A 133,202-nucleotide genomic window follows, 5' to 3' on the forward strand; every position below is an offset into this window, starting at 1 on the left:
ATGATGCTAACAAAAATTAAATCGATCTAAATGAAATTCCCCGATCCTTAGTAAAATTTATACAAAACGTCAATATTTTCAACAAATTAATACTGTCTAACAGTAATCAATAAGAAAGTCATAAAAAAATGTGATCCTCCCAGAATCGATAGTTTCAATTTCGGACAAAATCAAAAATTTCCGAAAAAAGTTCAAATACCACAAAAAAAAAAGGATATATGCAGAAGTAGGCCTGGTCTGGACCCTCACTTTCATTTCTAGGCCATTTTTTTTTTATTTCTTGCAAAACTAGGCAAGTTAAACGGATTCCATCTACTTTAACCATCTCGGTCAATTTATCGCGTTGACTTGTTAATATCTCGCCAAAATATCATATAGGGAGATCTCATACATGTGGTAAGATTACTGAAATGTCCTTCACACGTGTGTGTCAGTCACACACGTTAAGATGTCCACGTGTTGCTAAAATGGGCTTTTTACAAATCTAAACGGAAAATTCTCCGAGTCGATTCAATCTTTATCATTAAAACCCAAATATGAGTATCAATTAGCACTCTATTCGGCGATATTCAACATGCATACAACCCTAAAATCGGCATCAACTCGATTTCAATCTCCTACTGTACTTTCAATTTAATCGATTATAATGTATGAACCAACATTGTGCTGTAACTGACTTGAATCTATGAGTGTTTATGCAGAGATTGAAACAAGAAAATGAAGATCTGAGATGTTTAATGATGAACAGAGTGAATCGATGTTGCTGACGGTCTATCAATGTTTTCATTAATGGGGTTATGTTGATGAATAAGAAGATGGGTTGCTCAAATTGAGTTTGAAACCATAAGATTTGTTGATTTCAAAAGGATGTTTGATTGATTGTTACTGCAGACAAAGATAGCGTTCGCTGCAGAAAGGGTGGTTCATGTCGAATACAAGCTGAGAAAGGGGTTTCAATTGTGGTTGTTATGAATTTATTACAGAATTAGAGTGAAATGGTTGTTGTGGAGGTTGAGATCGATGGGATATGTGCTGCGGAGGTTGAGATTCAAAAGAGGTTGTGTAATTTAAGAACCAAAATTGAGACAGAGATGAAGAAGTGGAAGTTGGGTTTCAATTGAATTGAGAGATCGAAAAGGTGTTGGTTGTTTGACCTTGAAGTTAAGAGAAGGATGTGCTTTAAGAGAGTTGTAATGATGTTGATGTGAAATAGGTGATGGTAGAATTGATTTGAGTCCGTTGTTGTTGTTCCGAGCAGTATCTGAGAGAGGGTTATGTTGCTCAGAAATGTGGAGAGCTGATGGTTTGAGAGAGAGAATGGTTGTTACAGAGGAGATGGAGGCACTTGTGGAACTGCAGAGTGGTTGAGGTACTGTGTTAATTGAATGAGTGCAGTTTATAGTGAATTGGTGGGTAAGTTTGATGGCTGAAGGGATGAGCAGGTGGAGTTGTTGATGCAGTGCTGCAGGAGTTGCTGCTGTGTGCATCACTGATTTCAGCTGAAATTGCAGGTATATTGCAGCTGCAAGAATTTATATTAAAAGGCTGGTTGATGTTGGAGTTGTGCTGCAGAGAAGTCACAACTGGTGGTAAATGGGTTTGTGTGTTGCATCAGAGAATGTCAAATCTAAGAAAATGGAACAAGCAAGAATTGGCTTTTGTTGTTACAGGAAAGTCTGTGGAGAATAGTTGTCTTGTTTTTTTGAATTAAGTAGGAAGTCAGGGATTATCGTGCTGGGATGGTCGAAAGAACTGAAGCAGTTGAAGTGCTCCAATGTACAAGTAGTAGCAGGTGGTGTTGCTAGGTGTAGCTGGGAGAACAAATGGTGCTATGAGTCTGAGATAGAATTGCAGGGAGCAGGTGTTAGCAGTGATGTTGCTAGGTGTAGCTGGGAGAACAAATGGTGAAGAGATTAATGTGTATTTTATAGGTTTGAATGATTGGAAATGGGAGGTATTGGTGGAATTGAATCATATTGCAGGGAAAGAGATAGAATATGGTCTTAGAAATCAAGAGGGAGTTTATCTCTGAAGCAGCAGCAAAATGCAAACGAGGTGCTTGTTAAAATGCATGAACCGCACAACTCTTGTTTCAGCCTAAACTGAATTAGCTTTGCCGTCAATTAGATACTTCTTTTGATGGATTATATGCACACATAGATGAGTTGAACTGAGAATGATGGGTTTTCTTTGCTTCTGAGAATGATGACAGGGAAATGGTCGTGATTACAGTACATACATGGGTTGAACTGAAACCGTGCCCCGATTTAAATCAGTGACACAAACTCAAATCATCGATTCAAAGGACTTCAAAGGAGGAACTGAGTTAAATCAATGATATAACATTAAATCAGTGATACAAAGGACTTTTAGGTCTTTTTAGTTACACCTAACGGTGCTAACTTTCCATCCATCACTTTTGGTCAAAATTTGCCTAGTCTAGCAATAAATAAAAAAATGGCCTAGATTTGAAAAGCACCAAAAAAACAGGCCTATTTTTATAAAAAGCCCAAAAAAAAATCAAACAAAATTGATAAGTTTACTTACTGAATTGCGAAGTCATGGAAAAAAAAAGGGGAAAATTCTTGATGAACAATGAATTGGTGGAGTAAACAACTTGTTTACCCAATTTCTTTTTATAAATCTTTAATTTCAACTTCAATTATTCCGTTGGAAGAAGACTCCATTAGTTAATCAGTTTCCCGCATTTAAGCTCTGTTGGCGATGGTGTTGCTGGTAGTAGTGGGTGTGGTGGCACCCGCGGGTGATGATGTTAGTGGTGGGGGTGATGGTATTGCTGGTGGAGATGGTAACGATGGGGTGGTGATGGTGGAAATGAAGAGGGAATATCGAAAAGAAAGGTATTTTCATCGAGTAATGAAAGAAATCACACGAGAATTATTTTTTTTCGGAATATTCCAAGATCTAACTGCTCAGATTTATGATTGTGTGATCTAACGGTTCACGTAGCTTAACTTTTAAGATTTTGTGGATTCATTGTGCTCATTAAAAGGGGGAGATATAAGGGTTATTACAGAAAATTGATAGATAATATATATAGTTTGCTATGGAGAAGCATTGAAGATCCCCGATGATTTTCTAAAAGTATGAAATTTGCATTGATATGAGGTCTTCATATCAATAAATATTGTATTTTGGTTGTCGGAAAGATATTTTGTTAACCTTGTTATGTTAACTAGATTTGTGCCCGAACTACGCATCAGACATTTTATATCCTTTAACTTGGTGTGCAGCGCTTCGCCCCGTCCCATGGCGATGCATTTTTTATTTGGTGTGCGCGGGGCTTCGTCCCGCCTCGCGAAAAGCATTTTTAATTTAGTGTGTGCGGGGCTTCTCCCCGCCCCGTGAGCATGTATCCTTGATTCAATGTGCGCGGGGCTTTGCCCAGTCCCGTGGCGATGCATTTTTGATTTGGTCTGTGCGGGGCGATTTCCTAATCTTCACATTGATTACCATAAAATTCCAGATGTTTAACGCATAAATTCCTTCTTTCTCAGTGAGTTCTGGTCCAGGATTTGGCGTACGTCTTTGAGTATATATTAAATTTCGAGACCAGAGCTTGATTAGAAATATCATACAATTACTATGTAATCGCTTCGGGACCTGTGGTTTACTGCAATATGCAAATGAATATTGATAGTTATATAGGTGTATACCGTCCCTATGTTACCTGAATGAAACTTGTGTGTTTAGCCTCTGAAACCACAGCATAATTGTCGTAATCAGCTGCAATCACGTCATAGGGTAGCTTGAGAATGAATGGCCAACGTTGGGAAACGGAGATACACTTTTCTCTAATCATCTCCCTCATTTCCAAATCCGTTTCGTTTTTCTCCATGCATTCCTCCGAGAGGCGTTCAACCTTCCATCCTATACCGGTAATGATCCGTTAAGGCCACCATGAACTCAAAACTACCAAGGTTACAACAAAGCTCAATTCAACAAATTTAATAAACTAGTTATCCTTAACTAAATGCTCTTAACAAATTTATTTTTCGCAATGGAATCTCGTAAGGTTTTGTTTCTAGGAATTTCGGTTTCCCTAACGACGAAAGATCCTTGCGTATTTAAACCCTTTTTAATTGGCGACTGATAGTTAATCTTCTTAATTATTATATGCACGCAAATTGATCGAACAACGACAATAACTTGAAAGCGGATGTTTACATGCAACCAAGAGCGTGTTTCACGTAATGCCTTCATCTCGAGTTACTATAGAAAAACCGAAAAGTAAATGGATAGGTAGAATATCTTACATGGACCGCTGCATCACAGACTTGCCCTTTCTCGTCATGTCAATAGTGCACAGTCTGCACTCATCAGGCTGCGATTACATGGCAAGTGATGTTCGTGAAACTTAAGTACAACATGGTGTGGATAAATGTGAGATACCACACACAGACATAAATACGCACAGACATTTGGCACAACATGTTGGATTCTTGGAAGTGATATTTTATAATGATGCGCAGAACATATATCGCAATTAAGTTTTGAATGTACACGGTTTTGGAATACTAAGTTTTGAGTATACACGGTTTTGGAATATTAACTTGAGATTAATTAGGTATCACTTCAGTTTTGGAATCCACGTTTTTAGGTAAGGCATGGTTTTCCGTTTTATTTCGTTTTCCTGACCTTAATTAAAAAAAATAAAAATTAACCAATCAGATATTGCCAAATATTCTTGCTTCCTATTTCCACTAATAGGAAGTGAGGATTTCCTCACCATTCAAGGTGGAAACTTTATTTGTCTAGGCCTTTATATAAGTCTTTAGATTACTTATATTTTAGTAATCTAAATTTTTAAACTAAGTTATATTATTCATCTTCAACATTTATTTGTTTTCATTAATAATTTTTTGAGATCCGCTTATCCGTTCAGCCACGTTCCTCACATCCGACGAGTAGTGAATCAGACTTGGAAGAAAATTCCAAATCCACCATTTATACGTATTAGATGCGGGTGATACCAAATCCGCATCCACCCATAAGTTGTTCACCCTTAAAAGTTGGAACCCTATTTTAGGGAATACTGAAAATTTCAAAGCATGCAAACCAGTTTTCCCATCTAAGATATCCTTAAAAAAAGGTGTCTATTAGTTAGTTTAAAATCTATAATTTATATGCCATCGAATGATTTAAATTAACAATCTACCCTTACCTTTAATATAAAAACTTAAAATCAGAAAACATAATAAGTATTCATTCTAAACCTCTCTTTTTCTTCCTTCAACCGAGATTAGTCGAAGCGTCCAAGAAATTTTTTACCATCGCGGCAATCAATAGTTGAGATGAAAAAGTTACATTGTATTTTTTGCCGTCTATGATGCACATGTTCCAGATGGTTTTCTGCCGTCTATGAAGCTTTATCAAGAGCTGCATTGCGGTCATGAGAATTGTTAAAGTGATATTATGACAGAGATATGTCAGGCGCACTATTTAATTTACACTGGATGGTCAGTTTACCAAAAATTAAATCGTCCTGAGATGCTAGATATGTAGCTGACTACACTCTAGGAGATCTTATCAAGTCCAAGTCACACAAAGGCGTTCGCGTTCTTCTTCTTATATGTCTATTAAAGATGTCATTAATTTGGGAGAAAAGATATAGTAGATAGCCAGTAAGATTATCGAGATTTAAAAGAAGATAATATATGAGGACAACATCAGAATTATTCGATTGGTACAACCCAGGAAAATTAGCACCTCATATTAGCAACGTTGCATAGTTTAGGCTCTTAGATTGCATTTATCGTTGAACATCTACGATGGTATCTTAAGAGCATCTCCAATGTTAGGGGTGAGGATCTTAAAAAAAACATGATACCTAGGATTTAGCACTTTCCGCACCAAAAATTTATCTCCAATGCAAAGGTTAAGATAAAGATAAAAGCATGACATGGCTGCCATTTCATAGGAAAGGGTAAAGAAAAAAGTCATATCTTTACCTTCTCCATGATCCAAGGTTTTTTGACAAATCATCAATTCTTTATTCCAAAATAAATTTTTCTCTAAGTTTTAGGTAACACCTAGGATTACCTTCACCCTAGAATTGGAGAAGCCCTAAGCAGTTTCATGCCGAAAGGGTGTTTGTGATAATTTGAAAGTAACTATAAAATTTATTTATGCAAATTATTGGCACGCAAAATTTCGGTCAAAGATGGATTAAAGTTAAACCTTTTAATTAGTAAAAGAAAACTTTCTAATATTATAGCTAGACAATTCCTAGTTGGTTTGGGCTTTAAGAGAGTGATACATATGAATCACGAAGGTGTTGGTGCGGTCGACTATTTTGAAAAAGTGAAAACTACAGGGAGACCTATTCTCCCTCATGTTTCTACTGTGAAACCCACGCTCCCAAAACTACAGGCGCGCATCCAAATTCTGAAAGAAAATTATTCTCAAACCCAAAATAAATAAAATTTTGTTTCTGTCTTTTTTTTTTCTTCTTCTTCTTTGTCTTTTTTTCTTCTTCTTCTTCTCCACTATACCTAGATCTCAGAAAAAGAGAGAGATTTGACTGATTTCGAGAACAAATTCATCCCTAAATTCGATTGATCTCAACAGCAGCACCAAATCGTCTTCTTCTTCGAATTAACGACGAACACTCTTACTACCGATTCTCTTCATTACAATTTAAATGCACTACTGTTATTAATGGTAGCAGCAAAAATCCCTAAATGGGTTTGTAGAACACGGTTTGATCATCATAGATTTATGATCAAAACTTGTTTTCAATGAAGATTTTGAAATGAATTTCAGATTTTTATGAAACTCTCAGTCGTGAATTGAGTTGGAGTAAGCAATACTGGATGAATTGTGAAGAAGGTTTAATTGCAGATGATGGTGTAAATACATGAAAGAAGATGATGGTGTAAATACATGATTTTGACAAAGAGCTCCCGAATAACTGAAAGATAATGGTTTGCGTGGGAGTTAATGAAATGATGATGTGGTTATGACTGCATAACATGTCATTCAGTCGAGAAACTGTCTGCATAACATGTTATGCATTCGTGAAAATGGATGCATAACCTGTTATGCATCTACAAATTTAATTGCAGATGATGGTGTAAATACATGAAAGAAGATGATGGTGTAAATACATGATTTTGACCAAGAGCCCCCGAATAACTGAAAGATAATGGTTTGCGTGGGAGTTAATGAAACATGAAAGAAGATGATGATGTGGTTATGACTGCATAACATGTCATTCAGTCGAGAAACTGTCTGCATAACATGTTATGCATTCGTGAAAATGGATGCATAACCTGTTATGCATCTACAAAATTTGTTGCATAACTTGTTATGCACTCCAGAAAACCTGCATAACCTGTTATGCGTCCGAAAATATGGCTACATAATGCATTATGCATCGAGAAAATAGATGCATAACCTGATATGCATCTGTAAATATGGATGCATACTGCATTATGCATCAATTTTTTATATGTACGGCTAAAATCAACCAAAACAATGGTTACATAACTTGTTATAGATGCATAACTTTGTTATGCAGATACATAACTTGTTATGCAGTCGAAAAAATGGTTGCATAATTCGTTATGCGTCTGCACAATGTGTTATGCATCGTTTTTGGTGACTGCATAATGGTTAAGTATCAAGTTTTCAAAAATTTTCCCTAAAATGAGGATCACCTCCGATTTTTTCGTTAAAAACAAAAATTTGATATTTTTGTTTGTACTCGTTGCAGAGCTCTTTTAAAAAGATTTCCAACGATATAAAATTTGTAAAATTCTAAGGCGCGGATTTTTAGATATGTTATGTCCAAGTTGTGCTGCCAATTATACCCATGAATAAGATAGTACGCATAACGAGTTATGCCTGAAAAGATAGTGTGCATAACCAGTTATGTATTAATTCATATAATAATTTCATATAATTATGGGTGTCACGGTATCTAAAATTAATTGTGGGCCTGAGAACGAGAATATTATTTTTTTGGGTCTCCCCCTAATTTCCCCAACCGTTATGGCTTGCTGACCAGAGATTATTTCTGTTATGGCGGCTGTTCTTAACATTTAGGAATTCTTAACAAATTAACTCCAACGGATATATCCAACAAGATTACAACATTTTTACAGTAAAGTGACCTTTCCCTATGCACCAAAAATGTTCTCTAAACAGAAAACGAAGAAGATCAAGTCGTAGAATTAGTCTTTACAATTTACGCTGACATGGAAACATATTGACAATTTCTCAAGAGATAATGTTGCATCACCAGCAAAAACGAAGAAGAGATCAAGTCTTGCCGGATAAAATATCACCAATGACAAAGCTATGTTGTCGATTTACATATAGAATTAGTAGTGGTTAAGACACATCAATCCCATTACCCGTTAGAATTAGTAGCGGTTGCGTAAATAAATTAGACTGTTGAATTTTATACCTAATATTTATATTACTTTAGTATGGTGGAAAAATGCTAACAGATTTTACTTCTGATTCTTGGGTATTAATATGCACTTGATGATTTTATTATCTTACTAAAGAAACAGGACCTGGTAGATTTTTTTTTTTTTACTGTTTTGAATACTTGTAACGATGCAAAATCAAGGGTTGCATATGACAAGTGAGATCATTTACCTCTTCAGAACCACCTTGATATTTATCATAAAACGTGAACAGATTAGTACTCATATATGGCTAATTGAATACGCTATTATAAAAATCCCACCGGAGAAGAAAGAGATAAACCTCTAGCATTATCATAAATTAAACTAAACAATTGGGCAATAATGCAAGCTAATTATGTATATCAGCAAGGATAACAAAGTCAAATGAACAAAACTTCACATCAAGATGTACATTTCGCAAACAGAAACTTTCAATAGTTTGTTTTTCTTCTTTCATATAGCCACAATTTGAAAATATTGATTATATAACAACATAATAATCCTATAAATAGGAATGAGAAGTGAAGGATAAGATCACAACAAAAACATCAATAGGAATACAAACGAAGATGTCAAGAATTGGAGCCTCAATGTCTTCTTCAATCACCATCTTTTTAGTGCTTTTCATATCTCTTACCTTTCCTTCAAAAACCGTAGCAAATGGCTATTTCTACGATTCACCACCACCACCAAAACCAGTGTACAAGCCTGCACCAGTGTATGACCCTCCTACACCAGTTTACAAACCGCCAGTTTACAAGCCCCCAGTGTATACTCCTGTTTACAAACCTCCGGTGTACAAGCCTCCTGTGTACAAGCCACCAGTTTACAAGCCTCCGGTGTATAAACCTCCTGTTTATACCCCTGTGTACAAGCCTCCAGTATACAGGCCACCTGTTTACAAGCCTCCAGTTTATACCCCAGTGTACAAGCCTCCGGTTTACAAGCCTCCTGTGTACAAGCCTCCCGTATACAAGCCTCCAGTTTATACCCCAGTGTACAAGCCTCCGGTTTACAAGCCTCCTGTGTACAAGCCTCCCGTATACAAGCCTCCTGTGTACAAGCCTCCAGTTTATACCCCAGTGTACAAGCCTCCGGTTTACAAGTCTCCTGTGTACAAGCCTCCCGTATACAAGCCTCCTGTGTACAAGCCTCCAGTATACAAGCCACCAGTTTACAAGCCTCCTGTGTACAAGCCTCCTGTGTACAAGCCACCGGTATACAAGCCCCCTGTATACACCCCAACTTACAAGCCTCCCGTATACAAACCACCAGTTTACAAGCCTCCTGTGTACAAGCCTCCCGTATACAAGCCTCCGGTTTACAAACCCCCTGTCTATAAGCCTCCAGTGTACACCCCAGTATATAAGCCTCCGGTTTACAAACCCCCTGTTTATAAGCCTCCAGTTTACAAGCCTCCCGTTTACAAGCCTCCGGTATACATCCCAGTATATAAGCCACCTGTCTACAAGCCTCCTGTGTATACTCCAGTTTACAAGCCTCCAGTATACACACCTCCCGTTTACAAGCCTCCAGTATACAAGCCTACACCAGTGTACAAGCCTCCCACACCTATCTACTAAGAACGAGCCAACACCACCACTTACCCTAGTTCATATCCTATCACCACCATCTTCTACAAAGTCTACAAATCACCACCTCCACCCACTCTAGATTTCAAGATTTCAATAAATTATGAAGCATCTCAATCAATATACGTCAAGTATAAGAAAGACGAACATATAGAGATGTTTCATTTTATTTTATAAGTAATGTAATGTATTTATGTGTATTTCGTGTGTAATTTCGAGCCATTGAGGCTCTAGGTTGCAATAATTTCATACATTTCTACTGCTGAAAGTTATGAGCTTTGTATTTACATTTTGTTTGAATTTAAATGAAAATGAATTCAGAAAAAGAAGAAAAGGATTATCATATTTCCTATTACATAATTAATAAGATGAATCATCGTCAACAAAATCATCATTTTTTTTTTGATCGGAAAAGAGATCATGTATTATGAGAATAGAATGTACAGAAGGCTACCATAGGTAGACTCACAGAAAAAAGGGAAAAAGAAATAAAACTTACAAGAACATATTACAGATTACATAAACAAAATATCCCAGTCATTGATCACTGTATTAGAGAAGTTTACGTGAACTCTTTTTCCAGCTGCATTCGTCAACAAAATCATCTAATTTTGATAAATTTCCAGAGAGGCATTTCCTCATAAGCATGCAAATATTCCTTCGGAAGTTCTTGGTTTACAATTGAACACATCTCCATTGATTCACATGGTGATGGAAGTTTCGCAAAAAAAAATCTTTCAATAGTTTCTTATCCTTTTCATTTAATTTTTTCACAACTTGGAGATTTAATATGTAAGAACATGACAAGATAGTAAGCCTATTTCTGGAGGACGGGTGACCGGCTCTAAATTATCTACCACAGACTACCAGAACCATTGAACCGGTGGCATCAGAAATACCCATTGAGTAACATGTATCCTTGACTTGATTTTTACGTGCATCCACTTATATTTGTTTCTCATTACCTGAATTAACTAAGAGTTCGTTTGATTATTGATAGACGCATTAATATGTCTATTTTGATCTCAATTCTATGTATTGTTAGTGCTTTATTTTATTTTTTTATGGCTTTTAATGTCATTCTAGGTGTTTTTGGAGAAATAAACTTTTGCGGTAAAATTGGTTCCAAAAGTGAGCACCTTCGAGAGAAAATACTAGTGGCACCCCAGAGAAACGTTAAAAGTACCAGGAAAATTTATAAAGGCTTCCTAGGAATTTTCCCATTTACACCCCTAAATTTACTAAGGGACCCCCGATTACTAAAGGTGAAAAGACGAGGGTACCCAAATACACCACAATCTTTTTTGTTTCAACCTATGAGTCTGATACCAAGTATGATCATCTATGGACAAAGTCGAGACAATACGACAACTTGATATTCACTTGATAATGATTACGACCAATAACCAATTTATTATAGGATCAATATGATTAGGATTAAGGCACTAGTGTATTTACTTTATATTATAATATAAAATAATTATAACACGGAAGGTACTTTACTCGTCTCTTATCTCGACGGATTGCTTTACTCGGTTTTTTCAATGTCAAGTCTTTGTCACCCTCGTTCCACTCCACTTCTTCTCGATCTGTTTCCCGTTCCGTAATAGTCCCGGCTTTCACAATTTGAGCTGGTTCCATGGATTCATCCTCTACACTCTGCTTGCCTTTACATTGCCTTATGATTTCTCGTTTTTCATCTGCTACGGACGCTTCTCCCTTCTCTCCTTTCTTCCGGGCTTCCGACCACTTGCTCCTCCTTACCGCCGTTAGAGGTTCCACTCGTCTTGCTTTTCCTGCCATCGTTCAATTCTTGCTAAATCTGGTTTTCCGTCTGCCGCGTCACCAACTTTCTCTTCCATATCTTAGATCTTTATACACGACTAAATCACTAACTCTACAGAACTATCTGTACAAAACAACTCGCCTAAATTTGAAACTATTACAACCTTAAAATGGTTTTATTTTTTCACAAACTCTTAGATGAGGATGAACCCAATTCTAATCTCTGTTTCTGGATGTCAAAATCTAATTACTGGAAATCCAGTAGTACACCCAAAGTGATAGTAACCAAGATCTAAGACATACAAAGTAATTGTTAGAATACGGCATCCAACTCAAAACCAATTGGCAATGAGTGGAGAGGCCCTAAGAGATTATAAACCGCAGGATCTTAGATTTCCCAACAATGTGGGACTAATATAATAATCTCAACACGCCCCCTCACGTGTAGCCTCGTTAGGTCTAACACGTGGACAATAAATCGGGTGACGCGGAGTAAAGGCACGGTCAATGACTCGTCGCAAATAGCCTGCTCTGATACCATGTTAGAACACGGGAATCCAACTCAAAACCAATTGGCAATGAGTGGAGAGGCCCTAAGAGATTATAAACCGTAGGATCATAGATTGCCCAAAAATGTGGGACTAATATAATAATCTCAACAGTAATATAAACACAGAAATCTTTATTGATGAATCATTCAAAGTAACAAAGATACAAGTTCTTGAACACAAGGAAACCCTAATTTTTCTCTCTAGGCTAAGCTCTCCCACTCTCTCCAAATCCGATCCCCAATACATTTCCCAAGGACCTCTATTTATAGGCCATCTAACCCTAATGGAGAACAACTCATCTTATCTCGTCACGTTCTCACAGGGGAACTTTACACGTCGCCCAGACCGTTTTCCATAAAGCTTTTCCTCTTCTTTCGCTAACTTCACATGGGCTTGTCGGGACACCTGTCTCTTTTCTTGCTCCATAATTTATCTACTTCGCAGCTTGTCTTCTCAGCCAAGTAATCTTACTTCGTCTTTTTCTACTTCACGGCGGGTATCTTGTAGGGTACTCCATTGATCCTTCATAGCCCATGTTCCCCTAGGAGCTTACTTCGTGATGAAACACTATCTCGCACATGGCTTTTACCTCGTCAATAATGATGACTCTGACTTGATTTGACAAGTCACTGACGAAGATCTTCCGGACACGGTACAGGATTTATAAGCCGGATTCTCGCGTCTTCGCTAAGTCCACGTGACGGTGCATATTTTGGTATCTACAATGACAATAGTTGACTTTGAAATATTCAAATTGTTTGTATAAAATTAAAGAATCTCACTCCAAGTACGTAATGTAAAGTGACCCTGTCGTATCATACAGAATATGTGTTTGAAATTAAGCTTGAAACGAAAAAGATCGAGTCATAGAATTAGTTATCAGACACATGCACGAAAATGATATTGATGTTGCATCATAAGCCAGAAAAGAGATCAAGTCTTTCTGCATATTATTTTTCACCACTGACAAAGCTAGATTGTCTATTTGTACATTTAGTTGTTACATCAATCTCATTAGTCATTACTCGTTAAAAATACACAAAAATAATAAGTGAATAGGGTTGCGTAATATATTATGGATGTAGAATCCGTAACATCTCGTATTTTCAGTATACCTTTTTCTGAGTTGGTAGAACTTCGCGGTACCACCTTCACACAGAACGGCACAAATGTGAAATGGCTATTATAAAAATTCCATTACAGAAGCAGTTCCGTGAAACCTCCAGCATTATCATATAAATAACTAACCAATTGTACAATAATGTTTTCCAGTGTGTACCAGCAAGGACAACCAAGTCAAACGATCAAAAACTTCACATTATGGTGGAAATTTCCTAAAGATATTACCCCCGACACAGTGGCGTTTCTCATTGGCTTTCAATTCAAGGGACACAATCTCTGGACTTGATCTGCAAAGCCACCTTGATATACCTCATAAAATTAACATGAACAGAATAGCACCCATATCTGGATAATAAAACAGGCTATTATTAAATCCCACTGCAAAACCTCCAGCATTATCAAAAAATTAAACTAACCAATTGGGCAATAATGCTAGACGATAATGTCTACCAGCAAGGATAGCCATGCCAAGTCAAATGATCAAAATTTCACATCAAGGTGGAAATTCCGCAAACAAACTGTTTCAATCATGTCCTCTTTTTTCTTTTCATTTTGCCACAACTGGGATATTTTTAATTCAAGAACATTACCAAATAAGAAGTATATAAATAGGAATGCGAAGTGTATGAGAAGATACACCACAGAAACAGCATTAGAAAATACAAAATATCAGGATGGCAGGAATTGGAGCCTCAATGACTTCTTCTATCACCATTTTTTTAGTGCTATTCATATCTCTTAGCTTTCCTTCTCAAACCACCGCAAATGGTTATTTCTATGATTCACCACCACCTCCAACTCCGGTGTATAAGCCTGCACCAGTATATAAACCTGCTCCAGTTTATATGCCTGAATCAGTTTATAAGGCTCCGGTCTACACGCCTAAACCAGTCTACACGCCCAAACCTTACTACAAGGCTCCGGTTTACACTTCTAAACCAGTCTACAAAGCTCCCGTCTACACGCCTAAACCTTACTACAAGGTTCCGGTCTACACTCCTAAACCTGTCTACAAAGCTCCCGTCTACACACCTAAACCAGTCTACAAGCCTCCCGTCTACATGCCTAAACCAGTCTACAAAGCTCCCTTCTACACGCCTAAACCTTACTACAAGGCTCCGGTCTACACTCCTAAACCAGTTTACAAATCTCCCGTATACACACCTAAGCCTTACTACAAGGCTCCGGTCTACACTCCTAAACCAGTTTACAAAGCTCCCATATACTCACCTAAACCTCATTACAAGGCTCCGGTCTACACGCCTAAACCTTACTACAAGGCTCCTGTCTACACTCCTAAACCAGTCTACAAGGCTCCTGTATACACTCCTAAACCTTATTATACGGCTCCGATCTACACACCTAAACCTTATTACAAGGCTCCCGTCTACACGCCTAAACCAATCTACAAAGCTCCTGTCTACACACCTAAACCTTACTACAAAGCTCCTGTCTACACGCCTAAACCAGTCTACAAAACTCCCGCCTACACACCTAAACCTTACTACAAGGCTCCCGTCTACACTCCTAAACCTTACTATAAGGCTCCCGTCTACACGCCTAAACCTTACTACAAGGCTCCCGTCTACACTCCTAAACCAGTCTACAAGGCTCCCGTATACACTCCTACACCAGTCTACAAAGCTCCTGTCTACACACCTAAACCACAAGGCTCCCGTCTACGCTCCTAAACCAGTGAACAAGACTCCTGTCTACACGCCTAAACCAGTCTACAAGGCTCCAATTTAAGAGCCTACCCCAGTTTACAAACCTACACCAGTTTACAAGGCTCTCACCCCCATCTACTAAGAACGGTCACCGCCCCAGCTTACTCCCAATAGTTTTCAAGTATGAATCACCTCCTCCGACTGCTCACATATTCACATCACTTCCTCGTGGTAAGGCTCCTCATTACCAGTTACCAGTTCGATGAATATCTTCAAGTCTCGCATGCTTTTGCAATTTATATTCTTCAATAAAAAATGAAGCGTGTCAATATACATTGTATAAGAAAGATGAACATGTAGAGATGTTTCATTGTATTTCGTTTGTAATTTTTGTTTGTATTTGGTGTTTAATTATGAGCAATTGAAGCTCTATGTTGCAATAATTTCATATATTTTCTATGGTTGGAAATTGTGAGCTTTGTATTTACATATTTCTAGATAAATCATCTTCGTCGAAAAACGTTTTGACTAAATTTGCTGGTAGCGATTTCCTCATAAGCATACAAATATTCCTTTGGAAGATCTTAATGTACAATAAAACACGTCAGACCTTCTTCACTAGTCTCATTCTGCCATTACAATTTAGTGGTTTTCCTCAATGCTATGGAAGATCTCCATTTCCTCAAACATCCGCAGTCAGGTTTTTCACCTTGCTGTACTTTGACATTTCACCAGCTAGCATAAATGTGTGTGCGGTTCCAGGTCCAATTTACAAGCCTAACAACATCCAAGGAGTGGCAATAAAATTATATGAATTGATTTTGTACTCAAGAGCAAGCTCAACGGTACCCATTTGTACTTCAGCAATGTTGGCTAATTCCAGAAGTGATTTTTTTCTTTAATTGTTCCATAAGTGGAATGTGCTTGACGTTTCATCAGTCATTTCTTTATCAAAAAAAAAAAAAAAAATCTCATCAGTCATTAGCCGTTAAAAATACACAGAATAAGTGAATAGGGTTACTAATATATTATGGATGTTGAATTCGCAGCATCTCGTATTTTCAGTATATCTTTTTCTGAGTTGGTAGAACTTCGCCGAACCACCTTCACACAGAACAGCACAAATGTGGAATGGCTATTATAAAAATCCCATTACAGAAGCAGAGATAAAACCTCCAACATTATCATATAAATAACTAACCAATTGTATAATAATGTTTTCGACTGTGTACCAGCAAGGACAACCAAGTCAAATTTCTTATCTTTGTCATATTTTCATCATAATAAGGCTGTTACGTGCAATTTTAACTATTTCACATGCAGTACGGCTACTGCGCTGTTGAGATGTACAGCAGAAGTTCCCAAATCAGCATTAGAACCAGGAGGCACATTGTTCTTATTTATTTTGTTATGAGATTTGATGACTGATATCTGTAAAGAGCAACTTCACTCACAAACTCTGTTATCTTATGCAGACGTTCTTGGATAGTGATACTGCATCAATAAAACGAAAAGGAAGTAACTAAATAGAAACTTTGATAATAAATCATATGACACAACCAATAGAAGTAAGATTACCAAATCTGTTAAACATTTGACAGTGTAACTCAAAAAACGAATTCTTGTCAGTAGGCAGTAATGTTGAGTGGAAACCAAAATCTAGCGTATCAGTTCAGATGGAAAAAGACAAATAAATCCCAATTTCAGTAGGCGCACAAATATGTAAAGAAAACAAAATGTATACTATAAGAAAACGATGTCAGTACTGCCAATACGAATCTTATCTGTGGTTCTCGATACAGACTCCAAGCACCAGGATGATCATAAGACACAAGTTGAAAGTGGACAGAAAGTAGGTTGGATGTAATTACTAGTTTACGACCTACAGAAAAGTATTATGACCATGTCGTGATGTCCCCTTGTGAACTCTAACGACCTTAACATAAGTCGCTAAGAAATTGCATTATTTTTGCGAATCATGTGCTGCAATAAATGATGAAGCATCTCAATAAACAAGAAAGGTGAACATGTAGAGATGTTTCGTTGTATTTTAATCGTATTAGTAATTTATGTTTAAGAAGCTCAGTGAGATGTTTCATATATTTTCTATTGTTGCAAACTATGAGCTCTGTATTTACATTTTGCAAATGCTTTCAAGGAAAAAAGTAAAGAAAATAATATTTGCTACAAATTAATTAAGAAGATAATAATATTTGCTACAATGTGATTTGTATCCGACATGCTTCTCCTTGCACCTGAAACTGATGTCCAAACAGCCTGAGAAAAAGCGCATTCCCATTGAATATGTTTAGTTGTTTCAGTCTCATGTTGACAAATGCTGCAAATTTCTTCATTGTAATGCATTACCCTCCCCATACGTTCACTCGATGGAATTATGTCTTGAATGCACTTCCACAGGAAGGTTTTAATCCTTGGTAAAGTATTTAATTTCCATAGTTGTTTCCGAAAAGCTTCCATCTCAGCATCATAGTTTGCAGTTGCATTTTTTTTTATCTCCACCAATTTTCTGTATACAGACTTGACTGTAAATTGCCGATTGCGAGTAAGTGACCATATTAGCTTGTATAGAGAGTGAATAATGATTTCCATACACAAAATTTTGAGGATATATGCAGGTGAGAAAATCTGATGTAAAATCCAGACTTTCCAAATATTTTTTTCTTTGTCAATGAGATTACTTACAGTATTGTAGGATACTGCTAGGTTGAAGTATCCTATTGTGATAGGTGGTACTTGTTCCCTTAGTATCCAATTATCCTTCAAAGTTAGGATCTTTTTTGCATCTCAGAAGATGTACTTATGCACAAATGCTACTTCACCCTGAATGCTCTACCATGTCTAGGTTGTGTTCTTCATCTTCTTTGAGTGTAAAATCGATGTATCTGGAAAAAATTTCTCTTTTAACGCCTTTGCCCAAAGTTGGTTAGAGGTGTGGTATAATCTCCATACAATATTTGCCAGTAGAGCTTTATTGAAGCACTCTAAGTAACGAAAGCCTAAGCCGCCATTTTCTTTGTTTGTATTAACTCTGTCCCATGATATAAAGTATACACCTTTTCTTTCTTGCTTTTTCCACCAGAATCTCCGTTGTACAGCGTCCATTTCTTTTAATGTTTTCTTTGGGATTCTGAAAACTCCCATTTGATGAGATGGATAGTTATAGGTGGGGGCTCGCCAATCATCATCGCTTATTTCCACATCTATTTCTTCTACCATTATCACTTGGGAGTCCCTTTCCTGTCTGCTTACTGAAGGTTGCATTAACCACTCAATCATGATATGCCCGATTTTTGGATCCTCAATCATTGAGGCTATAAAGGAAAGTGCATCCGCATGTCTGTTATTGTCTCGGCCTATGTTTATCCAAATAAGGCTTCGTATCTTCATTGAGTATTCTTTCACGAGTAGCTGACATCTTTGCATCACCATATCAACTGTGTTATATCTTCCTTCAATTTGGCGAACCACTAGCTGTGAATCACTGGTAATTCGTACTTCGTAGAATCCAATTTCTTTCACAATCCTCAAAGCTTGTATCACCGCTTCATACTAAGTCTCATTATTTGTTGCTTTGTATTCCAACCGAAAGAAGAAAACTATCATGATCCCTGTGGGCAAAGTGAATACTATTCCTATTCCTCCTCCGCAATTGTTTGATGATCCGTCGACGAATATATCCCATCTTCTGGGATGATTCTATTGTAATAAGTCCTTAGGGTCTGGCCGACTGTCGTCTACATCCATCATTTCCCCTATGCTTTCGTCTTCTCGATCCCGAGAGAAATTCAGCGAGAAACTCTGCGATTATGTGTGACTTCGTAGAAGTCTGTACTTCATACTTTAGCTTAAATTGATCAATCTGGGTATTCCATTTTTCTACTCTCCAAACTCTTTTTGAATTCTTCAAGACTGATTCTATAGGAACTCTTGTAAGGACTTTAATTCTGTGGGTTTGGAAATAAGTCCATAACTTTTGTGATGTGTAAAATATTGCTAGTATCAATTTTTCAATCTTTGGGTAATTTTTCTCCGCTGAGCTAAGGGTTTTTCGGACCTGAAAGATTGGTTTCTCTACCCCTCGTCGTTCCGAAGTAAGACGGCACTAATAGCGTTTGGTGTTGCCGCGAGACAAAGCAACAGCTCCTCTCCGGGTTCTGGTTTTTGTAAGATTTACAACTTAATAAGGTACTCCTTTATACCCTTCAAAGCTTCTTAACACTCTTGCGTCCACGCGAACTTTGCTCCTTTCTTCAAAATTTCAAAGAAATGCTTAAATTTGTCTGAGAACCGCGAGATAAATCTTCCTAAAGCCGTTATCTGCCCATTTAATTTATGTATGTCTTTTATGGTGGCACGTGAAGGCATTTCTAGTATAGCCTGGACTTTTGCTGGGTCAACTTCTATGCCTTTTCGTGAAAATATATGTCCCAGAAAATTCGCTGATTCAACCCTAAAGATGCACTTTATTAAGTTTATCTTCATTTTGTATTTCCTCATCTGTTCAAAGATCTCTCTCAGGTCTTCCACATGTTCCCCTGAATCCTTTGTCTTGATCAGCATATCATCCACATAAACTTCTAACTTCGTATGTACCCACTTAGCATTCCTGCATCCATCATCCTTTAAAGTTCCTTATCGATTTGCTCATGATATGTTGTGGCGATGTTCCTTATTCGTTGCCTGATTGGTTTGACTGTCGGATCTAGCTCCAATCTATGACATACTACCCGTGGATCAATTCCTGGCATTTTCACCATGCTCCACGCAAATATGTCACCATATTTTTTAGCAATTCAACTAGCCTCGCTTCTTCTTCTTTGTCCATTGTCGTCCCAATTTTTAGGATCTTGGGTTCATGTCAGTCCCCAAGTTTACGTTCTTTGTTGGTTCCGCCGCAGCAAAGTTCATGACCGGTTCTCCTAGTGGTGTCGCCTTCTTTATCGGTTTCACGAGCTCTCCTTCTTCTTCTGTTATCTCACTGGGAATTGCCCATCCTTATTTAGCTCTTGCCATGTATACCCTTAGCTCATCCTCTTTTTTAAACTCAAGCATTTTCTTCTTTAGTTCCTTCTTCCTTTGCAATCTTCCCTCATAATTCTCAATGTCCTTCTCATCGCATTCTTCCACGTCCTCGCTGCTTCCACGTATTTCACCAATCCCACTGGGCATGGGGAATCGTAACAATTGGTGGTAGGTTGACGTGACGCCCTTTATCCCATGGATCCATGGTCGGCCCACGAGGGCGTTATAGGGTGACTCCACATCCACCACGCAAACGGTAACCATTGTTTCTAATTCTCCTGCGAGGATCCTCACACGTATCTCTCCTTTTGGTTTCGTTACCACCCCATTGAATCCGTAAATTGCATATGCCGATGGTATCATGTCAGAATCCTCATACCCCAAGGCTTTGAACGTATGGTAGAAGAGGACATCTACCGAACTCCCCATGTCTACCAAGACCTTGTCCACAGCGCACATTCTTCGTTGGATTTCTTCTTCTAACAAATGTTTACAAATGGTCAAGGTGATGACCAATGATTTCATATGCTGAGCCCCTCCTTTTGGTGCATCCCGTGCTGAAAATGATATGTCTCTCTTTTTCCATTCCTCTATTGGCTCTTTCTTTTCTATTGGAAATACCTCGTTCCCTTCATAGTCCACCTTGTATATCCTTGAGAGCACGTTATCTTGGCAGCTGAGGAAATCTTCCTTCGAATGTACTAAAAAATTGCAGCCAAATGACTTCCCTCCTTGGTCTGCGTTAATTTGATGCTGTCCCGTCAGGTTTTCATAATAATGTTGAGGTGCTGGTGGTAATTCCCGACCTTCTACGTAATGTGCGAGTTTTCCCTGTTCCATGAGGTTAAGTATGATCTTCCTAACGCTCCTGCAATTGTTTGTATGATTTCCATGAAAACTATAATATCTGCAGAACTCATGACTCTTCCTAGGGGTTGGTTATCTTCCAATATTCGGTGGTGTTGGAATTTCCTCAGTCAGTATCACTTCCTCCCATATCCTCTCCACAGTTGTGTTAAGCTTTGAGAGTTATAACTATATCCAAGAGTTTACTCCTTGCTTCGTTGGATTTATGTTCCTCAGCTGGTGTTTTTTGGCTTTATCACTTTGCGGCTTTCGATCCTTCTGCAAGGATTTTTCCCTCTTTTGGTCAATCCGCTTCAGCTCTCCTTCTGACGTTGTTTTTACCATAGCGGTCAACATAAGCTTCTTCTCCATCCATTGAAAATTGTCTTGCCTTTGCGAATTTCCCATCTGAATCCTCAATCTTCGCAGCTCTCGTAAGATTTCGTGGTCCATAATCCTTCTTACCGATTCATCGATATCTCTTTCTCGCCCCTTGTTTTTGCTTTGCTCCTCACACCTCATTCCTTCTTCGTGTCTTAACTTATGATTTTCCGTTCTCGCCTCCACTAACAGCCTTCTTAGGTTTCTTTCTCGGTCGTATCCTTCTAGCAACCTTCTTTTCTGTATTCTTCGTTCGTAATCTTCGTAGGGACTCTCCTCCCAATACAGGGTCCTTTTCCGAGATGAAGCCGTTATCATTTCGGAACTAGAGTTTTCCTCTTGCGAGATTTCAACCTTTATTTTGTTGCCACGTTCGTATTCCTCTCGTTTCGCATGACTGTCTCGTTTTACTGTTCCTGCTTGCCATTCCGGCTGGTACTTTACTCGCCGCTTATCTCGACGGATTGCTTTACTCGGTTTTTTCAATGTCAAGTCTTTGTCACCCTCGTTCCCCTCCACTTCTTCTCGATTCGTTTCCCATTCCGTAATAGCCCCGGCTTTCATGATTTGAGTTGGTTCCGTCATGGATTCATCCTATATGATCTGCTTGCCTTTACATTTCCTTATGATTTCCCGTTTTTCATCTTCTATGGACGCTTCTACCTTCTCTCCTTCCTTTCGGGCATCCAACCGCTTGCTCCTCCTTACCATTGTTAGGGGTTCCACTCGTCTTGCTTTTCCTGCCATCGTTCAATTGTTGCTAAATCTGGTGTTCCGTCTGCCGCCTCAGTGACTTTCTCTTCCAGATCTTAGATCTTTAGACACTACTAAATCACTAACTCTATAGAACTATCTGCACAAAACAACTCGCCTAAATTTCAAACTATTACAATCTTAAAATGGTTTTATTTTTTCACAAAATCTTAGATGAGGATGAACCCCAATCTAATCCCTGTTTCTGGATGTCAAAATCTAACTACTGGAAATCCAGTAGTACACCCAAAGTGATAGTAACCAAGATCTAAGAGATACAAAGTAATATAAACACAAAAATCTTTATTGATGAATCATTCAAAATAACAAAGATACAAGTTCTTGAACACAAGGAAACCCTAATCTTTCTCTCTAGGCTAAGCTCTCCCACTCTCTCCAAATCTGATCTCCAATACATTTCCGAAGGACCTCTATTTATAGGCCATCTAACCCTAATGGAACACAACTCATTTTATCTCGTCACGTTCTCGCAGAGGCGCTTTACACTTCGCCCAGACCGTTTTCCATAAAGCTTTTTCCCTTCTTTCGCCAACTTCACATGGGCTTGTCGGGACACCTGTCTCTTTTCTTGCTCCATAATTTATCTACTTCGCGGCTTGTCTTCTCAGCCAAGTAATCTTACTTCGTCCTTTTCCACTTCACGGCGGGTATCTTGTAGGGTACTCCATTGATCCTTCATGGCCCATGTTCCCCTAGGATCTTACTTCGTGATGAAACACTATCTCGCACATCGCTTTTACCTCGTCAAATAGTCAATAATGGTGACTCTGACTTGATTTGACAAGTCACTGAGGAAGATCTTCCGAACACGATACATGATCTTTAGACCGGATTCTCGTGTCTTTCCTATATCCACCTGGCGGTCCATATTTTGGTATCTACAATGATGATAGTCGACTTTGAAATATTCAAACTGTTTGTATAAAATTAAAGAATCTCACTCCAAGTTCGTAATGTAAAGTGACCCTGTCGTATCATACAGAATATGTGTTTGAAATTAAGCTTGAAACGAAAAAGATCTGAGTCGTAGAATTAGTTCTCCGACACATGCACGAAAATGATATTCATGTTGCATCATAAGCCAGAAAAGAGATAAAGTCTTTCTGCATATTATTTTTCACCACTGACAAAGCTATATTGTCTATTTGTACATTTATGTTGTTACATCAATCTCATTAGTCATTACTCGTTAAAAATACACAAAAATAATAAGTGAATAGGGTTGCGTAATATATTATGGATGTAGAATCCGTAACATCTCGTATTTTCAGTATACCTTTTTCTGAGTTGGTAGAACTTCGCGGTACCACCTTCACACAGAACGGCACAAATGTGAAATGGCTATTATAAAAATTCCATTACAGAAGCAGTTCCGTAAAACCTCCAGCATTATCATATAAATAACTAACCAATTGTACAATAATGTTTTCCAGTGTGTACCAGCAAGGACAACCAAGTCAAACGATCAAAAACTTCACATTATGGTGGAAATTTCCTAAAGATATTACCCCCGACACAGTGGCGTTTCTCATTGGCTTTCAATTCAAGGGCCACAATCTCTGGACTTGATCTGCAAAACCACCTTGATATACCTCAGAAAATTAACATGAACAGAATAGCACCCATATCTGGATAATTAAACAGGCTATTATTAAAATCCCACCGCAAAACCTCCAGCATTATCAAAAAATTAAACTAACCAATTGGGCAATAATGCTAGACGATAATGTCTACCAGCAAGGATAGCCATGCCAAGTCAAATGATCAAAATTTCACATCAAATTGGAAATTCCGCAAACAAACTGTTTCAATTATGTCCTCTTTTTTCATTTCATTTTGCCACAACTGGGATATTTTTAATTCAAGAACATTATCAAATAAGAAGTATATAAATAGGAATGCGAAGTGTATGAGAAGATACACCACAGAAACAGCATTAGAAAATACAAAAGATCAGGATGGCAGGAATTGGAGCCTCAATGACTTCTTCTATCACCATTTTTTTAGTGCTATTCATATCTCTTAGCTTTCCTTCTCAAACCACCGCAAATGGTTATTTCTATGATTCACCACCACCTCCAACTCCGGTGTATAAGCCTGCACCAGTATATAAACCTGCTCCAGTTTATACGCCTGAACCAGTTTATAAGGCTCCGGTCTACACGCCTAAATCTTACTACAAGGCTCCGGTTTACACTCCAAAACCAATCTACAAAGCTCCCGTCTACACGCCTAAACCTTACTACAAGGTTCCGGTCTACACTCCTAAACCTGTCTACAAAGCTCCCGTCTACACACCTAAACCAGTCTACAAGCCTCCCGTCTACACGCCTAAACCAGTCTACAAAGCTCCCGTCTACACGCCTAAACCTTACTACAAGGCTCCGGTCTACACTCCTAAACCAGTTTACAAAGCTCCCGTATACACACCTAAACCTTACTACAAGGCTCCGGTTTACACTCCTAAACCAGTTTACAAAGCTCCCATATACTCACCTAAACCTTATTACAAGGCTCCGGTCTACACGCCTAAACCTTACTACAAGGCTCCCGTATACACTCCTAAACCAGTCTACAAGGCTCCCGTATACACTCCTAAACCAGTCTACAAAGCTCCGGTCTACACGGCTAAACCAATCTACAAAGCTCCTGTCTACACGCCTAAACCAATCTACAAAGCTCCTAAACCTTATTACAAGGCTCCTGTCTACACTCCTAAACCTTATTACAAGGCTCCCGTCTACACTCCTAAACCAGTCTACAAGGCTCCCGTCTACACGCCTAAACCAATCTACAAAGCTCCCGTCTACACGCCTAAACCAATCTACAAAGCTCCTGTGTACACGCCTAAACCAGTCTACAAGGCTCCCGCCTACACTCCTAAACCTTACTACAAGGCTCCCGTCTACACTCCTAAACCTTACTACAAGGCTCCCGTATACACTCCTAAACCAGTCTACAAAGCTCCTATCTACACACCTAAACCTTATTACAAGGCTCCCGTCTACGCTCCTAAACCAGTGTACAAGGCTCCCGTCTACACGCCTAAACCAGTCTACAAGGCTCCAGTTTACGAGCCTACCCCAGTTTACAAACCTACACCAGTTTACAAGCCTCCCACCCCCATCTACTAAGAACGGTCACCACCCCAGCTTACTCCCAATAGTTTTCAAGTATGAATCACCTCCTCCGACTGCTCACATATTCACATCACTTCCTCGTGGTAAGGCTCCTCATTACCAGTTACCAGTTCGATGAATATCTTCAAGTCCCGCAAGCTTTTGCAATTCATATTCTTCAATAAAAAATGAAGCGTCTCAATATACATTGTATAAGAAAGATGAACATGTAGAGATGTTTCATTGTATTTCGTTTGTAATTTTTGTTTGTATTTGGTGTTTAATTATGAGCAATTGAAGCTCTATGTTGCAATAATTTCATATATTTTCTATGGTTGGAAATTGTGAGCTTTGTATTTACATATTTCTAGATAAATCATCTTCGTCGAAAAACGTTTTGACTAAATTTGCTGGTAGCGATTTCCTCATAAGCATACAAATATTCCTTTGGAAGATCTTAATGTACAATAAAACACGTCAGACCTTCTTCACAAGTCTCATTCTGCCATTACAATTTAGTGGTTTTAAGTAATGGTTTTCCTCAATGCTATGGAAGATCTCCATTTCCTCAAACATCCGCAGTCACGTTTTTTACCTTGCTGTACTTTGACATTTCACCATCTAGCATAAATGTGTGTGCGGTTCCAGGTCTAATTTACAAGCCTAACAACATCCAAGGAGTGGCAATAAAATTATATGAATCGATTTTGTACTCAAGAGCAAGCTCAACGGTACCCATTTGTACTTCAGCAATGTTGGCTAATTCCAGAAGTGATTTTTTTCTTTAATTGTTCCATAAGTGGAATGTGCTTGACGTTTCAATAAAAAACTTTGCAAAACCAAAGGCGCTTACCTCAATATATTATGGAAACTTATAAATGGCTCCTAGTTAACGAATTGACAAGGATTCTTCAGCTCTCTAAATTACAAATTCCCCTCCCTATGATAGTTAATAGTCGACTTGAAAATATTCAAACTGTTAAAATTAAAGAATCTCATGCCCAAGTACGTAATGTAAGGTGACCTGTCTTATCATACAGAATATGCGGACAAATATAAGAAAATGATATTGATGTTGCATATTATTTTTAATCACTGACAAAGCTATATTGTCTATTTGTACATTTAGTTGTTACATCAATCTCATCAGTCATTTCTTTATCAAAAAAAAAATAAAATCTCATCAGTCATTAGCCGTTAAAAATACACAGAATAAGTGAATAGGGTTACTTAATATATCATGGATGTTGAATTCGCAGCATCTCGTATTTTCAGTATATCTTTTTCTGAGTTGGTAGAACTTCGCCGAACCACCTTCACACAGAACAGCACAAATGTGAAATGGCTATTATAAAAATCCCATTACAGAAGCAGAGATAAAACCTCCAACATTATCATATAAATAACTAACCAATTGTATAATAATGTTTTCGACTGTGTACCAGCAAGGACAACCAAGTCAAATTTTTTATCTTTTTCATATTTTCATCATAATAAGGCTGTTACGTGCAATTTTAACTATTTCACATGCAGTACGGCTACTGCGCTGTTGAGATGTACAGCAGAAGTTCCCAAACAGCATTAGAACCAGGAGGCACATTGTTCTTATTTATTTTGTTATGAGATTTGATGACTGATATCTGTAAAGAGCAACTTCACTCACAAACTCTGTTATCTTATGCAGACGTTCTTGGATAGTGATACTGCATCAATAAAACGAAAAGGAAGTAACTAAATAGAAACTTTGATGACAAATCATATGAAACAAACAATAGAAGTAAGATTACCAAATCTGTTAAACATTTGACAGTGTAACTCAAAAAACGAATTCTTGTCAGTAGGCAGTAATGTTGAGTGGAAACCAAAATCTAGCGTATCAGTTCAGATGGAAAAAGACAAATAAATCCCAATTTCAGTAGGTGCACAAATATGTAAAGAAAACAAAATGTATACTATAAGAAAACGATGTCAGTACTGCCAATAAGAATCTTATCTGTGGTTCTCGATACAGACTCCAAGCACCAGGATGATCATAAGACACAAGTTGAAAGTGGACAGAAAGTAGGTTGGATGTAATTACTAGTTTACGACCTACAGAAAAGTATTATGACCATGTCGTGATGTCCCCTTGTGAACTCTAACGACCTTAACATAAGTCGCTAAGAAATTGCATTATTTTTGCGAATCATGTGCTGCAATAAATGATGAAGCATCTCAATAAACAAGAAAGGTGAACATGTAGAGATGTTTCGTTGTATTTTAATCGTATTAGTAATTTATGTTTAAGAAGCTCAGTGAGATGTTTCATATATTTTCTATTGTTGGAAATTATGTGCTCTGTATTTACATTTTGCAAATGCTTTCAAGGAAAAAAGTAAAGATAATAATATTTGCTACAAATTAATTAAGTAGATGAATCATCTTCAACAACATCAATCTGAGTGAATTTTTAGAGATCTTTGGCACTTCGATGATTGGGACAATGAGATGATCGAGTATAAACAATTACCTAGGTAAAGACGCATGTTGTCTCTGAAGTGGAGGAGTGCTTCTCTCACCGCTTTTAACACAATGCTCCTCCAAATGAGCAAACTGTCCTTTGAAACGATCAACTCCACTATGTTGGAATAAAATGAGCAAATGGTCAGTTATGATAACTACTCCTCTTGAGATAAAATATTTATTCTAAATTATTAAATTTGATAACAAACCGACTAATAGTTTTAATAACTGAAGCAAAACTAATAGATTTGATCAGAAATTGCTTAGTTTGGCAAATTAATTAAGTAGATGAATCATCTTCAACAACATCATTCTGAGTGAATTTTTAGAGATCTTTGGCACTTCGATGATTGGGACAATGAGATGATTGGGACATAGCCTTTCAAACCCAATGACATTGAGGAAGATATCTTAGGAATAATTTGTTTTTATCGGGACAATGCGCCCAAAGGCCGCCGAAATTTTTTGGTTGGTAAGAAAATATATTAAGACGTTTAAGATTCTTTATTCTAATGTATAAGTAGATATTCAAAAATCGGATTAAGACGTTTTGAGAAATGTTGTAAACTCATCAGATTTTTGATCGAGTCAATTAGTGAAGTCTAATTTTCATGGTATATTGTTGAGTAGTGGCGGTTAAATTGGTAACAAGTGGGCTGGTAGTATGCTTTCTCAAAAAATCAAATGGGCTAGTCTGTATAACCATTGGGTTAAGAACAAAATCAGCATCATTTCCTATACATACATTTTTAGGCTAATTTAAGAATGGGCTATAACGCGGGTTAGCCCCTACATAGGGACGCCCGTCCCTGGTGGATATCGAGTTGATTGGCTTTATTTATTTATTTTATTTTATTTTTGTAACATGGAGAAAATCTTTGGGTTGGTAGTGGAGAAAACCCGAAATAGCCCTTCGGGATCGCTTTATTGATTTTTTATATGGGATGTCACTGAATGTTCTATTCGTGCTTGTCTTCCTATTGTACATTTAGTATATTTTTAAGGTCATTCCATTTTCCATTCAAGATGTTCCAATATTACTGATTCTGATCATTGTGTTATGTATAATTTGAAGTATGCACTGCACATTCATGATAGAGACTTCCTTGTTATATTTGTTTTTGGGGTTTGCGATGTATTTCGGTTTTGTTAATATTCACTTAGAACACAAAATTGGTCAAAAAGACTAAAATCAACAATTCCTGGGTGAAAAAGACATTTAGATTTCGATACTGTTTAAATGGACAAAAATGTAAAAATAGCCAGGATGTAAACAGTTTCATCCTACTAATTTTTAAATACTTTTTCTTATTTTTAATTCGGAAAATGGGTCATTTGTCCAAATATTTTTAAATCACGGTTCAAATGGACGAGTAAAAAATAGTTCGGGTGGAATGGCAAAAAAAAAAACGGAAAATGGGCCATTTGTCCAGAAAAATTTAAATCATGGCTCAAATGGACGAGTAAAAATTAGTATGGGTGAGATGGACAAAAAAAAATAGCAAAGATGAAACTGGATTCATCGCGGCTTAAGTTTAAAAAATAGCAAGGATGAAACTGGTTGCATCTTGATATAAATTAAAAATAAGAAAAAAATATTTGAAAATGGGTAGGATGAAACTTGTTACATCCTGGCTATTTTTATATTTTGTCCATTTGAACAGTATCTTTTAATTTTTGTCCATTTAAACAATATCAAGATGCATCCAGTTCAATTCGTGCTATTTTTTAAGTTTAAGTCAGGATGAATCCAGTTTCATCCTTGCTATTTTTGTGGTGTCCATTTGAACCATGTATTAAAAATATTTGGACAAATGACCCATTTTCCGCACCTAGAAAGGGAGAAGGTTGTTGAAATGGAGAAGAAGAAGACTCACTCTCGTGGTGATCATGTAGGGATTTGCGGAAACGATATGGGGAATGGCAAAGATTGAGGAACAAATATTGATTTGAAACTTAGGGGTTTTTTTTGGGATTAGTTGTTGGGTGATTTTATTGGTGGGTGCAAGCATAAAATCTATAGGTGGTATTAAGGATTTATGGAAAAAAAATTGAGTGGTGATCAATATAAGTGTTAAAAATTATAAGTCGTAAATAAAGTCCAGTTTTGTGCACATTCCTTTAAAAATATGCAGTAAAAAATTTATGTCATCGGTTATTCAAAATGTACCGTTTTCTTATTTCATTAAATAAATTTTTGAATTATTTTTAATTTAGGTTAAATTTAAAAAAGAAACCATATTAATTCTTCTTAATATAACAGAGAATGTTTTGGATGATGTGGAGGATTCAAAACATCCCTCACATTTTGTCCAATTGAAGTAAACCACGTGGACAATACTGATCCGATTGGCCACTTTTTCGAAGAAGAACAATTTCTCATTAAACCCATTAGTTACTTTTGTGAAAACTCTTAATCTTAACGTTTTGCGTTTCTTGCTCATTGGGTTTGAAACGACACTCCTCTTGGTCAATTAGTGTTAAAAGATTGCCCTTCACAGTTATCTTCCTCTATAGTTCGCTCTCCTAGCAGATTATCATTGAACATAATAGCAAAACAAACACGCCATTTGAAAAATCAATTCAAATACGATCGGGAACCCAAAATTTAATTCAAAAACAATAGATGAGACACTGATCTTAATCACGACATTTGATCAATCGAAGGAGAATCAAGCCAAACGAGATTAAAGACCACATAATTTAACTTAATTATGCTAGAAGATCATCTTTGCAAAACTTAATTTCAGGTATACCAGTGAACCTTATAGTTACAACAAATGGCATGGTGTCACATTAATTTAACACATAATCTGATGTTTCATATCCCAAATCCAAGTGACTGTTTCCGAATTATGTATTCTTCATGTGAAGTTAATTTGCGCATTTCTAATCAAATTCTTTATATATATAGAAGAAGTAAACAAGGTTTGGAACTTTGGTGCTTGAACACATACGTGTCGTTAAAGTAGTGCAATTGTACGAGGAGAGATAATAAATCTTAAACAACTAATGAACCTGAGTTCTCAGTCTGTTGTTCCACTGGTAAAGTGCGGTTGCCGTTACATCGATATCATGCAACGTTGTTATAGAATCTGCTGGACTACCAAGGAGGAAACAGACACTTCGGGATAAAATTAGGGCATATAGTTCTATGTTTGCTTACACCAAATCTTCAATGGGAGCCAAAGTACTTTCAATGAGTTGTTTTGTCAGTAATGATCAAATGAAGTGGTGGAAATTCAGTAGAAGAAAAATATGAAACATTGAGATGAACTTCCATGCACTAGTGATGGACATATATTTGTGTCGGTAGGATTCTTCCGGACCTATATATAACATGATATTCAATCAAGGAGCGGAGGTCGGTTCCACCGAGCATTAATGTAGTTTTCTTTTATTTTCGTAGCCTTTTTTCTTCTTTTATAATGGCTAAATAATCTCTCTACTAGGGTTCACGATGAAATCCAATGATGTATATGAGAAAATGTTCTGTACATATTTTCGTTAGTGTAGTATTTTTATTGAAATAATATACCCAAAGTAAGAAGAAGAAAATGGAAAATAAGATTCTTACCTTTGAAATAATATGCCCAAACATGGATGGATTAAGACTCTCGAAATAATGGAGAATTACCATATACTCGTAACTTATTCATGAAATTGCAACAAACTTGTTGATCCTTATTACTGGAAGCCAAACTCCCGTCTCCCTGATGATTTTTAGTAAATCTGTCGCAAATAAATATAATTTTCCAAGAAAAACTAAGAGTCGTAAATCTTCAAAAATATTATCAAGAGTCCATCTAGTGCAAGCCTATCAGACTTCAATCGGATGATCCTTGAGAATCGCTCTAACAAAAAGTTCAAGGAAGATAACTCATAGACGAAAATGACCAACAGTAGTGTCTTTTCCCATTCTATTTAAGAAAACTTATCAACATGTGTCTTTTCTTAATCAACCGTAACGTAAAAAATAATCAGACTCTCATCAAAAACACATTGATACTTCTTATAAAAGATCATATATGTTCGGAAGAGTGACCAATGGTTTTGTATTTGATTTTTTTTTTTCTTTTTGACGTAGAAGTGTCTTACATTTTTTTGTTAAAAATATGGTTTAACATTATGTGTCTAACTCTATAACTAGAAATTTTGGTGGATGGTGATTATTCTATTCCTTTTTGTGTCCTATATCTCCTTTTCCCATTACTTTTTTTTGATGCAAAGAAATAATTTTATTTAAAAACTGGAACCTCTTATAGGCATTGTATCAGCATGTAATAATTCAACAATGAAGTTTGGTGGATATTGTATCCAATTCCTACTAACTTGAAAAGTACGAGAATGTTTCTCCAGCTTATCTGCTGGTTTATTTAACTTTCTACTAATAAAAATGCAAGTCATGATTGATGCTTGCTTAAAAAACCCATGATCTCTAAGATAAGAGCCTGAGATTCCCATCTGACTTTTTGATACTCTCCATTTGCTGGAATTACCACATTCTACGCATCAATCTCGAACATTACATGCTGCAAGTTGAGTTCCTCTGCCCATTTTATGGCATGCAACAAACCTTCTATCTCTGTATGTTATGCGTCTGATTGTCCACACTCATAGATGCAACTCCCTCGTGAAAGTTCACCAGTATAAATATCTTTATAAAAGAAGCATCACAGCAAATAGAGTAAAATGGTGTACTAGGCGCTGACCACATGACATGTAAAGTGTTAGCTAGGATATTGATGTTGTCCAGGAATTTGTGTTTGTGCATTCCTTTTTCTGTCATGTTGTTGAGGTGTTGTACAATGTGTATAACTTCCACCGGGTTGGGTTTTTTTCCACCAAAAACATCTCTACATCATTGCTTCCAAATTTCCCAACAAGCATTAGCCATTTTTATCCATTCACTGTCTAATTTGGTGAAATCATTAGTGAACCAGCTTCTTATCCATTGAGATACAATGTGATTTGTATCTAACATGCTTCTCCTTGCACCTGAAACTGATGTCCAAACATCCTGAGAAAAAGCGCATTCCCATTGAATATGTTTAGTTGTTTCAGTCTCATGTTGACAAATACTGCAAATTTCTCTATTGTAATGCATTACCCTCCCCATACGTTCACTCGATGGAATTATGTCTTGATGCACTTCCACAGGAAGGTTTTAATCCTTGGTAAAGTATTTAATATCCATAGTTGTTTCCGAAAAGCTTCCATCTCAGCATCATAGTTTGCAGTTGCATTTTTTTTTTATCTCCACCAATTTTCTGTATGCAGACTTGACTGTAAATTTCCGATTGCGAGTAAGTGACCATATTAGCTTGTATAGAGAGTGAATAGGGATTTCCATACACAAAATTTTGAGGATATATGCAGGTGAGAAAAGCTGATGTAAAATCCAGACTTTCCAAATATTTTTTTCTTTGTCAATGAGATTACTTAAAATATTGTAAGATACTGCTAAGTTGAAGTATCCTATTGTGATAGGTGGTACTTGTTCCCCTAGTATCCAATTATCCTCAAAGTTAGGATTTTTTTTCCATCTCAGAAGCTGTACTTATGCACAAATGCTATTTCACCCTGAATGCTCTTCCATGTCTAGGTTGTGTTCTTCATCTTCTTTGAGTGTAAAATCGATGTATCTGAAAAAAAATTTTATTTTAACGCATTTGCCCAAAGTTGGTTAGAGGTGTGGTATAATCTCCATACAGAATTTTTCAATAGAGCTTTATTGAAGCACTCTAAGTAACGAAAGCCTAAGCCGCCATTTTCTTTGTTGGTATTAACTCTGTCCCATGATATAAAGTATACACCTTTTCTTTCTTACTTCTTCCACCAGAATCTCCGTTGTACAGCGTCCATTTCTTTTAATGTTTTCTTTGGGATTCTGAAAACTCCCTTTTGATGAGATGGATAGTTATAGGTGGGGGCTCTCCAATCATCGTCGCTTATTTCCACAACTATTTCTTCTACCATTATCACTTGGGACTCCCTTTCCTCTCTGCTTACTGAAGGTTGCATTAACCGCTCAATCATGATATGCCCGATTTTTGGATCCTCAATCATTGAGGCTATAAAGGCAAGTGCATCCGCATGTATGTTATTGTCTCGGCCTATGTTTCTCCAAATAAGGATTCGTATCTTCATTGAGTATTCTTTCACGAGTTGCTGACATCTTTGCATCACCGGATCAACTGTGTTATATCTTCCTTCAATTTGGCGAACCACTAGCTGCGAATCACTGGTAATTCGTACTTCGTATAATCCCATTTCTTTCACAATCCTCAAAGCTTGTATCACCGCTTCATACTCAGTCTCATTATTTGTTGCTTTGTATTCCAACCGAAAGCAGAAAACTATCATGATCCCTGTGGGCGAAGTGAATACTATTCCTATTCCTCCTCCACAACTGTTTGATGATCCGTCTACGAATATATCCCATCTTCTGGGATGATTCTATTGTAATAAGTCCTTAGGGTCTGGCCGACTGTCGTCTACATCCATCATTTCCCTTATGCTTTCGTCTTCTCGATCCCGAGAGAAATTCAGCGAGAAACTCGGCGATTATGTGTGACTTCGTAGAAGTCTGTACTTCATACTTTAGCTTAAATTGATCAATCTAGGTATTCCATCTTTCTACTCTCCAAACTCTTTTTGAATTCTTCAAGACTGATTCTATAGGAATTCTTGTAAGGAGTTTAATTCTGTGGGTTTGGAAATAAGTCCATAACTTTTGTGATGTGTAAAAAATTACTAGTATCAAGTTTTCAATCTTTGGGTAATTTTTCTACGCGGAGCTAAGGGTTTTTTGAACCTGAAAGATTGGTTTCTCTACCCCTCGTCGTTCCGAAGTAAGACGGCACTAATAGCGTTTTGTGTTGCCGCGAGACAAAGCAACAGCTCCTCTCCGAGTTCTGGTTTTTGTAAGATTGACAATTTAATAAGGTACTCCTTTATACCCTTCAAATCTTCTTAACACTCTTGCGTCCACGCGAACTTTTCTCCTTTCTTCAAAATGTCAAAGAAGTGCTTAAATTTGTTTGAGGACCGCGAGATAAATCTTCCCAAAGACGTTATCCGCCCATTTAATTTCTGTATGTCTTTTATGGTGGCAGGTGAAGGCATTTCTAGTATAGCCTGGACTTTTGCTGGGTCAACTTCTATGCCTTTTCGTGAAACTATATGTCCCAGAAACTTCGCTGATTCAACCCTAAAGATGCACTTATTAAGTTTATCTTCATTTTGTATTTCCTCATCTGTTCAAAGATCTCTCTCAGGTCTTCCACATGCTCCCCTGAATCCTTTGTCTTGACCAGCATATCATACACATAAACTTCTAACTTCGTATGTACCCACTTGGCGAAAATTTTCTCCACCATCCGTTTATATGTCTCCCCCGCAATTTTCAATCCATATGGCATCCTGGTGTAACAGTACAACCCCCTAGGAGCGAAGAAAGCCGTGTGTTCCTGGTCTTCCTCAGCCAATGGTATTTGATTGTATCCACAATACCCATCCATGGATGACAACCTTTTGTATCCTGATGCTGATTCCACCATCTGTGGGATATTTGTTAGGGGAAAGCTATTTTTGGGGCACGCGGTATTCAGGTCGCTAAAATCAATATATATTCTTATTCCATTGTTCTTTCTGGGCACGATTACCATGGTCGCAATCCAATCTGGATACTTTGCCGGCCTTATGATTCCTGCATCCATCATATTTTAAATTTCCTTATAGATTTGCTCATGATATGTTGTGGCGATCTTCCTTATTCGTTGCCTGATTTGTTTGACTGTCGGATCTAGCTCCAATCTATGACAAACTACCCGTAGATCAATTCCTGGCATTTTCACCATGCTCCACGCAAATGTGTTGATAGACGCATTTATGTGTCTATTTTCATCTCTTTTGTGTATTTTGTTAGTACCCATTTTTGCTTATTGTGGTGTTTTTATGTTTGTTTAGGTGTTTTTGGAGAAATACCCCTTGTGTAGAAAGAGTTGCTCAATAAGTAATGTTTTACACCCCGGAGAAATGCACTGAAAGGCACCCCAGAAAAATTACTATTTCCACCCAAATTACTATTCGCACCCCAGCACTCTGGATAAGGGGCACCTTCTTCTCAAATTCAAATAAACTTTTTGGCGGGAAAATTGGTTCATCAACTGGCAGATTTTAAATCGACAAAATGAAGGTGTTGTGTTGCGATTCAATGGCTCAAACTTGGTAGGAAGATGTGATATAGCTTAAGGAACACATTGTGGGCATCGGATTTGATCGGAATTGGCTGGAAATCCTGGTTTGAGTCACGAGCTCAAACCAGAGCAACGTGTCCTGTAACACGAGTTTGATTGTGTGTTTGCCATGCATGGAGTGTTTTGGAGGAGTTCGATGACTTTGGAGGCGTGGGGAAGGTTAACTAGAGCGTGCAGGATCAAAGTTTACGTGTGTAGAAGCCAAAAATGGAAATTATTGTTAAATATGGGCAGCGAGCAATTACGGGATTAATGGGAGATTATACGGTGTTATGGTCGGATATTTTTGTTTAAAACACTATAAATACAAGTCTAAAGAGTTTAGAAGAGTTGGAGAGTTTTGGGGGAGAGTTTGGAGTCGAGAGAATCAAAGAACAAAAACATACAGAGAGAAAGTTTCTGCTAGTGCGAGAGAGGAAGAACGGGAAGAACAGTCTTGCAGCAGCAGTCGTTCTTTGCAAGCGTCTGCGACACTCAGCTGTGGGTCGATTCCACCAGGGAACAGCTTTTCATTTTTGTCGCTCTTGTAACAGCAATGTGTAACGTTTATATGCGTTGCAAACCTGATTATATTTACATTTTCTCTTGATTGTAAACAACTTTTGAGAATCAATGAATCATTTTGAGAGGTTTTTCATCATGAGTAGCTAAGTCCAATCCCAGGGGTGACGGAGGAAGCCGTTCTTTCAAAAGTTATGTGGTAAACTTTATTTAAATTTATTTATGCAACTCTTTTATGATTAATTGCACCGAATAAATATGGAGTAAATGATTTTTATTAATCAATTGTGTTTTCTCTTGATGGAGTATGCTTAGTAAATTGCTTTTGATACTTTATGCTCGCGATTAACAATGGATGTTTTCAAAATCTAATTTAGGCAATGATTAGAATCAGAATTTCCTTTGATTGGAGTTATATTGTCTAGAATTGCATGATAAGAATTGTTATTGAATCACATAAATTTTGGTGGATGGTGGAATCCTGATCCCCAGTAAAAATTCTCTCCCATATTTTGTTAATATTGTGCATATAATTTTATTTATTTAAATCTAAAAAAAAGTTACCTTCACAAGTTCGAAAAGAACCCAGTTTTCACCACTATCTACAACAACATTTGAAAATACATTAAATTTTTGGCGCCGCCGACGCGGACCTGTGCTTAGGTAGAATTTTTTTAGGTTTATTATTATTTTTTTTCCTTTTTACGTTTCTTTTTATCTTTGATTTGCAGGTTCGAAGTGGAGTACTAAGGACCATGGAAGGAAAAGCTTAAAGCGAAAGGAGCGAAAGAGGAATTTTCTTTTTTTTTGTTTTATATATAGAAAAGAGAGGAAAAAATAAGAGAGATTTTTATATATATTTTTTTTTAGGTTATTTTTCTTTTTCTTTTGCACTTTACTTTATTTGGACTTTGGACTTTAAACAATTGGACTTTAATTTTTTTTAACCCTACGGAAGGGTATTATTATTAAAAAAAAAAAAATTATTATATAAACTGTGTGCAGGGAAGGACGACGATTACTATATCGTCTCGGCCCCTCGGGTTCGCACAAGGCATAGGAGTCGTGGCCCGAGTCGACGACAACGGTTCATCCCCCCTCTGGTACGGGAGGTAAGTCCAATCGAAACACCCGCGAATCTCCTGCAAGCGGGTTACTGTATGCCTTAAGGTGATAATTGTTTGAGGACGAACCGGACTGTCTTTATTTTCCTAGTAAAGGGCAAGGCCTGGCCTAAACAAGATAAGGGTTCGGATTTCATCACCGTTCCCTTCTTGCCCGCCTTAGGAAAACAAAACCTAACGCGAACCCAAGCTTAAAATTTGGAATAGAACGAGACCGATAGGGTAACGAGCTTAATAGGAAACTCGTTCGAAAAATATTGGTTGCTCTTTAAGCACACTCCAAAGTTCATGATGGTTTCTGTGAGTTGAATGCGTGACTGCGCCGCCTTGTGATAGCGGTGAGGCCTTGGGTATCAAAGCTCCACTGAGCTTCCCTCGCCTCAATTCAACTTACTTTGACTCGGATTGATTCCAGAGGGGTTTGCTCAAATTGCAACGAATTCCCTTTCGAAAGATAGAAGCTGGTCTAGAAACAATCTAAGTGGATCCATCATGCTTTTTGTTTGTTAGAAATCTTTAGGTTTGCTTTGGTGGAGTCGAGTCGGCCTTGTTTGTGATTGTATAGAATCCCTCTGTAGTTTATATTTCTTCGGTGATGAATCCTTTTGAGGAGACGCCACCTGCGATGACGTTGCGAGAATATATGTCTAGAAATTCTCGTTATCAAGAGATGTCTTCGGAAATGACTCTTGGTGAATATATGCGTGGGCAGCGATATATGGATACTCCAACTTTTATTGAGGAATCACCTCTAACGATCTATGAGAAATATTATAAACATAGACCATGTAGTTTGGAACAAAGATTGAGAATTCTGGAATTTCAAAAATTGTATCATGATGATGAGGATAGTGATGATGAAGAATCTGAAATATGTGGGAATAGTGATCAGGAATTTGTTACCCTAGTTGAGCCTTATAATGATTATATTATTTCTGGTTCAGATCCTAATAATTTTAAAAATTATTCACCTATTCAAAAGGACGAGGATTTGACTAGAGATACCCCCGTTTCAGACGATGTAGTATATCCTATTTACGAAACCGATGATGGTTTAGAGGAACCAGTTTATCTTGAGATCGAGTCAAACGATTTAGAAACAATAGTCTTAGATGAAATCGTAGAGATTAGCGAGGATGAACCTGACTTAGAAAAATCAATTGCTGACCTAGAAATTAGGCCAGTGATGACCAGTCTATCTAGAGACGCCGAAAACTCAAAGTTTGGGGGTGAGTATCATTCTCCATGTGCTTTAACTCTTAGTAAGGTCCCTCACTTGGGACTTGACATCAATGCCTCAACCATCTTACAAGATTATCTTCATAATCGTTTTCCAGAACCTAATGATATCCAACAAGAGTCTCAAATGTTGGAAACCCATCCTCTGGTTGATGTGGTTAACCCAGGCAATAATACCAAGATTGATTTTGTTTTCCCACCAAATAGTTTTTTTCCAATTGTGGGAACGTATAGATTTCAAATGTGTCACTTATTAAGTTGTGAGACTAAACCTAAATGCCTTAGAAAATTAGAATCGACACATTTGCTTAAGAATGACCACAATTCTCACTGTGGTCAACTTTGTAAGTCATATCTGACTGACTTAGAGGATCCGCAATTATTTAGGTTATTACTTCGTGATTCTAAGTTCGTATTTGAGTTTTTACAAACTCTAAGACCTAGTGATTCGGATCCCATCTATGAAGAAACGCAGCCAATGAAAATATTCTATTTAGACCCTTTCATAGAACCTGAACCTGAACCACAATTAGATATAAATATCTTAATCAGGAAACTAGATAAGGGCATGTTATTCTTGATCACTTTCTTGGGTTATTGTAGTTTCCTTTGGTCAGCTCTTTTTCGTTTTGAAGACCCACAGTTATTTCGACTGTTACTTTATGGTTCGAGTTGACTAATCCTTTCCTAAGTTTGGCTTAAGACTTTAAACTTAGCACTTCTTGGGAGGTAACCCAATCTCATGCAACCCGGTAATATCCTTCCTTCACTCTTTTGCTTCAAATAGTAACTGTCTCTCCTTGTTCATGCTTTTAATTTCATCTTTAGAACATTGAGGACAATGTTAGATTTAATTTTGGGGGTATGGGAGAAACTTTTTAGTTGCAATAAATAAACTCCAGAGCCTAAAAATTTATGCGTATTTAGGATAACACTAACCAATCTAAGTGGATGGAAACATTTTGTTTTAGGAGTTGAGGAACCAATCTGACTAGATGGAAACATCTATAGAGTCTATTCATAAAAGCACAAAGCTCAGGTGTTAGAAATAACATGATAGTTTCGCCATATCTTGTCGAGTCCTTTTCACTTTCTATTTTTAGTTTTCTTTTGTTTCAAGTGATTTGGTGGGGCACACGATTCAAGTTGTTACCTTTGCTAGGGTGAAATAGAGTGACTGAGTTACCTTTTCCAAAAAAAAAAAAAAAAAAAAAGACCGGACCAGTTAGACCAATCGGAATAAGTATTAACACTTGGATAGCAATATGCGTGTGTTCTCCCTGTTTCCGTCGCCTAAGCAAGCGTGGAATGCAGGACCCGTGGGAACTATCGTGTAATCTGCTGACAAGAAGCATGCGCTTGGATCAAAAATCTATTCATGCCGTTAAGTTAAAAAAAAAAAAAAAAGTGAATGGTTATGTGTAGTCAACTGCTGGTTCCCTTGTATTTGCCAGTTTGTTGATCTAGATTTAATTATTGACCACTGGTTCCCTTGTATATGCCAGTGTGTTAATATTAGTCAGACCGGTATCTCAGTCATTTAGGTTAGGTTCACCTTGGCAGAGGCCTTCAGACAGATATGGGAAACACCGTTCACTTTTCAACCATCTACATTTTTCTTTTTCCATCTTCTTAATCTTTTCATGTGATTAGTCTGACTCCGAGTATGATGTCCATCGTGAAACTATCTTAGTAGAGCTCTGTCACTTATATGAATTTTAGTATGCTTGAGTGCAAACTCGTATACAACAATTGGAATTTCGCGTCAGGGTACTTCCTCCTGTAATTAATAAGTATGCCAACCAAGGAGGTTCTTTAGTGCTTTCCAAGATTTTTCGTAGATAGTAGGGTCTGGAGTATTGGTTTTTGTGGGTACACCTCTGATAAACCCACCCGAGATTAACTCGGTCACTTTTCAAGAATAAATTTTGCTCGAGGACTAGCAAATAATAAGTTTGGGGGTATTTGATAGACGCATTTATGTGTCTATTTTCATCTCTTTTGTGTATTTTGTTAGTACCCATTTTTGCTTATTGTGGTGTTTTTATGTTTGTTTAGGTGTTTTTGGAGAAATACCCCTTGTGTAGAAAGAGTTGCTCAATAAGTAATGTTTTACACCCCGGAGAAATGCACTGAAAGGCACCCCAGAAATGCACCGGAAACGTCCCAAGAAATGTACCGGAGGATCCCAGAAAAATTACTATTTCCACCCAAATTACTATTCGCACCCCAGCACTCTGGATAAGGGGCACCTTCTTCTCAAATTCAAATAAACTTTTTGGCGGGAAAATTGGTTCATCAACTGGCAGATTTTAAATCGACAAAATGAAGGTGTTGTGTTGCGATTCAATGGCTCAAACTTGGTAGGAAGATGTGATATAGCTTAAGGAACACATTGTGGGCATCGGATTTGATCGGAATTGGCTGGAAATCCTGGTTTGAGTCACGAGCTCAAAACAGAGCAACGTGTCCTGTAACACGAGTTTGATTGTGTGTTTGCCATGCATGGAGTGTTTTGGAGGAGTTCGATGACTTTGGAGGCGTGGGGAAGGTTAACTAGAGCGTGCAGGATCAAAGTTTACGTGTGTAGAAGCCAAAAATGGAAATTATTGTTAAATATGGGCAGCGAGCAATGACGGGATTAATGGGAGATTATACGGTGTTATGGTCGGATATTTTTGTTCTAAAACACTATAAATACAAGTAAAGAGTTGAGAAGAGTTGGAGAGTTGGGGGATAGTTTGGAGTCGAAAATCAAAGAAAAAAACAACAGAGAGAAAGTTTTCTGCTGGTGCGAAAGAAGAACGAAGAACAGCGCAGCAGTCGTTTTACAAGCGTCTGCGACTCAGTGTGGGTCGATTCAACCAGGAACACTTCCCTTTGTCGCTCTTGTAACAGCTGTTTGTAACGTTTATGCGTTGCAAACCATTTTTTACATTTTCTCTTGATTGTAAACAACTTTTGAGTATCAATGAATCATTTTGAGAGGTTTTTCATCATGAGTAGCTAAATCCAATCCCAGGGGTGACGGAGGAAGCCGTTCTTCCAAAAGTTATGTGGTAAAATTTATTTAAATTTATTTATGCAACTCTTTTATGATTAATTGCACCGAATAAATATGGAGTAAATGATTTTTATTAATCAATTGTGTTTTCTCTTGATGGAGTATGCTTAGTAAATTGCTTTTGATACTTCATGCTCGCGATTAACAATGGATGTTTTCAAAATCTAATTTAGGCAATGATTAGAATCACAATTCCTTTGATTGGAGTTATATTGTCTAGAATTGCATGATAAGAATTGTTATTGAATCACATAAATTTTGGTGGATGGTGGAATCCTGACCCCAGTAAAAATCTCTCCCATATTTTGTTAATATTGTGCATATAATTTTATTTATTTAAATCTAGAAAAAAGTTACCTTCACAAGTTCGAAAAGAACCCAGTTTTCACCACTATCTACAACAACATTTGAAAATACATTATGTGTCACCATATTTTTTTAGCAATTCAACTTGCCTCGCTTCTTCTTCTTTGTCCATTGTCGTCCCAATTTTTAGGATCTTGGGTTCATGTCAGTCCCCAAGTTTACGTCCTTTGTTGGTTCCACCGCAGCAAAGTTCATGACCGGTTCTCCTAGTGGTGTCGTCTCCTTTATCGGTTTCACGAGCTCTCCTTCTTCTTCTGGTATCTCACTGGGGATTTCCCATCCTTATTTAGCTCTTTCCATGTATACCCTTATCTCATCCTCTTTTTTAAACTCAAGCATTTTATTATTTCGTTCCTTCTTCCTTTTCAATCTTCCCTCATAATTCTCAATGTCCTTCTCATCGCATTTTTCCGCGTCCTTGCTGCTTCTGGTCCCCCTTGTATATCCTTGAGAGCACGTTATCTTGGCAGCTGAGGAAATCTTCCTTCGAATGTACTAAAAAATTGCAGCCAAATGACTTCCCTCCTTGGTCTGCGTTAATTTGATGCTGTCCCGTCAGGTTTTCATAATAATGTTAAGGTGCTGGTGGTAATTCCCGACCTTCTACGTAATGTGCGATTTTTTCCGTTATCTCTTTTTCCTCTTCCTAACGTTCCTGCAATTGTTCGTATGATGTCCATGAAAACTATAATATCTGCAGAACTCATGACTCTTCCTAGGGGTTGGTTATCTTCCAATATTCGGTGGTGGTGGAATTTCCTCAGTCAGTATCACTTTCTCCCATATCCTCTCCACAGTTGTGTTAAGCTTTGAGAGTTCTAACTATATCCAAGAGTTTACTCCTTGCTTCTTTGGCTTTATGTTCCTCAGATGGTGTTTTTTGGCTTTATCACTTCTCGGCTTTCGATCCTTCTGCTAGGATTTTTCCCTCTTTTGGTCAATCAGCTTCAGCTCTCCTTCTGACGTTGTTTTTACCATAGCGGTCAACATAAGCTTCTTCTCCATCCACTGAAAATTGTCTTGCCTTTGCGAATTTCCCATCTGAATCCTCAATCTTCGTAGCTCTCGTAATATTTCGTGGTCCATAATCCTTCTTACCGATTCATCGATATCTCTTTCTCGCCCCTTGTTTTTGCTTTGCTCCTCACGCCTCCTTCCTTTTTCGTGTCTTAGCTTAGGTTTCTTTCTCGGTCGTATCCTTCTAGCATCCTTCTTTTATGTATTCTTCGTTCGTAATCTTCGTAGGGACTCTCCTCCCAATACAGGGTCCTTTTCCGAGATGAAGCCGTTATCATTTCGGAACTAGCGTTTCCTTCTTGCGAGATTTCAACCTATATTTTGTTGCCATGTTCGTATTCCTCTCGTTTCGCATGACTGTCTCGTTTTACCGTTCCTGCTTGCCATTCCGGCTGGTACTTTACTCGCCCCTTATCTCGACGGATTGCTTTACTCGGTTTTTTCAATGTCAAGTCTTTGTCACCCTCGTTCCCCTCCACTTCGTCTCGATTCGTTTCCCATTCCGTAATAGCCCCGGCTTTCACGATTTGAGCTGGTTCCGTCATGGATTCATCCTATATTCTCTGCTTGCCTTTACATTTCCTTATGATTTCTCGTTTTTCATCTTCTATGGACGCTTCTACCTTCTCTCCTTCCTTCCGGGGTTCCAACCGCTTGCTCCTCCTTACCGTTGTTAGGGGTTCCACTCGTCTTGCTTTTCTTGCCATCGTTCAATTCATGCTAAATCTGGTGTTCCGTCTGCCGCCTCACTGACTTTCTCTTCCAGATATTAGATCTTTAGACACTACTAAATCACTAACTCTATAGAACTATCTGCACAAAACAACTCGCCTAAATTTCAAACTATTACAATCTTAAAATGGTTTTATTTTTTCACAAAATCTTAGATGAGGATGAACCCCAATCTAATCCCTGTTTCTGGATGTCAAAATCTAACTACTGGAAATCCAGTAGTACACCCAAAGTGATAGTAACCAAGATCTGAGACATATTAAGTAATATAAACACAAAAATCTTTATTGATGAATCATTCAAAATAACAAAGATACAAGTTCTTGAACACAAGGAAACCCTAATCTTTCTCTCTAGGCTAAGCTCTCCCACTCTCTCCAAATCTGATCTCCAATACATTTCCGAAGGACCTTTATTTATAGGCCATCTAACCCTAATGGAACACAACTCATTTTATCTCGTCACGTTCTCGCAGAGGCGCTTTACACTTCGCCCAGACCGTTTTCCATAAAGCTTTTTCCCTTCTTTCGCCAACTTCACATGGGCTTGTCGGGACACCTGTCTCTTTTCTTGCTCCATAATTTATCTACTTCGCGGCTTGTCTTCTCAGCCAAGTAATCTTACTTCGTCCTTTTCCCCTTCACGGCGGGTATCTTGTAGAGTACTCCATTGATCCTTCATGGCCCATGTTCCCCTAGGATCTTACTTCGTGATGAAACACTATCTCGCACATCGCTTTTACCTCGTCAAATAGTCAATAATGGTGACTCTGACTTGATTTGACAAGTCACTGAGGAAGATCTTCCGAACACGATACATGATCTTTAGACCGGATTCTCGTGTCTTTCCTATATCCACCTGGCGGTCCATATTTTGGTATCTACAATGATGATAGTCGACTTTGAAATATTCAAACTGTTTGTATAAAATTAAAGAATCTCACTCCAAGTTCGTAATGTAAAGTGACCCTGTCGTATCATACAGAATATGTGTTTGAAATTAAGCTTGAAACGAAAAAGATCTGAGTCGTAGAATTAGTTCTCCGACACATGCACGAAAATGATATTCATGTTGCATCATAAGCCAGAAAAGAGATAAAGTCTTTCTGCATATTATTTTTCACCACTGACAAAGCTATATTGTCTATTTGTACATTTATGTTGTTACATCAATCTCATTAGTCATTACTCGTTAAAAATACACAAAAATAATAAGTGAATAGGGTTGCGTAATATATTATGGATGTAGAATCCGTAACATCTCGTATTTTCAGTATACCTTTTTCTGAGTTGGTAGAACTTCGCGGTACCACCTTCACACAGAACGGCACAAATGTGAAATGGCTATTATAAAAATTCCATTACAGAAGCAGTTCCGTAAAACCTCCAGCATTATCATATAAATAACTAACCAATTGTACAATAATGTTTTTCAGTGTGTACCAGCAAGGACAACCAAGTCAAACGATCAAAAACTTCACATTATGGTGGAAATTTCCTAAAGATATTACCCCCGACACAGTGGCGTTTCTCATTGGCTTTCAATTCAAGGGCCACAATCTCTGGACTTGATCTGCAAAACCACCTTGATATACCTCATAAAATTAACATGAACAGAATAGCACCCATATCTGGATAATAAAACAGGCTATTATTAAAATCCCACCGCAAAACCTCCAGCATTATCAAAAAATTAAACTAACCAATTAGGCAATAATGCTAGACGATAATGTCTACCAGCAAGGATAGCCATGCCAAGTCAAATGATCAAAATTTCACATCAAGGTGGAAATTCCGCAAACAAACTGTTTCAATTATGTCCTCTTTTTTCATTTCATTTTGCCACAACTGGGATATTTTTAATTCAAGAACATTATCAAATAAGAAGTATATAAATAGGAATGCGAAGTGTATGAGAAGATACACCACAGAAACAGCATTAGAAAATACAAAAGATCAGGATGGCAGGAATTGGAGCCTCAATGACTTCTTCTATCACCATTTTTTTAGTGCTATTCATATCTCTTAGCTTTCCTTCTCAAACCACCGCAAATGGTTATTTCTATGATTCACCGCCACCTCCAACTCCGGTGTATACGCCTGCACCAGTATATAAACCTGCTCCAGTTTATACGCCTGAACCAGTTTATAAGGCTCCTGTCTACACGCCTAAACCAGTCTACACGCCTAAACCTTACTACAAGGTTCCGGTCTACACTCCAAAACCAGTCTACAAAGCTCCCGTCTACACGCCTAAACCTTACTACAAGGTTCCGGTCTACACTCCTAAACCTGTCTACAAAGCTCCCGTCTACACACCTAAACCAGTCTACAAGCCTCCCGTCTACACGCCTAAACCAGTCTACAAAGCTCCCGTCTACACGCCTAAACCTTACTACAAGGCTCCGGTCTACACTCCTAAACCAGTTTACAAAGCTCCCGTATACACACCTAAACCTTACTACAAGGCTCCGGTCTACACTCCTAAACCAGTTTACAAATCTCCCATATACTCACCTAAATCTTATTACAAGGCTCCGGTCTACACGCCTAAACCTTACTATAAGGCTCCCGTATACACTCCTAAACCAGTCTACAAGGCTCCCGTATACACGCCTAAACCAATCTACAAAGCTCCTGTCTACACGCCTAAACCAATCTACAAAGCTCCTAAACCTTATTACAAGGCTCCTGTCTACACTCCTAAACCTTATTACAAGGCTCCCGTCTACACTCCTAAACCAGTCTACAAGGCTCCCGTCTACACGCCTAAACCAATCTACAAAGCTCCTGTCTACACGCCTAAACCAATCTCCAAAGCTCCTGTCTACACGCCTAAACCAGTCTACAAAGCTCCCGTCTACACACCTAAACCTTACTACAAGGCTCCCGTCTACACTCCTAAACCTTACTACAAGGCTCCCGTCTACACTCCTAAACCAGTCTACAAGGCTCCTATCTACACACCTAAACCTTATTACAAGGCTCCCGTATACGCTCCTAAACCAGTGTACAAGGCTCCCGTCTACACGCCTAAACCAGTCTACAAGGCTCCAGTTTACGAGCCTACACCAGTTTACAAGCCTCCCACCCCCATCTACTAAGAACGGTCACCGCCCCAGCTTACTCCCAATAGTTTTCAAGTATGAATCACCTCCTCCGACTGCTCACATATTCACATCACTTCCTCGTGGTAAGGCTCCTCATTACCAGTTACCAGTTCCATGAATATCTTCAAGTCCCGCATGCTTTTGCAATTCATATTCTTCAATAAAAATGAAGCGTCTCAATATACATTGTATAAGAAAGATGAACATGTAGAGATGTTTCATTGTATTTCGTTTGTAATTTTTGTTTGTATTTGGTGTTTAATTATGAGCAATTGAAGCTCTATGTTGCAATAATTTCATATATTTTCTATGGTTGGAAATTGTGAGCTTTGTATTTACATATTTCTAGATAAATCATCTTCGTCGAAAAACGTTTTGACTAAATTTGCTGGTAGCGATTTCCTCATAAGCATACAAATATTCCTTTGGAAGATCTTAATGTACAATAAAACACGTCAGACCTTCTTCACAAGTCTCATTGTGCCATTACAATTTAGTGGTTTTAAGTATTGGTTTTCCTCAATGCTATGGAAGATCTCCATTTCCTCAAACATCCGCAGTCAGGTTTTTCACCTTGCTGTACTTTGACATTTCACCAGCTAGCATAAATGTGTGTGCGGTTCCAGGTCCAATTTACAAGCCTAACAACATCCATGGAGTGGCAATAAAATTATATGAATTGATTTTGTACTCAAGAGCAAGCTCAACGGTACCCATTTGTACTTCAGCAATGTTGGCTAATTCCAGAAGTGATTTTTTTCTTTAATTGTTCCATAAGTGGAATGTGCTTGACGTTTCATCAGTCATTTCTTTATCAAAAAAAAAAAAAAAAATCTCATCAGTTATTAGCCGTTAAAAATACACAGAATAAGTGAATAGGGTTACTTAATATATTATGGATGTTGAATTCGCAGCATCTCGTATTTTCAGTATATCTTTTTCTGAGTTGGTAGAACTTCGCCGAACCACCTTCACACAGAACAGCACAAATGTGGAATGGCTATTATAAAAATCCCATTACAGAAGCAGAGATAAAACCTCCAACATTATCATATAAATAACTAACCAATTGTATAATAATGTTTTCGACTGTGTACCAGCAAGGACAACCAAGTCAAATTTTTTATCTTTTTCATATTTTCATCATAATAAGGCTGTTACGTGCAATTTTAACTATTTCACATGCAGTACGGCTACTGCGCTGTTGAGATGTACAGCAGAAGTTCCCAAACAGCATTAGAACCAGGAGGCACATTGTTCTTATTTATTTTGTTATGAGATTTGATGACTGATATCTGTAAAGAGCAACTTCACTCACAAACTCTGTTATCTTATGCAGACGTTCTTGGATAGTGATACTGCATCAATAAAACGAAAAGGAAGTAACTAAATAGAAACTTTGATGACAAATCATATGAAACAAACATTAGAAGTAAGATTACCAAATCTGTTAAACATTTGACAGTGTAACTCAAAAAACGAATTCTTGTCAGTAGGCAGTAATGTTGAGTGGAAACCAAAATATAGCGTATCAGTTCAGATGGAAAAAGACAAATAAATCCCAATTTCAGTAGGTGCACAAATATGTAAAGAAAACAAAATGTATACTATAAGAAAACGATGTCAGTACTGCCAATAAGAATCTTATCTGTGGTTCTCGATACAGACTCCAAGCACCAGGATGATCATAAGACACAAGTTGAAAGTGGACAGAAAGTAGGTTGGATGTAATTACTAGTTTACGACCTACAGAAAAGTATTATGACCATGTCGTGATGTCCCCTTGTGAACTCTAACGACCTTAACATAAGTCGCTAAGAAATTGCATTATTTTTGCGAATCATGTGCTGCAATAAATGATGAAGCATCTCAATAAACAAGAAAGGTGAACATGTAGAGATGTTTCGTTGTATTTTAATCGTATTAGTAATTTATGTTTAAGAAGCTCAGTGAGATGTTTCATATATTTTCTATTGTTGGAAACTATGAGCTCTGTATTTACATTTTGCAAATGCTTTCAAGGAAAAAAGTAAAGATAATAATATTTTCTACAAATTAATTAAGTAGATGAATCATCTTCAACAACATCATTCTGAGTGAATTTTTAGAGATCTTTGGCACTTCGATGATTGGGACAATGAGATGATTGGGACATAGCCTTTCAAACCCAATGACATTGAGGAAGATATCTTAGGAATAATTTGTTTTTATCGGGACAATGCGCCCAAAGGCCGCCGAAATTTTTTGGTTGGTAAGAAAATATATTAAGACGTTTAAGATTCTTTATTCTAATGTATAAGTAGATATTCAAAAATCGGATTAAGACGTTTTGAGAAATGTTGTAAACTCATCAGATTTTTGATCGAGTCAATTAGTGAAGTCTAATTTTCATGGTATATTGTTGAGTAGTGGCGGTTAAATTGGTAACAAGTGGGCTGGTAGTATGCTTTCTCAAAAAATCAAATGGGCTAGTCTGTATAACCATTGGGTTAAGAACAAAATCAGCATCATTTCCTATACATACATTTTTAGGCTAATTTAAGAATGGGCTATAACGCGGGTTAGCCCCTACATAGGGACGCCCGTCCCTGGTGGATATCGAGTTGATTGGCTTTATTTATTTATTTTATTTTATTTTTGTAACATGGAGAAAATCTTTGGGTTGGTAGTGGAGAAAACCCGAAATAGCCCTTCGGGATCGCTTTATTGATTTTTTATATGGGATGTCACTGAATGTTCTATTCGTGCTTGTCTTCCTATTGTACATTTAGTATATTTTTAAGGTCATTCCATTTTCCATTCAAGATGTTCCAATATTACTGATTCTGATCATTGTGTTATGTATAATTTGAAGTATGCACTGCACATTCATGATAGAGACTTCCTTGTTATATTTGTTTTTGGGGTTTGCGATGTATTTCGGTTTTGTTAATATTCACTTAGAACACAAAATTGGTCAAAAAGACTAAAATCAACAATTCCTGGGTGAAAAAGACATTTAGATTTCGATACTGTTTAAATGGACAAAAATGTAAAAATAGCCAGGATGTAAACAGTTTCATCCTACTAATTTTTAAATACTTTTTCTTATTTTTAATTCGGAAAATGGGTCATTTGTCCAAATATTTTTAAATCACGGTTCAAATGGACGAGTAAAAAATAGTTCGGGTGGAATGGCAAAAAAAAAAACGGAAAATGGGCCATTTGTCCAGAAAAATTTAAATCATGGCTCAAATGGACGAGTAAAAATTAGTATGGGTGAGATGGACAAAAAAAAATAGCAAAGATGAAACTGGATTCATCGCGGCTTAAGTTTAAAAAATAGCAAGGATGAAACTGGTTGCATCTTGATATAAATTAAAAATAAGAAAAAAATATTTGAAAATGGGTAGGATGAAACTTGTTACATCCTGGCTATTTTTATATTTTGTCCATTTGAACAGTATCTTTTTAATTTTTGTCCATTTAAACAATATCAAGATGCATCCAGTTCAATTCGTGCTATTTTTTAAGTTTAAGTCAGGATGAATCCAGTTTCATCCTTGCTATTTTTGTGGTGTCCATTTGAACCATGTATTAAAAATATTTGGACAAATGACCCATTTTCCGCACCTAGAAAGGGAGAAGGTTGTTGAAATGGAGAAGAAGAAGACTCACTCTCGTGGTGATCATGTAGGGATTTGCGGAAACGATATGGGGAATGGCAAAGATTGAGGAACAAATATTGATTTGAAACTTAGGGGTTTTTTTTGGGATTAGTTGTTGGGTGATTTTATTGGTGGGTGCAAGCATAAAATCTATAGGTGGTATTAAGGATTTATGGAAAAAAAATTGAGTGGTGATCAATATAAGTGTTAAAAATTATAAGTCGTAAATAAAGTCCAGTTTTGTGCACATTCCTTTAAAAATATGCAGTAAAAAATTTATGTCATCGGTTATTCAAAATGTACCGTTTTCTTATTTCATTAAATAAATTTTTGAATTATTTTTAATTTAGGTTAAATTTAAAAAAGAAACCATATTAATTCTTCTTAATATAACAGAGAATGTTTTGGATGATGTGGAGGATTCAAAACATCCCTCACATTTTGTCCAATTGAAGTAAACCACGTGGACAATACTGATCCGATTGGCCACTTTTTCGAAGAAGAACAATTTCTCATTAAACCCATTAGTTACTTTTGTGAAAACTCTTAATCTTAACGTTTTGCGTTTCTTGCTCATTGGGTTTGAAACGACACTCCTCTTGGTCAATTAGTGTTAAAAGATTGCCCTTCACAGTTATCTTCCTCTATAGTTCGCTCTCCTAGCAGATTATCATTGAACATAATAGCAAAACAAACACGCCATTTGAAAAATCAATTCAAATACGATCGGGAACCCAAAATTTAATTCAAAAACAATAGATGAGACACTGATCTTAATCACGACATTTGATCAATCGAAGGAGAATCAAGCCAAACGAGATTAAAGACCACATAATTTAACTTAATTATGCTAGAAGATCATCTTTGCAAAACTTAATTTCAGGTATACCAGTGAACCTTATAGTTACAACAAATGGCATGGTGTCACATTAATTTAACACATAATCTGATGTTTCATATCCCAAATCCAAGTGACTGTTTCCGAATTATGTATTCTTCATGTGAAGTTAATTTGCGCATTTCTAATCAAATTCTTTATATATATAGAAGAAGTAAACAAGGTTTGGAACTTTGGTGCTTGAACACATACGTGTCGTTAAAGTAGTGCAATTGTACGAGGAGAGATAATAAATCTTAAACAACTAATGAACCTGAGTTCTCAGTCTGTTGTTCCACTGGTAAAGTGCGGTTGCCGTTACATCGATATCATGCAACGTTGTTATAGAATCTGCTGGACTACCAAGGAGGAAACAGACACTTCGGGATAAAATTAGGGCATATAGTTCTATGTTTGCTTACACCAAATCTTCAATGGGAGCCAAAGTACTTTCAATGAGTTGTTTTGTCAGTAATGATCAAATGAAGTGGTGGAAATTCAGTAGAAGAAAAATATGAAACATTGAGATGAACTTCCATGCACTAGTGATGGACATATATTTGTGTCGGTAGGATTCTTCCGGACCTATATATAACATGATATTCAATCAAGGAGCGGAGGTCGGTTCCACCGAGCATTAATGTAGTTTTCTTTTATTTTCGTAGCCTTTTTTCTTCTTTTATAATGGCTAAATAATCTCTCTACTAGGGTTCACGATGAAATCCAATGATGTATATGAGAAAATGTTCTGTACATATTTTCGTTAGTGTAGTATTTTTATTGAAATAATATACCCAAAGTAAGAAGAAGAAAATGGAAAATAAGATTCTTACCTTTGAAATAATATGCCCAAACATGGATGGATTAAGACTCTCGAAAGAATGGAGAATTACCATATACTCGTAACTTATTCATGAAATTGCAACAAACTTGTTGATCCTTATTACTGGAAGCCAACTCCCGTCTTCCTGATGATTTTTAGAGAATCTGTCGCAAATAAATATAATTTTCCAAGAAAAATTAAGAGTCGTAAATCTTTAAAAATATTATGAAGAGTCCATCTAGTGCAAGCCTATTAGACCTCAATCGGATGATTCTTGAGAATCGCTCTAACAAAAAGTTCAAGGAAGATAACTCATAGACGAAAATGACCAACAGTGGTGTCTTTTCCCATTCTATTTAAGAAAACTTACCAACATGTGTCTTTTCTTAATCAACCGTAACGTAAAAAATAATAAGACTCTCATCAAAAACACATTGATACTTCTTATAAAAGATCATATATGTTCGGAAGAGTGACCAATGGTTTTGTATTTGATTTTTTTTTTTCTTTTTGACGTACAAGTGTCTTACTTTTTTTCTGTTAAAAATATGGTTTAACCTTATGGGTCTAACTCTATCACTAGAAATTTTGGTGGATGGTGGTTATTCTATTCCTTTTTGTGTCCTATATCTCCTTTCCCATTACTTTTTTTTGATGCAAAGAAATAATTTTATTTAAAAACTGGAACCTCTTATAGGCATTGTATCAGCATGTAATAATTCAACAATGAATTTTGGTGGATATTGTATCCAATTCCTACTAACTTGAAAAATACGAGAATGTTTCTCCAGCTTATCTGCTGGTTTATTTAACTTTCTACTAATAAAAATGCAAGTCATGGTTGGTGCTTGCTTAAAAAAACCCATGATCTCTAAGATAAGAGCCTGAGATTCCCTTCTGACTTTTTGATACTCTCCATTTGCTGGAACTACCACATTCTGCGCATCAAGCTCGAACTTTACATGTTGCAAGTTGAGTTCCTCTTCCCATTTTATGGCATGCAACAAACCTTCTATCTCTGCATGTTATGCGTATGATTGTCCACACTCATATATGGAACTCCCTCGTGAAAGTTCACAAGTAGAAATATCTTTATAAAAGATGCATCACAACAAATAGAGTAAAATGGTGCACTAGGCGCTGACCACATGACAGGCAAAGTGTTAGCTAGGCTATTGATGTTGTCCAGGAATTTGTGTTTGAGCATTCCTTTTCCTGTCATGTTGTTGAGGTGTTGTACAGTGTGTATAACTTCCACCGGGTTGGGTTTTTTTCCACCAAAAACATCTCTACATCATTGCTTCCAAATTTCCCAACAAGCATTAGACATTTTAATTATCCATTCACTGTCTAATTTGGTGAAATCATTAGTGAACCAGCTTCTTATCCATTGAGATACAGTTTGATTTGTATCTGACATGCTTCTCCTTGCACCTGAAACTGATGTCCAAACAGCCTGAGAAAAATCGCATTCCCATTGAATATGTTTAGTTGTTTCAGTCTCATGTTGACAAATGCTGCAAATTTCTCCATTGTAATGCATTACCCTCCCCATACGTTCACTCGATGGAATTATGTCTTGAATGCACTTCCACAAGAAGTTTTTAATCCTTGGTAAAGTATTTAATTTCCATAGTTGTTTCCGAAAAGCTTCCATCTCAGCATCATAGTTTGCAGTTGTATTTTTTTTTATCTCCACCAATTTTCTGTATGCAGACTTGACTGTAAATTGCCGATTGCGAGTAAGTGACCATATTAGCTTGTAGAGTGAATAAGGATTTCCATACACAAAATTTTGAGGATATATGCAGGTGAGAAAAGATGATGTAAAATCCAGACTTTCCAAATATTTTTTTCTTTCTGAATGAGATTACTTACAGTATTGTAGGATACTGCTAGGTTGAAGTATCCTATTGTGATAGGTGGTACTTGTTCCCTTAGGATCCAATTATCCTTCAAAGTTAGGATCTTTTTTCCATCTCAGAAGATGTACTTATGCACAAATGCTACTTCACCCTGAATGCTCTGCCATGTCTAGGTTGTGTTCTTCATCTTCTTTGAGTGTAAAATCGATGTAACTGGAAAAAATTTCTCTTTTAACGCCTTTGCCCAAAGTTGGTGAGAGGTGTGGTATAATCTCCATACAGAATTTGCCAGTATAGATTTATTGAAGCACTCTAAGTAACGAAAGCCTAAGCAGCCATTTTCTTTGTTGGTATTAACTCTGTCCCATGATATAAAGTATACACCTTTTCTTTCTTTTTTCTTCCACCAGAATCTCCGTTGTACAGCGTCCATTTCTTTTAATGTTTTCTTTGGGATTCTGAAAACTCCCATTTGATGAGATGGATAGTTATAGGTGGGGGCTCGCCAATCATCATCGCTTATTTCCACATCTATTTCTTCTACCATTATCACTTGGGACTCCCTTTCCACTCTGCTTACTGAAGGTTGCATTAACCGCTCAATCATGATATGCCCGATTTTTGGATCCTCAATCATTGAGGCTATAAAGTCAAGTGCATCCGCATGTCTGTTATTGTTTCGGCCTATGTTTCTCCAAATAAGGCTTCGTATCTTCATTGAGTATTCTTTCACGAGTTGCTGACATCTTTGCATCGCCGGATCAACTGTGTTATATCTTCCTTCAATTTGGCGAACCACTAGCTGCGAATCACTGGTAATTCGTACTTCGTATAATCCAATTTCTTTCACAATCCTCAAAGCTTGTATCACCGCTTCATACTCAGTCTCATTATTTGTTGCTTTGTATTCCAACCGAAAGCAAAAAACTATCATGATCCCAGTGGGCGAAGTGAATACTATTACTATTCCTCCTCCGCAACTGTTTGATGATCCGTCGACGAATATATCCCATCTTCTGGGATGATTCTATTGTAATAAGTCCTTAGGGTCTGGCCGAATGTCGTCTACATCCATCATTTCCCCTTTGCTTTCGTCTTCTCGATCCCGAGAGAAATTCAGCGAGAAACTCTGCGATTATGTGTGACTTCGTAGAAGTCCGTACTTCATACTTTAGCTTAAATTGATCAATCTGGGTATTCCATCTTTCTACTCTCCAAACTCTTTTTGAATTCTTCAAGACTGATTCTATAGGAATTCTTGTAAGGACTTTAATTTTGTGGGTTTGGAAATAAGTCCATAACTTTTGTGATGTGTAAAAAATTGCTAGTATCAATTTTTCAATCTTTGGGTAATTTTTCTCCGCGGAGCTAAGGGTTTTTAGGACCTGAAAAATTGGTTTCTCTACCCCTCGTCGTTCCGAAGTAAGACGGCACTAATAGCGTTTGGTGTTTCCGCGAGACAAAGCAATAGCTCTTCTCCGGGTTCTGGTTTTTATAAGATTTACAATTTAATAAGGTACTCCTTTATACCCTTCAAAGCTTCTTAACACTCTTGCGTCCACGCGAAATTTGCTATTTTCTTCAAAATGTCAAAGAAATGCTTAAATTTGTCTGAGAACCGCGAGATAAATCTTCCCAAAGCCGTTATCTGCCCATTTAATTTATGTATGTCTTTTATGGTGGCAGTTGAAGGTATTTCTAGTATAGCCTGGACTTTTGCTGGGTCAACTTCTATGCTTTTTCGTGAAACTATATGTCCCAGAAAATTCGCTGATTCAACCCTAAAGATGCACTTATTAAGTTTATATTCATTTTGTATTTCCTCATCTGTTCAAAGATCTCTCTCAGGTCTTCCACATGTTCCCCTGAATCCTTTGTCTTGATCAGCATATCATCCACATAAACTTCTAACTTCGTATGTACCCACTTGGCGAAAATTTTCTCCACCATCCGATGATATGTCGCCCCCGCATTTTTCAATCCAAATGGCATCCTGGTGTAACAGTACAACCCCCTGGGAGCGAAGAAAGCCGTGTGTTCCTGGTCTTCCTCAGCCAATGGTATTTGATTGTATCCACAATATCCATCCATGGATGACAACCTTTTGTATCCTGATGCTGATTCCACCATCTGTGGGATATTTGTTAGGGAAAAGCTATCTTTGGGGCACGCGGTATTCAGGTCGCTAAAATCAATACATATTCTTATTCCATTGTTCTTTTTGGGCACGATTACCATGTTCGCAATCCAATCTGGATACTTTGCCGGCCTTATGATTCCTGCATCCATCATCTTTTAAAGTTCCTTATCGATTTGCTCATGATATGTTGTGGCGATCTTCCTTATTCGTTGCCTGATTGGTTTGACTGTCGGATCTAGCTCCGATCTATGACATACTACTCGTGGATCAATTCCTGGCATTTTCACCATGCTTCTTCTTTGTCCATTGTCGTCCCAATTTTTAGGATCTTGGGTTCATGTCAGTCCCCAAGTTTACGTCCTTTGTTGGTTCCACCACAGCAAAGTTTATGACTGGTTCTCCTAGTGGTGTCGGCTCCTTTATCGGTTTCACGAGCTCTCCTTCTTCTTCTGGTATCTCACTGGGGATTGCCCATCCTTATTTATCTCTTGCCATGTATACCCTTAGCTCATCCTCTTTTTTCAACTCAAGCATTTTCTTCTTTCGTTCCTTCTTCCTTTTCAATCTTCCCTCATAATTCTCAATGTCCTTCTCATCGCATTCTTCAGCATCCTCGGTGCTTCCACGTATTTCACCAATCCCACTGGGAATGGGGAATCGTAACAATTGGTGGTAGGTTGACGCGACTCCCTTTATCCCATGGATCCATGGTCGGCCCACGAGGGCGTTGTAGGGTGACTCCACATCCACCACGCAAACGGTAACCATTGTTTCTAATTCTCCTGTGAGGATCCTCACACGTATGTCGCCTTTTGGTTTCGTTACCACCCCATTGAATCCGTAAAGTGCATATACCGATGGTATCATGTCAGAATCCTCATACCCCAAGGCTTTGAACGTATGGTAGAAGAGGACATCAACCGAACTCCCCATATCTACCAAGACCTTGTCCACAACGCACATTCTTTGTTGGATTTCTTCTTCTAACAAATGTTTACAAATGGTCAAGGTGATGACCAATGATTTCATATGCTGATCCCCTCCTTTTGATGCATCCCGTGCTGAAAATGATATGTCTCTCTTTTGCCATTCCTCTAGTGGCTCTTTCTTTTCTATTGGAAATACCTCGTTCCCTTCATAGTTCACCTTGTATATCCTTGAGAGCACGTTATCTTGGCAGCTGAGGAAATCTTCCTTTGAATGTACTAAAAAATTGCATCCAAATGACTTCCCTCCTTGGTCTGCGTTAATTTGATGCTGTCCCGTCAGGTTTTCATAATAATGTTGAGGTGCTGGTGGTAATTCCCGACCTTCTACGTAATGTGCGAGTTTTCCCTGTTCCATGAGGTTAAGTATGATCTTCCTAACGCTCCTGCAATTGTTTGTATGATGTCCATGAAAACTATAATATCTGCAGAACTCATGACTCTTCCTAGGGGTTGGTTATCTTCCAATATTCGGTGGTGTTGGAATTTCCTCAGTCAGTATCACTTCCTCCCATATCCTCTCCACAGTTGTGTTAAGCTTTGAGAGTTCTAACTATATCCAAGAGTTTACTCCTGGCTTCGTTGGATTTATGTTCCTCAGCTGGTGTTTTTTGGCTTTATCACTTCGCGGCTTTCGATCCTTCTGCAAGGATTTTTCCCTCTTTTGGTCAATCCACTTCAGCTCTCCTTCTGACGTTGTTTTTACCATAGCGGTCAACATAAGCTTCTTCTCCATCCATTGAAAATTGTCTTGCCTTTGTGAATTTCCCATCTGAATCCTCAATCTTCGCAGCTCTCGTAATATTTCGTGGTCCATAATCCTTCTTACCGATTCATCGATATCTCTTTCTCGCCCCTTGTTTTTGCTTTGCTCCTCACGCCTCATTCCTTCTTCGTGTCTTAATTTATGATTTTCCGTTGTCGCCTACACTAACAGCCTTCTTAGGTTTCTTTTTCGGTCGTATCCTTCTAGCAACCTTCTTTTCTGTATTCTTCGTTCGTAATCTTGGTAGGGCCTCTCCTCCCAATACAGGGTCCTTTTCCGAGATAAAGTCTTTATCATTTCGGAACTAGAGTTTTCCTCTTGCGAGATTTCAACCTCTATTTTGTTGCCACGTTCATATTCCTCTCGTTTCACATGACTGTCTCGTTTTACCGTTCCTGTTTGCCATTCCGGCTGGTACTTTACTCGCCCCTTATCTCGACGGATTGATTTACTCGGTTTTTTCAATTTCAAGTCTTTGTCACCCTCGTTCCCCTCTACTTCTACTCGCTTCGTTTCCCCTTCCGTAATAGCCCCGGCTTTCACAATTTGAGTTGGTTCCGTCATGGATTCATCCTATATGATCTGCTTGCCTTTACATTTCCTTATGATTTCTCATTTTTCATCTTCTATGGACGCTTATACCTTCTCTCCTTCCTTTCGGGCTTCCAACCGCTTGCTCCTCCTTACCGTTGTTAGGGGTTCCACTCGTCTTGCTTTTCCTTCCATCGTTCAATTCTTGCTAAATCTGGTGTTCCGTCTGCCGCCTCACTGACTTTCTCTTCCAGATCTTAGATCTTTAGACACTACTAAATCACTAACTCTATAGAACTATCTGCACAAAACAACTCGCCTAAATTTCAAACTATTACAATCTTAAAATGGTTTTATTTTTTCACAAAATCTTAGATGAGGATGAACCCCAATCTAATCCCTGTTTCAGGATGTCAAAATCTAACTACTGGAAATCCAGTAGTACACCCAAAGTGATAGTAAACAAGATCTAAGAGATACAAAGTAATATAAACACATAAATCTTTATTGATGAATCATTCAAAGTAACAAAGATACAATTTCTTGAACACAAGGAAATTCTAATCTTTCCCTCTAGGCTAAGCTCTCCCACTCTCTCCAAATGTGATCCCCAATACATTTCCCAAGGACCTCTATTTATAGGCCATCTAACCCTAATGGATCACAACTCATTTTATCTCGTCACGTTCTCGCAGAGGCGCTTTACACTTCGCCAAGACCGTTTTCCATAAAGCTTTTACCCTTCTTTCGCCAACTTCACATGGGCTTGTCGGGACACCTGTCTCTTTTCTTGCTCCATAATTTATCTACTTCGCGGCTTGTCTTCTCAGCCAGGTAATCTTACTTCGTCCTTTTCCACTTCACGGCGGGTATCTTGTAGGGTACTCCATTGATCCTTCATGGCCCATGTTCCCCTAGGAGCTTACTTCGTGATGAAACACTATCTCGCACATCGCTTTTACCTCGTCAACTAGTCAATAATGGTGACTCTGACTTGATTTGACAAGTCACTGAGGAAGATCTTCAGAACAAGATACATGATCTTTAAACCGGATTCTCGTGTCTTTCCTATATCCACCTGGCGGTCCATATTTTGGTATCTACAATGACTATAGTCGACTTTGAAATATTCAAACTGTTTGTATAAAATTAAAGAATCTCACTCCAAGTTCGTAATGTAAAGTGACCCTGTCGTATCATACAGAATATGTGTTTGAAATTAAGCTTGAAACGAAAAAGATCTGAGTCGTAGAATTAGTTCTCCGACACATGCACGAAAATGATATTCATGTTGCATCATAAGCCAGAAAAGAGATAAAGTCTTTCTGCATATTATTTTTCACCACTGACAAAGCTATATTGTCTATTTGTACATTTATGTTGTTACATCAATCTCATTAGTCATTACTCGTTAAAAATACACAAAAATAATAAGTGAATAGGGTTGCGTAATATATTATGGATGTAGAATCCGTAACATCTCGTATTTTCAGTATACCTTTTTCTGAGTTGGTAGAACTTCGCGGTACCACCTTCACACAGAACGGCACAAATGTGAAATGGCTATTATAAAAATTCCATTACAGAAGCAGTTCCGTAAAACCTCCAGCATTATCATATAAATAACTAACCAATTGTACAATAATGTTTTCCAGTGTGTACCAGCAAGGACAACCAAGTCAAACGATCAAAAACTTCACTTTATGGTGGAAATTTCCTAAAGATATTACCCCCGACACAGTGGCGTTTCTCATTGGCTTTCAATTCAAGGGCCACAATCTCTGGACTTGATCTGCAAAACCACCTTGATATACCTCAGAAAATTAACATGAACAGAATAGCACCCATATCTGGATAATTAAACAGGCTATTATTAAAATCCCACCGCAAAACCTCCAGCATTATCAAAAAATTAAACTAACCAATTGGGCAATAATGCTAGACGATAATGTCTACCAGCAAGGATAGCCATGCCAAGTCAAATGATCAAAATTTCGCATCAAGGTGGAAATTCCGCAAACAAACTGTTTCAATTATGTCCTCTTTTTTCATTTCATTTTGCCACAACTGGGATATTTTTAATTCAAGAACATTATCAAATAAGAAGTATATAAATAGGAATGCGAAGTGTATGAGAAGATACACCACAGAAACAGCATTAGAAAATACAAAAGATCAGGATGGCAGGAATTGGAGCCTCAATGACTTCTTCTATCACCATTTTTTTAGTGCTATTCATATCTCTTAGCTTCCCTTCTCAAACCACCGCAAATGGTTATTTCTATGATTCACCACCACCTCCAACTCCGGTGTATAAGCCTGCACCAGTATATAAACCTGCTCCAGTTTATACGCCTGAACCAGTTTATAAGGCTCCGGTCTACACGCCTAAACCAGTCTACACGCCTAAACCTTACTACAAGGCTCCGGTTTACACTCCAAAACCAGTCTACAAAGCTCCCGTCTACACGCCTAAACCTTACTACAAGGTTCCGGTCTACACTCCTAAACCTGTCTACAAAGCTCCCGTCTACACACCTAAACCAGTCTACAAGCCTCCCGTCTACACGCCTAAACCAGTCTACAAAGCTCCCGTCTACACGCCTAAACCTTACTACAAGGCTCCGGTCTACAATCCTAAACCAGTTTACAAAGCTCCCGTATACACACCTAAACCTTACTACAAGGCTCCGGTATACACTCCTAAACCAGTTTACAAAGCTCCCATATACTCACCTAAACCTTATTACAAGGCTCCGGTCTACACGCCTAAACCTTACTACAAGGCTCCCGTATACACTCCTAAACCAGTCTACAAGGCTCCCGTATACACTCCTAAACCAGTCTACAAAGCTCCGGTCTACACGGCTAAACCAATCTACAAAGCTCCTGTCTACACGCCTAAACCAATCTACAAAGCTCCTAAACCTTATTACAAGGCTCCTGTCTACACTCCTAAACCTTATTACAAGGCTCCCGTCTACACTCCTAAACCAGTCTACAAGGCTCCCGTCTACACGCCTAAACCAATCTACAAAGCTCCCGTCTACACGCCTAAACCAATCTACAAAGCTCCTGTGTACACGCCTAAACCAGTCTACAAAGCTCCCGCCTACACACCTAAACCTTACTACAAGGCTCGCGTCTACACTCCTAAACCTTACTACAAGGCTCCCGTCTACACTCCTAAACCAGTCTACAAGGCTCCCGTATACACTCCTAAACCAGTCTACAAAGCTCCTATCTACACACCTAAACCTTATTACAAGGCTCCCGTCTACGCTCCTAAACCAGTGTACAAGGCTCCCGTCTACACGCCTAAACCAGTCTACAAGGCTCCAGTTTACGAGCCTACCCCAGTTTACAAACCTACACCAGTTTACAAGCCTCCCACCCCCATCTACTAAGAACGGTCACCGCCCCAGCTTACTCCCAATAGTTTTCAAGTATGAATCACCTCCTCCGACTGCTCACATATTCACATCACTTCCTCGTGGTAAGGCTCCTCATTACCAGTTACCAGTTCGATGAATATCTTCAAGTCCCGCAAGCTTTTGCAATTCATATTCTTCAATAAAAAATGAAGCGTCTCAATATACATTGTATAAGAAAGATGAACATGTAGAGATGTTTCATTGTATTTCGTTTGTAATTTTTGTTTGTATTTGGTGTTTAATTATGAGCAATTGAAGCTCTATGTTGCAATAATTTCATATATTTTCTATGGTTGGAAATTGTGAGCTTTGTATTTACATATTTCTAGATAAATCATCTTCGTCGAAAAACGTTTTGACTAAATTTGCTGGTAGCCATTTCCTCATAAGCATACAAATATTCCTTTGGAAGATCTTAATGTACAATAAAACACGTCAGACCTTCTTCACAAGTCTCATTCTGCCATTACAATTTAGTGGTTTTAAGTATTGGTTTTCCTCAATGCTATGGAAGATCTCCATTTCCTCACACATCCGCAGTCAGGTTTTTCACCTTGCTGTACTTTGACATTTCACCAGCTAGCATAAATGTGTGTGCGGTTCCAGGTCCAATTTACAAGCCTAACAACATCCAAGGAGTGGCAATAAAATTATATGAATTGATTTTGTACTCAAGAGCAAGCTCAACGGTACCCATTTGTACTTCAGCAATGTTGGCTAATTCCAGAAGTGATTTTTTTCTTTAATTGTTCCATAAGTGGAATGTGCTTGACGTTTCATCAGTCATTTCTTTATCAAAAAAAAAAAAAAAAATCTCATCAGTCATTAGCCGTTAAAAATACACAGAATAAGTGAATAGGGTTACTAATATATTATGGATGTTGAATTCGCAGCATCTCGTATTTTCAGTATATCTTTTTCTGAGTTGGTAGAACTTCGCCGAACCACCTTCACACAGAACAGCACAAATGTGGAATGGCTATTATAAAAATCCCATTACAGAAGCAGAGATAAAACCTCCAACATTATCATATAAATAACTAACCAATTGTATAATAATGTTTTCGACTGTGTACCAGCAAGGACAACCAAGTCAAATTTCTTATCTTTGTCATATTTTCATCATAATAAGGCTGTTACGTGCAATTTTAACTATTTCACATGCAGTACGGCTACTGCGCTGTTGAGATGTACAGCAGAAGTTCCCAAATCAGCATTAGAACCAGGAGGCACATTGTTCTTATTTATTTTGTTATGAGATTTGATGACTGATATCTGTAAAGAGCAACTTCACTCACAAACTCTGTTATCTTATGCAGACGTTCTTGGATAGTGATACTGCATCAATAAAACGAAAAGGAAGTAACTAAATAGAAACTTTGATGACAAATCATATGAAACAAACAATAGAAGTAAGATTACCAAATCTGTTAAACATTTGACAGTGTAACTCAAAAAACGAATTCTTGTCAGTAGGCAGTAATGTTGAGTGGAAACCAAAATCTAGCGTATCAGTTCAGATGGAAAAAGACAAATAAATCCCAATTTCAGTAGGTGCACAAATATGTAAAGAAAACAAAATGTATACTATAAGAAAACGATGTCAGTACTGCCAATAAGAATCTTATCTGTGGTTCTCGATACAGACTCCAAGCACCAGGATGATCATAAGACACAAGTTGAAAGTGGACAGAAAGTAGGTTGGATGTAATTACTAGTTTACGACCTACAGAAAAGTATTATGACCATGTCGTGATGTCCCCTTGTGAACTCTAACGACCTTAACATAAGTCGCTAAGAAATTGCATTATTTTTGCGAATCATGTGCTGCAATAAATGATGAAGCATCTCAATAAACAAGAAAGGTGAACATGTAGAGATGTTTCGTTGTATTTTAATCGTATTAGTAATTTATGTTTAAGAAGTGAGATGTTTCATATATTTTCTGCTGTTGGAAACTATGAGCTCTGTATTTACATTTTGCAAATGCTTTCAAGGAAAAAAGTAAAGATAATAATATTTGCTACAAATTAATTAAGTAGATGAATCATCTTCAACAACATCATTCTGAGTGAATTTTTAGAGATCTTTGGCACTTCGATGATTGGGACAATGAGATGATTGAGTATAAACAATTACCTAGGTAAAGACGCATGTTGTCTCTGAAGTGGAGGAGTGCTTCTCTCACCGCTTTTAACACAATGCTCCTCCAAATGAGCAAACTGTCCTTTGAAACGATCAACTCCACTATGTTGGCATAAAATGAGCAAATGGTCAGTTATGATAACTACTCCTCTTGAGATAAAATATTTATTCTAAATTATTAAATTTGATAACAAACCGACTAATAGTTTTAATAACTGAAGCAAAACTAATAGATTTGATCAGAAATTGCTTAGTTTGGCAAACCTCAAATATAGGTTATGGAGTGTAAGAATATAGTGTTTCAACAAAGATCAAAATTCCAATGTACTACAGGTGAACATGCAAAAACCTCATGATAGGTACCTAAAGATATAACGATAAAATGAGCATGTTTATCTGCAATTATACTAGAACTGGTTTACCTAGAACCACAATGAGCATTAAGAAAATCAACATGCTTCTGCAAGTTATATCGAGGAAATATGCTAGAACATCTAATTATGTCGACAATTGTTCCAGCAACTGTGATATGAACCAGGATGATCACAATCATGACACGACTAATGTTCACTAATAGACAAAGTAAGAAATAATTGCACAACAAAAGTCGTCTTCAAAAAGGGTGTCTCACAAAGAAGGATAATAAACAAAGTTGATCGGAGAATCTAATCACGTGGCGTACCTTGGGTACAGGAAGCTAGTTTGATCTGAACCATTCAGGTATTCCTGAAGCATTCGGGGATGATACTCCAATATCTGTAGATTTTAAGAAAATAGTTATATTACAAAGCATCTATTAAATGAATGATGTAAAATAATTGAGATCAAGCTGTTCAGATACCTCTCGGTAAATTAATTATCGTACATCTTCCTTCGACAATTTCGTCCTTTCAAACTCAAACTCAAATTTTGAGATGGGTTGCATTGATGGTTCACGGTCCACCTTTGCCAAACCATGAAAATATGGATCAACTAATGCATGTGATTACAACCAAGAGTTAAAAAAAAAGAAGCAAATAAATAATTTGGATGATACGTTTTTTTCATTCAAGGAATCAACTTTGTTATACATATTGAAATATATCGGTTATAAAATCTGACTTTTTGAGAAAACTCATTAGTTACTTTTGTGAAAACTCTTAATCTTAACGTTTTGCGTTTCTTGCTCATTGGGTTTGAAACGACACTCCTCTTGGTCAATTAGTGTTAAAAGATTGCCCTTCACAGTTATCTTCCTCTATAGTTCGCTCTCCTAGCAGATTATCATTGAACATAATAGCAAAACAAACACGCCATTTGAAAAATCAATTCAAATACGATCGGGAATCCAAAATTTAATTCAAAAACAATAGATGAGACACTGATCTTAATCACGACATTTGATCAATCGAAGGAGAATCAAGCGAAACGAGATTAAAGACCACATAATTTAACTTAATTATGCTAGAAGATCATCTTTGCAAAACTTAATTTCAGGTATACTAGTGAACCTTATACTTACAACAAATGGCATGGTGTCACATTAATTTAACACATAATCTGATGTTTCATATCCCAAATCCAAGTGACTGTTTCCGAATTATGTATTCTTCATGTGAAGTTAATTTGCGCATTTCTAATCAAATTCTTTATATATATAGAAGAAGTAAACAAGGTTTGGAACTTTGGTGCTTGAACACATACGTGTCGTTAAAGTAGTGCAATTGTACGAGGAGAGATAATAAATCTTAAACAACTAATGAACCTGAGTTCTCAATCTGTTGTTCCACTGGTAAAGTGCGGTTGCCGTTACATCGATATCATGCAACGTTGTTACAGAATCTGCTGGACTACCAAGGAGGAAACAGACACTTCGGGATAAAATTAGGGCATATAGTTCTATGTTTGCTTACACCAAATCTTCAATGGGAGCCAAAGTACTTTCAATGAGTTGTTTTGTCAGTAATGATCAAATGAAGTGGTGGAAATTCAGTAGAAGAAAAATATGAAACTTTGAGATGAACTTCCATGCACTAGTGATGGACATATATTTGTGTCGGTAGGATTCTTACGGACCTATATATAACATGATATTCAATCAAGGAGCGGAGGCCGGTTCCACCGAGCATTAATGTAGTTTTCTTTTGTTTTCGTAGCCTTTTTTCTTCTTTTGTAATGGCTAAATAATCTCTCTATTAGGGTTCACGATGAAATCCAATGATGTATATGAGAAAATGTTCCGTACATATTTTCGTTAGTGTAGTATTTTTATTGAAATAATATACCCAAAGTAAGAAGAAGAAAATGGAAAATCTGTCGCAAATAAATATAATTTTTATTTTTTAGTGTAGTATTTTTAGAGAATCTGTCGCAAATAAATATAATTTTCCAAGAAAAACTAAGAGTCGTAAATCTTCAAAAATATTATCAAGAGTCCATCTAGTGCAAGCCTATCAGACTTCAATCGGATGATCCTTGAGAATCGCTCTAACAAAAAGTTCAAGGAAGATAACTCATAGACGAAAATGACCAACAATAGTGTCTTTTCCCGTTCTATTTAAGAAAACTTACCAACATGTGTCTTTTCTTAATCAACCGTAACGTAAAAAATAATCAGACTCTCATCAAAAACACATTGATACTTCTTATAAAAGATCATATATGTTCGGAAGAGTGACCAATGGTTTTGTATTTGATTTTTTTTTTCTTTTTGACGTAGAAGTGTCTTACATTTTTTTGTTAAAAATATGGTTTAACATTATGTGTCTAACTCTATAACTAGAAATTTTGGTGGATGGTGATTATTCTATTCCTTTTTGTGTCCTATATCTCCTTTTCCCATTACTTTTTTTTTGATGCAAAGAAATAATTTTATTTAAAAACTGGAACCTCTTATAGGCATTGTATCAGCATGTAATAATTCAACAATGAAGTTTGGTGGATATTGTATCCAATTCCTACTAACTTGAAAAGTACGAGAATGTTTATCCAGCTTATCTGCTGGTTTATTTAACTTTCTACTAATAAAAATGGAAGTCATGATTGGTGCTTGCTTAAAAAACCCATGATCTCTAAGATAAGAGCCTGAGATTCCCATCTGACTTTTTGATACTCTCCATTTGCTGGAATTACCACATTCTGCGCATCAATCTCGAACATTACATGCTGCAAGTTGAGTTCCTCTGCCCATTTTATGGCATGCAACAAACCTTCTATCTCTGTATGTTATGCGTCTGATTGTCCACACTCATAGATGCAACTCCCTCGTGAAAGTTCACCAGTAGAAATATCTTTATAAAAGAAGCATCACAGCAAATAGAGTAAAATGGTGTACTAGGCGCTGACCACATGACATGTAAAGTGTTAGCTAGGATATTGATGTTGTCCAGGAATTTGTGTTTGTGCATTCCTTTTTCTGTTATGTTGTTGAGGTGTTGTACAATGTGTATAACTTCCACCGGGTTGGGTTTTTTTCCACCAAAAACATCTCTACATTGCTTCCAAATTTCCCAACAAGCATTAGCCATTTTTATCCATTCACTGTCTAATTTGGTGAAATCATTAGTGAACCAGCTTCTTATCCATTGAGATACAATGTGATTTGTATCTGACATGCTTCTCCTTGCACCTGAAACTTATGTCCAAACAGCTTGAGAAAAAGCGCATTCCCATTGAATATGTTTAGTTGTTTCAGTCTCATGTTGACAAATGCTGCAAATTTCTCTATTGTAATGCATTACCCTCCCCATACGTTCACTCGATGGAATTATGTCTTGATGCAATTCCACAGGAAGGTTTTAATCCTTGGTAAAGTATTTAATTTCCATAGTTGTTTCCGAAAAGCTTCCATCTCAGCATCATAGTTTGCAGCTGCATTTTTTTTTTATCTCCACCAATTTTCTGTATGCAGACTTGACTGTAAATTTCCGATTGCGAGTAAGTGACCATATTAGCTTGTATAGAGAGTGAATAGGGATTTCCATACACAAAATTTTGAGGATATATGCAGGTGAGAAAAGCTGATGTAAAATCCAGACTTTCCAAATATTTTTTTCTTTGTCAATGAGATTACTTACAATATTGTAAGATACTGCTAAGTTGAAGTATCCTATTGTGATAGGTGGTACTTGTTCCCCTAGTATCCAATTATCCTCAAAGTTAGGATTTTTTTTCCATCTCAGAAGCTGTACTTATGCAAAAATGCTATTTCACCCTGAATGCTCTTCCATGTCTAGGTTGTGTTCTTCATCTTCTTTGAGTGTAAAATCGATGTATCTGAAAAAAATTTCTCTTTTAACGCATTTGCCCAAAGTTGGTTAGAGGTGTGGTATAATCTCCATACAGAATTTTTCAATAGAGCTTTATTGAAGCACTCTAAGTAACGAAAGCCTAAGCCGCCATTTTCTTTGTTGGTATTAACTCTGTCCCATGATATAAAGTATACACCTTTCACAATCCTCAAAGCTTGTATCACCGCTTCATACTCAGTCTCATTATTTGTTGCTTTGTATTCCAACCGAAAGCAGAAAACTATCATGATCCCAGTGGGCGAAGTGAATACTATTCCTATTCCTCCTCCGCAACTGTTTGATGATCCGTCGACGAATATATCCCATCTTCTGGGATGATTCTATTGTAATAAGTCCTTAGGGTCTGGCCGACTGTTGTCTACATCCATCATTTCCCCTATGCTTTCGTCTTCTCGATCCCGAGAGAAATTCAGCGAGAAACTCTGCGATTATGTGTGACTTCGTAGAAGTCTGTACTTCATACTTTAGCTTAAATTGATCAATCTAGGTATTCCATCTTTCTACTCTCCAAACTCTTTTTGAATTCTTCAAGACTGATTCTACAGGAATTCTTGTAAGGAGTTTAATTCTGTGGGTTTGGAAATAAGTCCATAACTTTTGTGATGTGTAAAAAATTACTAGTATCAAATTTTCAATCTTTGGGTAATTTTTCTACGCGGAGCTAAGGGTTTTTTGAACCTGAAAGATTGGTTTCTCTACCCCTCGTCGTTCCGAAGTAAGACGGCACTAATAGTGTTTTGTGTTGCCGCGAGACAAAGCAACAGCTCCTCTCCGGGTTCTGGTTTTTGTAAGATTGACAATTTAATAAGGTACTCCTTTATATCCTTCAAAGCTTCTTAACACTCTTGCGTCCACGCGAACTTTTCTCCTTTCTTCAAAATGTCAAAGAAGTGCTTAAATTTGTTTGAGGACCGCGAGATAAATCTTCCCAAAGACGTTATCCGCCCATTTAATTTCTGTATGTCTTTTATGGTGGCAGGTGAAGGCATTTCTAGTATAGCCTGGACTTTTGCTGGGTCAACTTCTATGCCTTTTCGTGAAACTATATGTCCCAGAAACTTCGCTGATTCAACCCTAAAGATGCACTTTATTAAGTTTATCTTCATTTTGTATTTCCTCATCTGTTCAAAGATCTCTCTCAGGTCTTCCACATGCTCCCCTGAATCCTTTGTCTTGACCAGCATATCATCCACATAAACTTCTAACTTCGTATGTACCCACTTGGCGAAAATTTTCTCCACCATCCGTTTATATGTCTCCCCCGCAATTTTCAATCCATATGGCATCCTGGTGTAACAGTACAACCCCCTAGGAGCGAAGAAAGCCGTGTGTTCCTGGTCTTCCTCAGCCAATGGTATTTGATTGTATCCACAATACCCATCCATGGATGACAACCTTTTGTATCCTGATGCTGATTCCACCATCTGTGGGATATTTGTTAGGGGAAAGCTATTTTTGGGGCACGCGGTATTCAGGTCGCTAAAATCAATATATATTCTTATTCCATTGTTCTTTCTGGGCACGATTACCATGGTCGCAATCCAATCTGGATACTTTGCCGGCCTTATGATTCCTGCATCCATCATCTTTTAAATTTCCTTATCGATTTGCTCATGATATGTTGTGGCGATCTTCCTTATTCGTTGCCTGATTTTTTTGACTGTCGGATCTAGCTCCAATCTATGACAAACTACCCGTGGATCAATTCCTGGCATTTTCACCATGCTCCAAGCAAATGTGTTGATAGACGCATTTATGTGTCTACTTTCATCTCTTTTGTGTATTTTGTTAGTACCCATTTTTGCTTATTGTGGTGTTTTTATGTTTGTTTAGGTGTTTTTGGAGAAATACCCCTTGTGTAGAAAGAGTTGCTCAATAAGTAATGTTTTACACCCCGGAGAAATGCACTGAAAGGCACCCCAGAAATGCACCGGAAACGTCCCGAGAAATGTACCGGAGGATCCCAGAAAAATTACTATTTCCACCCAAATTACTATTCGCACCCCAGCACTCTGGATAAGGGGCACCTTCTTCTCAAATTCAAATAAACTTTTTGGCGGGAAAATTGGTTCATCAACTGGCAGATTTTAAATCGACAAAATTGGTTCATCAACTGGCAGATTTTAAATTGACATCAATGCCTCAACCATCTTACAAGATTATCTTCATAATCGTTTTCCAGAACCTAATGATATCCAACAAGAGTCTCAAATGTTGGAAACCCATCCTCTGGTTGATGTGGTTAACCCAGGCAATAATACCAAGATTGATTTTGTTTTCCCACCAAATAGTTTTCTTCCAATTGTGGGAACGTATAGATTTCAAATGTGTCACTTATTAAGTTGTGAGACTAAACCTAAATGCCTTAGAAAATTAGAATCGACACATTTGCTTAAGAATGACCACAATTCTCACTATGGTCAACTTTGTAAGTCATATCTGACTGACTTAGAGGATCCGCAATTATTTAGGTTATTACTTCGTGATTCTAAGTTCGTATTTGAGTTTTTACAGACTCTAAGACCTAGTGATTCGGATCCCATCTATGAAGAAACGCAGCCAATGAAAATATTCTATTTAGACCCTTTCATAGAACCTGAACCTGAACCACAATTAGATATAAATATCTTAATCAGGAAACTAGATAAGGGCATGTTATTCTTGTTCACTTTCTTGGGTTATTGTAGTTTCCTTTGGTCAGCTCTTTTTCGTTTTGAAGACCCACAGTTATTTCGACTGTTACTTTATGGTTCGAGTTGACTAATCCTTTCCTAAGTTTGGCTGAAGACTTTAAACTTAGCACTTCTTGGGAGGTAACCCAATCTCATGCAACCCGGTAATATCCTTCCTTCACTCTTTTGCTTCAAATAGTAACTGTCTCTCCTTGTTCATGCTTTTAATTTCATCTTTAGAACATTGAGGACAATGTTAGATTTAAGTTTGGGGGTATGGGAGAAACTTTTTAGTTGCAATAAATAAACTCCAGAGCCTAAAAAATTATGCGTATTTAGGATAGCACTAACCAATCTAAGTGGATGGAAACATTTTGTTTTAGGAGTTGAGGAACCAATCTGACTAGATGGAAACATCTATAGAGTCTATTCATAAAAGCACAAAGCTCAGGTGTTAGAAATAACATGATAGTTTCGCCATATCTTGTCGAGTCCTTTTCACTTTCTATTTTTAGTTTTCTTTTGTTTCAAGTGATTTGGTGGGGCACACGATTCAAGTTGTTACCTTTGCTAGGGTGAAATAGAGTGACTGAGTTACCTTTTTCAAAAAAAAAAAAAAAAAAAAAAAAAGACCGGACCAGTTAGACCAATCGGAATAAGTATTAACACTTGGATAGCAATATGCGTGTGTTCTCCCTGTTTCCGTCGCCTAAGCAAGCGTGGAATGCAGGACCCGTGTGAACTATCGTGTAATCTGCCGACAAGAAGCATGCGCTTGGATCAAAAATATCTATTCATGCCGTTAAGTTAAAAAAAAAAAAAAAAAAAGTGAATGGTTATGTGTAGTCAACTGCTGGTTCCCTTGTATTTGCCAGTTTGTTGATCAAGATTTCAGTTATTGACCACTGGTTCCCTTGTATATGCCAGTGTGTTAATATTAGTCAGACCGGTATCTCAGTCATTTAGGTTAGGTTCACCTTGGCAGAGGCCTTCAGACAGATATGGGAAACACCGTTCACTTTTCAACCATCTACATTTTTCTTTTTCCATCTTCTTAATCTTTTCATGTGATTAGTCTGACTCCGAGTATGATGTCCATCGTGAAACTATCTTAGTAGAGCTCTGTCACTTATATGAATTTTAGTATGCTTGAGTGCAAACTCGTATACAGTAATTGGAATTTCGCGTCAGGGTACTTCCTCCTGTAATTAATAAGTATGCCAACCAAGGAGGTTCTTTAGTTCTTTCTAAGATTTTGCGCAGATAGTTAGGGTCTGGAGTATTGGTTTTTGTGGGTACACCTCTGATAAACCCACCCGAGATTAACTCGGTCACTTTTCAAGAATAAATTTTGCTCGAGGACTAGCAAATAATAAGTTTGGGGGTATTTGATAGACGCATTTATGTGTCTACTTTCATCTCTTTTGTGTATTTTGTTAGTACCCATTTTTGCTTATTGTGGTGTTTTTATGTTTGTTTAGGTGCTTTTGGAGAAATACCCCTTGTGTAGAAAGAGTTGCTCAATAAGTAATGTTTTACACCCCGGAGAAATGCACTGAAAGGTACCCCAGAAATGCACCGGAAACGTCCCAAGAAATGTACCGGAGGATCCCAGAAAAATTACTATTTCCACCCAAATTACTATTCGCACCCCAGCACTCTGGATAAGGGGCACCTTCTTCTCAAATTCAAATAAACTTTTTGGCGGGAAAATTGGTTCATCAACTGGCAGATTTTAAATCGACAAAATGAAGGTGTTGTGTTGCGATTCAATGGCTCAAACTTGGTAGGAAGATGTGATATAGCTTAAGGAACACATTGTGGGCATCGGATTTGATCGGAATTGGCTGGAAATCCTGGTTTGAGTCACGAGCTCAAAACAGAGCAACGTGTCCTGTAACACGAGTTTGATTGTGTGTTTGCCATGCATGGAGTGTTTTGGAGGAGTTCGATGACTTTGGAGGCGTTGGGAAGGTTAACTAGAGCGTGCAGGATCAAAGTTTACGTGTGTAGAAGCCAAAAATGGAAATTATTGTTAAATATGGGCAGCGAGCAATGACGGGATTAATGGGAGATTATACGGTGTTATGGTCGGATATTTTTGTTTAAAACACTATAAATACAAGTCTAAAGAGTTTAGAAGAGTTGGAGAGTTTTGGGGGAGAGTTTGGAGTCGAGAGAATCAAAGAACAAAAACATACAGAGAGAAAGTTTATGCTGGTGCGAGAGAGGAAGAACGGGAAGAACAGTCTTGCAGCAGCAGTCGTTCTTTGCAAGCGTCTGCGACACTCAGCTGTGGGTCGATTCAACCAGGGAACACCTTTTCATTTCTGTCGCTCTTGTAACAGCAGTGTGTAACGTTTATATGCGTTGCAAACCCGATTATATTTACATTTTCTCTTGATTGTAAACAACTTTTGAGAATCAATGAATCATTTTGAGAGGTTTTTCATCATGAGTAGCTAAGTCCAATCCCAGGGGTGACGGAGGAAGCTGTTCTTTCAAAAGTTATGTGGTAAACTTTATTTAAATTTATTTATGCAACTCTTTTATGATTAATTGCACCGAATAAATATGGAGTAAATGATTTTTATTAATCAATTGTGTTTTCTCTTGATGGAGTATGCTTAGTAAATTGCTTTTGATACTTCATGCTCGCGATTAACAATGGATGTTTTCAAAATCTAATTTAGGCAATGATTAGAATCACAATTTTCCTTTGATTGGAGTTATATTGTCTAGAATTGCATGATAAGAATTGTTATTGAATCACATAAATTTTGGTGGATGGTGGAATCCTGATCCCCAGTAAAAATTCTCTCCCATATTTTGTTAATATTGTGCATATAATTTTATTTATTTAAATCTAAAAAAAAGTTACCTTCACAAGTTCGAAAAGAACCCAGTTTTCACCACTATCTACAACAACATTTGAAAATACATTATGTGTCACCATATTTTTTTAGCAATTCAACTTGCCTCGCTTCTTCTTCTTTGTCCATTGTCGTCCCAATTTTTAGGATCTTGGGTTCATGTCAGTCCCCAAGTTTACGTCCTTTGTTGGTTCCACCGCAGCAAAGTTCATGACCGGTTCTCCTAGTGGTGTCGTCTCCTTTATCGGTTTCACGAGCTCTCCTTCTTCTTCTGGTATCTCACTGGGGATTTCCCATCCTTATTTAGCTCTTTCCATGTATACCCTTAGCTCATCCTATTTTTTCAACTCAAGCATTTTATTCTTTCGTTCCTTCTTCATTTTCAATCTTCCCTCATAATTCTCAATGTCCTTCTCATCGCATTTTTCCGCGTCCTTGCTGCTTCCACGTATTTCACCAATCCCACTGGGCATGGGGAATCGTAACAATTGGTGTTAGGTTGACGCGACTCCCTTTATCCCATGGATCCATGGTCGGCCCACGAGGGCGTTGTAGGGTGACTCCACATCCACCACGCAAACGGTAACCATTGTTTCTAATTCTCCTGCGAGGATCCTCACACGTATCTCGCCTTTTGGTTTCGTTACCACCCCATTGAATCCGTAAAGTGCATATGCCGATGGTATCATGTCAGAATCCTCATACCCCAAGGCTTTGAACTTATGGTAGAAGAGTACATCTACCGAAATCCCCATATCTACCAAGACCTTGTCCACATCACACATTCTTCGTTGGATTTCTTCTTCTAACAAATGTTTACAAATGGTCAAGGTGATGACCAACGATTTCATATGCTGATCCCTTCCTTTTGGTGCATCCCGTGCTGAAAATGATATGTCTCTCTTTTGCCATTCCTATAGTGGCTCTTTCTTTTCTATTGGAAATACCTCGTTTCATTCATGGTCCACCTTGTATATCCTTGAGAGCACGTTATCTTGGCAGCTGAGGAAATCTTCCTTCGAATGTACTAAAAAATTGCAGCCAAATGACTTCCCTCCTTGGTCTGCGTTAATTTGATGCTGTCCCGTCAGGTTTTCATAATAATGTTGAGGTGCTGGTGGTAATTCCCGACCTTCTACGTAATGTGCGAGTTTTTCCAGTTCCATGAGGTGAAGTATGATCTTCCTAACGTTCCTGCAATTGTTCGTATGATGTCCATGAAAACTATAATATCTGCAGAACTCATGACTCTTCCTAGGTGTTGGTTATCTTCCAATATTCGGTGGTGTTGGAATTTCCTCAGTCAGTATCACTTCCTCCCATATCCTCTCCACAGTTGTGTTAAGCTTTGAGAGTTCTAACTATATCCAAGAGTTTACTCCTTGCTTCTTTGGCTTTATGTTCCTCAGATGGTGTTTTTTGGCTTTATCACTTCGCGGATTTCGATCCTTCTGCAAGGATTTTTCCCTCTTTTGGTCAATCCGCTTCAGCTCTCCTTCTGACGTTGTTTTTACCATAGCGGTCAACATAAGCTTCTTCTCCATCCACTGAAAATTGTCTTGCCTTTGCGAATTTCCCATCTGAATCCTCAATCTTCGTAGCTCTCGTAATATTTCGTGGTCCATAATCCTTCTTACCGATTCATCGATATCTCTTTCTCGCCCCTTGTTTTTGCTTTGCTCCTCACGCCTCATTCCTTTTTCGTGTCTTAACTTATGATTTTCCGTTCTCGCCTCCACTAACAGCCTTCTTAGGTTTCTTTCTCGGTCGTATCCTTCTAGTATTCTTATTTTATGTATTCTTCGTTCGTAATCTTCGTAGGGACTCTCCTCCCAATACAGGGTCCTTTTCCGAGATGAAGCCGTTATCATTTTGGAACTAGCGTTTCCTTCTTGCGAGATTTCAACCTATATTTTGTTGTCATGTTCGTATTCCTCTCGTTTCGCATGACTGTCTCGTTTTACCGTTCCTGCTTGCCATTCCGGATGGTACTTTACTCACCCCTTATCTCGACGGATTGCTTTACTCGGTTTTTTCAATGTCAAGTCTTTGTCACCCTCGTTCCCCTCCACTTCGTCTCGATTCGTTTCCCATTCCGTAATAGCCCCGGCTTTCACGATTTGAGCTGGTTCCGTCATGGATTCATCCTATATTCTCTGCTTGCCTTTACATTTCCTTATGATTTCTCGTTTTTCATCTTTTATGGACGCTTCTACCTTCTCTCCTTCCTTCCGGGGTTCCAACCGCTTGCTCTTCCTTACCGCTGTTAGGGGTTCCACTCGTCTTGCTTTTCTTGCCATCGTTCAATTCATGCTAAATCTGGTGTTCCGTCTGCCGCCTCACTGACTTTCTCTTCCAGATATTAGATCTTTAGACACTACTAAATTACTAACTCTATAGAACTATCTGCACAAAACAACTCGCCTAAATTTCAAACTATTACAATCTTTAAATGGTTTTATTTTTTCACAAAATCTTAGATGAGGATGAACCCCAATCTAATCTCTGTTTCTGGACGCCAAAATGTAACTATTTGAAATCCAGTAGTACACCCAAAGTTATAGCAACCAAGATCTAAGACATACAAAGTAATATAAACACAGAAATCTTTATTGATGAATCATTCAAAGTAACAAAGATACAAGTTCTTGAACACAAGGAAACCCTAATCTTTCTCTCTAGGCTAAGCTCTCCCACTCTCTCCAAATCCGATCCCCAATACATTTTCCAAGGACCTCTATTTATAGGCCATCTAACCCTAATGGAGCACAACTCATTTTATCTCGTCACGTTCTCGCAGAGGCGCTTTACACTTCGCCCAGACCGTTTTCCATAAAGCTTTTCCCCTTCTTTCGCCAACTTCACATGGGCTTGTCGGGACACCTGTCTCTTTTCTTGCTTCATAATTTATCTAATTCGCGGCTTGTCTTCTCAACCAAGTAATCTTACTTCGTCCTTTTCCACTTCACGGCGGGTATCTTGTAGGGTACTCCATTGATCCTTCATGGCCCATGTTCCCCTAGGAGCTTACTTCGTGATGAAACACTATCTCGCACATCGCTTTTACCTCGTCAACTAGTCAATAATGGTGACTCTGACTTGATTTGACAAGTCACTGAGGAAGATCTTCAGAACACGATACATGATCTTTAAACCGGATTCTCGTGTCTTTCCTATATCCACCTGGCGGTCCATATTTTGGTATCTACAATGACTATAGTCGACTTTGAAATATTCAAACTGTTTGTATAAAATTAAAGAATCTCACTCCAAGTTCGTAATGTAAAGTGACCCTGTCGTATCATACAGAATATGTGTTTGAAATTAAGCTTGAAACGAAAAAGATCTGAGTCGTAGAATTAGTTCTCCGACACATGCACGAAAATGATATTCATGTTGCATCATAAGCCAGAAAAGAGATAAAGTCTTTCTGCATATTATTTTTCACCACTGACAAAGCTATATTGTCTATTTGTACATTTATGTTGTTACATCAATCTCATTAGTCATTACTCGTTAAAAATACACAAAAATAATAAGTGAATAGGGTTGCGTAATATATTATGGATGTAGAATCCGTAACATCTCGTATTTTCAGTATACCTTTTTCTGAGTTGGTAGAACTTCGCGGTACCACCTTCACACAGAACGGCACAAATGTGAAATGGCTATTATAAAAATTCCATTACAGAAGCAGTTCCGTAAAACCTCCAGCATTATCATATAAATAACTAACCAATTGTACAATAATGTTTTCCAGTGTGTACCAGCAAGGACAACCAAGTCAAACGATCAAAAACTTCACATTATGGTGGAAATTTCCTAAAGATATTACCCCCGACACAGTGGCGTTTCTCATTGGCTTTCAATTCAAGGGCCACAATCTCTGGACTTGATCTGCAAAACCACCTTGATATACCTCAGAAAATTAACATGAACAGAATAGCACCCATATCTGGATAATTAAACAGGCTATTATTAAAATCCCACCGCAAAACCTCCAGCATTATCAAAAAATTAAACTAACCAATTGGGCAATAATGCTAGACGATAATGTCTACCAGCAAGGATAGCCATGCCAAGTCAAATGATCAAAATTTCACATCAAATTGGAAATTCCGCAAACAAACTGTTTCAATTATGTCCTCTTTTTTCTTTTCATTTTGCCACAACTGGGATATTTTTAATTCAAGAACATTACCAAATAAGAAGTATATAAGTAGGAATGCGAAGTGTATGAGAAGATACACCGCAGAAACAGCATTAGAAAATACAAAAGATCAGGATGGCAGGAATTGGAGCCTCAATGACTTCTTCTATCACCATTTTTTTAGTGCTATTCATATCTCTTAGCTTTCCTTCTCAAACCACCGCAAATGGTTATTTCTATGATTCACCACCACCTCCAACTCCGGTGTATAAGCCTGCACCAGTATATAAACCTGCTCCAGTTTATACGCCTGAACCAGTTTATAAGGCTCCGGTCTACACGCCTAAACCAGTCTACACGCCTAAACCTTACTACAAGGTTCCGGTCTACACTCCTAAACCTGTCTACAAAGCTCCCGTCTACACACCTAAACCAGTCTACAAGCCTCCCGTCTACACGCCTAAACCAGTCTACAAAGCTCCCGTCTACACGCCTAAACCTTACTACAAGGCTCCGGTCTACACTCCTAAACCAGTTTACAAAGCTCCCGTATACACACCTAAACCTTACTACAAGGCTCCGGTCTACACTCCTAAACCAGTTTACAAAGCTCCCATATACTCACCTAAACCTTATTACAAGGCTCCGGTCTACAATCCTAAACCAGTTTACAAAGCTCCCGTATACACACCTAAACCTTATTACAAGGCTCCGGTCTACACGCCTAAACCTTACTACAAGGCTCCCGTATACACTCCTAAACCAGTCTACAAGGCTCCCGTATACACTCCTAAACCAGTCTACAAAGCTCCGGTCTACACGGCTAAACCAATCTACAAAGCTCCTGTCTACACGCCTAAACCAATCTACAAAGCTCCTAAACCTTATTACAAGGCTCCTGTCTACACTCCTAAACCTTATTACAAGGCTCCCGTCTACACTCCTAAACCAGTCTACAAGGCTCCCGTCTACACGCCTAAACCAATCTACAAAGCTCCCGTCTACACGCCTAAACCAATCTACAAAGCTCCTGTGTACACGCCTAAACCAGTCTACAAGGCTCCCGCCTACACTCCTAAACCTTACTACAAGGCTCCCGTCTACACTCCTAAACCTTACTACAAGGCTCCCGTATACACTCCTAAACCAGTCTACAAAGCTCCTATCTACACACCTAAACCTTATTACAAGGCTCCCGTCTACGCTCCTAAACCAGTGTACAAGGCTCCCGTCTACACGCCTAAACCAGTCTACAAGGCTCCAGTTTACGAGCCTACCCCAGTTTACAAACCTACACCAGTTTACAAGCCTCCCACCCCCATCTACTAAGAACGGTCACCACCCCAGCTTACTCCCAATAGTTTTCAAGTATGAATCACCTCCTCCGACTGCTCACATATTCACATCACTTCCTCGTGGTAAGGCTCCTCATTACCAGTTACCAGTTCGATGAATATCTTCAAGTCCCGCAAGCTTTTGCAATTCATATTCTTCAATAAAAAATGAAGCGTCTCAATATACATTGTATAAGAAAGATGAACATGTAGAGATGTTTCATTGTATTTCGTTTGTAATTTTTGTTTGTATTTGGTGTTTAATTATGAGCAATTGAAGCTCTATGTTGCAATAATTTCATATATTTTCTATGGTTGGAAATTGTGAGCTTTGTATTTACATATTTCTAGATAAATCATCTTCGTCGAAAAACGTTTTGACTAAATTTGCTGGTAGCCATTTCCTCATAAGCATACAAATATTCCTTTGGAAGATCTTAATGTACAATAAAACACGTCAGACCTTCTTCACAAGTCTCATTCTGCCATTACAATTTAGTGGTTTTAAGTATTGGTTTTCCTCAATGCTATGGAAGATCTCCATTTCCTCACACATCCGCAGTCAGGTTTTTCACCTTGCTGTACTTTGACATTTCACCAGCTAGCATAAATGTGTGTGCGGTTCCAGGTCCAATTTACAAGCCTAACAACATCCAAGGAGTGGCAATAAAATTATATGAATTGATTTTGTACTCAAGAGCAAGCTCAACGGTACCCATTTGTACTTCAGCAATGTTGGCTAATTCCAGAAGTGATTTTTTTCTTTAATTTGTTCCATAAGTGGAATGTGCTTGACGTTTCAATAAAAAACTTTGCAAAACCAAAGGCGCTTACCTCAATATATTATGGAAACTTATAAATGGCTCCTAGTTAACGAATTGACAAGGATTCGTCAGCTCTCTAAATTACAAATTCCCCTCCCTATGATAGTTAATAGTCGACTTGAAAATATTCAAACTGTTAAAATTAAAGAATCTCATGCCCAAGTACGTAATGTAAGGTGACCTGTCTTATCATACAGAATATGCGGACAAATATAAGAAAATGATACTGATGTTGCATATTATTTTTAATCACTGACAAAGCTATATTGTCTATTTGTACATTTAGTTGTTACATCAATCTCATCAGTCATTTCTTTATAAAAAAAAAAAAAAAAAAAAATCTCATCAGTCATTAGCCGTTAAAAATACACAGAATAAGTGAATAGGGTTACTTAATATATTATGGATGTTGAATTCGCAGCATCTCGTATTTTCAGTATATCTTTTTCTGAGTTGGTAGAACTTCGCCGAACCACCTTCACACAAAACAGCACAAATGTGAAATGGCTATTATAAAAATCCCATTACAGAAGCAGAGATAAAACCTCCAACATTATCATATAAATAACTAACCAATTGTATAATAATGTTTTCGACTGTGTACCAGCAAGGACAACCAAGTCAAATTTCTTATCTTTTTCATATTTTCATCATAATAAGGCTGTTACGTGCAATTTTAACTATTTCACATGCAGTACGGCTACTGCGCTGTTGAGATGTACAGCAGAAGTTCCCAAACAGCATTAGAACCAGGAGGCACATTGTTCTTATTTATTTTGTTATGAGATTTGATGACTGATATCTGTAAAGAGCAACTTCACTCACAAACTCTGTTATCTTATGCAGACGTTCTTGGATAGTGATACTGCATCAATAAAACGAAAAGGAAGTAACTAAATAGAAACTTTGATGACAAATCATATGAAACAAACAATAGAAGTAAGATTACCAAATCTGTTAAACATTTGACAGTGTAACTCAAAAAACGAATTCTTGTCAGTAGGCAGTAATGTTGAGTGGAAACCAAAATCTAGCGTATCAGTTCAGATGGAAAAAGACAAATAAATCCCAATTTCAGTAGGTGCACAAATATGTAAAGAAAACAAAATGTATACTATAAGAAAACGATGTCAGTACTGCCAATAAGAATCTTATCTGTGGTTCTCGATACAGACTCCAAGCACCAGGATGATCATAAGACACAAGTTGAAAGTGGACAGAAAGTAGGTTGGATGTAATTACTAGTTTACGACCTACAGAAAAGTATTATGACCATGTCGTGATGTCCCCTTGTGAACTCTAACGACCTTAACATAAGTCGCTAAGAAATTGCATTATTTTTGCGAACCATGTGCTGCAATAAATGATGAAGCATCTCAATAAACAAGAAAGGTGAACATGTAGAGATGTTTCGTTGTATTTTAATCGTATTAGTAATTTATGTTTAAGAAGCTCAGTGAGATGTTTCATATATTTTCTATTGTTGGAAACTATGAGCTCGTATTTACATTTTGCAAATGCTTTCAAGGAAAAAAGTAAAGATAATAATATTTGCTACAAATTAATTAAGTAGATGAATCATCTTCAACAACATCATTCTGAGTGAATTTTTAGAGATCTTTGGCACTTCGATGATCGGGACAATGAGATGATTGGGACATAGCCTTTCAAACCCAATGACATTGAGGAAGATATCTTAGGGATAATTTGTTTTCATCGGGACAATGCGCCCAAAGGCCGCCGAATTTTTTTGGTTGGTAAGAAAATATATTAAGACGTTTAAGATTCTTTATTCTAATGTATAAGTAGATATTCAAAAATCGGATTAAGACGTTTTGAGAAATGTTGTAAACTCATCAGATTTTTGATCGAGTCAGTTAGTGAAGTCTAATTTTCATGGTATATTGTTGAGTGGCGGCGGTTAAATTGGTAACAAGTGGGCTGGTAGTATGCTTTCTCAAAAAATCAAATGGGCTAGTCTGTATAACCATTGGGTTAAGAACAAAATCAGCATCGTTTCCTATACATACATTTTTAGGCTAATTTAAGAATGTACTATAACGCGGGTTAGCCCCTACATAGAGACGCCCGTCCCTGGTGGATATCGAGTTGATTGGCTTTATTTGTTTATTTTATTTTATTTTTGTAACATGGAGAAAATCTATGGGTTGGTAGTGGCGAAAACCCGAAATAGCCCTTCGGGATCACTTTATTGATTTTTTATATGGGATGTCACTGAATGTTCTATTGGTGCTTGTCTTCCTATTGTACATTTAGTATATTTTTAAGGTCATTCCATTTTCCATTCAAGATGTTCCAATATTACTGATTCTGATCATTGTGTTATGCATAATTTGAAATATGCACTGCACATTCATGATAGAGACTTCCTTCTTATATTTGTTTTTGGGGTTTGCGATGTATTTCGGTTTTGTTAATATTCACTTAGAACACAAAATTGGTCAAAAACACTAAAATCAACAATCCCTGGGTGAAAAGACATTTAGATTTTGATATTGTTTAAATGGACAAAAATGTAAAAATAGCCAGGATGTAAACAGTTTCATCCTACTCATTTTTAAATACTTTTTCTTATTTTTAATTCGGAAAATGGGTCATTTGTCCAAATATTTTTAAATCACGGTTCAAATGGACGAGTAAAACATAGTTTGGGTGAAATGGCAAAAAAAAAAATAGTAAGGATGAAATACAAAATTGGTCAAAAAGACCAAATCAGAAAATTCATGGGTGAAATAGACTCTTAAGTTTAGATATTGTTTATATAGCCAAAAATTAGAAAAATACTGTTCATTTAGCCAAAATGGATATTTGACTCAGAATATTTTTTATTTATTAACCTGAAGAGACAATTATGTCCCTATCTTCTACAAATGTTTACCGGGATGGAGAAGAACAAAGAAATCTATAAAAAACAGAGTACAACAACTACAAAAAAACAGAATTAGTTTGCTCTGTTTTACGAGTTAATTGCAAGCAAAACAGAGTACTCAAACAGAGCAAAAAAACAGAGCGCTAAAACAGAGTAAAAAACAGAGCAAAACAGAGCTTGTACAGCAAAATACAGAGTACGTAAAACAGAGCTTGTACAACATTCAACCACTGTAACTGAAAAATCCTTCCAGCTTCCCTGTAAGCAGTTACAAGACCACCTGCAGTTCACTTCCTTCTCTTCCAGGCCAAGTGCTATCAACAACTCCAGTCAAAATGGTTAAGCCTTTAACACCTTTAAGAACTGCTGAAGGTATTGATCTCACAGGTTTCAATCGAACAGCCTATCCATTTAAGAGTAATTTAGTAAATTTAAATTGCCATTATCCTCCATTAACCAATACCTTTCACCCCATCAAAGTATACTTATGCTTCAAATTTTAACTGCCACGAACCATCGTTTGATGGGGTTATTTGTAGGTCACAGGGTCCACAACTTGACTAAACCTTCAAAAAAGCATCCCATGGAAAATGCCTAAGGGAGCCCTTTAGGATGATGTAGATCTTTTTCATTCAATAAAATGAAGAGGTAATGTATTGTGTCAACTATCAACACATGTTCAGTATAAACAATTACCTAGGTAAAGACGCATGTTGTCTCTGAAGTGGAGGAGTGCTTCTCTCACCGCTTTTACCACAATGCTCCTCCAAATGAGCAAACTGTCGTTTGAAACGATCAACTCCACTATGTTGGCATAAAATGAGCAAATGGTCAGTTATGATAACTACTCCTCTTGAGATAAAATATTTATTCTAAATTATCAAATTTGATAACAAACCGACTAATAGTTTTAATAACTGAAGCAAAACTAATAGATTTGATCAGAAATTGCTTAGTTTGGCAAACCTCAAATATAGGTTATGGAGTGTAAGAATATAGTGTTTGAACAAAGATGAAAATTCCAATGTACTGCAGGTGAACATGCAAAAGCCTCATGATAGGTACCTAAAGATGTAACGATAGAATGAGCATGTTTATCTGCAATTATACTAGAACTGGTTTACCTAGAACCACAATGAGCATTAAGAAAATCAACATGCTTTTGCAAGTTATATCTAGGAAACATGCTAGAACATCTAATTATGTCGACAATTTTTCCAGCAACTGTGATATGAACCAGGATGATCACAATCATGACACGACTAATGTTCACTAATAGACAAAGTAAGAAATAATTGCACAACAAAAGTCGTCTTCAAAAAGGGTGTCTCACAAAGAAGGATAATAAACAAAGTTGATCATAGAATCTAATCACGTGGCGTACCTTGGGTACAGGAAGCTAGTTTGATCTGCACCATTCAGGTATTCCTGAAGCATTTGGGATGATACTCCAATATCTGTTGATTTTAAGAAAATAGTTATATTACAAAGCATCTATTAAATGAAAGATGTAAAATAATTGAGATCAAGATGTTCAGATACCTCTCGGTAAATTAATTCTCGTACATCTTCCTTCGACAATTTCGTCCTTTCAAACTCAAACTCAAATTTTGAGATGGGTTGCGTTGATGGTTCACGGTCCACATTTTCCAAACCATGAAAATATGGATCAGCTAATGCCTGTGATTACAACCAAGAGTTAAAAAAAAGAAGAAATAAATAATTTGGATGATACGTTTTTTTCATTCAAGGAATCAACTTTGTTATACATAGTGAAATATATCGGTTATAAAATCTGACTTCTTCAGCAGTTTATTATAAGATGAAACCGTTTTCACCCTAGTTTAAAATGGGTGAAACCAAATTCATCCCAATTTAGTATAGGATGAAAACCAATTGCATGGTAATTTAAAATGGGTGAAACCAAATTCAACCAAATTTAGTGTAGGATGAAACCCAGTTTCATCCTTGTTTACAATTAGTGATACCTAACTCAAAAATCATAGATTCATCCTACCTATAGATGAAACTGATTTCATCTTATTTTAAAATGAGTGAAAGCAAATTCAACCCAATTTAGTAAAGGATGAAACCCAGTTTCATCCTTGTTTACAATGAGAGAAACTAGTTTCATCCTTGTTTAAACTTAGATGAAAACAACTTTATCTCAACCCAAAACAGGATGAAACCAGTTTCATCCAAGCCTAATTCAATTAATCTCAAACTAGTTTAAGCAATTCAATCCAAACCATAAACATGGATGAAAAACAATTCAATCAAATTCAAAACAAGATGATACCCGTTTCATCCATGTTTATGCAATAAGGAAAAATAAAAAGTCTATAATGCATTCATCTCATAGTTTTTGGGTTTAATACAGGATGATACCGGTTTCGTCTATAACAAGATTAATATAAGTGTTAAATAGAAAAATTATAAGTCGTAAATAAAGTTCAGTTTTGTGCACACTCCTTTAAATAATATGTACGTAAAAAATTTATGTGATCGGTTATTCAAAATGTACCGTTTTCATATTTCATAAATAAACTTTTGAATTATTTTTAATTTAGGTTAAATATAAAAAAGAAATCATATTAATTCTTCTTAATATAACGGAGAATGTTTTGGATGATGTGGAGGATTCAAAACATCCCTCACATTTTGTCCAATTGAAGTAAACCACGTGGACAATACTGATCCGATTGGCCACTTTTTCGAAGAAGAACAATTTCTCATTAAACCCATTAGTTACTTTTGTTTAAACTCTTAATCTTAACGTTTTGCGTTTCTTGCTCATTGGGTTTGAAACGACACTCCTCTTGGTCAATTAGTGTTAAAAGATTGCCCTTCACAGTTATCTTCCTCTATAGTTCGCTCTCCTAGCAGATTATCATTGAACATAATAGCAAAACAAACACGCCATTTGAAAAATCAATTTATAGACGGTCGGGAACCCAAAATTTAATTCAAAAACAATAGATGAGACACTGATCTTAATCACGACATTTGATCAATCAAAGGAGAATCAAGCCAAACGAGATTAAAGACCACATAATTTAACTTAATTATGCTAGAAGATCATCTTTGCAAAACTTAATTTCAAGTATACTAGTGAACCTTATAGTTACAACAAATGGCATGGTGTCACATGAATTTAACACATAATCTGATGTTTCATATCCCAAATCCAAGTGACTGTTTTCCGAATTATGTATTCTTCATGTGAAGTTAATTTGCACATTTCTAATCAAATTCTTTATATATATAGAAGAAGTAAACAAGGTTTGGAACTTTGGTGTTTGAACACATAGTGTCGTTAAAGTAGTGCAATTGTACGAGGAGAGATAATAAATCTAAAACAACTAATGAACCTGAGTTCTCAATCTGTTGTTCCACTGGTAAAGTGCGGTTGCCGTTACACCGATATCCAGCAACGTTGTTACAGAATCTGCTGGATTACCAAGGAGGAAACAGACACTTCGGGATAAAATTAGGGCATATAGTTCTATGTTTGCTTACACCAAATCTTTAATGGGAGCCAAAGTACTTTCAATGAGTTGTTTTGTCAGTAATGATCAAATGAAGTGGTGGAAATTCAGTAGAAGAAAAATATGAAACTTTGAGATGAACTTTCATGCACAAGTGATGGACATATATTTGTGTTGGTAGGATTCTTCCGGACCTATATATACCATGATATTCAATCAAGGAGCGGAGGCCGGTTCCGCCGAGCATTAATATAGTTTTCTTTTGTTTTCGTAGCCTTTTTTTTTTCTTTTGTAATGGCTAAATAATCTTTCTACTAGGATTCACGATGAAATCCAATGATGTATATGAGAAAATGTTCCGTACACATTTTCGTTAGTGTAGTATTTTTATCTAATCACAAGGGAACACTAATATACTACACTAATGTTGAAATAATATACCCAAAATAAGAAGAAGAAAATGAAAAATAAGATTCTTACCTTTGAAATAATATGCCCAAACATGGATGGATTAAGACTCTCGAAAGAATGGAGAATTACCATATACTCGTAACTTATTCATGAAATTGCAACAAACTTGTTGATCCTTATTACTGGAAGCCCAACTCCCGTCTCCCTGATGTTTTTTAGAGAATCTGTCGTAAATAAATATAATTTTCCAAGAAAAACTAAGAGTCATAAATCTTCAAAAATATTATGAAGAGTCCATCTAGTGCAAGCCTATCAGACCTCAATCGGATGATTCTTGAGAATCGCTCTAACAAAAAGTTCAAGGAAGATAACTCATAGACGAAAATGACCAACAGTGGTGTCTTTTCCCATTCTATTTAAGAAAACTTACCAACATATGTCTTTTCTTAATCAACCGTAACGTAAAAAATAATAAGACTCTCATCAAAAACACATTGATACTTCTTATAAAAGATCATATATGTTCGGAAGAGTAACCAATGGTTTTGTATTTGATTTTTTTTTTTCTTTTTGCGAAGAAGTGTCTTACTTTTTTTCTGATAAAAATATGGTTCAACATTATGGGTCTAACTCTATAACTAGAAATTTTGGTGGATGGTGATTATTCTATTCCTTTTTGTGTCCTATATCTCCTTTTCCCATTACTTTTTTTTTTGATGCACAGAAATAATTTTATTTAAAAACTGGAACCTCTTATAGGCATTGTATCAGCATGTAATAATTCAACAATGAAGTTTGGTGGATATTGTATCCAATTCCTACTAACTTGAAAAGTACGAGAATGTTTCTCCAGCTTATCTACTGGTTTATTTAACTTTCTACTAATAAAAATGCAAGTCATGGTTAGTGCTTGCTTAAAAAACCCATGATCTCTAAGATAAGAGCCTGAGATTCCCATCTGACTTTTTGATACTCTCCATTTGCTGGAACTACCACATTCTGCGCATCAAGCTCGAACTTTACATGCTGCAAGTTGAGTTCCTCTGCCCATTTTATGGCATGCAACAAACCTTCTATCTCTGCATGTTATGCGTCTGATTGTCCACACTCATAGATGGAACTCCCTCGCGAAAGTTCACCAGTAGAAATATCTTTATAAAAGAAGCATCAAAGCAAATAGAGTAAAATGGTGCACTAGGCGCTGACCACATGACAGGAAAAGTGTTAGCTAGGCTATTGATGTTGTCCAGGAATTTGTGTTTGAGAATTCCTTTTCCTGTCATGTTGATGAGGTGTTGTACAATGTGTATAACTTCCACCGGGTTGGGTTTTTTTCCACCAAAAACATCTCTACATCATTGCTTCCAAATTTCCCAACAAGCATTAGCCATTTTAATTATCCATTCACTGTCTAATTTGGTGAAATCATTAGTGAACCAGCTTCTTATCCATTGAGATACAATGTGATTTGTATCTGACATGCTTCTCCTTGCACCTGAAACTGATGTCCAAACAGCCTGAGAAAAAGCGCATTCCCGTTGAATATGTTTAGTTGTTTCAGTCTCATGTTGACAAATGCTGCAAATTTCTCCATTGTAATGCATTACCCTCCCCATACGTTCACCCGATGGAATTATGTTTTCAATGCACTTTCACAGGAAGGTTTTAATCCTTGGTAAAGTATTTAATTTCCATAGTTGTTCCCGAAAAGCTTCCATCTCAGCATCATAGTTTGCAGCTGCATTTTTTTTTATCTCCACCAATTTTCTGTATTCAGACTTGACTGTAAATTGACGATTGCGAGTAAGTGACCATATTAGCTTGTATAGAGAGTGAATAAGGATTTCCATACACAAAATTTTGAGGATATATGCAGGTGCGAAAAGCTGATGTAAAATCCAGACTTTCCAAATATTTTCTTTTTTGTCAATGAGATTACTTACAGTATTGTAGGATACTGTTAGGTTGAAGTATCCTATTGTGATAGGTGGTACTTGTTCCCATAGTATCCAATTATCCTTCAAAGTTAGGATCTTTTTTCCATCTCAGAAGCTGTACTTATGCACAAATGCTACTTCACCCTGAATGCTCTTCCATGTCTAGGTTGTGTTCTTCATCTTCTTTGAGTGTAAAATCGATGTATCTGGAAAATTTTTCTCTTTTAACGCCTTTGCCCAAAGTTGGTGAGAGGTGTGGTATAATCTCCATACAGAATTTGCCAGTAGAGCTTTATTGAAGCACTCTAAGTAACGAAAGCCTAAGCCGCCATTTTCTTTGTTGGTATTAACTCTGTCCCATGATATAAAGTATACACCTTTTCTTTCTTTCTTCTTCCACCAGAATCTCCGTTGTACAGCGTCCATTTCTTTTAATGTTTTCTTTGGGATTCTGAAAACTCCCATTTGATTAGATGGATAGTTATAGGTGGGGGCTCGCCAATCATCATCGCTTATTTCCACATCTATTTCTTCTACCATTATCACTTTGGACTCCCTTTCTACTCTGCTTACTGAAGGTTGCATTAACCGCTCAATCATGATAAGCCCGATTTTTGGATCCTCAATCATTGAGGCTATAAAGGCAAGTGCATCCGCATGTCTGTTATTGTCTCGGCCTATGTTTCTCCAAATAAGGCTTCGTATCTTCATTGAGTATTCTTTCACGAGTTGCTGACATCTTTGCATCACCGGATCAACTGTGTTATATCTTCCTTCAATTTGGCGAACCACTAGCTGCGAATCACTGGTAATTCGTACTTCGTATAATCCAATTTCTTTCAAAATCCTCAAAGCTTGTATCACGGCTTCATACTCAGTCTCATTATTTGTTGCTTTGTGTTCCAACCGAAAGCAGAAAACTATCATAATCGTTGTCGGCGAAGTGAATACTATTCCTATTCCTCCTCCGCAACTGTTTGATGATCCGTCGACGAATATATCCCATCTTCTGGGATGATTCTATTGTAATAAGTCCTTAGGGTCTGGCCGACTGTCGTCTACATCCATCATTTCCCCGATGCTTTCGTCTTCTCGATCCCGAGAGAAATTCAACGATAAACTCTGCGATTATGTGTGACTTCGTAGAAGTCTGTACTTCATACTTTAGCTTAAATTGATCAATCTGGGTATTCCATCTTTCTACTCTCCAAACTCTTTTTGAATTCTTCAAGACTGATTCTATAGGAATTCTTGTAAGGACTTTAATTCTGTGGGTTTGGAAATAAGTCCATAACTTTTGTGATGTGTAAAAAATTGCTAGTATCAATTTTTCAATCTTTTCTCCGCGGATCTAAGGGTTTTTCGGACCTGAAAGATTGGTTTCTCTACCCCTCGTCGTTCCGAAGTAAGACGACACTAATAGCGTTTGGTGTTGCCGCGAGACAAAGCAACAGCTCCTCTCCAGGTTCTGGTTTTTATACCATTTAATTTATGTATGTCTTTTATGGTGGCAGGTGAAGGCATTTCTAGTATAGCCTGGACTTTTGCTGGGTCAACTTCTATGCCTTTTCGTGAAACTATATGTCCCAGAAAATTCGCTGATTCAACCCTAAAGATGCACTTATTAAGTTTATCTTCATTTTGTATTTCCTCATCTGTTCAAAGATCTCTCTCAGGTCTTCCACATGTTCCCCTGAATCCTTTGTCTTGATCAGCATATCATCCACATAAATTTCTAACTGCGTATGTACCCACTTGGCGAAAATTTTCTCCATCATCCGATGATATGTCGCCCCCGCATTTTTCAATCCAAATGGCATCCTAGTATAACAGTACAACCCCCTGGGAGCGAAGAAAGCCGTGTGTTCCTGGTCTTCCTCAGCCAATGGCATTTGATTGTATCCATAATACCCATCCATGGATGACAACCTTTTGTATCATGATGTTGATTCCACCATCTGTGGGATATTTGTTAGGGGAAAGCTATCTTTGGGGCACGCGGTATTCAGGTCGCTAAAATCAATACATATTCTTATTCCATTGTTCTTTTTGGGCACGATTACCATGTTCGCAATCTAATCTGGATACTTTGCCGGCCTTATGATTCCTGCATCCATCATCTTTCAAAGTTCCTTATCGATTTGCTCATGATATGTTGTGGCGATCTTCCTTATTCGTTGCCTGATTGGTTTGACTGTCGGATCTAGCTCCAATCTATGACATACTACCCGTGGATCAATTCCTGGCATTTTCACCATGCTCCACGCAAATATGTCACCATATTTTTTTAGCAATTCAACTAGCCTCGCTTCTTGTTCTTTGTCCATTGTCGTCCAAATTTTTAGGATCTTGGGTTCATGTCAGTCCCCAAGTTTACGTCCTTTGTTGGTTCCACCGCAGCAAAGTTCATGACCGGTTCTCCTAGTGGTGTCGGCTCCTTTATCGGTTTCACGGGCTCTCCTTATTCTTCTGGTATTTCACCGGGGATTGCCCATCCTTATTTAGCTCTTGCCATGTATACCCTTAGCTCATCCTCTTTTTTGAACTCAAGCATTTTCTTCTTTCGTTCCTTCTTCCTTTTCAATCTTCCCTCATAATTCTCAATGTCCTTCTCATCGCATTCTTCCGCGTCCTCGCTGCTTCCACGTATTTCACCAATCCCACTGGGCATGGGGAATCGTAACAATTGGTGGTAGGTTAACGCGACTCCCTTTATCCCATGGATCCATGGTCGGCCCACGAGGGCATTGTAGGGTGACTCCACATCCACCACGCAAACGGTAACCATTGTTTCTAATTCTCCTGTGAGGATCCTCACACGTATCTCGCCTTTTGGTTTCGTTACCACCCCATTGAATCCGTAAAGTGCATATGCCGATGGTATCATGTCAGAATCCTCATACCCCAAGGATTTGAACGTATGGTAGAATAGGACATCAACCGAACTCCCCATATCTACCAAGACCTTGTCCACAACGCACATTCTTCGTTGGATTTCTTCTTCTAACAAATGTTTACAAATGGTCAAGGTGATGACCAATGATTTCATATGCTGACCCCCTCCTTTTGATGCATCCCGTGCTGAAAATGATATGTCTCTCTTTTGCCATTCCTCTAGTGGCTCTTTCTTTTCTATTGGAAATACCTCGTTCCCTTCATAGTCCACCTTGTATATCCTTGAGAGCACGTTATCTTGGCAGCTGAGGAAATCTTCCTTCGAATGTACTAAAAAATTGCAGCCAAATGACTTCCCTCCTTGGTCTGCGTTAATTTGATGCTGTCCCGTCAGGTTTTCATAATAATGTTGAGGTGCTGGTGGTAAATCCCGACCTTCTACGTAATGTGCGAGTTTTCCCTGTTCCACGAGGTGAAGTATGATCTTCCTAACGCTCCTGCAATTGTTTGTATGATGTCCATGGAAACTATAATATCTTCAGAACTCCTGACTCTTCCTAGAGGTTGGTTATCTTCCAATATTCGGTGGTGTTGGAATTTCCTCAGTCAGTATCACTTCCTCCCATATCCTCTCCACAGTTGTGTTAATCTTTGAGAGTTCTAATTATATCCAAGAGTTTACTCCTTGCTTCGTTGGATTTATGTTCCTCAGCTGGTGTTTTTTGGCTTTATCACTTCGCGGCTTTCGATCCTTCTGCAAGGATTTTTCTCTCTTTTGGTCAATCCGCTTCAGCTCTCCTTCTGACGTTTTTTTTACCATAGCGGTCAACATAAGCTTCTTCTCCATGCATTGAAAATTGTCCTGCCTTTGCGAATTTCCCATCTGAATCCTCAATCTTCGCAGCTCTCGTAAGATCTCGTGGTCCATAATCCTTCTTACCGATTCATCGATATCTCTTTCTCGCCCTTGTTTTTTCTTTGCTCCTCACGCCTCATTCCTTCTTCGTGTCTTAACTTATGATTTTCCGCTCTCGCCTCCACTAACATCCTTCTTATCGGTCGTATCCTTCTAGCAACCTTCTTTTCTGTATTCTTCGTTCGTAATCTTCGTAGGGACTCTCCTCCCAATACAGGGTCCTTTTCCGAGATGAAGCCTTTATCATTTCGGAACTAGAGTTTTCCTCTTACGAGATTTCAACCTCTATTTTGTTGCCACGTTCGTATTCCTCTCGTTTCGCATGACTGTCTCGTTTTACCGTTCCTGCTTGCCATTCCGGCTGGTACTTTACTCGCCCTTTATCTCGACGGATTGCTTTACTCGGTTTTTTCAATGTCAAGTCTTTGTCACCCTCGTTCCCCTCCACTTCTTCTCGATTCGTTTCCCCTTCCGTAATAGCCCCGGCTTTCACGATTTGAGCTGGTTACGTCATGGATTCATCCTATATGATCTGCTTGCCTTTACATTTCCTTATGATTTCTCGTTTTTCATCTTCTATGGACGCTTCTACCTTCTCTCCTTCCTTTCGGGCTTCCAACCGCTTGCTCCTTCTTACCGTTGTTAGGGGTTCCACTCGTCTTGCTTTTCCTGCCATCGTTCAATTCTTGCTAAATCTGGTGTTCCGTCTGCCGCCTCACTGACTTTCTCTTCCAGATCTTAGATCTTTAGACACTACTAAATCACTAACTCTATAGAAATATCTGCACAAAACAACTCGCCTAAATTTCAAACTATTACAATCTTAAAATGGTTTTATTTTTTCAAAAAATCTTAGATGAGGATGAACCCCAATCTAATCCCTGTTTCTGGATGTCAAAATCTAACTAACGGAAATCCAGTAGTACACCCAAAGTTATAGCAACCAAGATCTAAGACATACAAAGTAATATAAACACAGAAATCTTTATTGATGAATCATTCAAAGTAACAAAGATACAAGTTCTTGAACACAAGGAAACCCTAATCTTTCTCTTTAGGCTAAGCTCTCCCACTCTCTCCAAATCCGATCCCCAATACATTTTCCAAGGACCTCTATTTATAGGCCATCTAACCCTAATGGAGCACAACTCATTTTATCTCGTCACGTTCTCGCAGGGGCGCTTTACACTTCGCCCAGACCGTTTTCCATAAAGCTTTTCCCCTTCTTTCGCCAACTTCACATGGGCTTGTCGGGACACCTGTCTCTTTTCTTGCTTCATAATTTATCTACTTCGCGGCTTGTCTTCTCAACCAAGTAATCTTACTTCGTCCTTTTCCACTTCACGGCGGGTATCTTGTAGGGTACTCCATTGATCCTTCATGGCCCATGTTCCCCTAGGATCTTACTTCGTGATGAAACACTATCTCGCACATCGCTTTTACCTCGTCAAATAGTCAATAATGGTGACTCTGACTTGATTTGACAAGTCACTGAGGAAGATCTTCCGAACACGATACATGATCTTTAGACCGGATTCTCGTGTCTTTCCTATATCCACCTGGCGGTCCATATTTTGGTATCTACAATGATGATAGTCGACTTTGAAATATTCAAACTGTTTGTATAAAATTAAAGAATCTCACTCCAAGTTCGTAATGTAAAGTGACCCTGTCGTATCATACAGAATATGTGTTTGAAATTAAGCTTGAAACGAAAAAGATCTGAGTCGTAGAATTAGTTCTCCGACACATGCACGAAAATGATATTCATGTTGCATCATAAGCCAGAAAAGAGATAAAGTCTTTCTGCATATTATTTTTCACCACTGACAAAGCTATATTGTCTATTTGTACAATTATGTTGTTACATCAATCTCATTAGTCATTACTCGTTAAAAATACACAAAAATAATAAGTGAATAGGGTTGCGTAATATATTATGGATGTAGAATCCGTAACATCTCGTATTTTCAGTATACCTTTTTCTGAGTTGGTAGAACTTCGCGGTACCACCTTCACACAGAACGGCACAAATGTGAAATGGCTATTATAAAAATTCCATTACAGAAGCAGTTCCGTAAAACCTCCAGCATTATCATATAAATAACTAACCAATTGTACAATAATGTTTTCCAGTGTGTACCAGCAAGGACAACCAAGTCAAACGATCAAAAACTTCACATTATGGTGGAAATTTCCTAAAGATATTACCCCCGACACAGTGGCGTTTCTCATTGGCTTTCAATTCAAGGGCCACAATCTCTGGACTTGATCTGCAAAACCACCTTGATATACCTCATAAAATTAAGATGAACAGAATAGCACCCATATCTGGATAATTAAACAGGCTATTGTTAAATCCCACTGCAAAACCTCCAGCATTATCAAAAAATTAAACTAACCAATTGGGCAATAATGCTAGACGATAATGTCTACCAGCAAGGATAGCCATGCCAAATCAAATGATCAAAATTTCACATCAAGGTGGAAATTCCGAAAACAAACTGTTTCAATTATGTCCTCTTTTTTCTTTTCATTTTGCCACAACTGGAATATTTTTAATTCAAGAACATTACCAAATAAGAAGTATATAAATAGGAATGCGAAGTGTATGAGAAGATACACCACAGAAACAGCATTAGAAAATACAAAAGATCAGGATGGCAGGAATTGGAGCCTCAATGACTTCTTCTATCACCATTTTGTTAGTGCTATTCATATCTCTTAGCTTTCCTTCTCAAACCACCGCAAATGGTTATTTCTATGATTGACCACAACCTCCAACTCCGGTGTATAAGCCTGCACCGGTATATAAACCTGCTCCAGTTTATACTCCTGAACCAGTTTATAAGGCTCCGGTCTACACGCCTAAACCAGTCTATAAAGTTCCTGTCTACACGCCTAAACCTTACTACAAGGCTCCGGTTTACTCGCCTAAACCAGTCTACAAAGCTCCCGTCTACACGCCTAAACCTTACTACAAGTTTCCGGTCTACACTCCTAAACCTGTCTACAAAGCTCCCGTCTACACACCTAAACCAGTCTACAAGCCTCCCGTCTACACGCCTAAACCAGTCTACAAGGCTCCCGTCTACACGTATAAACCTTACTACAAGGCTCCGGTCTACACTCTTAAACCAGTTTACAAATCTCCCGTATACACACCTAAACCTTACTACAAGGCTCCTCTCTACACTCGTAAACCAGTCAACAAGGCTCCCGTATACACTCCTAACCAAGTGTACAAAGCTCCTGTCTACACTCATAAACCTTATTATATGGCTCCGATCTACACTCCTAAACCTTAATACAAGGCTCCCGTCTACACTCCTAAACCAGTCTACAAGGTTCCTGTCTACACGCCTAAACCAGTCTACAAAGCTCCCGCCTACACTCCTAAACCAGTCCACAAGGCTCCCGTCTACACGCCTAAACCTTACTACAAGGCTCCTGTCTACACTCCTAAACCAGTCTACAAGGCTCCGGTATACACTCCTAAACCAGTCTACAAAGCTCCTGTCTACGCACCTAAATCTTATTACAAGGCTCCCGTCTACACTCCTAAACCAGTGTACAAGGCTCCGGTCTACACGCCTAAACCAGTCTACAAGGCTCAAGTTTACGAGCCTACCCCAGTTTACAAGCCTACACCAGTTTACAAGCCTCTCACCCCCATCTACTAAGAACGGTCACCGCCCCAGCTTACTCCCAATAGTTTTCAAGTATGAATCACCTCCTCCGACTGCTCACATATTCACATCACTTCCTCCTGGTAAGGCTCCTAGTTACCACTTCGATGAATATCTTCAAGTCTCGCATGCTTTTGTAATTTATATTCTTCAATAAAAAATGAAGCGTCTCAATATACATTGTATAAGAAAGATGAACATGTAGAGATGTTTCATTGTATTTCGTTTGTAATTTTTGTTTGTATTTGGTGTTTAATTTGAGCAATTGAAGCTCTATGTTGCAATAATTTCATATATTTTCTATGGTTGGAAATTGTGAGCTTTGTATTTGCATATTTCTAGATAAATCATCTTCGTCGAAAAACTTTTTGACTAAATTTGCTTGTTGCGATTTCCTCATAAGCATACAAATATTCCTTTGGAAGATCTTAATGTACAATAAAACACGTCAGACCTTCCTCACTAGTCTCATTCTGCCATTACAATTTAGTGGTTTTAAGTAATGGTTTTCCTGAATGCTATGTAAGATCTCCATTTCCTGAAACATCCTGCAGTCAGGTTCTTCACCTTGCTGTAATTTGACATTTCCTGAACCTGACTCACATAACAAACATATTTTCTGACTCAGATCTTAGTGAGTCAGATCCAGATGAGTCAGGTGATTTCACGCAGATCCAGACGACTCAGATGAGTCGGAAATAACAAGCCAGGCTTTGTATTTGAGTGCGTGTAAAAAAAAAAAAGGATGGAGAAACCAGACAGAAATAGATAATTTGATTCCCAAAGCCAGCCTAAATCTCATATTTAGATGGTATCAGGCCAGGCAACACAGTACAATAGGTGGTGGTATACATTTAGCAACCAATTTAGTTTTCTTTTAATTAGATTTCTCCCAATCATATACATACTTGATGGGTACAAGCTCAAGCGGAATTTTCTTATGAATAACAAGCCCTGATGATTCCTCCATGCTTATGTCTTCCTTGTTCATTCCTTCTGGTAGCCAATCGAAAGCGTAAACCACATTAGCAAGGACGAGCTCTACTAACACAATTCCCATATTTAATCCAGGGAAACCCCATGTACCACCCCCAAAAGGTAAGTATTCAAAGTTTTGATCTCCAACATAATCAGTGGAGCTATCCTTGAACCTCTCTGGTGAAAAATCTTCTGGGTTTTTCCAATATTCTGGACTCCTCCCAATTTCCCATACATTTACTAGAACCCTTGTTAGGGGGTACATGTCGTATCCACTAATCTTACTATGTTTCATGGTTTAATTTCTTAAGAAAACAGATCTTCGCTTCTCAAGTCAGGCGCAAGACCAATCAGAAAGCTCCTAGCATACCTGCCAAATTTTTGGACAAAGTACTCTAGTCGACATTCTTCTTCTATATAAGAAATTAATTTTAAACCGTCCAAGTTAGTCGCAGAATGATCACTACCACACGACTTGGCCGGTCAAATATAACAAGCTTAGCCATCTCCTAGCATTATCGAGCAAACTCCATGGTAGCTACCTTCACACCCTCTATTATTTCAGCCAATCAGCTCGTTCCTCGCCTACCTTCTTTGCTATGAATCATCGCTCAAAATAGGCTAGTCATGCTTCCCATAAGTGTCTTAATTAGGTTAAACGATAATCAAAAACTGCGGCAAATCATCTCAAACATCCAACTTGGCTAGCTAATTTGACTGTCTTGAATTTGATTTGAGCTAATCAACGAAGTGCCATGAGTACTACCGGTCATCCCTTTCATATGAGAACCAATCACCTCATCCCCGACCTTCTCAAATAACTCCTGGCAGTCGATCAAAGAGAGACGGTCCACTTACTCGTGTTGGTCGCACATGAGACTCTCTATGTGCGTCGCATGTGTCAAACATTTTAGAAACATCGACCAAGCCTCCGCGACTAACTCAAGAAGGTCCATGATATATGATTAGTTACTGATACAATTATATAATCATGACAAATTCATACATGTCATAATGGTGGTCTCATTCAGCAACCACCATACGTGACTTGCTCCACTTTTCAGTAGTTGTGGTGTAACTTGCTTCATATCATATGGATTTTACTATGAAAGTGGTATGACTATGCAAGTCACAACTAGGTATTATTTTCTACCAAAATACTCAAAATGTAACAACAAAAGGTTAGGGTTTTCATAGTTTCAAATTCAGAAACTTCTGTTATAACATTTGAGATTTTGCATAAATTGTTTAATATTGTATGAGTTTATGGTTCATCATTATGTTGATGTATGAATCGATCCTGATGGATTGAGATGATCAATAGTTGTTCTTGATCGATTTTAATGATATTGAGGTACCGACCTAAATTGGGACTTCTAGTGGTACAAAATCAATATATATTTAGGTGCAGACAATTGTCAGAACTACAGCTGACAACGACTTTTTTTGACTTGGAAATAATTTTGCAGCGGATATAAACGTAGGAAAAATATCCCTTGCACAAATCACCACCTGAAATGAGCAATGGTTGAAAATGCAACCAAACAAAAAAGACTTTGATAGAAAACAAAAATGAGACCCACAAAAGTGCTATTTATTAATAATAATCGTTGTAGAAATTAAAATAAATCGTTGCATCAACAATTGTGAAATGAGCGTTGCTCAAAATAATTTGTCCAATGGAACAAAAAATGCGCAACGTTTCTAAACGCCACAAAAAGGTTGTTTTGGTGTAATGATCGTGAGCATTGTAACGCGTTTTGACTGGTGTGAGTACATTTTGGACAAAAAAAACCCGTTTGCAGGGAAAAAGCGCGCTATTATGACGTTTTTCTGAAATAACAACTGTGGTAACTGTTATATAGAAAAAATAAATAAATTATGATAAGAAATCAAGAATTTCTTATCTACCTGTTTTAACATGCGTAAAAACAATTATAACGGGCCCAAATAACGTTATTATTGAGGTTTTTGATTTTATTTGTTTATTCTTATTTTGATATTTTTTATTATAATCGTTTATTTATTTTTTACCTATGTAACTTATCTTTTTTTTCTTCCTCTTTCTATAAGCTCATCAATCACTATTTTATTCAAAAAGTTAATACAAGCAAAGAGAAATTCTCACATAGCAGGAAAGCGAGCACCAAACTGCGCCGCAAGCCCTTTTTGAATTGCAAAGTCTATCCTTTTAAAAATAAACTCTCTTGAACTCGGGGTCATGACATTACTGTGCATGACCTTCTGGACTCTTTTGAGGAGTCCAACCACCTATGAAGCCAAGAAAACAAAACTGTCAAAATCAAAGGGAATAAAAGCGTGCCCATTATCGATACATGCTTTCTCATGCTTCGCTATGTTACCTGAGTCATCCCTTAGCGTTGCTTGGCCAACTATAAAAGTGCCATGTCCAAACCCCAGTGAGGTAAACACATGCGTGCTTTCCATTAGCCCATCTAAAAATGAGAACGTCTGCTGGACTGAGTGTGGATCTTCCCTCGAGTGGGTTTGTCAAAAAGTTGATAGACGCTCCTTTCTTTGCTGAAATACCCGCTCTCCATAGTACATCATATAAAATATCCCTCACATGATCATGTCTATATTTAAAACCAGGATTTACCTTACAATGAACTGCATTTTCCCCATATGTGTCTAAGCATCTTGTGAAACAAGCAGGGCAGCGTGAATCTGAGGGGTATAAAGGAATCATTAACCTGTACTTAAGGATTGAACGGTACTCCACAGGTGATATCTTCTGTCAAAGCCCCTTCATCAGAATAGCGAGAAGAAATTCCTGGGCATGCGCTTCTCGCAAACAACCAAAAACAGCTTTCTGCCTGTCTGATAACTTGTAAACTCGATCCATGTCTTTAACCACTTTACCAAAAAGATCACTCGCCGGGTTACTTTGTTCTTTAGGGGTGGTGGTGTCCTTATTGGTAAAGCTACTAAAGTCATAATCAGGAAGAGTTGCTTGCAATGCCTCCAAGGCCTTATGAAAATTGCCATCCATGCCTTCCACTCCACCATCCCTTAATATGTGATCTTGTATACCCCAGGATTCCATTCGTGAAGCTAGAAAGGCATAACATGACGCCTCCTTAGCAGTGTATAAGCCAAGGCCTCCATATCTAATATGTAGGGTGGATAACCTCCATTGTAAATCCCCGAAAAAAGGACCTCCATAAACCACAATACGCTCTACCACCTCTCTCAATCCTTTATCAAAAATATTCACTGCTTCTGTAGTATATTCTGGGAAGCAAATACGAATCCCAAAGAGTAGCTTGGAGATGCCCATATACGCACGAAGAAGTAACAATTCACTCTGAGGATCGCGGAGCTTGGATAAAACTTGCATTAACTCTACTACCTTCCATGCTCTCCTAGTAGCAAGTCCCTTCACAAACCCATCATCAAGGATGACTGCACATAATTTTTTAATCTTATTTTTCAAAATAAAAAGTTAGATGAAAAAATATATTTCTTTTTTCTGTACTAGAGGTGTGAAAAAGGAAAAAACAATCTAAAAATATTATGGTAAAATCCATCACACGTGTGAACCCCATACCTGACGACCAAATGTACATCGAGTATTCGAGTTTCTCCACAGAAATGAAATCAAATTTAAAATCCAGAGAGAAACAGATCGATAAAGTTAAATAGAGAGTGTGATATCATCCTTCAGGATTATATATCGACGGCGTGGACAACTAAATCGACAAGAGACAGTGGAACTGAAAAGGGGGTTTGAAAACAGGTTAGTAATCTAAAAATTCGTTAATTATTATCATAATTTGTTGATGTTAATGGTTATTGTAGGTTATTATTCGACATGTTTTCTTGTTCTCTATGGTTTATAGAAACTATTAGGGTTTATACAGATTTGGGGATTTTTTTCAGAGGTTTTTCATAAATTAGGGCTACATTTTTTTTAACATGTTAACGGTTGTTGTAGTTTTTTTATTACTTTACATGCTTTCCTGTTCTAATTTATAGAAATTACTGGGGTTTATATAAATTTGGGTATTAGACACGGATGAAGTTTTGAAACCAATTGTTTTTATTGGTTGGACGCCGGTGGAACATCATCTATCTGTTGGACACCCGATCCGAAAGATAATTTTAGTATTTACATATATGAAGATCATTATAGAAAATTGGTAGATAATATATATATATTTTTCTATCGAGAAGCATTGAAGATCCTCAATGATTTCCACGAGTATCAATTTTGGATTGATATGTGGCTTTCATATCAATAGTTATTACAATTTTGGTCACTCTTGTTAGGTTAACTTTTCATATTTTATTTATCTAAATTTTAAAACTAAGTTATATTTTTCATGTTCAACATTTTTCGTTTATAATTTTCTTAAATTCGCAAATCTATTGCAGCCAATCCGCTTAGTGTCATATCCAACAGATAATGAATTGGACATTGGTAAAAATTCCAAATCCGCAATTTTGATGGTTTGGACGCGGGTGGTACTAAATCCGCTTCCACCCATCCGTTGCTCACCCCTATATCCAAGGGATATTTTACATTAAATATAATTTATAATATTACCTTATTATTACTATTATAAAAATATTATTATTATAAAAAATATTATTATTATAAGTAAAAAGACTTTTACACAGATTTGGTTGGTAGTCAGGAAACAAGTTGTACTCCAACTCCTTTTTGGATAGCCAACCCTACCTTATTATTACCTTAATTAGAAGACGTTTTTCTTTTTTTTAATAAGAATAGAACTTATTTCCTAAAAAAAAAAAAGAAAAAGCAAAATGTCTTTTATGAAAACTGTGGAATTTTTAGATGCCTTATTCAATGGGAAGTTAAAGCGGAACTTTATGGAACTAGACAATTTCTAGTTGGTATGGGTTGAACGCGCAATTGGGGTATATGCTAATAAGAGAAAATAAGAATTTAAATAGTATTTTACAGGTAACCCTATTTGTTTACTTTTTGTAATTCCCAATTTACCCTGATTAATCATATTTGGTAGTTGTTAATTATGTTGTAGTTAAGTTAATAAATTAATTTGATAATAATTAGTATAAATCATTATTATTGAATTTTTTGATGTAACAACGTTAAATCAAGATATTTATGATCATGAAGTTTAGGTGAAGAACCAACCCAGGAAAGTAAACAAGTTGAACATACAAGTGCTCCAAATATTCATGTATAGGTATTAATGTATTGAAATTTGATTTTTTTTATTGAATTCGTCATTGTTACGCCTGAAAAACTCAGTGTCGGCATGGTAAAAGTACAAATACCATACCGGCAGCGACCTAATCGGCATGGTATTCATACTTTCACCGTGCTTACACACAATATCCCCCAAATTTGAAACTGTAGTTGGCATTGGTGTTCAGGAATAACTCATAATCAAGAAACTGCTGGACCATTTCTTCAATAGATTCCAGATGGAGAACCTAGAGTTCGAAGTGCCGTTTAGATTGACAATTGATTTTTTTACGATCTTCATTTTCCATTCTACAATAGGCTTCCAGGCAGATACATAATTTCGGTGGGAAACTCAGTAGGATACACCGATCTCCAACAAGGTCATAGGGTGTCTTATTGGCCCGGCTAGATCTCACAAAAAAAGATTGATATTTGGCATTATTATTTTGAAATCCCAATGGAGAAGTCAGATGTCAACTCTATTGAAGTCTCTAGAGTCTAGACATTCAAAGTTCTTCCACCCTCATTCATGATGATCGATATTCTTTTCTGTACCTGATGAGTGATGTATTCGACTGTTGCAGATTATGATGAGCAGACGTTTTGTGTTTACAATTTGAATGAAAAAAAATTTCTGAAAGTAAGAGATACAATATTTGTTATAGAAATCAAAATAAAGCAGATAAATCGTCTTCAACAAAGTCATTCTGATTGAATTACAGAACACCAATTTCATAATACTAATTAAAACACTGGGAGGAAAAATTATACCCCTACCAAATTGTATGGTGGTCTCTGGCTGTTGTTGGGTATTTATCCTTTATAATCAGATTTTCTGTTGTGTTTTTTTTTTTGCTGCTTACCCCGAGATACCTCATGGAGATGATCAGTTAGAAAGCAAGAATCTCGCAGCCTACATCTCAAAATCCAGAGGTTCCCACTTGTTCAGATTTTGTTGAGCAATCAATCAAGGACAGCATATTGAAACCATGAGAGGAGAAATCATTGTGCTGCGATCTGATTTCTGGTTGCTATCAGGGTACTTGTAATGCTTCCCACATAAACCCAAAATAACAACAACAATCCATTTTCTGATTACATATGAGATTTTAACACCGGCGGCCTCTCTAGTATATTTCCACTCTTTCTATTGCTACTCTAGGGCGTTTTTATTTTGTTTTTATATATAGATACCACAAAATTGTGATTGACCAAAATAACCTTTAAAATTGACCTACCTTTGAGTACAAAACTTAGCACGTGTCAATTTTGAGGGGCAAATCTCTTGATGAGAAATGGTAGGGAAATTGGGCACATACATGCAATTGTTGTAGTATTATTTTTTGAAGAGAAAAAGGTCATACGGAGTTTTGTTAGTTGTAGGAGGGTCATTCCCCTTGGTTGTGCTAGGGATTGATGGACTGTAGTGTCTCTGGTCACCAAAGCCGAGGTTCATGGCATGACATTTAGAATTCTGGAATTCTAATACAAGTTTTTCACTCTTTTAATAGAAAAGCTCCATGCTTTCAAAGTTCTCCCACATCATTCTTGATGGTTACAGAAAACATGCCTTTGAGCAGTGGTCTACTGAAAACAAGTCCATCAAAATGTGAAGGGCAATATCTTTACTGTTCAAATCTGTGACACTAAAAATGGTCTCTGGATACCACATTTATATGCAGGAATTAAATTTTGTAAATTCATAGCCCCTTATAAATCGTGGAATTTTGTTGTCCTTTCTGTTGAGTCTGTGAGTCAATCTTGGAACTAGCCGAATCTTCGCATTAATAAAGGGATCAGCACCCATCGTCCAGCAAGCGTGGTACCTTTGTACGTGGACAGATGTTGCTAGAGACCTTGTAAGCTAAGCGAGTATCAATAATGTATTCTTTGCATCCAATATTCCCTATTTTGTTTATATGATGCCAGCATGGAGACATTGGAATAGTAGATCTGATACAGAAATATCAGATCCAAGTCCAATTTATAAGAAATTAAGACTTGCTTTTTGTTGAGAACTGTGGCCGTAGTACATAAATCTTGGCCTTATGATGAGCTTTGCATATACGTTTTTTTTAGAATTTGAAAGAAGAATTTTACAAAAGAAATATCATAATTAATACACAAGATAAATCATATCCAACAAAATCATTCTGAGTAAACTTTTAGAGAGCCACCGAAGATCTAGATATCTACAATATCTTTTTAATACCCTAATGTAAACAGCAGGCAGAACCATTTATAAGTATACAAATATTCCTGTGGAAGTGCTTGACTTACACCACATTAGATTCAATATCATAGAGTAAAGGCACTTTCTGATGTGTGTTCCCTAACCATACTTGACAGCATTTCTAGTCATCCTGTGTAAGTTCTCCTGCAGTTATGCATCTAACCCGATGGGAACATAATGTTCATCACAAGTGAGCTCAACTCAACATTCAAAAGATGTATCCGAAAATAAATAACAAATATTAGAACTGTAAAGAGAGACAACATCAACAACAAACCTCCATAGGTAACCTTGCAGCAAAGACTTGAAGAAATTACATAATTTCAAAGCTTCATTTTTTTGGACCCATAGGCAGAGGTTCCAACATGTACTGGAATCGGTAAGCTCAAACTGCAGCTCCACTTTTTGTGAATTCAAGCGGAGATACCCATCTAGTATGGGCAGAATATTAAAACCACGATTAGGAGAAATCATTATGCTATGATTCGATCCAGGGTATGTGTAATGCTTCCCATAAGAACTCTAAATTACATTTACAACAACAACAACAATCCATTTTCTGATCAGATCTGAAGAGATTTTAACACCGGCGGATCGCTGGTCTCTCTCCTCTTCTACTATCTCAATCTTCTGTCTTTCAGAAACATCAAATGGGGAATCTAGGGCTTCCAACTTATAGTAGAACACAAAATTATGATTTACCAAAATGTCCTTTAAATGTAACCTTTTCTTGGGTTTTTTTTATCCCGGGCCTTTGAGTAGACAACCTAACATGGCTAATCACTTTTGAGCGATGGAAATTGAATTGAAAATTGAATCCAAAATTATCAAATTATCAGCAACAGAAAAATAAAATCACTGACCAGAGTTGAATCAAACCAAACCCATTTCTCATCATACCTTTGGTATTTTTCTGAGGTTCCTTTGATTTGATTTTTGAGATTTTTCTAAAATTTTTGTATGATTTTTTCAGCAGCGCCTGTGTCTCTCCACCTTTACTCACTCACTTTTCTCTTTTTCTAAAACATAAACATCAAACAAGATTTTAGGGCTTTGCTATGTAGACAACACAAAACAGCGATTTACAAAAATGTCCTTTAAACCTCACCTCTCCTTTTTGGGTTTTAGGCTGGGCTTTAAGAGCAATTCCTATGGAATGAACAAACTCAGAGTTTGTTCATTTTCCTCCCATTATGGAATGAACAAACATGAAAAATGGATGTTCAAATCAACAAATATGTTGACTTAAACATTGAGACGGACAAACCAGTGCGCGTCTGTGCTAAGGACGGGCGACCTAGCTGCCAATGTTGGAGTCAAAAAGAAAAACGCCAGCGCCCGAACATCCAACGCGCGTTTTCACTTAAAGCGCCCGCGTCAGTATTAAAAGCGCCAGCGTCTTTCCCATTGGCGCTAGCGGCTCAATCTGAACGGCTACAAAAACTTGTGATCAAACGGCTACACTTTTTGAGATCTATAAATACACACATTCTAAATTCACACATTCAACTCTAAATTTACACATTCTACACATTCTTCTCTTAACTCTCAATTCTTGATTGAACATGTCTCGGCCACGGTTAGTTCGGCGAGTTCCGTATGCTAATGAAGAAGATGAATCTATTTGCAGAAACTATATTTTTTTATCTACTCAGCTTGCTTCGGCAAACTATCCATGGGTGAATTTATGGTCGGTTATTCCCGATGGGTTCTGCAGTGACACTCGTAATCCCAGTCGTCGTTCTATATGCGACATAGAACATCTTTTTGGTACAATTAAGAAAGAAGTAAGTGACTTTGTAGCTTTAACCATACAAGTAAATCGATATCGACTCAGAGGTGAAACTGATACTGAGATGGTAATAAGATCTTTGGCTGAATGGAGAATATGGAAAAATGTGGCTGTTCCTTTCGAAAAATGTTTTGAAATCCTTAAGGAGTTGAACAGTTTCAACCCCTTATTTGTAGTTGTTGTTCCACCTAGTACTTCTTCCCATTAGTGAAGCTAATGTAATGTAGTCTGTCATAATTTAGTGAAGCAAATGTAAAACGCTTACTTTTAAACATATGTAATTTTATTTAATTAAGACTGTCATATTTTTAAAACTAAAACTACAAATGTAGAAGAATTAAAAATTACATTAATCTCCCTGACGTCGCTCATCTCTAGCTCTCTCATTGTTATTTTCTAGAGCCAATAATTCAGAAATTCCTGGAGATAGACCTGGAAAATCATGCATAGACAACATAGTATGTAAATTTCCAAATGTTGATAGAGGGGATAGACCCGATAGACCTGGCTGAAAAAAAATAAGGCGATTGACCTGGCTGAAAAAATTAGGCGATTGACCTGGCTGAACAAAATTAGGCAATTGGAAAGCACTTTGTGTGCTCGGTCCTCCAAGCATATAAGAGGTTTGTTGTTGTGGTGGTGTTGGTGTGTAGTATTCATTTGTATTGTAGGGCACATTTGGGTTGTAGGGCGAAAATGATGATGAAATGCGCCTAGGTTCAAACCGATATGCCTGAGGTTGAGATAAAGGCACAATTTGTGGTGAAGTAGTACTGTGATGTGTTTCTCGCACCATTGTTTCTTCACTTTCTTGCCATGATTTGTCGGTTTATTCACTTTCGTGCAATGATCTGTTGCTCCTGGTGGAATTGGAAGAATGTGACTGCCGCCCATCATCATTATAGTTGGACTTACAGTTGGAGTCAATCCAAACATTGTGTATGTATTCAATTTTCGTAGTTGTTCCAAGTGCATCGCCTCTACTTGCCGATTCTGCCAATGCAAATCGTTGAATCGAATCCGCAACTCTTCCTCACTGGCACTGACATTGTAGTAAGGATAATCACGGTCCATACCTTGGGAAACAATGGGGATCGTGGTTAGATCACCTTGTGAAGTGATACTTTGCATCTCCCAACGAATTTCGGGCATATTTGACGAGGATGATGAAGAACTTGCACCTGTCCTGGGATAGGTCATAAAGCTTGGCTCTTTTGTAGGTGGTTGGCTAGGAACGATATTTGGATTACGGGACATGTTTGATAATCCTGGGAAATCAACCCCATAGACGTGCATGTTCTGTGTCACAATCACATGCTTCGTAATTGACTAGTACCAGTTGACATACTGCGCTTCAGTAATATTCAACCTTGTATTTTGTTCATATCTCTTTCAACCGGTTATTCTCTACACATAAAAATCTGATGCAGAGGTTTGCATCTGTTGTAGCGGGTTAATTTCAATTGTAAATATACCTTGTATTTGGTACTACACTCTTTCTCCCATATACCAAACCCCTCTTTATGATTCCGGACTGTAAAAAACAACTCTACGCATAGAATAATCAAGAATTCTTACTCCAATACCATCGTTATACTGAGCTAAATCAACGTAATGGTGAACAACTACGTTGTTGTGGCTACGAGTCATCTGATGTAACCTGTAAACAAAACTGGAACTAAAGACGTCACTTCCAGTGTTCTTCTCTAAGTTGTTCTTCATATACATGTCCAACATTGGAAATCTAATTGTCCCGTCTTTTAGGATTGGTTTACCAACACGGAAGTAGGTATACCACCAATACTGCAAATTCATAATTTTAGTATTTTGACTAAATAATCTACATTTGTTCTTAAAAAATGTTTAAATTTAGTAATAATAATAAATTTAAAAATAATAATTTTGATATTTACCTCTATGATGCTCCAGAAACCAGTGAAGTTTGGTTCTCCCATGGACGCTTTATCCAGCGCACAGTACAATTCTGCTAAAATTGCAGATCCCCCGTCATAATATGGTGCTTTGTCGAGATCTTCTAACGCTTCAAGCCAACCAATATGAGCAACATAATTTGAGTTTAGAAAGAATGCCTGACCCAGTACCCATAAGATAAACATCCTTCCGAGTTCAGGATAGTCATCTATATGTTCTGGGTTTCTGGGTTTGGTTAGGAAAATCTTCAAGGCCGCACATCTAATCCCACCTCCTTTCAATTCTTTATAATCTTGACGCATATTTGATTCCAAAAACGAGGGACAAAGCGTCTCCCATTTACTATTTGACATCCATTCGTCTTGGTTGAATGGTGGTGGGTCTCCCATTCCACTTTGAATCCCAACAATGAAATAAAAATCAAGGGGAGTAATTCCTATTACAAGTGTAATATCAACTATGATTAATTCTTTTGATTATTTAATTTAAAAAATTTCATGATTATTTAAAAAATTTAATTTAAGTTAAGTTAAAAAAACTTACCAATTTCGAAATCCATAAAATGGAATGTGTGCGTTGTCATCCACCACCTTTCTACCACAGTTTTCAGAATTTTTTTGTTATGTTTTCCAGGCTTTATTCTGTAAAGCGCACGCCAAGGATGTATGTCAACCCTTTGTCGGACTGCAGCCGGTAGACCAACATAAAAAACATTTAATTCTGAAAATCCACCTCTTGTGACATAATAATCCTCAGATCGTTCATGATGCCCCGACACATGACCTGAGACTAATGATGGAGCAACAACTATATTTAGGTTTGCAAACTCTTCTTCTTTATTTTGAGAAAAATCTACACCTGTATGAGGCAACGGTGTCGATTAATTTTTTCGATCTCTTTTTTTCTTTATATTATTCACCGCTCTTCTCGCTATGTTCATATTGTATCAGAAATTTTTGATTTAGAAGAGTTTTAGAAGAAGGAAATGGAAGTGATGTAATTGAAAGAAAATGAAATGATGAACGAATTTATAGAGTTGCAATTCGACCGTTGGAAATATGGGCGTTAGAGAGTCGACCGTTAGAGACTTTGTGTCTAACGCCCGAGTCGGTTCTTCCAACATTCGGGTCGAGTCTTCCAACGCCAGATACTGTCTTTCGGTCGCGCGCCTGATGTTCTAACGCCCTACGCTTTACCATAGTGGAAAACCTAGTTTGTCCATCCACATGGCTCAACAAATGTTTGATTTTGGCCATTGCCATAGGAACTGCTCTAATGAAGTTCACGCACGCTACTAACTTTTAACTCGGAGAATCGGTTTAGATGAAAGCAAATTTCTAGAAAGGTTGAGGATACCACATCCATGTAATTGTTCTTTTATTTTTTGGAAGAGATCCACATCCAAGTCAGTAAGATTTTATGAAGTACAATGTTTTTCCTTCTTGGTAACTGAAAACATGTTTATGAAATAATGGAGCTCTACTAACTAGTCCGGTAAGATTTTTCGAAACCCATGAGCTCGCACGCATAAAATTGGATAATCCCAGTTTACCTAAATTTATTCCTCAAATCAGTTGTAAGAATAGAACATGAGTGGTAACATAATACATGTAAGGGTCTGGCTGGAACTAAAAATATTAATCAAACAACCACCTAAACTCAAATATTATAATAAGGGAAGCATTCACAGCAGCAAGTGGTCAAGTGCTTCTTTAAAACAGAGTTGAAAGTATGTATTTAATTAAGATGACAAACTGCAAGGAAACAAGTCTCCTTCGATCACGTTAGGGACTGGAATTCTATTCTTATGAACCTATTATATTATGATCAGAAACAACTGAAATAATCTAAAGAAAAAGGGAAAAAACGATTACCTATTACACCTGAAATTGCAGATGGATTTCCAAAGGATTCAAAAGGATAACCCTTCTTGCTGACTAATTTAAAGAAGATCCGAGCTTGCTGGCAGCCAAAGCCAGCAACACCTCAAGGACCCCATCTCTGTATATACTTTACCAAATCTATCTTTTTCTAACATTCTGAAAATTAAAATTCACCAAATTAACTTGTCATCTGGTGCGAAACAAAACAATAAAGTATATGATAACTTCTCTAGATATAGAAATAATACAAAGAATATTTGTATATATCTTATAATATGTTAACGAGTACCGAATTTCTAATGCTGGTTTTAAAAGTTTGAACATATAAATCCAGCACTTGAACAAAATCAACAGCTAAGCATAGTGCAAGTAGTAATAATAGGCTACACAGTAACACGTACTGTTCCATGTACCAGAAAGTCTACGAGTTCTTCCCCTTTATATTCTAAGAACACAAAAATTTGAAGAAAGTTTAGGAAGACAGTCATGAGAAAATAGTTTGAACTACGATTTGGATACACACTCGAAGACTGTTAAACTTTTAACGGGTAGTCGACACAAGGTCTCGATCACAAAACATAAATGGCCTGCGATTTTCTTGTTCACATTTAAAAGTTTCTCACAAAAACTTGTTTCAGAACGCAAATGAGCCGAAGCCTCAATGGTTTGCATCACTTTGATTTTGAATTTTGCTAAATTGTGGTTACTGATCGACTTAACATATGAAATAATTACCTTTGCGGTGGTGGTGGTTTGTGTTTGCGATAAGTCTTATTTCACAAAAGAAATATACCCCTGTTCCGTTTCAAGAAAAGCTCGAATCATCTAAGATGTCACACCATGAGCTTCTTCTGAAATTTCTGCGAGGATATCAAAGGCAGAGGAAAAGCACAGTTAAAGATAGAAAAGTTGAATGTACATCAAAAAAAAAGGTGAAAGAAGGTGCTCAAAATAGCGCTGAAGTAATAATGTAAATGTTAGCAAGCCATTACTCAGAGCCACCGCCGCTGGCTGAAAAAGTACAAGTATGCTCATAAATCAAGCAAAGCAATTGCATAAGCAAGATATACTTTCTGTAACAATGAATCTTGCCTGATTACAACTGTGAAGACAAGACTGTGTAAACAGAAAATTAAATCCTAAAAGATGTCCAAACACTCAGAGACTGGAAGGCATACTCTAACTGAGTGAAATACGACGTCATGCCACCTTTATCGCAGAAACTGTTACCTAAAACAGATCAAGGGGGAAAGGTATCAGAAGTTTACACTTTACACAAATAAGAAAACTTCAAAAAAGAAAAACCATGAAATAGAAAAGAAGATCAAACACTTAACACTTCAAGAAATTATCTTCCATTCCATCATTATTAGAGTTCAACTCGAGGAAACAGGACACTCTCTAAACTCCGGAACCAATACTAGTTTGTGCAACATTTATAATAAGTATGAAGCCCTAACTGAGTTAACAGTCCCAGTATACGACAAAGTGAACATTCTTCACTTCCCAGGAAAATACTTACAGAAACAATAAGGTAAGGATGATAGGCTAATGGTAACTACTGGTGCTTACAAGAATGTAGAAGAGGAATTACACAGGAATAATTCTCTTTCTATATACTCCCCATAAATAAGATGCCCCGCGAAATTCTGCAAAAGAATCAGGAGAAATTGTTGAAAGGTGAACCTGATTCAATCTCGGTAAACAAATTTAAGTAACCAATATCATCAGATTAAGGATTTTGAGCTTACCTCCGTACAACTTGGGAAACTGGTTAGAAGGAAAGATTATAAGCTCTGTGTTACCGAACACCAATTTGAGTGCACCAAATCAATCATGTCATCCACCAGTTCCATGAAATTATTTTTCTCCCCGAACAGTGTAGATATCAACCATGATGTATAAAGAAACAAAAAAATGCTTGTTAAGAATAATGATGCAATACATAAAGGAAGATGCAGCTTGAATTGAATATCTCAAAAGATGTCTACACTTAGAAAGCAATCAAAATATATATATACCACCCATTTTGCCACTTATGTACAATCGAACAAGTTGTAAAATTTGGGGAAAAGGCTATAGTTTTCCTTTTCTGAGCTAACATTGGTTTCCATTTCAAAGTTAATGAAATCATCATTTCTTTTTCAGCTGCTATTCTGCCTATAAACCCATATTGCATTTGCTCCACCAACTGGCATTAGCAGCATATCAATTGTTAATATTATATTAGTCTATACAATGACGATGAGAAGGAAACCCCTAGTTGGTTCTGGTGATAAAAGTGAAACCATGTCCCTAAAGGAAATGGACATGAGACTGGTACATTATAACTTGCAGCAACAACGCAGTCTCCATCTTAATTGATGTTTTTAAGCAACATCAAAGTACTGACATTCTAAAAATAACTCAGAAACATCATTAAGCCTCAACAAAGTCAATCTCATAGACCCCAATCAGAAACCCCAATTTAATTTGAAAGTCCCTCATTGTTTAAACCCTAGGTTCATAATTGAAAAATTGTAATAAGAACAATCAAATAAGAATAAGAAGAGAATCATACCAGATACGATAAATTTGAGTTGAAGAAAACAAATCACCAGAAATCAATCACCTTCATCGTTGTAATTAAATTCCAATGAAATCGATTAATTGAAGAAAACAAAGGGAACCATAACAACGAACACGAGATATTCTTTGATTGGAGTTAGGCTAGAATTCGATTGAATTTTCTCTTTTGGGGAAGAAGCCACCCATGGTGCAGATGGACTTTTCTCTTCCGTTCAACTGGTTTTGTTAAGGCATGGATGAAATTCGATTTGGTTTGGTTCTGTCAAGTAAAATATGGAACTCGAATTTTGGTTCCCCTAGGCAAAGGTATGGATTAGTTCCGGGTTTAGGTTATTCTAGGGTCCTAGCACTATCAGTTGGTTCCAAACAAAAAGATTTATAAAATTCTATAATTTTATTTTACAGTTTCTAAATTTTAAAATAAATCAATGTGTTATCTATGTAAAATTGTGTTATCACTAAAAATGACAAAGAGTTATAAATCAATCCTATTATAGGGGCGGCATGTTCCATTAGTGGGCGGCAAGTGTGATAACAATGTCCTTCTAGTTGGTTAGGGGATGTCCTGTAGGGGTGTAAATTGACTAATTTACCCATTATTTTTTGGTTGAAAATACATAATTGTCCTCCCCTATTTCTAAACCTAATGAATCAAAAAAATCAAAACAGTTTTTTTTTCATCTTCATCTTCTCTTCTCCTCTTCCATTAAAACTGAAATTTTCATCGTCCTCGATCAACCGGAAATTTGAAAATAATCATTGATTGAAAACTATATTATAGATGCCGAAGAAGAATGTTGACTAAGATTGAAGTTAGTTTTATATCAAAAATCAGGGCTTTAGAACAAAATTGAAATTGAAATTTTTGTGTAGCATGTGAGTTACGGTTAGTAATAATGTCATTTGGAACCGTAACTATATATTTGGTTGATGTTACGGTTCATTTAACTCAAATACCAACCGTAAGTTCTTGATTTTGAGAAAGAATGCTCAGTTACAATTTTTTTTTGCAACCGTAATTGATTTACGGTTGGTCTCGATATTTAAGTTACGAACCGTAATTCTTTCTGGATGTTTCATTTTTTATTTGAGCTACGACTTGTAACTCAAATAACCTTACCAACCGTAAAACATATTGTGTCTTAGAAATTTATCCGGTTCAAAAATTAGTTGAAATACCAACAGTAAGTCAGTTACGATTGGTCTCGGTTCATTAGTTACCAACCGTTATTTGTTACGGTTGCTATATGCTGTCATGTTTCAAACCGTAATTATGTTACGGTTCGTACCGAATTTTTTTTACCAACCGTAACTGGTATTCCAATTGGGTTTTCCCCAAATTGAACCAGTTACGGTTGGTATTCGATAATTTATGAATCGTAACATAAATTTACGGTTGGTCAAGAGCACAATTCCAACCGTAAGTTCTTCTGAAGATGTAAAAGTTTTGATATTTTTACGTATGTTAGATAGTTTTGAGCGACAAAAAGCTAATGGGAACTAATTTAGAAGTATAACTGGTCACTTTCATGCTCTGGTTCTTCACTTTATTGGCTAATTTCTTCAGTTGATTGAGATTGACCTTGACTTTGGGTTAAAACATCTCTAGCTACCATCTAACAAATACTCCATATCCGGATCTCCATCAAGAGGAATGTAGTATTTTTTTTCTCTATCATATAGAGTTTCACCCGTCTCAAATTTGTCATTGGAATCACTCATTTTGGTTGAGTGACTCAAAATCTAGGGTTTCACAAATATCACAAAAGTTGTTCTTTTCAACACTAGACTTTTTTTAACTCTAAAAATCTGATTTTGATTTGTTTTAGAGTAAATATAAGTGAAATTTGATTATCAAAACTAAATTAGATTATGAACACTAAACTATATTATCAGCTCTAAACTATGTAAGGGTTAATTAGTCATTTTCAGTTTTCTTTTTATAAGGGGCACTTCAAATTACCATATAATGACCCTTTTTGTCCTATTACCTGCCGCCCCTCTAATGGAATCCGCCGCCCCTATAGCAGGATTGTTATAAAGATGGGGTGGATTTTGGTATACATGGATTTTGGGTAGGAATATTAGGAATAGTGATTTAGTGTAAAATGTGCTAGGGATGTATAATTAATGATCTCACACTTTCCATAGTTATTTAGTTTTTATGAGATAATTCCTAATTATGGTAACTATATTTCATAATTTGCTAATCCTTTATATAAGTTACTATATTTATAATGGATCATTTGAGTTATCAAAAAAGTTTTAGTTAGGAACAATGTAGTCGATTTCGGCTGTCTCGGCCGAGATCTCGGCAAAATATCGGATACAACTCTTGGGGCGAAATACTGGATACCGCTATTGCCAAGACGATATTTCACCGGTTATCTCGGCCGGAATCAATATAACTCGATTAAAACCGGTTTTCTCGGCCGGAATTGCTGTTTTCTTATTTAACTAAGATAAAAAAGGTTCTGAATTTCTGAACCAACGTAACATAAAAATGACAACTGTATGATCCACATCGTTGAACATATTAAGGATTTATAAGCTAATGAATCAATGATGGATCATATATAACCATAATTCAATCAAATACGCATCCTCAATCGATGTAACACAAAAAAACAAAATTAGAGTGAACTACAGAAATCAGTTTGATCCATTAATGAACTACACAAATAAAATAAACAACGATGGATTGGTGGTGGGCTTCGTGGCGGTGGAGGGAGGAAGCAGAGGGGACGGTTGTGTGTGTCTAGGGTGGAAAGGAGAAACACAGATCAGAGAATCGGGAGAAAAAGATGAAGATATGAAATGTGAGAAATTCCGGCCTTCAAGGTCGAAGGCGGAGTAAGCTAGGGCCAATATAGATGGGTGGAATTAAAACTTTAAATCCAATGTCTAATATTAGTAGACACACACTCATTAGGTATAAAATTTGAGGCCCAGATGGCACCGAGATTTGGAACTGAAATCTCTCCGATACAAAATTGTACCAGTGTATCGGTTCCCGACAGAGACAAACCGATATTCGATATTAACCACATTGGTTAGGAAACTCATTGTTAGGAAAACCTAGATTTGGTGTAGTGCCAAACTAATCCTAAGTCTTAGCTAATAAAAATATATTTATTATCATGATTAATAGAATAATTTATATATTATCATTTTTAATTTGACATTTAATAAAATATTAAAATGACAAATTAATAGGGTATTTATTATGGAGAATTATGGAACCTTAAGGACATGATAAATTTTGTCCGTTAGATGCATTTCTAATCTCAATCACAACACTTATGACAAACGATTACATCCCTAAATTTATATCTTGTGGGGGACAAATCTGAACCGCCACTTACATAAATAAAGTTATCCAAACTATGCTTTATATTCTTGATAAATATAAAAATGTCATGTACAACACCCCAAGCAAACATTTTACCATAGTATTTTCTAGAACTATATAAATGCCCTTAATTTAACCTATATGGATGTCCAACGGATTTTCATGGTTGTATCCGGGCCCGATCCGTTATCCGTTGAATTTCAAAGATTCCATTCGCATCCAATCTATTAACGAACGGTCCGGGCATCCATCCACCAAAGAACGGTTGGTCCCGGTTAAATCCACAGATTACGGGCCAAATGCTCACCCCTAGTTCTGGACTTTATGAGACCTTTAATGGTGCAAGGCATGGACGGACTCTGTAATGTCACTGGCCAGTGGGGCAAGCAAATATTTCTGGAAGCTTGTAATTTCAATATCCAGGTCTCTCCCCTCCCTATAGAGAATGCTGAATGGCAAGAATTTTAGTATACAACTCAAGCTTAGCAGCAATAATAATCCAAGATCAACTAGCATTTACCAGGTGAAGAGATGGTTACGATGAACAGACAAGCCTCCCTTCCTCTAGACTCTTCTAATCATTATTAATTAGGCATAATCATGTTTACATTTTCAACATACACTCTAGTCACCTAAACAAAAATGTAAATTTGAAACATGAAGAATACAGATTCATTCTACTAGTCATAATCCTGCTAGTGTTAACTTCAGAGGAATAGAATGGATCCTTTGACAAAGATCATTCCTTTTAATGGCTAACCATTATCAAAGCCACAAATCAAAAGATAGATTGAAAATGCCAATGAGAAGGGACTAACATGTCCTTATAATTCCCGTAACTTTCTTTCTATTTATTGCTCTCTGTTCTCTGTATCGCTCTACTGCACTTGTGGTATATTACTTGAACTCAGTTGTATATATTGACAATCCAGACTAATGAAAGTCCCATGTTTACATGAGGAAATATCACACTAGCTAGTTCTTATGATTGCAATCCAGATCTTTCAACACAGATAATACACGATACAAGTAATTAAACATTGGACTCTGTCATCATACGACAGTTATTCAAAATATAAGAACGCAACACAGTGAATGCTAGCCGTGGATAGACTATAAATTTGGACGTGATATCTCTCCAGGCATGCATGAGGTACGGTAAGCCTTTGCTTACTTAGCAGCAACAACTACAGTGCCAGATTTCTTGCTGCAGAACTGGAAGCATGTATTGTTACAGCGCTCCGCGGCTACTTCTGTAAGTTCACTTACGCGTCCTATTTCCAGAAAACAACTAGAAATAAAATAGAAAGAAACATTCCGGCTATATTTACTGTAAGACAAGCTAGTAATTCATTACACGCACACAAATGGGGAATCGTATTGTCTTACCTGCAGATTTGTGGAGAGCTATTATCTTACTGCACATGGAGGATACACATCCCAACTTGCAGAAATCACTGGTCCCATCTATCATCTCATCTATGTTGGGTTCGCCACCTATTAGCGTCCAAAAAGACAAATGAATAGTGGAATCAAATATGCATAAAAAATCTTTATTTGGTTCAGAAAATTGCTTGTTTCTGGGGTAATCTTACATACCCTCCGGAGTGCAACCACAGCGAAATCCACAATAAATGGTACCGGGGTCCTTCGTGCAATGGTAAAAGCAAAGTCTTGCAAGTGGCGTTTCGCAGTTCCAGTGAATTGGTTTCGCTTCAACGGAAGTATTTTGTGCCATGAAAAGTACCATTAGGAGTACACCGATCATCATAGCACTGAGAGCAGCAGGGGATTTGCCTTCCATCTTTATGTATATTTTTTTCCTCTGAGTAGTTTTGAATGCGTAGTATGATGGTTGTTGATGATTCAAGGAAGAGGTTGGTATTTTAATTTTAGAACCACAAGTTTGTTCTTTACTATTTAAAGAAGGTTTGTTCTCATTTAAGGTTATTTTTCATTGGAAAGTGGTTACAATCGGATGAAATTTTGGCTTCCTTAATGCACCAGTGCCTTTGATATGACAACATTTCTTGTACAGATCCGATGAAAGACACTGCAGATCGTACAAGAAAAGCTTGTTAGCCATATTTTATGTTTCTCAACCACCTCTCTCAGGCAATTTATATTGACCTGCGGTTGGTTTGTTCGAGCACCAGTCTATTTATTCGAGGAGAAAGAGATTGATACTACAGCTTATAATCAGTCAAGTAGGACACCTGAGTGACACCGAGCAGCTGAAAATAACCAACTAACAGTCTAGCTAACGTCACATTAATTACGGATTAACTTAATCTATTGGCCCCCTCAAGATGAGGGGTGGGCGTACCACTCTAAACTTGCCTCTAAGAAAAACAAATCGACAAGATATAGACCCTCCGTTTTAATGTCAGCAACCTGAAATCTGGTCGAAATTAATGAAGAAATGAGCTTAATTGAATTTGCATTAGATCTAAAGAGTACATGCGCATCTATGTTATCTCTGCATGATATTCTTAAGTAGACAAACCAAATCCATTAAGAGTCATATTATCACGCGCATGAGTTCATAACAAGATAATAAGCTAGCACGAGTTCACAGGTAGAGTTCGCAACATAATGCACGTCCTAACTCATTTTCTCCAAAGAAATGGACGTGGGCACTAATCACTTTTGCGTGATAAATCTGGTGAGAGGTACTCACCCAAACTCTACACCGTGATTTCTCACACGGTGTGAATCTCGGTTTTTTATTTCGGTGAGTTAATCATTTTTGCATTAAGCGTCCAACCCATTTTACATTTGAAATGGATTTCCTTAAAAGCAAGGATAGGATCACCCTTAGTAGTAAGCCATCAAACTTTAAAGAACTCCATATCATAACCATAGCCTAGACCTTTGATACACATATGACACATCCCCAGCATAGCTAATCATTTTTGAGTGATAAAAAATAAATGGGTGAAAGTAAACTTCTAGGAAATGGAGGAAGCAATATACGGGATCTTGGAGAGGTTTGCTCTAGGAGAGCCTTTTCCCCTTGATGTTAATTGTGGTTGCATTGATAAGTAGCTTAGTCCATTTCTATTCCATTTCAGAACTTGAGAACTTGATATGGATCAATGGGATTTTCAAATAAGTGGTGGTGTCTGTTTAACATTTATCTGGATGTTGGATTGTGAATTGTGTTTTAGCTCTTAGATCCTACAAACAATAACTGGACATCCTGGTCGAAATGGTGGATATGTGAAACCCAATACATCTGATAGGCGCCATCCTGTCGAATCCATTGATGGATCTCCTCTTCCAATTAATTCACATAGCTGGCATCTATAAGCATTTTCTTCTTCTGATGGTACGAGACATATATGCAGCGGTGAATGAAATTCCACTTTTTCAGTCACTACAGTCAGTACATAATCAGAGTGCTTTTCTTCATGTTTCCTTAGTTGAAGGGCACTCTTTTTTCTAGTTTATTTATTTATTAATTTACAGAAATACATGAGTTTTAAGCAATGTTTATACATGAATTCGTTCTCAAAGTGAAACTTATAAAATGATATCCAAATTACAAGAAATTAGACTTAATTGTTTCTATTGCATCAGCCTTGTGAATCTTGGCCAAAGTCTTGAGAAATTATGAGCTCTGTAATTACATTTTGTTAGAATTTGAATGAAAATGCGTTTAAAATGATATCAAGATGACAATTACAACATCTTCAAAAAAATTATCTTGATTTACAATATCACTAGCTTTAACAGTGAGCAGAGCCTATTTCTGATAAGCATACAAATATTCAAGAGGTTGCTGGCAATTTTGCATCTAATCCAGTGGGAACTGTAAAATTCATTAGAAGTGAGCTCAGCTTAACATTCAAAAATAAAATAGATAAATAAAAAATCAAATCTGTATAAAGAGACAGCATACGACAGAGGAAATAATAGAATCTCAAAACTTCTCTTCTAAAATCTATAAGCAGAGGTTCCCGGTTGATGAAATCTTGGTAAGCAGCACAAAAAATGCAAACAAATTAAAACCATGAGGGGGAAAATCATTGTGGATGATCTATTCTGTGGTGGTGATCTCCAAGGTATGTGTAAGAGTTCCCATACAAACCCAAAATTACATTCAAACCAAGAACAACCCATTTCTGATGATCAGATCTTGGAAATTTGTTAAACACGGCCGGCCTCACTGGTCTCTCCACTTTCACTACAATCTCACTTGACTATACATAAGTGTAGAAATTTAGGGCTTCGTTTGTTTTATAGACGACACAAGAGTGTGTTTTACCAAAATGTGCTTTTAAATCTAATATTCCCTTGTGTTACTGGGCCTTTAGACTTGCACAATCCAACAAAAATAATCACATTTTGAGTTGCTAAGAGGATCGGAAACCCCACATATACGCAATGGTCTGTCATTTTTGAAGAGAAAAAATAAGTTAGGAGTCTTGGCTTCAGAGCGTCCACAGTGTTGCGAGTATAACCAAAGACCAAAGACTAAAAAAAAAGACCAAATTTGGGTTTAGTCCGTCATGTGGCGTAGTGGGAAAAGAGTATATTTGGTCGCGCGTTGATAAACATTACGCCTGGGATCAGGCGTTGGTAAAGATAACGCCCGAATGGGGCTTTGGTAAAGATAACGCCGGAGTGGGGCATTGGTATAGTATACGCTTCAGAAACAAAAAAAAAAAAAGAAAAATGGGGCGGAGGTATAAAGCCCGCCCCATGCAAGTTTCATAAATTGTGAAGTTGAAAATGGAGTGGGGCGTTAAGTATATGAACGCCCCATTTCGCGCGTTAAGTTTATGAACGCCCCATCGGGCGTACATTTAACGAACGCCCCGTTTCAGGCGTACATTATATCAACGCCCCTTGTGTAGCGGACATTATATCAACGCCCGATGAATGACGGAGATTATATCAACGCCCGATGTGTAGCGGAGATTATATCAACGCCTGACTATATTTGGATTTGGTCTTGATCGCAGACCAAATTTGGTCTGGATTTTACTCTTTGATCAAATTTTGATCGATGGTCCGTCCCACTACGCCAGCCCACTCGACTGAAAATTTGGGTTTACTCGTCCATTGCAATTGGGCAAAGGATGGATGGAATGTCTCTGTGTCACGCAAGACGTGGTTGTTGCGTGACATCTAGAAATTTATCAATTTCTGAAAAGCTATATTTAAGCTTTCCATAGTTCCTAGGAATTCTTGATTGTACTCTTTGAATGCTTGAAGGAAAAAGAAGGTTGAGTTTATCTTGAAATGAACTGCCTCTAGTGGAATTATCTCCGTAACAACATTGATAAACAAAATCTGGCTGTGGCTGTGCGATTGTGTATTGTATAGAGATCAATAAATTAGAAATAAGTAACAAGTAGATTAAGAAGATCAAACCATTTTCGTTCTTTTTGTTTCTGATGACTATTTTTCATATCTGAATATTTTTGCGTTAACCCAAATACAATATTCAATGGTACGTGAGAAATCAATATTACACACAAATTATATGAAGGAGTGTGCAGATAAATCGATTCGAACATTTGATCATTTGGTAAAATTAAAAGTTCACATGTGGATACATCGTACATGCTTAAACTCAATACGAATTATTATTCTGAAATAATTATTAACATCAAGCATTGATTCATCAATGCAAATTATTAAGTATCTAAGCTTAGATGAACATACCTGGGTTTGAGGTAAAGTGCCTGTCTCTTAATTTGTTTATTTATTTAAGCATTTTGTCAAGGTTCTTAAATGTGGATACATGAACATCGCAGGAACAACTGATAGCGGGTGTAGGAGATATTGGTTGCCACCAATAATATATTCATCATTAGCTTGAAATAATCCGAAGACCAGGCAACTGATACCAGTTCATATGGAGTAATCGTGTAGGGATGAATGATATTGTCTACTTATTGATGTTTACAAGGATTTGGACTGTTCAGATTCAAATCCTGTGTGAACGTGCGTAGTAGTTCAATTACGACTACGCCAGCCCCATCTATTCGTTATTCTGTTGTTTTCTATTAGGAATTTCCATCTTGTAAAATTTTTGATGATAAGTTGATCTATTAAGTTCAGTAGAGTTCGTGCCTGGTAAGGGACTATTATCGAAATGCCACAATGGAAAATGTCAAGGTTTCATTGCTCCACTTAGATTTGCTTTCAGTATTTGCAGCTCTCTTAGATTTGCTTTCAGTATTTGCAGCTCTCTTAGATTTGCTTTCAGTATTTGCAGCTCTCGGTTCCCTAAGAGCAGTTCCTATGAAATGAACAAACTCTGAGTTTGTTTATTTTGCTCCCACTATGGACTCAATAAACATGGAAAATGGATATTCAAACCAATAAATTTGTTGGTTTGTTCATTGAGTTGGATGATCAAGCACGCGCTTGATGATAGACCGGGCGATTGTGCTACAATGGCTGGCGTTAAAAGAAACAATTATGGAGTTGGAAGTAAAAACTCCGGCGTTTGAAACAAAGACGCCTCTTTCTTTTCTCTCTCCAAAACCCGATTATTATATTTAGGATTTGTTTTTTATTATTTGTTGGACGACAGAAGGGAGTCCTTCTATGTGTTCCCTATGGGAGCCAAAAATGCAATTCCACGCAACGGTTTTGTTTTATTTTTAATCGCAAAAATTGGACTCCAATTGGTGATTTTTCAACGAAATTAGATCGCCAATTGGAGAGTCATCAACCGGTGTTGTGGTTAGGCGCAATCAAAATGATCGGAAGTCGAGCCAATTGACGGTAATTGCGGTGTGAAAACGGCCAAAAAACCGTCACCTATACTTTTAGTTTTGATCTTGACCGTTGATTATCAGCAAAATTCAGCCACAAGATGTAAAAATGCCATTGCTATTACATAATTATTACAAAATATTTACAAAACTGTTACAAAATAAGTATCACATAATTGTTACACTTATAAATGTCATTAAACTAATGTTACAAAAATTGTTGCAAGTACTATGACAAAACTGTCACAAAAACTCGTTGCGGTTCCACCCACTACCAAACATCGGTCGCCCCCACAGCATTAGTTTATTAGTTAAATAATGGGTGGGACTCAACTCCTATTAGTTTATACTCCATCCACCTTATTTTAGACGAAGGGGATGGGTTTTTTCAAGTCCCAAATTACATGAAGATTTTCATATTTTCTCCTTAAACCTTCCTGATTTGTCAATGCTTTGGAATCATATATAAACATAAAGTATAGTATAAGTTCAATTTCCCAAATGAAAATTTTAAATAATCCAGTAGATTCCAAATCCACACTAAAATCTAGAAATTAAAAACTATAAATTTAAATATTTTAGGAGATATTAATAAGGGTAAATTTGGAAAATATATAATCTCTTTTTTTTTCTTTGGAACAGAGAGAATATTAATTAAATCACTTATAGGACCCTAAAATATCAAATTTGTTCATTTACCATAGTGCAGAATACAGTTTGTTCATCCACCTGGTTCAACAAAAGAAAATTGTTCATTGCCATACGAACTATCCTAAACACCAAAGAACGACTATCCTACGTTTAGTCATTTTTTTTGAAAGAACTCTAGTTATGTATTTAAGGTACAGAAAGAGGTATGCCCGCATGATACTGCATTTGGCCTTTGGTGTCTTTGGTGTGGGTTTCAATGTGCCTATAGAATGAAAACAAATACTAGAAGAGCTGGAAAATTAGTGAGTACTACGTAGTTTTTTCTTCTCTCAAACGTGATGTCAAATTAACAGTTGACTAGTCAACGGACGACGTATAAAGGCCTCTGATTCATAGTGCTCGCAGTTTCTGTTTTATTTAAAAATAAATAAATTAAAACCTAATCTCGACTCCATCAACAATTTCTTGGAGTTGCTAGAAAAGGATTGGGGATTTGAGTTGTGAGGGTAGTAGTATTTATATCTTCTTCCTCCGATTCGGCTAGTTCCAAACTCCACTTGAACTCTTGAATACACCTGGCAATAGCAGTGCTAGTAATCAGAAGTCCTTGCAAAGCTCCTGGACAGACCCTCTTTCCTCCTCCAAATGACATAGTCTTGTAAAGATCCTTGGGATCATGCTTACTATCTTGAAATCTCTCGGGTTTCCATTCTTTGGGTGAATCCCATTGGTTCTTGTCCATATTGCAACCATAGATGTTGATGGCAATCTGTGTATGCATAGACAAATAGCGTATGAAATTAGAAAGTTATCGCACTAAAATATTTATCAAGAAAGTGTATTAATTGTTATTGGGTTTCAACTCTGACGATCACCTCTGTTCCAGCAGGAATGTCATACCCTCCTAGTTGAGTATCTTCATGTACATATTTAAGTGGAAGGGCTATTAGTGAAGGGGGATACTTTCTCAATGTTTCATGAAAAACGGCGCCTAAGTACGTAACCCCTGAATACTGCTCCTCTGTATATTTGCCGTTTCCGCATACCTTTTGTATTTCATGGTGTAATTGATCCTGATGGAATGGATTAAGATAGATAGGAAGGGATCAAGGTCATATGGTCGAAACTAGCATAAATGCACATAAAACAAACGAATGACAAGTGAGTTGGGAAAAATTGCCTGATATTTTGGGTTTTTTGCAAGTTCATACATGGCCCATTCTGCGGTTTGTACACTTGAATCGGTACCCACAAAAATGGTCTCCCAAATCAAGATGCTCACTTGTGTCTTTGTAAGAGTTTTCCCTTCCGACATCAACCAATCCAGGTAACAATTTATTCCCTGTTAGACCAAAGTTACTCCTTGTAATTAATAAGCAGCGCATACAACTAATATAGACACGGTATGGAGCGAGCAATATGTACCTCTCCCGATGAAATCCGTTTCTGTTGCTCCTCAATAAGAGTTTTCATCACTTCTAGCCTGCGTGTCTCCATCCGTCCAATGTGTTTCTCAAAGTTTTTATTAGGAACCCATCTCATATACGGGAAAAAGTCTCTCCAGTCCATTTCAATTCCTCCCGATAGTGGCTCCAACACTAAAACCTTTAAGATCTCATCTCTTGACAAAGTTTCACCAAGACCTTCAATATATTTTGAAGATCCTACATCTTTTCCTAATGCCTAAATCCAACAGGTTTCCGCAAATTATTTTTCAATATTTTTACAATAATAGATCATATGAAGACTACCAAAAATCTTTATACAATTAACAAGAGAAAAGTATCTTACTTGTTTCAAAATTAGACCAAAGATTTCAGTTTGGAGTATCTTCCTGAAGTTTACTGGTTTGAGAGGATTTTCCTTGGCATGGGCTTGTAAGCAACGCACTATGTTATCCATCATGATGTCTCTGTGTGCACGATGTCGCCTCTGAGCACCAGCTCCCAGCATGTGAGTGACTACAAGTCGTCTTGCCATCTTATGATATTCATTAGAATCACTTGCTATGAGAATATCAGTTCCAAGTATTTTCATCGCGTGAGTAAGCTTCCTCTTTGAAATGGATGAGAATTTAGTTACTATTGCCTGTAAAAATAAATACTAATTAGTACTATGGAATAAATGACAAATTCATACTTAAAGTAGTCTCAGTTTACGTTCAAACCTCTTGGACAACATCGGTGTTATTGAGGACAACAATAGTAGAAGCTCCTATTTTAATGGAGTAAATGGGTCCATAGATTTCTTCCCAGTTTGCAAAAGTCTGATGAAATATCTTATCTTTTAGCTGCAGTAGATTTCCTATCAATGGCAACCCTGGAACCGCTGCAGATATTTCACGACAACAATATATTTTTCTTATAAATAAGTAAATAAAACATCAATAAAATCTTTGTAAACTACAAGGATACCTGGAGGACATGAAAATGTTCTGGACAGCGTTTTAGGGATATAGCGTTTTAGGATGGTGATCATCCAGAGGAAACCTATAACCAAGGTGATGACCAAAGGCGTAACAAGGAAATGTTTTGCATGATTAGATTTATTAGCAATTTCCATTGTTACTCCTAACCTTATAAGTTTATAACTTAGTTGCTCTACAACGAAGAGTGAAATCAATACTTCTATTTATATATATCATGCTGAAATAAAATTAGAGGGTCATAAGGATAGGTGATGCAGCACCACCCAAAACCAAAGGGGTTGATAGTTGACAATGGCATGAATGTTAATAATAAATTTTCACAATGATCTTATGTCGTGCTATCGACAAAGAATCAGAGAATTTAATCCGATGACCAATTATATATTTGTTACGTACAAGGTTAATGGGAACAACAACTCACTTGAAATTGAAAGTCGTTGTGTCAGACCAGTATATAATTAATAATGGTGTAACGTGTAAGTTGCGTAGTCATGAACCACGCCAGCTGTATATGCATTATTTGAACATTCCTTAATAGAACGTGATGAGGTGATGTTAGATATTTTATGTTAGTTGAATTAAATAGAACGTGATAAGATGATGTTAATTTGAGTATTCACCTAATTTTATTGTTTTCGATTAGTTCTGATAAAGGGATTAACATGTAATCGGAAAATATGGGGCTATATATAAGTTCACCGGCTAGAGGTGTAAAATGTGCCAGCCTACCGCACGATATCACATGCTTAGCATGTTATGTGTTGTGGCATGTTGTGCCGGAGATTAAGGCACGTCATGCTGTGTCGTGCTAGTTGATGGGTTGCGTTTGTGGCAAAAAAACAAACGTGTTGTGGCGTGTTATGTTGTATCGGGCACATGTAATTTGTGTTTTTTAAACTAAATATTTTAGTATTGTGTAAATTGTTATAAAATTTAGTCAATATAGTGATGATCCAATATCAAAAATTAAAATAAAGACTTTTTTGTGAGACATACACAAAATGTGATGTATTTTGTAGTGTTTTATGAATATTACAACGTACTTTCTTATCATGATATTATCTGTTGTTCCACGTGTTTATCCGTGCTGCATACTGGGCCGTCATATTGTGCCGATTAGGTTAGCCCAACACAATCCACGAAACGAATGTGCTGGGGCGTATTCGCCTAAGCTACATGTTGTACTCAGATGTGATAAAATTTTAATATGCTATGGACTCGTCCTGGCATGGCTCAATTTACACCTCTGCTGATAGCCGATCATAATTATTTGAGTCATCTAAATTACCCAGTGTACGTATGACTCCTACGCACTGTCAAATCAATTAGTTGAGTAAAGTTATGATTGTCGTGTACATTGAATTTTAGACTTATAGGTGTGCAACATTGTTAGGATGCTCCACTTTGTCTAGGTTTTTCTTTTTTATCTCTAACCGACTAGTAGTCAGTAGAATTATATCAGGATGACACCAATGATCTGAATGTAATTCATTAGCATCTACTTTTTTAGCCATCAGAAAAAAATATATATCTATCAGGATGATTCGATTTCTAGATTTTACAAAACTTGATTCACACTTATCCAAACTAGTCTAAATAATTCTAGACTACAATACAACATTTCAACATATATAGTTAAGAATGTGAATTACCAAAAAAGTGAGAGCTATAATCAGGAATGTTTTTTATTATTTTTTAAGTCGAGAACGGAAGCGTGTAAGACTTCACTGTCGCATCTATTTTTCTTTAAAAAAATACGCATAGACACTAGTTAAAAAATGATGTTCGTGACAGTTAAAAACTATTATTGTATTATTTCTGTAACAGTTTTAGTTTTTTCTGCGGTGTTACTAAAGACCTTGTTACGGAAAGTTTATAAAACCTGTTACGGAATGACTATTGAAAAATGACTCATAGATTCCAAAACTGTCACTGTTAATAATTTTTGGTAACAGTTTATTAAATATATGTTACTGAATAATTGCCACGGTAACTGTTTTTCATAAAACTGCTGTTATTATTTGAGTAACCATAACAGTTTTTATGAAAACTGTCATCAAAAATAGTAACAATTTATAGTGAAACTACCACCACCTTCACCACTAGCGCCGCCAGCACCGGTACCGCCGCAACCATATCCACTATGCACGCCACTGTTCCACAACCACAAGTTGGGATGCTTGATTGAGCTTGAAATATAAATTTTATAAAATTACTCTTCACAGGATTCGACCTTGAGACCTATTACACCTAACTATAACTCTTGAACCATTATTCCACGCGTTGTTTTTGGTTCATGTCTCAAATACATGACACAGTTTGGATAACTTGGTCTATGTAAAGAACGGTGAGGATCTGTCCTTCGCAAAGATAAATCAATTGTTGTGGTTATCCAGACCGCACCCTTTCCCCGCACGTGTTAGTGGTGGTCCAGATTTGTCCTCAAAAAGATAAATCTACGGCTGTAGTTCTCCTGACCACACCCTCATCTCGCACGTGTAAGTAGCGTCCAAGTTTTATCTCCCAAATGATAAATCTATGGCTGTAATTTCTCCCATAAAACTAATATTTAATGATCCATTTATCTAATATAATAAATGATTAATATAATAAATACCTAACTAATTAGTGTTTCACACTAATTGATGATAAATACTTTATTAATTAGTATCCTATTAATTGCTTGCTCATGATGAATGATTAATTAATTATTCATGATAAATGTTCATTTAATGAATCAAATAAATACATATTTTTATTAATAAATGAATTGATTAAAAACTATATACATATTGATCGGTAAAGAATTTGGTGCTGGCGAGTTTCGAACTCAGGTAACTGGTATTATCGCACAATGACTTTACCACTATACTACAGTGACCGCTGTTAAAATTTATATTATTAATTTTTAATGACTGTAGTGAAAGAAGCAGTGGGTGGTGGAAACAGTAGCGGGTATGTGTGAGTGGTGGAGGTGATAACATTACCGGTGGTGGAAAAAATAGTGGGCGTGGCTGGCTTTGACGTACGGTGGTGGATGTTAGTGAAAAGTAGTGGACAATAATAGTTTTGTATCTTTACAAAATGGGCAACATTTTATTGTGATAGATGTAGTTGGATGTTTTTAGCAGAATTGATAAGGACAAAACACAAATATATGAGGAGGATTCCAGAGTACAAAACAAAGTTTGAACAATTTAGGCTAGATAAAGAACGATCAAATTTATACTTGCAGAACATAAATCTACCGCTATAAATGATCACGTTTAATTAAAAATTAATAATAAATGCTCAATTGATATTTCATAATAAATGTTTCTTTAATTAATCAAATGAATGTATTTTTGTTGATACATAATAAATTTATTTGATATTAACCAAATCAGTAAGCATTAATGGTGGTTGTGATGGTGGACAGTGGTAGGGATAAATGGTGGTGGGTATTGGTGAGACTGGTGGAGTGGTGACGATAATGTGGTGATGGAAGAAGTAGTGGCAGTAGGGTGACAAAAGGGTCTTAAGATAGGTAAATTAAGCACTAATGGTGGTTTTGATGGTGGGTGGTGGTGGTGGATCAGCGGTGGGTATAATGATGGTGGGTATTGGTAAGACTTGTGGAATGGTAACGATAAGGTGGTGCTGGAAGAAGTAGTGGCAGTAGGGTGAGAAAATGTGTCCTAAGATAGGTAAATTATTTAGTCAATCTTGGTTAATATTTCTTTGTTTTTTTTTTTAATTTGATTTTAGTTTTTAAATTACTTTTTTTATTATTTTTTAAAATTAAAACAATTTTTAAAGGCCGGATTTTTCCAAAAAAGAAGATGTTGCGATTTTAAGATTTACCAGGTAGGGGGCAGGAATAAAAATGAAACCTATAAGAAAATTGACCAAACACAAGGCTACACGGGAATTAATTGTAATCGGTTCAGTTTTTCAAATCTTTCTTTATTCCCCTTTTTTGTCATGGTTTCCGTTTCTGTCATTATTTCTCCCCTACTTCATGGGATTATGCAAGGCTACACGTGAATTAATTGTAGACGATTCAGTTTCTCACATCTCTCTTTATTCCCATTTTTTGTCATGATTTCTGTTTTTGTCATTTCTCCCCAACTTCGTGTAATTATGCATGTTTGAGAAATAGTTCATGATAATAGGTAAAGAGACAAGAAAATAAATGGACCAAGAATTAAATATTATTATAAATCTTAGAAAAATGAATAAACACAAATCTACGTAAATAAGGAACCCAACAATTTATATCAAAGAGAAAAATTAAATTCTAATGCTAACAGATTTTGCAAGATTAAACTAATTGATTTTAAAGTAATTTTAGGTGTTTTTAGTTTTGTTATAAGTTTCATGAATGACCTTTGATGATATTTTTTTGAAGTAGTGAACGAAGTAATAATGTTCTACTACATGCTCTAAATTAACTATGTTTGTCCCAAAGGGTTGTAAGACTTACATACACAATATTAAAAGTTTCGAGGATAAGGACATGTTTATTAACCAACTCCTCAAAACATTTAGACTTGGATCGATCGGTTCGATTCTTCTCAGACAATTACGACATGTATGAAACGATGGATACGTTTGAAACACATATCCTTAACCGTGCAGTTATGGCCTAAAAATATGACTCAGTATTTTCCCACAGCGAAACCTCTGTATCGTTGGAACCTGTAACCTGTTACTTTGCTGGTCCTTTGCATGTTCTGTTATAACGAGACAACACCATCATGTTTGTTTACTCCTGACTCATCTGAGTCGTCTGGATCTGACTGAAATCACCTGATTCATCTGGATCTGACTCGATATGTTTGTTTTGAATCAGATCTGACTCATCTGACTCAAAAAATGTGAGTCAATGGTTTGGTCCTTTGAGTCAGGGGTATTTTGTTACCTGACTCAAATGGGCCCGAGTCAGAGGTCGAGTCAGATCTGACTCAAAATGCAAAACAAACGGTCTGACTACTGACTCTGCTCGAGTCAGGGCTTGACTCAGATCCATAGGCCGAGTCAGCTGCAAACAAACAAGGCATTTCAGGAGAAAAACTGTTCAGCGAGCGCTACATCCAAGTAATATGGGAATTCAAACAATTTTTGATGTTCACTAATACCTCAATTTACAAATAATTACCTGGAAAAGAAGAAAAGAAAGAATTATTAGGAAGTGAAAGAGAAAAAAAATGGCCTAGCATTAAGTATGTGCCCCTTATTAACTGTGACAAGGGGTGTCATAGGCTAAAATGGAAAACGAAGAATATGGCCAGTGTGTCTTTAATATGGAATAAATTTGGGAATAAAAAGTATGGCATGTGCACTTCTTTTAATATTCTAATGATAACATGGTCAATGAGGGTCTTTTTAGGTGACAATATTGGCCATGGGTAAATTTGAGCAGGGGTGGAACAAAGAAACGTCTTATGCCGTTACGGCACGGGTTAATCCCTAGTTATCCATATAAAATACTTATTCTCATTAAACAATAAATTATCAACCTCCACCACAACCTTCGTTACCATCATCTTTGTTGTCACCGCCCAACTACAACATATTTATATTGTAGTATTTCTATATATTGTACCACTTGTTTATTATTTTTTATTAGGTTTGAATTTCTATTAAATCTTAGATAACCATCCATGCGATCCATGGCTAGATAAGTGCATGAAATTAAATCTACAAGTAAATAGTGACATGTCGGTCTAAGAGCTAGGTATGGATATCCAAATAATTAGTTATATACATAAATAGTAACAGTTATTTTATAGAAATATCACGAGAAGGTCAACTATGGTGACATATTAAATATGTTAGAATAACATGGGTATATGGTAACAGTTGGTCTAAAAAGTGTCACGATAATGTCAACTGTGGTGACATATTAGATGTGTTACAGTAGCATGGGTATATGGTAACAGTTGGTCTAAAAAGTGCCACGATAATGTCAACTATGGTGACATATTAGATGTGTTACAGTAGCATGGGTATATAGTAACAGTTGGTCTAAATAAATCTCACGGTAATGTCAACTATGGTAACACATTAAATCTGTTACAGTAACATGGGTATATAGTAACACTTATTATAAAAACTGTTACAGTATACAACCTAGATTATACTACGTAACAGTTCTTACAAAAATTGTTACCATTATTTAACAACCTCACATTTAGTAACAGGTGATTTACGAATTATTACCTTATAAAATCTTGAACTGTTACTGAATGTCACTTTTCTACTAGTGAAACCTAACCTTTTGAAATTATGTTTTGTCGGTAATTTATTTTTCTTTTAATGGCCAAAACACCCTTTCTTCACATAGAGGAGAAGAAGCAGCTACTTTGTCATTTTGTTTTTCACCACAGTAACTAAGATTCTCTCTAGGTTTTATTGATTTCAACTACATTGATTTTCTTGCACAAGTAGAAAAATGACATTTGGTAACAGTTAAGAATTTTATAAGGTGACAGTTTGGAAAATACCTGGTACTAAATGTTTGGTTGTTGAGATTCGGTGATCGTTTCTTATAAGAAATGTTGCATACTATAAATATTTTAGTATAACAGTTTTCAAGCGTCATCTAAATTGACATATGTAACTGTTTTAGATCAACTGATACTATAC

At 37.1% G+C, this 133,202-nt stretch overlaps 10 protein-coding genes across 11 annotated transcripts; 7 read left to right on the forward strand and 3 right to left on the reverse strand.

Annotated features, from left to right (window-relative positions):
* The first annotated feature begins 9,010 nt into the window (after window positions 1-9,010).
* LOC113330126 (repetitive proline-rich cell wall protein 1-like) lies at window positions 9,011-10,024 on the forward strand. The gene has a single exon (XM_026576981.1). It carries the CDS (start codon window positions 9,011-9,013, stop codon window positions 10,022-10,024), a length of 1,014 nt encoding a protein of 337 aa, XP_026432766.1.
* A 4,120-nt stretch (window positions 10,025-14,144) lies between these two features.
* Window positions 14,145-15,681, forward strand: LOC113329460 (repetitive proline-rich cell wall protein 1-like). The gene has a single exon (XM_026576333.1). It carries the CDS (start codon window positions 14,166-14,168, stop codon window positions 15,180-15,182), a length of 1,017 nt encoding a protein of 338 aa, XP_026432118.1. The 5' UTR covers window positions 14,145-14,165; the 3' UTR covers window positions 15,183-15,681.
* An 8,479-nt stretch (window positions 15,682-24,160) lies between these two features.
* Window positions 24,161-25,336, forward strand: LOC113330127 (repetitive proline-rich cell wall protein 1-like). The gene has a single exon (XM_026576982.1). It carries the CDS (start codon window positions 24,161-24,163, stop codon window positions 25,334-25,336), a length of 1,176 nt encoding a protein of 391 aa, XP_026432767.1.
* A 20,727-nt stretch (window positions 25,337-46,063) lies between these two features.
* LOC113329609 (repetitive proline-rich cell wall protein 1-like) lies at window positions 46,064-47,546 on the forward strand. Its single transcript, XM_026576468.1, has one exon. It carries the CDS (start codon window positions 46,088-46,090, stop codon window positions 47,228-47,230), a length of 1,143 nt encoding a protein of 380 aa, XP_026432253.1. The 5' UTR covers window positions 46,064-46,087; the 3' UTR covers window positions 47,231-47,546.
* A 13,480-nt stretch (window positions 47,547-61,026) lies between these two features.
* Window positions 61,027-62,595, forward strand: LOC113330225 (repetitive proline-rich cell wall protein 1-like). 2 transcript variants are annotated; one of them, XM_026577088.1, is made up of 2 exons: window positions 61,027-61,294; window positions 61,361-62,595. In XM_026577088.1, exons 1-2 carry the CDS (start codon window positions 61,052-61,054, stop codon window positions 62,276-62,278), a joined length of 1,161 nt encoding a protein of 386 aa, XP_026432873.1. In that variant the 5' UTR covers window positions 61,027-61,051; the 3' UTR covers window positions 62,279-62,595. The 2 variants fall into 2 exon arrangements, with proteins under 2 accessions (XP_026432873.1, XP_026432872.1); XM_026577087.1 differs by having other exon boundaries at window positions 61,027-62,595.
* A 15,974-nt stretch (window positions 62,596-78,569) lies between these two features.
* Window positions 78,570-79,763, forward strand: LOC113330128 (repetitive proline-rich cell wall protein 1-like). Its single transcript, XM_026576983.1, has one exon. The coding sequence runs from the start codon at window positions 78,570-78,572 to the stop codon at window positions 79,761-79,763; it is 1,194 nt and encodes a 397-aa protein (XP_026432768.1).
* Window positions 79,764-95,169: 15,406 nt separating this feature from the next.
* On the forward strand, window positions 95,170-96,812 carry LOC113330129 (repetitive proline-rich cell wall protein 1-like). Its single transcript, XM_026576984.1, has 3 exons — window positions 95,170-95,206; window positions 95,956-96,350; window positions 96,444-96,812. The coding sequence occupies exons 1-3, from the start codon at window positions 95,170-95,172 to the stop codon at window positions 96,810-96,812; spliced, it is 801 nt and encodes a 266-aa protein (XP_026432769.1).
* Window positions 96,813-97,695: 883 nt separating this feature from the next.
* Window positions 97,696-98,091, reverse strand: LOC113330130 (cytochrome P450 71B20-like). Its single transcript, XM_026576985.1, has one exon. The coding sequence runs from the start codon at window positions 98,089-98,091 to the stop codon at window positions 97,696-97,698; it is 396 nt and encodes a 131-aa protein (XP_026432770.1).
* Window positions 98,092-117,653: 19,562 nt separating this feature from the next.
* On the reverse strand, window positions 117,654-118,739 carry LOC113330229 (thionin-like). Its single transcript, XM_026577091.1, has 3 exons — window positions 118,356-118,739; window positions 118,146-118,253; window positions 117,654-118,030 (listed from the first exon to the last, which is right to left on the reverse strand). The coding sequence occupies exons 1-3, from the start codon at window positions 118,558-118,560 to the stop codon at window positions 117,927-117,929; spliced, it is 417 nt and encodes a 138-aa protein (XP_026432876.1). The 5' UTR covers window positions 118,561-118,739; the 3' UTR covers window positions 117,654-117,926.
* Window positions 118,740-124,324: 5,585 nt separating this feature from the next.
* LOC113330131 (ent-kaurene oxidase, chloroplastic-like) lies at window positions 124,325-126,569 on the reverse strand. Its single transcript, XM_026576986.1, has 7 exons — window positions 126,559-126,569; window positions 126,312-126,504; window positions 125,936-126,232; window positions 125,570-125,827; window positions 125,325-125,486; window positions 125,020-125,217; window positions 124,325-124,913 (listed from the first exon to the last, which is right to left on the reverse strand). Exons 1-7 carry the CDS (start codon window positions 126,567-126,569, stop codon window positions 124,599-124,601), a joined length of 1,434 nt encoding a protein of 477 aa, XP_026432771.1. The 3' UTR covers window positions 124,325-124,598.
* Window positions 126,570-133,202: the final 6,633 nt, after the last annotated feature.

The sequence above is a fragment of the Papaver somniferum genome, unplaced genomic scaffold (genome assembly GCF_003573695.1).
Source record: "Papaver somniferum cultivar HN1 unplaced genomic scaffold, ASM357369v1 unplaced-scaffold_117, whole genome shotgun sequence".
Lineage (NCBI taxonomy): Eukaryota > Viridiplantae > Streptophyta > Magnoliopsida > Ranunculales > Papaveraceae > Papaver > Papaver somniferum.

Coding starts and splice junctions, on each gene's coding strand:
- LOC113330126 (XM_026576981.1), top strand. CDS start 9,011: ATGTCAAGAATTGGAGCCTCAATGTCTTCTTCAATCACCATCTTTTTA.
- LOC113329460 (XM_026576333.1), top strand. CDS start 14,166: ATGGCAGGAATTGGAGCCTCAATGACTTCTTCTATCACCATTTTTTTA.
- LOC113330127 (XM_026576982.1), top strand. CDS start 24,161: ATGGCAGGAATTGGAGCCTCAATGACTTCTTCTATCACCATTTTTTTA.
- LOC113329609 (XM_026576468.1), top strand. CDS start 46,088: ATGGCAGGAATTGGAGCCTCAATGACTTCTTCTATCACCATTTTTTTA.
- LOC113330225 (XM_026577087.1), top strand. CDS start 61,052: ATGGCAGGAATTGGAGCCTCAATGACTTCTTCTATCACCATTTTTTTA.
- LOC113330128 (XM_026576983.1), top strand. CDS start 78,570: ATGGCAGGAATTGGAGCCTCAATGACTTCTTCTATCACCATTTTTTTA.
- LOC113330129 (XM_026576984.1), top strand. CDS start 95,170: ATGGCTATTATAAAAATTCCATTACAGAAGCAGTTCC. Junction 95,207..95,955: donor TCCATTACAGAAGCAGTTCC/GTAAAACCTCCA, acceptor AACCTGCTCCAG/TTTATACTCCTGAACCAGTT. Junction 96,351..96,443: donor AACCAGTCAACAAGGCTCCC/GTATACACTCCT, acceptor CCTTAATACAAG/GCTCCCGTCTACACTCCTAA.
- LOC113330130 (XM_026576985.1), bottom strand. CDS start 98,091: ATGAAACATAGTAAGATTAGTGGATACGACATGTACCCCCTAACAAGG.
- LOC113330229 (XM_026577091.1), bottom strand. CDS start 118,560: ATGGAAGGCAAATCCCCTGCTGCTCTCAGTGCTATGATGATCGGTGTA. Junction 118,254..118,355: donor CTGTGGTTGCACTCCGGAGG/GTATGTAAGATT, acceptor GGACGCTAATAG/GTGGCGAACCCAACATAGAT. Junction 118,031..118,145: donor AGCTCTCCACAAATCTGCAG/GTAAGACAATAC, acceptor TTCTGGAAATAG/GACGCGTAAGTGAACTTACA.
- LOC113330131 (XM_026576986.1), bottom strand. Junction 125,218..125,324: donor CAAAAAACCCAAAATATCAG/GCAATTTTTCCC, acceptor CCATTCCATCAG/GATCAATTACACCATGAAAT. Junction 124,914..125,019: donor ACATTCCTGCTGGAACAGAG/GTGATCGTCAGA, acceptor ATGCATACACAG/ATTGCCATCAACATCTATGG.